The sequence below is a fragment of the Salvelinus namaycush genome, chromosome 5 (assembly GCF_016432855.1).
Source record: "Salvelinus namaycush isolate Seneca chromosome 5, SaNama_1.0, whole genome shotgun sequence".
NCBI lineage: Eukaryota > Metazoa > Chordata > Actinopteri > Salmoniformes > Salmonidae > Salvelinus > Salvelinus namaycush.
In genome coordinates, this window is record NC_052311.1 from 52,842,064 (window position 1) to 52,978,577 (window position 136,514).

General features: G+C 42.8%; 5 protein-coding genes and 1 long non-coding RNA gene across 13 annotated transcripts; 3 read left to right on the forward strand and 3 right to left on the reverse strand.

Annotated features, from left to right (window-relative positions):
- Positions 1 to 8,918: 8,918 nt before the first annotated feature.
- Positions 8,919 to 10,517, reverse strand: LOC120047185 (ankyrin repeat domain-containing protein 34A-like). The gene has a single exon (XM_038992716.1). The coding sequence runs from the start codon at positions 10,515 to 10,517 to the stop codon at positions 8,919 to 8,921; it is 1,599 nt and encodes a 532-aa protein (XP_038848644.1).
- A 17,811-nt stretch (positions 10,518 to 28,328) lies between these two features.
- On the forward strand, positions 28,329 to 38,107 carry LOC120048473 (DNA-directed RNA polymerase III subunit RPC7-like). 5 transcript variants are annotated; one of them, XM_038994468.1, is made up of 8 exons: positions 28,329 to 29,134; positions 34,470 to 34,631; positions 34,930 to 35,059; positions 35,400 to 35,468; positions 35,917 to 35,973; positions 36,536 to 36,633; positions 36,861 to 36,977; positions 37,415 to 38,107. In XM_038994468.1, the coding sequence occupies exons 2-8, from the start codon at positions 34,506 to 34,508 to the stop codon at positions 37,499 to 37,501; spliced, it is 684 nt and encodes a 227-aa protein (XP_038850396.1). In that variant the 5' UTR covers positions 28,329 to 29,134; positions 34,470 to 34,505; the 3' UTR covers positions 37,502 to 38,107. The 5 variants fall into 5 exon arrangements, with proteins under 5 accessions (XP_038850396.1, XP_038850395.1, XP_038850397.1 ...); XM_038994467.1 differs by having other exon boundaries at positions 28,329 to 28,700; XM_038994469.1 differs by having other exon boundaries at positions 28,329 to 28,700; positions 36,536 to 36,624.
- Positions 38,108 to 62,349: 24,242 nt separating this feature from the next.
- LOC120047650 (thioredoxin-interacting protein-like) lies at positions 62,350 to 64,927 on the reverse strand. The gene is made up of 6 exons (XM_038993196.1): positions 64,672 to 64,927; positions 64,191 to 64,266; positions 63,934 to 64,081; positions 63,261 to 63,620; positions 62,829 to 63,143; positions 62,350 to 62,674 (listed from the first exon to the last, which is right to left on the reverse strand). Exons 1-6 carry the CDS (start codon positions 64,925 to 64,927, stop codon positions 62,615 to 62,617), a joined length of 1,215 nt encoding a protein of 404 aa, XP_038849124.1. The 3' UTR covers positions 62,350 to 62,614.
- A 5,316-nt stretch (positions 64,928 to 70,243) lies between these two features.
- On the reverse strand, positions 70,244 to 83,574 carry LOC120048476. Its single transcript, XR_005477014.1, has 3 exons — positions 83,305 to 83,574; positions 72,839 to 72,953; positions 70,244 to 72,596 (listed from the first exon to the last, which is right to left on the reverse strand). It is a non-coding gene; the product is annotated as an uncharacterized LOC120048476 (long non-coding RNA).
- On the forward strand, positions 82,890 to 92,634 carry LOC120048474 (mothers against decapentaplegic homolog 4-like). Of its 4 annotated transcripts, none has more exons than XM_038994472.1 (11): positions 82,890 to 83,965; positions 85,061 to 85,301; positions 89,012 to 89,186; positions 89,342 to 89,413; positions 89,890 to 90,075; positions 90,226 to 90,429; positions 90,527 to 90,628; positions 90,733 to 90,789; positions 90,937 to 91,120; positions 91,294 to 91,601; positions 91,704 to 92,634. In XM_038994472.1, exons 2-11 carry the CDS (start codon positions 85,065 to 85,067, stop codon positions 91,922 to 91,924), a joined length of 1,746 nt encoding a protein of 581 aa, XP_038850400.1. In that variant the 5' UTR covers positions 82,890 to 83,965; positions 85,061 to 85,064; the 3' UTR covers positions 91,925 to 92,634. The 4 variants fall into 4 exon arrangements, with proteins under 4 accessions (XP_038850400.1, XP_038850401.1, XP_038850402.1 ...); XM_038994473.1 differs by having other exon boundaries at positions 89,899 to 90,075; XM_038994474.1 differs by having other exon boundaries at positions 89,342 to 89,365.
- A 2,126-nt stretch (positions 92,635 to 94,760) lies between these two features.
- On the forward strand, positions 94,761 to 106,457 carry LOC120047651 (synaptotagmin-11-like). The gene is made up of 4 exons (XM_038993197.1): positions 94,761 to 94,794; positions 99,333 to 100,246; positions 105,909 to 106,029; positions 106,147 to 106,457. Exons 1-4 carry the CDS (start codon positions 94,761 to 94,763, stop codon positions 106,455 to 106,457), a joined length of 1,380 nt encoding a protein of 459 aa, XP_038849125.1.
- Positions 106,458 to 136,514: the final 30,057 nt, after the last annotated feature.

Here is a 136,514-nt window from a genome sequence, read left to right on the forward strand (position 1 = left end):
TTTGAGTGGAACGTCCCCTCAACAACCTAAATGGACTTGCCAAAAGTCTAATGCAGACACTTTGAATGCAGCAAGGGTACATAGGAAAACTATTTAACATAGAAATCACTCCCTTGCTGTCAATGTTGGTTGCAATTACTCAACATACAAATGTAGGATCTTAATTTGAGCCACTTTGCTACAGCAGGAAAATAATCCTGCAGCAACAGAAAATGTAAAATCTTATGTGGTTTATAATTAATGGACATTTTTGTAGGGGTTCATACATTTTTATTAGGGCAAATCAAGTCTGAAATGTCCAAATGGAAATGACAAACTTTAAAAGCCTTTTTAAAACTCCAAAACACCCCCAGAGCTAGCTAGCTTAAAAATTGCTTTCAAAATAACTTTACCTAATCACTGCCTAGCCTTAAAAGAAAGACATTTAAACGTACCTGCCATGACAGCTAACAGCTGGGCTTGTGCAATCAGTCTCAGTGGTAGCCTGGTAACCTACGTAGTGATTGACAGGTGGTTGCGCCAGATAACGCCAAGTGTGCTGGTCTACGCAAACCTCACCTGATTGGTTAGATGAAACAGGTCCCTCCTCCCAGAGCTCATGCTCTCTCTCGCTCTTGCTCTCTCTCTCTCTCTCTCTCTCTCTCTCTCTCTCTCTCTCTCTCTCTCTATATCTATCTCTATACCTCAGTGCTCTCTCTCGCTCTTGCTCTCTCTCTATATCTATCTCTATACCTCAGTGCTCTCTCTCCTTGCTTGCAAATCGCTGTTTGCACATCTACAAATGTTTATGTCACGGTAACGCACTAAAGCATTGGCAAAAGTCTGAGTGCGCTAAATTGACATGCGCAGGTGTACAGATGCAATTATTGCTTGCAAATATTAAGTTACAAGTTTACAAATGCGATTACAACTCAAAATTAGTTTTTTTCACGTTTACAACTCATCAGTTACATGTTTGAGAATGTGTTACAACTCCAATTAAATTTTACACATTCAAATCATTATGTCAATTATTTACCCCCATAAAGTTACTTTTCAATGTGTTCACGAAAACCTGAAATCGTCATCCACAAGTAAAAAATAAGAAGGGGTGCGGATTGCACATGAAGCATCCAGGTAAAACAACAGAAGTAAACGCCATGCTTGCTAACGTGTAGAGCCTTTGGGTTCATTGGGCATCATTGAGTGGCAAGGTACAGGGAATGTGACGTGTACTAGTATGCGCGTCTTGATACTACGGAAGAGAGAACGGTGGAGAGACCAGCTCTCAACCTCTACTCCCAACTGTTTTCAAATTTATACCGCCATTTATGGACAGCTGTGTACAGTATTACCAAGAACATTTTTAGATATAGACATATTGTAAATGTGTATTATTGTAGCATCATGGTTTTTATTGCAAAAATAAATACAAATACACTCAACTTGACAGAGGTAATGAACTGTCCATTGTTCAGCACAGAAATGTATAAAACAGGACCATGTCTGAAAAACAAGTGTTTCTGATCTTATGTCAAAATTACACAGGCAAGCTAAAGGTTATAGAAATCAGGAATGCAGACAGGCTCTATAGACCTCTATATCTAAAGTGGCAAGAAAAAGTATGTGAACCCTTTGGAATACCTGGGTTTCTGCATAAATTTGTCATCAAATTTGATCTGATCTTCATCTAAGTCACAACAATAAACAAATACAGTGTGCTTAAACTAATGACACACAAATTATAGGTCTTTTCTTGTCTATATTGAATACATCATTTAAACATTCACAGTGTAGGTTGGAAAAAGTATGTGAACCTCTAGACTCCTATTGGAGTCAGGAGTCAGCGAACCTGGAGTCCAATCAATGAGACGAGATTGGAGATGTTGGTTAGAGCTGTCTTGCCTATAAAAAACACTCACAAAATGTGAGTTTGCTATTCACAAGAAGCATTGCCTGATGTGAACCATGCCTCGAACAAAAGAGATCTCAGAAGACCTAAGATTAAGAATTGTTGACTTGCATTAAGCTGGAAAGGGTTACAAAAGTATTTCTAAAAGCCTTGATGTTCATCAGTCCACGGTAAGACAAATTGTCTATAAATGGAGAAAGTTCAGCACTGTTGCTACTCTCCCTAGGACTGGCCGTCCTGCAAAGATGACTGCAAGAGCACAGCGCAGAATTCTCAATGAGGTTAAGAAGAATCATAGTGTCAGCTAAAGACTTACAGAAATCTCTGGAACATGCTAACATCTCTGTTGACGAGTCTACTATACTTAAAATACTTAACAAGAATGGTGTTCATGGGAGGACACCACGGAAGAAGCCACTTCTGTCCAAAAGAACATTGCTGCACGTCTGAAGTTTGCGAAAGTGCACCTGGATGTGAGCAGTTCACACCAGACATCCCAAGAATATTGCTGAACTGAAACAGTTTTGTTAAGAGAAATGGTCCAAAATTCCTCCTGACCGTTGTGCAGGTCTGATCCGCAAGTACAGAAAACCTTTGATGGAGGGTCAACCAGTTATTAAATCCAAGGGTTCACATACTTTTTCCATCCTGCACTGTGAATGTTTACATGGTGTGTTCAATTAAGACATGAACATGTATAATTGTTTGTGTTATTAGTTTAAGCAGACTGTTTGTCTTTTGTTGTGACCAAATTGTAAGACCAATTTATGTAGGAATCCAGGTATTTCCAAAGGGTTCACATACTTTTTCTTGCCACTGTATATGAGTGACTGAGTCGAAAACACAAAAAAATAGGTGAGGTGAGGACGTCTCATAATAATGGCTGGAACGGAGCGAATGGAATGGCATCAAACACCTGGAAACCATGTGTTTGATGTATTTGATACCATTTCACTGATTCTGCTCCAGCCATTACCACGAGCCTGTCCTCCCCAATTAAGGTGCCACCAACCTCCTGTGTTTGAATCCTAAGCAATCTGCCTACACATTGTTGGAGGTACAATAAACCAACATAGATATTGTAGTAGGTCAAAGCTGTGTGCTGGAAAACCTTGGTAGAGCATGGGTGAAGTATGCACTGTGGTGCTCATGTGAATTTCCTTAATTTTTTCGGCTTCAGACCAATGCCTACTTCTCACCCGCCCTCCAATTTCACCGGAAGTTGACCCGCTAGCGGACACCGATCCTTAAGAATTTTTAAAACTTCGTTTTTTGTTTTTAATATCAATATGACAAAGGCCTGTTCTACATGTGCTCTGTGACACACAACAAGAAGTGCACTCAAATAGGCTACAAAGCGTATTATGTGAGATCCACAGCTATTGAACAGCCCTATGGGAGCCTCAGCTTGCTATAGTATTTTCTGTATACTGAAGCAGTAAATGTACTTTGGCTGCAGTACACAGCCCCTTTGTATCAGCATTCAGCAGTCAGGTCGCTCCCTGGAGCTCATGCCACAATCAAAGAAATGCAGGGGTCACACCGTCTGGTTTCAAATGAAACTGGGATGAGCTGGCCTCAACACTGATAGAATTCCTAATGGGATTTTCCTGAGAGGAATACAGTCCATGGACACATGCCACATGGTCAGTTGTACAGTGGAAAAACTTAAATTATTACAATTTCTTTGTCTTGGTTGTGTTTGAATGTCACTAAAGATAACAGAAAGGCTGTTTATGTCACCCTGATTTACATACATAGAGGTTTGTGACAGTGAAAAAAGTAATGATTAAAAAAAAGCATTGCAGCTTTGCACTGTCAGTGCAAATTTGGAAATAATAACCAACGGGAAAGTCCTATTCCCTCGTCTGTCTCCTTTGGCAGATTATTGCATTCTGTGGTGTCACAGTGCAAATTGCTGCCCAATTGATTTTCATCATAACACTTATTCATCGGGGCTGCAAGGAGTATTCTCAGTCCCAAAGGCAATGCATAGAGTAGAGTGTAAATGAGTGTTACACTGCAATGCCAGGGAAAACGTATACTACCATGATGGGATACATACTTTCACATACGCTATATAGGCATATAAACAGCAGATCCTTAAACAGGGCGGGAGTAATGTAGGGGCTTACAGGGGCTGCATAATAATACATATATCAAATATACAGTTGCAAAAAAAAGTATGTGAACCCTTTGGAATTACCTGGATTTCTACATAAATTGGTCAACAAATGTGATCTGATCTTCCTCTAAGTCACAACAATAGACAAATACAGTGTGCTTAAACTAATAACACACAAATTATAGGTATTTTCTTGTCTATATTGAATACATCATTTAAACATTCACAGTGTAGGTTGGAAAAAGTATGTGAACCTCTAGACTCCTATTGGAGTCAGGAGTCAGTGAACCTGGAGTCCAATCAATGAGACGAGATTGGAGATGTCAGTTAGAGCTGCCCTGCAATATAAAAAACACTCACAAAATGTGAGTTTGCTATTCACAAGAAGCATTGCCTGATGTGAACCATGCCTCGAACAAAAGAGATCTCAGAAGACCTAAGATTAAGAATTGTTGACTTACATAAAGCTGGAAAGGGTTACAAATGTATTTCTAAAAGCCTTGGTGTTCATCAGTCCACGGAAAGACAAATTGTCTATAAATGGAGAAAGTTCAGCACTGTTGCTACTCTCCCTAGGAGTGGCCGTCCTGCAAAGATGACTGCAAGAGCACAGCGCAGAATGCTCAATGAGGTTAAGAAGAATCTTAGCTAAAGACAGAACATCTCTGTTGACGAGTCTACAATACATACAACACTAAACTAGAATGGTGTTCATGGGAGGACACCACGGAAGAAGCCACTGCTGTCCAAAAAAACATTGCTGCACGTCTGAAGTTCGCAAAAGAGCACCTGGATGTTCCACACCCCTGCTGGCAAAATGTATGTGGACAGATTAAGCTAAAGTTGAGTTGTTTGGAAGGAACACACAACACTATGTGTGGAGGAAAAAAGGCACAGCACACCAACATCAAAACCCTCCACCAAAAAGTATGGTGGAGGGAGCATCATGGTTTGTGTTGCTTTGCTGCCTCAGGGCCTGGACAGCTTGCCATCACTGACGGAAAAATTAATTCATAAGTTTATCAAGACATTTTGCAGGAGAATGTTAGGCTATCTGTCCGCCAATTGAAGCCCAAAACACAGTAGTAAATCAACAACAGAATGGCTTCAACAAAATAAAATACGCCTTCTGGAGTGGCCCAGTCAGAGTCCTGACCTCAACCCGATTGAGATGCTCAATCGGGTTGACCTCGAGAGCGGTTCACACCAGACATCCCAAGAATATTGTTGAACTGAAACAGTTTTGTAAAGAGTAATGGTCCAAAATTCATTCTGACCATTGTGCAGGTCTGATCCGCAACTACAGAAAACGTTTGGTTGAGGTTATTGCTTCCAAAGGAGCGTCAACCAGTTATTAAATCCAAGGGTTCACATATTCTTTCTTGCAACTGTATATTAAATATTTATTATATTTATTATTATATATGTTTTTTATTGTTTTACTGCAACCTTCAACCACAGAAGGATTCAGGAGCCCACTCTCAACGAGTGTAGACAGCCTGCAGCTGCCTGCTGCCTCTCTGCTAATCGTCAGATGGGGGAGGAGAGGAGGTAGGGAGCCCACGTGGGTAACTGATTGGGATTAATAAAATAAACGGCATAATTAATACATGTGGCCGGTCAATTGTGTGAGTCAGTGGCTGGGCCCAAGAGGCAAAATAAAATAAACAATTTATTTTTGTATTTTATAAAAATAAAATAATAATCCTTCCACAGGAGCCCGCTCTCAATGTTCAAAATACACCAGAGAGCACAATTAACCACAAAGGATCAATAGTAAAAAAAAACATTTAATCACAAGCACATACAGGTAACTTCCAAAATAAAGAAAACACCAACATAAAGTGTCTTAAGTCTTAATAGGGTGTTGGGCCACCACGAGCTGCCAGAACAATGCACCTTGGCATAGATTCTACAAGTGGACCTAAAACATGCCAGGAAAATGCACCCCACACCATAACATCAAATTTGTATCCCTCATTTACTCAACTGTTTCCTTTATTTTGGCAGTTACTGCTTTCCCACAGTCGGAAAGGCTGCAATTTGGGCAGCATATGCACCAAATAAACTATGATTTCTTAATCTGGGCATGTCCTTAAAGATGCAGCCTGATAAATAGTGATGTTGTTTGAATAAGTCCCGAAAAAATTGTTATTTATATCAAACTCCCATCCCTGATCTATGTGTATGTGGGCTAGTCTAGCCATATACTGTGGTGTCCAAAATGATTGGATCCCTTGATAAAGATTAGCATAAGACTTGGTGAACACATTGGGAGGGATCTTGACCATTCCTCCATACAGAATCCTTCCAGATCCTAGATGTTCTTTGTCTGCACATATGGACTAACCTTTTCAATTCAAACCACAGGTTTTCAATGGGGTTCAAGTCCGGAGACAGAGATGGCCAAAACAGGTGATCCAAAAATGTTGACCACTATCTTTTTAGATTTTTTTTTATTACTTGTTAAACAAAATCGCTTTCTTTCTCTGAGCAATTGTATTAGTATAAAATAATATACTTTTTCCATTTATTTGAGCATACAATATAACACAGTATTTGTATTATTATTATTTTTGTATTTTTTTGCTCATCTTTATCAAGGGATCAATTGACTTTGGACCCCACTGTATTAGAAAGTTTGTATATATACTTTCACAAAACATACTTTAATCTATTAACCATGTCCAAAGTTATGCTTTTATGGAGATTAAGTCTACCTCACCAAATGACTCCTTTATCCATTGCAGTGTTAGTGTATGTTATCTCATGCTTAGCCTATGATGACGCAATCTAAAGTCCCTTCTCCAGGCCTTTGCCAAAGAAGATCTTCCACCTGTGCTGGAGTGCATCTTGTTTAACAGATGAATGTGTGGAGGTCACTTCTGGCTAAAATAAATACTTTGTCTTCCCTCCATGTGCAGCAGAGTCAGGCAGGCTTCTAATCAATATTGGTCGTGGTGGATATTTTGCTCAATTAAGAGATGATTTTGTCATTCATGCTGGCTAATAGTCTCAAACCTGTACTGAATACCCAATAACTAAGACTAGTATGGAAAATATTTTGCACCCTGTGATTCTTGCCATCACAGAAAATGAAGCATATCATTTTTATGAACAAATATCCAAATTAATGGAGATTGGTTGATTCTTGATACTGAAAGTACAGTATTATCAATTTTATGAATACATTTCTTATATCAAATTGACATGACAAATCTCATATTAAAGACACATGACAACTAAAGGTTGTTATAATTCATTTACGAACATTTAACAAATATTTATTCCACAATCAAATTACAATCAAGTTCAAACGTGAAAATAGATTACATATTAGAATTTACTTTGCTATTTCCTAACAGGCATACAAAAATATGTATTTTTTGTTTGTATTTCCCTTAAACTTCAAGTAACCTACATACAGTTCAATCAACAGGAGGTCAATATTAAACCTTGTAGCACATAAACATTATTTCATTAAAGACAGAAATATTTCATATGGAAGCGGGACAAGCGGTCACATTGTAAGCTTGGTAAACATTTTCTAACTTTTTTTCTCTTAAATCTCACAATTTTCAAATGGGAATTATTTAAAAAAGTGACAATCTAAATGTGTAAGTAACTGTAAATGTTAGTTCTGTGAGCCTAAAACTCTCCCTTTCGGCAAATCTGTGTACAGTAAATGTTAAGAAGTGCTTCCGAATGCTGTCAATGTACAATTTGTAAAGACAACTTCACATCCACCATAGATGAAGGAAATCCATTGACATTACAGTACAGCATATTGCACATGGACATATTTCATAAGCAAATTAGGTTTGTCTTATCTTTACATTATTTACAGTTAATATGTGCTAGGAGCTCTTTCCATATGGAAAGGCACAGCACCAATGTGCAATTATTTGAGGTTAATTCTTCTAAAAGCCATCTTACAGTATTCACACACTCCAATGTAAACAAACATGCGTTCATGGGATTTCTTTGGAATTTTGTATGAAATTAATTGCACATCAATTGACTTTTTACATTTTTTTATCAATTGATAATAACATTATTACAGTGTGATACTCATGAAGGGTCCCACATGTTGATCCCACTGTAGTTGTCAGGGTAAGTCAGGCGTGTGGTTAGATCATATAGCCAAATAGCTCTCTAAAACACAAAATCTCAAGTGGTTAAAAGGTAAAGGCAAATAAATACAGTGAAAGTAGATAACAGCAACAATACAATGACAGTGAAGTCTTCGGGAAATATGTCTTGAAAACTATTTCCTGTAATGCAGCATCATTCTCCCCCAAACAAACCCATCAACATGAGAGCATTTTAGGGTTGAAGTTTGACGTTTTAAAGCAGCTAACGCAAGAATTGAAAATCGGGAAGACAGCGCATTCAGAATGACAATTCAAAGTAAGCTGTTGCTAGCATCTTTACTGTTGATTTCTTCTTTCGACTTAGTGTCATAGATAGATATTGTGACTGCTTTCAGAGGGGACGAAAATGTATTCAGCACACGGAACAATAGGCATGACATTGGCGCACATTTTGCAGTCTGTAAACATCTAAAAACACAGAAATACGTTTCTATTTCTGTTGACTGCAAATGGTATATTAATAAATCATTTGAGGAGAAATGAAAAGAACATCTGCTGTAAACCGTATTACTCAATCAACCAGCTTTCTGTGACAGCACACACAACAAATTAAAATAGGTCACCTAAAAATAAAAATAACCATCTGCACTTGACACAGAACAAGGATGGGACTGAGGTCTCACTCTGAATGAGCCAAATTCACGTTAGTAGTCCTGGTTTAAGCACTGGTTGAGGATAATGATGGACTAATTAGATAGATGTGATCCACCACTGTACCCCAACTTGCCCTCACATGTCCTTTTAAGTCTCAGTCCCCATTGGACTCAATGACCTTCTCTGTCAGGATCTCCTGGAAGGTGGAGAGCTGCTTCATCTGTTCCGTCTGCATGGAGTGCCTCCTCATCAGTTTCTTCTTCATCTTGAAGTCTGGGCCTCTCTTGGGTGAGGCAGGGGCAACTGGAACCAGGATCTTGGGACCAGAATGGACGGGGGAAGTGGGCTTGCCATTGGCCCGGATGTCTGGGATGGGCCGGTGGGGGTTGACATTGAGTGGGGGCAAGAACCCGGGGCGGGTGTGGGAGATGTGGTCCAAGAGGAGGGTGCCTGAGCCTCTGCGCTCCAGGAGGCCTGGGGACCGTCTGCGCATGGTGATGGGGGAGATAGAATTGGGGATGCTCTCAAGGGATTCCCGGGAGGAGGTGGTGAGCAGAGAGAGGGGCGAGGCGTTGTACTTCCTCCGCTCCACCGACACGCGCCCTGAGTCTGGAGATCCAGGGATGGACTCAGGACACAGGTGTGTGTCTGACTCATAGTCCTCCATACGTGTAAGTTTGGGGTGAGCCAGGGTGCGTGAAGCCACCGCCCCTGGTCCGCATGTATTTTCCTGAGACTCCGGCGCGGTGTTCCTGCGGTACAGGATCTGGTGCTGTTGGACCTTGTCGGCCCAGGAGGAGCTACAAAGGGCTGCGCAATCCTCTGAGCAGGATCGGTCAATGAGTTTGGGCGAGCAGGGGTCATGTGTTTCGATGCTGTGCCGACGAGACAGGAGAGGCCTGCCAGAACCCGAGATTGACAGACCATTCATCTCAGTGATGATCCTACCTCCACCTTCCTCCTCCAGTCCACCATCAACCCTCTCCTGTGGGACCCTGCTGAGCACTGAGGGTGCTACCAGCCCCCAAGGCTCAGAGTTGAGCCTCTTCAGGAGTTTGCGGGGAGGCGGCCTTTTCTCCCCTAGGGTTCTAGTGGAGGGTAGGGGTAAGGCTGATGTCAGCGCAAAGCTGAAGATACTGTCCTCCTCCTCAACCTTCTCTGCTGCTGGGGAATTGGAGGTCCGGATCGCCACCTCTGAGGGCGACATGCAGGCCACGGGCGAGAGCTTGTCCACCACCCCTGGTGATGGGGGGGAGTTGAGGTACTGCTTGGTCTTCTTGGTGCCCGAGGGTGACGTGTCTGTGGTGATGATGATCACTTCCTTGCCCTTGGCCTTGCAGGCGTCCAGCAGGACCTGGAGGGTGTCTCGGTCACCTCTGTTGATGGCATGGACCAGGGCGGAGGAGCCTGTGTAGTCCTTGAGGCTGGGGTCAGCTCCATTCTCTAGGAGCAGGGACACCACCTCTTTGCCCGCCTGCTCGACACAGGCATGCATCAGGGCGGTCCGCCCAGACTTGTCTGGGATGTTGGGATCGGCTCCTTTCTCCAGGAGGTAGCGCACCATTCTCTGGCGGCTCTGGGGGTCCTCGTAGCCAGCCAGGCAGGCAGCAGAGATGGGGGTCTCGCCCCGCTCGTTGCCTTCGTTGATGTAGGCACCCCCTTCCAGGAGGAGCCGGGTCAGTCGCAGCTTGCCCTGGAAGACGGCTTTGAGGAGGGCGTTCCCCTCCGTATGGAGGGCTCCTCCATCTCCCATGGTGCCTCTGGCACCTCTTCCTCCAGTCAAATCTGCTACACCCAGCTAGTTAGCTTAGCGCAGACTGGCCATCTTGAAGAGGAAGCTGGTGAACCTGTGATGAAAAACAAAGTGATGTCATAGAATTCTAAATGTACAGTACAGACAGGCAGTGCTAAAAGGTGGTTAAGATGGTTACTTTGGTTGGTCTACGCATCTATCTAATGTCTAGTATGCAGTGGTACAACAGTTATACTGCATTACCAATGCAATCTCAGAGTGACTGCAATTGAAGCCTTTGATATGAAGTGTGTCTGTAAGAGCAAGACAAGGAGTGTCTGGATAGCCATCTCATGAGGTGAAATGACAAAAAGATGCAGCACCCATCTGGTGTAACAAAAACATTTTAGACAGATGATACTGGTCCTTGACCGCACTATGCTAAAACTGGCTTATTTTACTAACTTTCCTGGTATTCCTAAACTATAACTATGCAGAGTTGAATAAAGTTTGACTTTGCAGAGAATTAACTATGCATGACTTGGACTTTTTGCCTCCCATCAGCAAAAGAGCAACTTCCCGCTGCAGTAATATGGTAATATGTAAAACATAGTGAATATTTAATAATTTAGTGCTTAAAAGTGAGATTCTCAAAATCTGCAATTGTGAAATACAGAAAGATGAGGCAATGACTCAAAAACTAATCTGATATCCAACAGGATGTGATAAGGTGAATTGACTTTTAAATGACTCCTAATACTGATTTAATTATTATAATATTTTTTTCTGTGACTGAAAATCAACATAATGATGTTCTTGGAATATTAATTCTACCAAACCTTCCTCTAAGTAATCTATTTCAATGATCTCAACAACAAAAAATCCAGCCACAACTTTCCCTGTGACCCAAGAGGAGGAGGGACTGGCTGCCTGTGGCTCACCAGTGTGTCCCGACCCACCCTATGGGATCTAGTGATCTATTTGGATGGAGAGAAGGAGATGCATCTTGTGCAGAGAGAAATAAAAAGCTGTCTAGCTATGAATGAGCTTCCCCCGTATGTCAACTGGGATATTTAGTTCTATGCTAAGGTGATTCAACGTGCCCTGTTCATGTTAATAAACAACTCTATTTCATAACCCAGGTGAACAACGAGCATGGGGACAGACAGTGGCTATACAAACCGAAACACAGAGTGTAATCATCTGGGTATAATAGAGAAGTAGTTAGTGGTGGTTGTGGGGAAGGGAGTTGGGGGAGCCAGAATGAAGAGGGAAGATATTATTTGTCTATTTCTGTTCTTCATTCCCCCTGAGTGTAGCAATATATCCAACAACCTCACATGAAATAGGTTGAGAGACTCGTGACTTCTGTTACAACAATATTATAAGCCAGAGTCTTTCTTTGGCTGTGTTGAAACACATATTGAGACGTCTAACTAACCATCCCTAAGCATGCATATTATATATTTGAATGTAAACCCAACGTAAGTGTTTTAATACACAGAATGTGTTTGACACATTGTTTTAGAGAGAGGAAACAGCACCAAAAGAGAAGGTATCTAATTCTGCACTGAACAGGACTCGAAACAACAAAATAGTGTTTTCAATCTGTTCTGTTAGGGCTCCCAGTCCCTGGCAAGGTGTTGCACAACACTTGATTAAGTGGTGTTACAACACACCATGTTATGTTTCAAAACATCTCAGGATGATGTGTTTCAATACTCCTGCAAAGTTAAGGTTTCGTCTCCTTCAAGTTGGTGGCAGCTCAGTTGCCACTAGTTTTGGTGTTACAAAGCATTTCATTTTAACAGTGCAGCATTTACAAACACAGTTTAATTTGAGTGAGTCGGAGTAATTCCTTACAATGACTAGGGCTCGGTCTTTCTTTCATTCAGACTGTGATCAATACACTCAATTACATTTAATCCATCCACCCCTTTTTATTATGGCCTATTTGCCTAAATAATTCTGTTGGGAATCAATGGCAGTTTAATAACAGTTGTTACTTTGTCATTACTGGCTCGCAGCCAGGGGACTCCGTGGGTGGAGTGGGAAGCAGTTGACAGGTGCTGAGTTGAGATGGGCTGAGAGAGAGGCTCTCTATCCTGAGAATGTGGCTACGAGGCTGCCACCTACAGCTCTCTCTCTGTGTGTGTGTGTGTGTGTGTGTGTGTGTGTGTGTCTGACACTAGTCTGCCCATGCTAAGTCTGCCCATGCTAAAGACCCAATCTGTCGACTGGGGCGGAAGGCAACTTGACAATCCACAATGATCTGCATCAAAGTGGATGACGATCCTCAATGATCTGCATCAAAGTGGATGACGATCCACAATGATCTGCATCAAAGTGGGTTGATGCCTTTGAAACAATGTAGTAAAGTATTATTACAGTTACTGGATTAACCACCATTATAGATTATTAGCGTTTCAGAATTACAGAGAGAGAGACTCTCCTTTCTCTATATATTGTTCCTCTACAATATTAAATAAATACATCAATAAATTGTTGAAGACTCCAGCCACCCAGGTCATAGACTGTTCTCTCAGCTACCGCATGGCAAGCCATACTGATGCACCAAGTCTGGAACCAACAGGACCCTGAACAGCTTCTACCCCCAAGCCATAATACTGATAAATAGTTAGTCTATCACATACGCTGCTGCTGCTGTTTACTATCTGTAACTTTATTCTCGTTATATGTACATATCTACCTCTTACCTCGTAGCCCTGCACATCAACTGGTACTGGTAGTCCTTGTACAGCCAAGTTATTATTACTCATTGTGTATATATTATTACATGTTTTACTTTTCTAGTATTTAGCTATTTTCTTTCTCTGCTTTGTTGGGAAGGGCATGTAAGTAAGCATTTTACTGTTAGTCCACACCTGTTGTTTACAAAGCATGTGACGAGTAAGATGTGATTTGATTTGATACTACTGTATACATACAGATGTAGGATCTTAATTTGAGCCAGTTTGCTACTGTAACGGCTGTCTAATGCCTCCTCCTCGGATGAGGAGGAGGAGTAAGGGTTGGACCAAAACGCAGCGTTGTATGCAGACATAATAATATTTATTGAAGACAAGACGAACCCGAAAAACACTTGGAAAATACAAAACAACGTAGACAGGCCTGAACTTGAGAACTTACATAAACACGAAGAACGCACGAACAGGTAAGACTAGCCAAACGAATGAACAAACGAAACAGTCCCGTGTGGTGCAACAGACACAGACACAGGAACAATCACCCACAAACAAACAGTGTGAACAGCCTACCTTTATATGGTTCTCAATCAGAGGAAACGTCAAACACCTGTCCCTGATTGAGAACCATATAAGGCTAATTACCAATGAACCTAAACCTAGAAACACATAACATAGACTACCCACCCAGCTCACGTCCTGACCAACTAAACAAAGTAAAACAAAGGCAAATAAGGTCAGGAACGTGACAGCTACCGCAGTAAAATAGTCCTTCAGCAATAGGAAATGTTCATTATTATGCAGATTATAATTTGTGGGGGTTGACACATTTTTTGTTAAGGCAAATCACATTTGAAATGTCAAAGTGGAAATTACAAACGTTAGAAGCATTTTTAAAACTCAAATACATTACAAGTTTGCATATTTTCTGAGTAACCTAAATATTAAGCGGCTTTCGTCAAGCTGTCCACTCAAGAAAATGCTTCAAACTGTAACCAGTGCCTGCAACCTGGTTCAGGTTATCAGTAAACCTACCAGAGTATTCACAAACAGAACAGGAACTAAATCATCCACTTCTATTGATCACATCTAATGCTGCAGAAATCTGCTCTAAAGCAGTATCCACACCCATCAGATGTAATGATCATAATAGCCATATCTAGGAAAAACAAAGTTTCAAAGATGACCTAAAATAGTGTATAAGTGATCATACAAGAGGTTTTGCAATGATTCCTATGTTGAAAATGTGACAAATATTTGTTGGTCTGATGTGTGTAATGAGGAGCATCCTGACGCAGCACTTAAATAATTTACGAAATTGCTTATTCCAGTTACTAATAAGCAAGCACTCATTAAGAAAATTATTGTAAAAACTGTTAAATCCCTGTGGATTGATGAGGAATTGTGGTTGAGGGGGATGAGGCAAAAGGAATGGCAAAATGTCTGTCTGCACAGCCGAGTGGCAAACGTACTATAAATTGGGAAATCACGTGACTAAACTTAACAAAAAGAAGAAGAAATTCCTATGAAACAAAAATAAATTATATAAAGAATGATACTAAAAAGCACCTTAAATAAAATGTTGGGCAAAAAGGCAAACTCAGCTCCATCATTCATTGAATCAGATGGCTCATTCATCAAAAAACCCATTGATATTGCCAACTACTTGAAAGATTTTTTCATTGAAAATTCAGAAATGACATAACAACAACAAATTATGAACCTACACCTCCATACATAACTGACCAAATTATGAAAGGCAAGTATTAGTCCCGTGCTTCCACACCTGCATTGCTTGCTGTTTGGGGTTTTAGGCTGGGTTTCTGTACAGCACTTTGAGATATCAGCTGATGTAAGAAGGGCTATATAAATAAATTTGATTTGATATTATAATTTTGAATTCTGTAAAGTGAGTGTGGAAGAGGTGAAAGAAATGTTGTTTTCTATCAACAATGACAAGCACCCTGGGTCTGAAAACTTGGATGGAAAATTACTGAGGATGATAGTGACTATATTGCCACTCCTATTTGCCATCTATTCAATCTAAGCCTACAGGAAAATGTGTGCCCTCAGGCCTGGAGGGAAGCAAAAGTAATTTCGCTACCCAAGAATAGCAAAGCACCCTTTACTGGCTCAAACAGCCGACCAGAGTAAGCCTGTTAACAACCCTTCTTAGTAAACGTTTAGAAATGGTGTTTGACCAGATACAATGCTATTTCACAATAAACAAATTAACAACATACTTGAAGCACGCTTACAGGGAAGGGCATTCAACGTGTACAGATGGCACTTACACAAATGACTGATGATTGGCTGAGAGAAATTGTTAAGAAGAATCTGCTGCTGGAGAAACGTATGTGTTATGGCTTTACATCCCCTGCTATATTGTGGATCGAGACTTACCTGTCTAACAGAACACAGAGGTTGTTCTTTAATGGAAGCATCTCCAACATAATCCAGGTAGAGTCAGGCATTCCCCAGGGCAGCTGTCTAGGCACCTACTTTTTAAAATCTTTACCAATGACCTGCCACTGGCACTGAGTAAAGCCTGTGTGTCCATGTATGCGGATGACTCAACACTGCACATGTCAGCTACCACAGCAAGTGAAATCACTGCAACGCTTAACAAAGAGCTGCAGTCAGTTTCAGAATTGGTGTCAAGAAATAAGCTGGTCCTAAATATTTCAAAAACTAAAAGCATTGTATTTAGGACAAATCATTCACTAAATCCTAAACCTCAACTAAATCTTGTAATGAATAATGTGGAAATTGAGCAACTTAATGAGACTAAACTGCTTGGTGTAACCGTGGATTGTAAACTGTCATGGTCAAAACATATTGATGCAACGGTAGCTAAGATGGGGAGAGGTCTGTCCATAATAAAGCACTACTATGCTTTCTTGACATCGCTATCAACAAAACAACTACTATAGTCCCTAGTTTTGTCACACCTGGACCACTGTCCAGTCATATGGTCAATTGCCACAAAGAGACACATAGGCAAATTACAATTGGCCCAGAACAGAGCAGCACGGCTGGCCCTTAGAGGTACACGGAGGGCCAGCATGTCTTTGTGAAATATTGACATGTTGAAATCACCGAGCTGTCTGTTTAAGCAACTAGCGCACAGCTCAGACACCCTCGCATACCCCACAAGACATGCCACCAGAGGTCTCTTCACTGTCCCCAAGTCCAGAACAGACTATGGGAAATGCACAGTACTACATAGAGCCATTACTACATGGAACTCTATTCCACATCATGTAACTCAGTCAAGTAGTAAAATCTGATTTAGAAAACTGATAAAACTACACTTTATGGAACAGTTTGGACTGTGCAGGCACACACACAGCATTCACAAACACATGCTACACACACATACATTTTAATATTGTTATTGTGCTGTATTATTAAATCAAATCGAATGTTATCTGTCACATGTGCCGAATACAACAGGTGTAGACCTTACAGTGAAATTCTTACTTACAAGCCCTTCACCAACAACACAGTTTTAAGAAAAATAAGTGTTAAGTAAAAAATAGATAAGTAAAAAATAAAAATAAAAAATAATTAAAGAGCAGCAGTAAAATAACAGTAGCGAGGCTATTACAGGGGGTACCGGTACAGAGTCAATGTGCGGGGGGAACAGGTTAGTCGAGGTAATTGAGGTAATATGTACATGTAGATAGAGTTAAAGTGACTATGGATAGATAATAAACAGACAGTAGCAGCAGCGTAAAAGAGGTGTTGGGGGGGTGAACAATGCAAATAGTCTGGGTAGCCATTTGATTAGCTGTTCAGGAGTCTTATGGCTTGGGGGTAGAAGCTGTTAAGAAGCCTTTTGGACCTAGACTTGTCACTCTGGTACCGCTTGCCGTGCGGTAGCAGAGAGAACAGTTTATGACTGGGGTGGCTGGAGTCTTTGACAATTTTTAGGGCCTTCCTCTGACACCGCCTGGTATAGAAGTCCTGGATGGCAGGATGCTTGCCCCCAGTGATGTACGTACGCACTACCCTCTGTAATGCCTTGCGGTCGTATTGTAGATATGTTATGGTAGAGTAGTGTGTAATAATGTGTTGTGTTATGTAATTGTGATTGGACTCCCGGAAGAGTACCTGCTGCCTTGGCAAATTAAGATCCTACATCTGAATGCAGCCTGCGGCTCTACTCAGTATTTCTCCAGTGGATTTATCTGTCAAGCACCACTGAAGAAGTAATGTGTGACCATAAACATCTCTGTAGTGATGAAGAAAAGAAGCAGACAGATAGTATGTATCTCCTGGTCCTTGACAGTATGGATTCACTACAACAGGAGATGAGGCAGAGCAGACATGGCCTTTTCCATTTACATCTGGGATACTCTTGACAACTCAGGGATACAATCGTAGAGGTACCGTTGCTGATCCGTCGTCATTATTGTGAAATAATTATAATGTTATTAAGGTGAGATTTTAATAGAGAAAGCTGACCCGAGAGCAGAGCTCACTTTCTTTCGATCCTATCAGTGTCGACACATGCTCCAACGATGCACTCTGCGTGGTGTTTTGGGAAATGCATGTTACATATTCGGCTGCATCATTAAAACACTCGTAAAACTAAATTCCATCGCTGTTGGTAAACCAGGCCCAGGTGTATTGTGTGGGTCTGAGCAGAGTTTTTCCCACAGCAGACGAGGGAGAGAGAGCTGTCTTGTCTAAGATCTATGGACTCCAGCTCAGAGGCACTAGTCATTTCTGCCAAGATGGACCAGGAAAACAGTCACAGTGTGAGTGCTCCAGTCCAGTGTTGCCAACTTAGCGACCTTGTTGCTATATTTAGCGAGTATTCAGACCCCTCTAGCGACATTTTTTTTTTAAAGTGACTAGCGACAAATCTAGCGACTTTTTCTGGTGTTATTGGAGACTTTGAGACTCTGACATGAAAGCACGTATCGTTCTTACTCTTCACAACGAGCAGCGGGTGCTGCAGTGGGCCCCACCCCCCTTCCGCGTCCAGACTACAAATTAATCGCGCATGCGGGAAGCCGCCGCTGGCTGATCCCGCCCTGGCTTACATTTAAAAAACAATTAACCTGAATTAGGGCCAGACTAGTTACCATCATTTTCTCACATTGCCACTGACAGGTTTTTCCATTGTCTCTTTTTGGTCCATTTAGATTGTTAATGTAGATTGTATACTATTTTTCTTTTAATGTTATGGTTAAAAATGTTTTACTGTGACTTGTTGTAGGCTCCTAAGTGGACCACAAGGTTAAAAACCAAACCAAATTAAGAAAACTAAACTAAAAAACTAAACTAAAAAATAATTATAATAATAAAATTAAAAACTAAGTAACTCCGCCAGAGTCTCTCTTTTGGGTCACTTTTGCCGGTCCCAAGCCAGGATAAAGGAGGTGGGTTGGAATTGTGATATTAAAAAAAACAAGAATCGACAGAAGAAAGTTCATTTGTAGTTCTAAACATATTTAGGGTGTTTTTTACTCACTTTGTCTATCCCACGACGTTATTCCTTTCTCCTACAGCGTCCATCACAATTACATGCACATGGCCAATTATGAAAATTAGTTGATGATGTCATTTAGCGACTTTTAGGACAGCCAATAGCTACTTTCCTAACTGAGGAGTTGGCAACACTGCTCCAATCAGATAACGATGCTCAGCGGGCTTCATGGAGCTGCTAATTCAATATAGTTGCAGCATACAAATCCCCGACACAGGTTGCTTCCCTGAGATCTCTCAATGATTCACACCATGTCACGTTCGTCGTCAGGGTGGAAATGACCGGACCAAGTTGCAGCGTGGTAAGCGTACATTTATTTTTATTTTGAATGTTGCCAACAAAAACGAGAAACAACAACAAAACGAACGTGAATCTGAATAGGGCTATACAGGCCACTAACACAGACAAATACCCACAACTAAGGTGGAAAAACAGACTGCCTAAGTATGAATCGCAATCAGAGACAACGAATGACAGCTGTCCCTGATTGAGAACCATACCCGGCCAAAACATAGAAACAGAAAACATAGAAATAAAGAAACTAGAATGCCCACCCTAGTCACACCCTGGCCTAACCAAAATAGAGAATAAAAGCCTCTCTATGGCCAGGGCGTGACACACCAAATGTTTTCTTCCCTGTCATACTGTGTTTATCTAGACATGTCAAATGAGAAGTTTTAATTTTTTACAACCAAATCAACAAAAAAATGATGTAAATGATATATTGCAGAAGGATCCAGACAATTTTTTAGTGATTTCATATGTTTTAGAGTAATTTACCCCAAACAGCAAATCACTTCCTGAATGGCTCCAAAAACACCCAAATACATCAAACTGCAAAGCTCTCAGTCTAGTGATGCAGGTCTTCAGATGTCATACACATGAAATACACATTGTGTCATTTCAAGTTTTATCCGCAACGTTAGGCTATATTCCATTTTGTTGCGCTTCAAGCGATACCTCTCAAGTCAATTTTACAGGTAGGCCTAACTGCCTACATAAAGTAAACACTTGAGTAAATGAGGGATACAATTTATATTGAAAGCATGGGGTGGTCGCCCAAAAATGAAGACACTATTTGTAGTAGTAGTACAGTATTTTCTTTTTTTGGAAGTTACCTGTAGCAGCCGGCTACACGGAAAATGGAACTGCTTGAGAAGGCTTGAGTCGCAAAAAAGGGAATATAACATTGCGGATACATTTCGGAATGACACAACTTCAGGTGTACAACATCTAAAGACCTGCAGTACTATACTGAGAGCTTTGCTGTTTCTAAAATGATGTATTTGGGTATTTTGATCATTTTTTCAGGGCCCTCAAAATACATGAGGATGAGGAAGTGATTTGCAGTTTGGGGTAAATTCCTCTAAAACATGTGAAATCACCAAAAGATTTGGATGGACCCTGCCATTTACATAAAATATAGAGATTTGGTTGTGAAAAAATTGTTCAGGTTGAACCTGCTGCAGCTGCAAACACACACACCTACTCACACAGTGGTGTCATGATTGTCGCCGCCTCTGAGCGTCCCAGTGTTTGACCCCTTGCTCTGGGCTGTGGAACGGACAGGAGCGACAGAGGGGTTGACATCGATTCACCCGCAATTTTCCAACCAGACTCCTCACTTCGCACTCCCACTCTGATAAGGGAGGCAGTAGAAGCTATTTCTGGCTGGGTAGTTTCAGCTGTAGAATGACATTTATCATCCTAGCTGCTATCTATCACTGCAGTTTCAACTGACGTAATGCCTTAATCTAGGTAGATAGCGCATCCACTAATCCACTAAAACCTCCTATTGTTCGTGCTTTAAATCTTGATAATCTACTGGCAAAAACAACATATTTCAAGCACAGCACAACAGCAAAAGGTAATTGATAAGCAGTTGATTTATTTTTTATTTCATACTGTTGTTGTATTGAGTACCAATAATAGGTCTGCAGTAACTATTTATTGATATCCCTCTTAAAACAGATTTCAGGCTACTCAGTCTGTTGAGTAGATTGCTATCCTTTTTGTCCAAGGACAAGTCTTTAGTCCTTAATATATCAGAGTCTGTGCTTTTCCATACCAATTTCTTTCCCCATCTCTCGACAGGTCTCTTCAATATTGCTCTTCCTCTCTGACTTTCCGTTTATAACATCTCTGTTGTTTGGTTTACTCACATTATCTGTGTGACTCTGGAAAAAATGTAACCTCTCAAGGCTGGGTCTGTCTGGGTTTATAAAACAGAGTGTGCATTTGACTGCTTTGTAAAGTATTCAGATCACTTGACTTTTTCCACATTTTGTTACGTTATAGCCTTATTCTAAAATTGATTAAATTGTTTTTCCCCCCTCATCAATCTACACACAAAACCCCATAATGACAAAGCAAAAACAGTTAACAAAAAAAAAGTTTGCTAATTTATAAAACATTAAATATCACATTTACATAAGTATTCAGAGCCTTTACACAGTACTTTGTTGAATCACCTTTGGCAGTGATTACAGCCTTGATTCTTCTTGGGTATGATGGTACAAGCTTGGCATACCTGTATTTGGGGAGTTTTTTATATTCTTCTCTGCAGATTCTCTCAAGCTCTGTTAGGTTGGATGGGGAGCGTCACTGCACAGCTATTTCCAGGTCTCTCCAGAGATGTTTGATTGGGTTGAAGTCCAGGCTCTGGCTGGGCCACTCAAGGACATTCAAAGACTTGTCACGAAGCCACTCCTGCGTTGTCTTGGATGTGTGCTTAGGGTATTTGTCCTGTTGGAAGGTGAACCTTCGCCCCAGTCGGAGGTCTTTAGCACTCTGGAGCAGGTTTTCATCAAGGATCTCTCTGTACTTTGCTCCATTCATCTTTCCCTCAATCCTGACTAGTCTCCCAGTCCCTGCCGCTGAAAAACATCCCCATAGCATGATGCTGCTACCACCATGCTTCACCGTAGGGATGGTGCTAGGTTTCCTCCAGACGTGACGCTTGGCATTCATGCCAAATAGCTCAATCTTGGTTTCATCAGACCAGAAATCTTGTTTCTCATGGTCTGACAGTCTTTAGGTGCCTTTTGGCAAACTTCAATCGGGCTGTCATGTGCCTTTTACTGAAGAGTGGCTTCCGTCTGGCCATTCTACCATAAAGGCCTGATTGGTGGAGTGCTGCAGAGATGGTTGTCCTTCTGGAATGTTCTCCCATCTCCACAGAGGAACTCTAGAGCTCTGTCAGAGTGACCATTGGGTTCTTGGTCACCTCCCTGACCAAGGCCCTTCTCCTCCGATTGCTCAGTTTGGCCGGACGGCCAGCTCTAGGAAGAGTCTTGGTGGTTCCAAACTTCTTCCATTTAAGAATGATGGAGGCCACTGTGTTCTTGGGGACCTTCAATGCTGCAAACCAATTTCGTACCCTTCCCCAGATCTGCGGCTCAACACAATCCTGTCTCAGAGCTTTCTGCACAATTCCTTCGACCTCATGGCTTGGTTTCTTCTCTGACATGCACTGTCAACTGTGGGACCTTATATAGACAGGTGTTTTCCTTTCCAAATCATGTCCAATTAATTGAATTTACCACAGGTGGACTCCAATCAAGTTGTAGAAACATCTCAAGGATGATCAATGGAAACAGGATGCACCTGAGCTCAACTTTGAGTCTCATAGCAAAGGGTCTGAATACTTATGTAAATAAAGTATTTCAAGATTTCTAACAACCTGTTTTCGCTTTGTCATTATTCGGTATTGTGTGTAGATTGCTGAGGATGTTTTTTTTCATCCATTGTAGAATAAGGCTGTAACGTAACAAAATGTGGAAAAGGTCTTGGGGTCTGAATACTTTCGAAAGGCACTGTATGCGTGTCTTAGTTAGTGTGTAAAAGCTTGTGTGAGTACATGTACATCAATCTGTGTGTGTGTGTATTTGTACGTGTAGGTGGGCAACATTATTAAAATCCCCCCACCTCCATCCCAAAGAGCTTATCGTTCATCATCAGACCTCTTTCTCACACACTCTCTCTTTCCCTCTCTTTCTCTCTCTCTCTCTCTCTTTCTCTCTTTCTTTCACTATCAGCTCACTGACTCATTATCAGCTAAAGTCATGCATTTCCATCTGCTCTCAGAAGACACACAGTTTCATGGCGGAGACTGTCAAGACTGAGTACTCTAGAGTAGAATAGAATATTCCTTCTATGACATGTCTGTCCCCTGGTGTGCAGCTGCACCGTGTCAAGAACTGACATCACCCCAACACCCATTACTATAATTGGCCCTGTTGTACCCCCTGATCTGCCATCCTGGTATGCCATCTCGGGTGAGCTGTGCATGTCAGAGTGTGCCACACTTCCTGTTGGAAAGATGGATGTGATGGCATACAGCACTGGCAGTGCCCTCCATTGGCCCTCTAGACAGATTATTCATAATTCCAGGTTTGTGGGGGTGGATGTGACCTACACCTAACCTTTTCTCCATAGGAGCCTGTAAGAAGCCATCCACGTGTCATAGTTGTCTTATGCCCTTGTCCTTTAGTGAACCTGTTGTTTCTGAGTAGAAACTGCAGTGCTCTCTGTAACATTTACAAAACCCATAGTTCAGTAGCTATACATCTAATTGCTACAGTACATATGATATTAATCAATGTCTCTATGTGAAATACATTTAAAGATATACATATAATGCAGAAGTATAATGATTATTCTCGGGAACATGAATTACAAGGGAAGTTTCTGCGTATAATGTAAATTCGTAATACAAGCAAACATCGTTCCCAAACGTTTCATATTATTGTTTCCAAGAAACTTAATCAAGTGTATATGTATACAATTCTACAATATCATACAGGCCTAATAGCAAAAGATTCAGCGAAACTATTATGTGAAATGTTGCAAGAAACTTAAATCCATTCCAAACTACGGTCGCTATCCATGGTGCTGATTCGGTCGTTCTGCCGGACGCCAACCTTCCGAGAACTGAGAAAAGCAATGTAAAGGAATTCATGCTTTCAATTCAAGTTCGTGATGGTGTTGGTAATATTGAATGAAACCGAGACGCAGCATCAGTGTTATCATATCGGCTCAAAGAAAATCTAATTCAAAACCTGTTTCAGTGACCAATCACTACGTCAATTGGTTTTCTGACGTACTGCTTCTAATATTAAACTAGCAGGGAAGTTATACTATTCCAGGTTATTGGACAAAAACAGTAACTGCGCCAGTAAAAAGAAACAGCCGTTTCAACAGTGTGTTGATAGAAAACATGTTTCTCCACACTGAATGTAGCCTAGCCTATGCATTAGCAGAGATAATAAAATACGGCCTAAATTACATCCCTGCATGTATTGCCTTTCTCACACACATAACATGTAACTGACTGTCTGCTTCTCTTTTTGCCACATTCCATCATAGGCTGATCTTACAAGGACCGCAATGAGCCAAGTGACAGAATTTCATGACAATGCAGATTGGTTCATGATTTAGGTTACAGGGGTTGCCTCTCAGGCAAGAAATGTGCTGCTTATAATATGGAAAAAAATTGTGACAGCAAATCTGAATCAGCTGAATCTATTTGCTTTTTGTAGCAGTTTATTGATTAGTCTTTACATATAGCAAGGCTCAACAAATCTGATTACAACTGCCAAACGAATCGCGTTCGTTGGTCTGCGGGATTTTAGACTATAGAGCATCTTTTATCTCTTACACAAATATGGTAAGAAACAATGAATTGGAAAATCTGAATAAGTTCAGTTGAATTGCATTTTTTTTTTATTGTTGGTCTTTCATCAAATTCAACTTGTTTTATTTTTTTCACATGGACTACCTAAACACTGTTCTCAGTTCATGCCGATATTGCTTTGTCAAGCCATTTGGCCATTACATTAACCACTCATAAGGAATCATTTAATGGCAACAAATATTTATGTAATCTACAATATGCAAATGTGGCCTTCTATCAACATGCGCTGCAAACACGATTTAAAGAGGAAACATAAATCCTTACCATGGATGAAACACGTTTAATTCAGATCCATTTGGCATATGTTTTTTTCTGATATAAAAGCCAGACTTCAGTCTCTGTAATATCCCCCAGATATTGTGATAACGTCGAGCCTCTCTCCCCCTCCCCCTCTTCACCCGTATCTCTCCCGCAACCACTAGTTTAGAAGACGCGGAGCGTCGCAGCGGGGGTGGGGAGTGGGTCGCGTGGTGGGAGTGAATACGAACGCGGTGGATATGTTGCGCGCAGACGATGCGCTATGATGATCCCTGCGCTTGACAGACAGGTAAAGAAACACGAGAGAGAGAGAGAGACCTGCTGTATATAGACATCATGTGCAGGAACGATATGACTGCTGTTCATTAAAACAGTAGCCTATACAATGTCTTTGGTGTCTTGATAGGCATACAAGTTTCCACACAGCATGTTATAATAAATATCAACAATGGATAGGCTATATTTAAACCTGATTGAGCTGGAGGTATGGGCCCAATATTGTCTGTTCTGTGCTTATGACACTATTCCTGTCCTGTAACCTCAAGGGAAAATAAAGAATGTATACAAGGCTCAATGGCTTGGTTGGTATAGATGTCGCTACATCCGCAATAACATCTGCTAAATGTATGTATGTGACCAATAAAATGTGATTTGATTTAGATTTATATAGACTGATTCTGTAGTCCTCTATGTCTTTTCGCACCTCTGTAGTAAGGGGTTTTGCACCTCTGCAGTAAGCACATTATTATTTCCACTTGTGATCACAGCTAAGACTAATCTGCACCAGTGCCCCATCTTGTTGCCATATGAGTTCCTGGTTCTTAAATAAGGTCATAAGAATTCAGTCATTGCAAATTTGCAGAGGAAGGAAGTGGCCCACATATCCTTGGTGGTAGTCCATAATTAGTCACCTGCTGTATAGATTAGATATTGTTTAAATGCAAAGTCAGATGTATACAACAGGTAGGCCTACCTTATGGTGAATGTGAGAGCGTTGTGAACATATAGCCTAATACACACAATTGAAGAAGTAGCCTAACTGTTCTGCTTCAACTGAATTTTTTTCACAAGTCTGGTCCCACTTGGTGTTATAAATAGTATATTAAACTGAAGCTCCAAAAAAAAGATAAACTTGCATTACTAAAGATGGAGAGGAGGAAATACGTGTACTCCCCCGAATGCATAAAATACTTATTCAGCGACTGTTGCTATTATGGAACACAGTTGCTATGGCAACTGATTTGCTGGATTCCTACAGAAATGTTCCCACGGTGACACACTCACCGAGGCAGGCACGCACACATCCATGCTCGCAAGTTCACAGACACACGCTGCATGCACGCAGGCACACAGATACAGACACCCAGACAGACAGACTGACGCACACACACACACACACACACACACACACACACACACACACACACACACACACACACACACACACACACACGCACACACACACAGCTGTAAGGTTCTATCAAAGTGATGGTGTTCCTATCCACCAATCCCCCAACTGGGAGGGGAATCATCACCAAGTGCTTTGAGATTGTAGTTGGCTTAGGGTGACTTGGCAAAATGCTTATTTATCCTCCTTAAATAGGTACAGTTGAAGTCAGAAGTTTACATACACTTAGGTTAGAGTCATTAAAACTTGTTTTTCAACCACTCCACAAATTTCTTGTTAAAACAAACTATAGTTTTTGCAAGTTGGTTTGGACATCTACTTTGTGCATGACACAAGTAATTTTTCAAACAATTGTTTCCAGACAGATTACTTCACTTATAATTCACTGTATCACAATTCCAATGGGTCAGAAGTTTACAAATACTAAGTTGACTGCGCCTTTAAACAGCTCGGAAAATTCCAGAAAATGACGTCATGGCTTTAGAGGTTTCTGATAGGCTAATTGACATCATTAGAGTCATTTGGAGGTGTACCTGTGGATATATTTCGAAGGCCTACCTTCAGTGCCTCTTTGCTTGACATCATGGGAAAATCAAAAGAAATCGGCCAAGACCTCAGAAAAGAAATTGCAGACCTCCACAAGTCTGGTTCATCCTTGGGAGCAATTCCAAATGCCTGAAGGTACCACGTTCATCTATACAAACAATAGTACACAAGTATAAACACCATGGGACCACGCAGCCGTCATACCTCTCAGGAAGGAGACGAGTTCTGTCTCCTAGAGATTAACATACTTTGGTGCGAAAAGTTAAAATCAATCCCAGAACAACAGCAAAGGACCTTGTGAAGATGTTGGAAGAAATAGGTACAAAGGTATCTATATCCACAGTAAAACGAGTCCTATATCGACATAACCTGAAAGGCCGCTCAGCAAGGAAGAAGCCACTGCTCCAAAACCGCTATAAAAAAGCCAGACTACGGTTTGCAACTGCACATGGGGACAAAGATTGTACTTTTTGGAGAAATGTCCTCTGGTCTGATGAAACAAAAATGGCCATAATGGCCATCAAGACCATCGTTATGTTTGGAGGAAAAAGGGGTAGGCTTGCAAGCCGAAAAACACCATCCCAACCGTGAAGCACAAGGGTGGCAGCATCATGTTGTGGGGGTGCTTTGCTGCAGGAGGGACTGGTGCACTTCACAAAATAGATGGCATCATGAGGTAGGAAAATTATGTGGATATTTTGAAGCAACATCTCAAGTAATCAGTCAGGAAGTTAAAGCTTGGTCGCAAATGGGTCTTCCAAACGGACAATGACCCCAAGCATACTTCCAAAGTTCTGGCAAAATGGCTTAAGGACAACAAAGTCAAGGTATTGGAGTGGCCATCACAAAGCCCTGACCTCAATCCTATAGAAAATGTGTGGGCAGAACTGAAAAAGCGTGTGCGAGCAAGGAGGCCTACAAACCTGACTCAGTTACATCAGCTCTGTCAGGAGGAATGGTCCAAAATTCACCCAACTTATTGTGGGAAGCTTGTGGAAGGCTACCCAAAACGTTTGACCAAAGTTAAACAATTTAAAGGCAATGCTACCAAATACTAATTGAGTGTATATAAACTTCTGACCCACTGGGAATGTGATGAAAGAAATAAAAGCTGAAATAAATCATTCTCTCTACTATTATTCTGACATTTCACATTCTTAAAATAAAGTGGTGATCCTAACTGACCTAAAACAGGGAATTTTTACTAGGATTAAATGTCAGGAATTGTGAAAAACTGAGTTTAAATGTATTTGGCTAAGGTGTATGTACACTTCCGACTTCAACTCTAGAAACAAGAACAACGATTAATAATAAACATCACCAGGATGTGGTAATATCCAGACCAAGACAAACCACCTTTACAATGTCAGCTAAATTAAGTATTTTGAGCTAATGCATGCCAACCCAGCTCCCACACCAGGGAACAAATCTATCTACTTTATGTTGTATCACACTCACTCCCCTTGGAGGTTCCTACTTGGTGGCTCAAACCTTAATGCTCATTAGATAACATCTCAGCCATGACATTTAGCCATGACATTCAGCTAATCGAAATGAATGTATGGTACAGACATATTGATCTCTCAGATGGCAAACAAAAGTATGTGACCATAATTTTGGGGGAGATACTGTATCTCTTTTTCGAGGTTCTGGACTGTATTCAACTCCAATACAGCAGGGGGCAGTGTAGCGCAGGGTAGTCGACCCCAAGTTGCCAGAGTTCCGCAAAATGTAAACAACATAGTGTTTGGTAAACAATAACGTAGCCCGCTGATTTGTAAACTAGCTAACGTTAACTTGATAATGTTTTAATATTTTTTATATTTGAAGATTAGTAGCTAGCTATGGCTCAGAAGGTGGGAGGTCGTGAATAAGTTGATATGGGTAGTTAGTAAGCAGGTTGTCTTGGTGAACGATATTTTGTCGTGATAAATCTGACAGCACTAGCTAACGTCGTTATCTAGCTAACTAGGTAGTAACGTTAGACGCTAGTCGTTTTCTAGCAAGTTCTTACTAGCTACAGCTGTCATGTAGCTACTGTGCAACCAAGTTATCTGAGCAAGCAAGTTAATATCACTGAAATCACTAGAAGGTAAGATGGAACAAGTTAGCAAGCCGCACACAACTAGATGGGTAACTTGCTGGTAGCTGTTAAAGGGGCAATATGCGATTCAAACAACAAAGCAGGGACCCCACCATTGAGAGATGTTTAATAGTCATATGTACAGGGTTGCAGGTGTGATTGCAGGGTACTGTGAACATCTTAGGCTCTGAGCTCCAACATGCAGGACTAAGTGAAATAAAACAATGAAAATTGTCATAAAAAACAACAATAGTAATAGAAATAGCAATAGATAGCTGACTAGTGGTGGCTATTCAGCAGCCTGATGGTCTGAGGGTAGAAACTATTGGCCATGATGCTCCTGTACTGATCGCGTCTGAGTGATCGAAGCAGGGAGAACATGGCGTGGCTACGGGGTCCCTGATGATCTTCTTGGCCGTCCTGCAACACCTGGCGTTGATTTGGTACGCAGCTGGAGGATGGTAGCCTGGTTACCAGAGAGCCCTATTTCTGTCCAAAATCTGTCCACTTAAGCGTATCCTTAATTATTAAGCAGGTGGGGAGTTTTTGAATGGGGGCGATATGATAGTGTTGAATTTAGTCAAGATAAATATGAATTGTTATTTTGATACGTGAGGCGTGTTTAATCTAATATACATTTTGTAATGCTTAGGTTGTTATGAGTGTACTGATAAAAGTGTGATACACTTCACTGTTGACATTCGAGAAGGTTTATGCATATTCATGAAGCTAGCATAGCATCTCAAGCTCCATCGAATACTAGTGGTTGATGTCAACACCCTTAATCGAATATATTTTTACAATTATTAAAATAACAAAATGTATCCACCAATCCAAAGAGTTGACAGCCCACTGTTCCACTCTGTGGACCACTAATCCTATTGTTAGGCTGGAGACAAGCATCTCATTATATCCATATCTGGCTATATTCCACTCCTTTTACTCCATGTCACATGCCAAAGAAAAGAAAGTGCTAGAGTTCCAGACTGGTACCCAGACCATCCATGAGACAAAAATTATAGTTTTAACCATGTTTTTTGTTTTTAGTCTATACAGTGTTTGATTACTGTTACATTGTTTACAAACAATGGAGTAAAAAAGCTTATCATTTGGATTAGATTGTGATGGGGTATGACAGTTGAATTTAGCTCAGGAGGTGTTTATAAGTTACATTCTTCAAGAATCAATGGGTATATATCACAAATTTTACAGTCTGAAATGGATGTAGCAATCACAGATTGCCCCTTTAATGCCCCTCACACCTCTCTGATTCAGAGGGGTTGGGTTAAATGTGGAAGACACCTTTCAGTTGAATGCATTCAGTTGTGCAACTGACTAGGTGTCCTCTTTCCCTAACACATTAGCCATTGCTCCCCTTCACAAAGTTTTTGTCTTTTTGTTGTGTTGTAGCTATACCTGTTCTTATTTATCCCTGGCTATGTGAGCTCTGTTATTCACTGTTCGTTAGCTAGAGCTAATAGTGTTAGAGTTATTGTCATATTACAGTGAACAGCAATCATAGGTGATCATACAGTGACTTGCGAAAGTATTCACTCCCCTTGGCATTTTTCCTATTTTGTTGCTTTACAACCTGGAATTAAAATTGATTTTTAGGGGGTTTGTATCATTTGATGTTCTTCAAGGCAAAACTGCTCCAGCTCCTTCAAGTTGGATGGGTTCCGCTGGTGTACAGCAATATTTAAGTCATACCACAGATTCTCAATTGGATTGAGGTCTGGGCTTTGACTAGGCTATTCCAAGACATTTAAATGTTTCCCCTTAAACCACTCAAGTGTTGCTTTAGCAGTATGCTTAGGATCATTGTTCTGCTGGAAGGTGAACCTCTGTCCCAGTCTCAAATCTCTGGAAGACTGAAACAGGTTTCCCTCAAGAATTTCCCTGTATTTAGCGCCATCCATCATTCCTTTAATTCTGACCAGTTTCCCAGTCCCTGCCAATGAAAAACATCTCCACAGCATGATGCTGCCACCACCATGCTTCACTGTGGGGATGGTGATGAGAGGTGTTGGGTTTGCGCCAGACATAGCGCTTTCCTTGATATCCAAAAAGCTAAATTTTAGTCTCATCTGACCAGAGTACCTTCTTCCATATGTTTGGGGAGTCTCCCACATGCCTTTTTGCGAACACCAAACATGTTTGCTAATTTTTTTCTTTAAGCATTGGATTTTTTCTGGCCATTCTTCTGTAAAGCCCAGCTCTGTGGAGTGTACAGCTTAAAGTGGTCCTATGGACAGATACTCCAATCTCCGCTGTGGAGCTTTGCAGTTCCTTCAGGGTTATCTTTGGTCTCTTTGTTGCCTCTGATTAACGCCCTCCTTGCCTGGTCCGTGAGTTTTGGTGGGCGGCCCTCTCTTGGCAGGTTTGTTGTGGTGCCATGTTCTTTCCTTTTTTTAATAATGGATTTAATGGTGCTCCATGGGATGTTCAAAGTTTCAGATATTTTTTTATAACCCAACCTTGATCTGTACTTCTCCACAACTTTGTCCCTGACCTGTTTGGAGAGCTCCTTGGTCTTCATAGTGCCGCTTGGTTGTGTCCCTTGCTTGGGGTGGAACGGTCGTTAAGACACTAACAGCTTGCAGACGATAGGCAATTAAGGTCACAGTTATGAAAACTTAAGACACTAAAGAGGCCTTTCTACTGACTCTGAAAAACACCAAAAGAAAGATGCCCAGGGTCCCTGCTCGTCTGCGTGAATGTGCCTTAGGCATGCTGCAAGGAAGCATGAGGACTGCAGATGTGGCCAGGGCAATAAATTGCAATGTCCGTACTGTGAGACCCCTAAGACAGCGCTACAGGGAGGACAGCTGATCGTCCTCGCAGTGGCAGACCACGTGTAACAACACCAGCACAGGATCGGTACATCCAAACATCACACCTGCGGACAGGTACAGGATTGCAACAACGACTGCCCGAGTTACACCAGGAACGCACAATCTCTCCATCATTGTTCAGACTGTCTGCAATAGGCTGAGAGAGGCTGGACTGAGGGCTTGTAGGCCTGTTGTAAGGCAGGTCCTCACCAGACATCACTGGCAACAACGTCGCCTATGAGCACAAACCCACCGTCACTGGACCAGACAGGACTGGCAAAAAATGCTCTTCACTAACGAGTGGCGGTTTTGTCTCACCAGGGGTGATGGTCGGATTCGCGGTTATCGTCGAAGGAATGAGCATTACACCGAGGCCTTTACTCTGGAGCGGGATTGGTTTGGAGGTGGAGGGTCCGTCATGGTCTGGGGCGGTGTGTCACAGCATCATCGGACTGAGCTTGTTGTCATTGCAGGCAATCTCAATGCTGTGCGTTACAGGGAAGACATCCCCCTCCCTCATGTGGTACCCTTCCTGCAGGCTCATACTGACATGACCCTCCAGCATGACACCAGCCATACTGCTCGTTCTGTGCGTGATTTCCTGCAAGACAGGAATGTCAGTGTTCTGCCATGGCCAGCAAAGAGCCCGGATCTCAATCCCATTGAGCACTTCTGGGACCTGTTGGATCGGAGGGCCATTCCCCCAAGAATTGTCCGGGAACTTGCAGGTGCCTTGGTGGTAGAGTGGGGTAACATCTCACAGCAAGAACTGGCAAATCTGGTGCAGTGCATTAGGAGGAGATGCACTGCAGTACTTAATGCAGCTGGTGGCCACACTAGATACTGGCTGTTACTTTTGATTTGAACCCCCCCCTTTGTTCAGGGACACATCATTCCATTTCTGTTAGTGACATGTCTGTGGAACTTGTTCAGTTTATGTCTCAGTTGTTGAATCTTATGTTCATACAAATATTTACACGTTAAGTTTGATGAAAATAACAAATACACCATGACAGCGCCATACACAAGGGGTGGAACAGTGGCAAAGGTACCCACAGGACAAACAGAATAATATTAGTCTGAGGAGAGATTAAATAGCATTAATACAACAAAAATAATTCTAAACGCAGTTGACAGTGAGAGGACGTTTCAACAGTTTACAACAAAATAGGAAAAATGCCAAGGAGGGTGAATACTTTTGCAAGGCACTGGCCAGGATAAAAAATAAGCTTATATACAGTTGAAGTCGGAAGTTTACATACCCCTTAGCCAAATACATTTAAACTCAGTTTTTCACAATTCCTGACGTTTAATCCTAGTAAAACTTCCTTGTCTTAGGTCAGTTAGGATCACCACTTAATTTTAAGAATGTGAAATATCAGAATAATAGTAGAGAGAATGATTTATTTCAGCTTTTATTTCTTTCATCACATTCCCAGTGGGTCAGAAGTTTACATACACTCAATTAGTATTTGGTAGCTTTGCCTTTAAATTGTTTAACTTGGGAAAAACATTTTGGATAGCCTTCCAGAAGCTTCCCACAATAAGTTGGGTGAATTTTGACCCATTCCTCCTGACAGAGCTGGTGTAACTGAGTCAGGTTTGTAGGCCTCCTTGGTCGCACATGCTTTTTCAGTTCTGCCCACACATTTCCTATGGTATTGAGGTCAGGGCTGTTTGATGGCCACTCCGATACCTTGACTTTGTTGTCCAAGCATACTTTGGAAGTATGCTTGGGGTCATTGTCCATTTGGAAGACGCATTTGCGACCAAGCTTTAACTTCCTGACTGATGTCTTGAGATGTTGCTTCAATATATCCACAGAATTTCCCGTCCTCATGATGCCATCTATTTTGTGAAGTGCACCAGTCCCTGCTGCAGCAAAGCACCCCACAACATGATGCTGCCACCCCCGTGCTTCACGGTTGGGATGGTGTTCTTCGGCTTGCAAGCCTCCCCCTTATTCCTCCAAACATAACGATGGTCATTATGGCCAAACAGTTCTATTTTTGTTTCATCAGACCAGAGGACATTTCTCCAAAAAGTACAATCTTTGTCCCCATGTGCAGTTGCAAACCGTAGTCTGGCTTTTTTATGGCTGTTTTGGAGCAGTGGCTTCTTCTTTGCTGAGCGACCTTTCAGGTTATGTCGATATAGGACTCGTTTTACTGTGGATATAGATACTTTTGTACCTATTTCCTCCAGCATCTTCACAAGGTCCTTTACTGTTGTTCTGGGATCGATTTGCACTTTTCGCACCAAAGTACGTTCATTTCTAGGAGACAAAACGCATCTCCTTCCTGAGCTGTACGACGGCTGCATGGTCCCATTGTGTTTATGCTTGCGTACTATTGTTTGTACAGATGAACGTGGTACCTTCAGGCGTTTGGAAATTGCACCCAAGGATGAACCAGACTTGTGGTGTATAATTTTTTGGGCTGGTTTTGGCTGATTTCTTTTGATTTTCCCATGATGTCAAGCAAAGAGGCAATGAGTTTGAAGGTAGGCCTTGAAATACATCCACAGGTACACCTCCAATTGATTCAAATTATGTCAATTAGTCTATCAGAAGCTTCTAAAGCCATGACATCATTTTCTGGAATTTTCCAAGCTGTTTAAAGGCACAGTCAACTTAGTGTATGTAATCTTCTGACCCACTGGAATTGTGATGCAGTGAATTAAAAGTGAAATAATCTGTCTGTAAACAATTGTTGGAAAAATGACTTGTGTCATGCATGAGGTAGATGTCTTAACCGACTTGCCAAAACTATAGTTTGTTAACAAGAAATTGTGGAGTGGTTGAAAAGGAGTTTTAATGATATACAACCTAAGTGTATGTAAACGTCCGACTTCAACTGTAGCTTTACACAGATAGTTTGGGAAAATAGAAGTTCTATTACTCAGTACTCTTTTAGTGCCCATTGCATTCTTCCTCCCTTGACAGATTTACCTGTGAACCCCCCCGCTGTGTGCTCGCTCCATGGCTGGCCTGGGCCGCGGCAGAGGTCGCGGCAAGGGGTACATGAGCTTCAGTATCGAGGCAGTCGGGATTGGGAAAGGGGAGAACCTGCCCCCTTCAATTCTCCAGCCTACACCTCTGTTCCCTGTGAGTAAGGGGTGATGTGACTGACCCTGTAGCTGTCATTTTTCATTTTGGATGCACCTCATTGTTGTCAAATATTGGCTTTATTTAGAGGCTGTGCTCAGTCTTTTCTCCTGATTTTTCTATTTGTCTAAGCAACATCCAGGGCTGACTTTTTTTGTTTAAATGTATTGAGACTGTAAGATATGTGTTTGGTTGGGAGCAAATAAGAGCATGCTATTTTGGGAAAGCTTGCATTGAGCCTTTTGTTGTCGTTTTAAGGACTAGCCTAATATGTGTTATGTTTTTTGTGCACATGTAGCCCATGGAACACAAGCCTGTCCCCTTGGTGATGGGAGAGGAAGCAGAGTACATGTTGGCACTGAAGCAGGAGTTCAGGGGAAACATGAAGACCCTACCATTTTATGTCCGCCCAGCCGTCTCCAAGAAAGGTACTTAAAGCCTGGGAAGACACCATCTCTGTGTGTTAGCGATGAAAAGAGTAATTACAGACATCCAAACGTAGCAGAAATTAGACAGTCAATGTCTTGTCACTGTCAGCAGCTCCCAATGGTGTTAATATATTAAAATGATACAAGGTTTGGCTGACTTTACCTAAATCAGGGGTGGAAATATTTTTCAATTATGCAATCAAGCAATTATGCTTCGATAAGAACATTTGGGAGCAGCAAACGAGGTAGACATGATAATACACAGAGGCTTTCTTTTCAAATACATGTTTGTTCTTGTACCATGTTTAAGAAATGAATGAGCTTCTTGTCTGACTTCCAGATGTGGAGCGGTATTCTGATAAATATCAGAACAGTGAGCCGTCAGACAACACCCTTGAGTGGAATCCAGGTGAGTCAGCTGCATCATACCTCCAGTTCAAAAAATTTAACTGAAAGGAGATAGAAACTATGGAACATGTATTAGAAGGAGTGCATTGTACGATCTGATTACCAGCATAACACTGTTAAACAGGGATTAATAGAATCAATGATCTAATCCTGAAGCAGTATGAAATCACTCGCTACGCCGCCCCAGAGATGTCAGCCACAATGGAGTGTGAACGGTCCTGATTGAAACTGTCAGGTGACCCAAAGCGTTTCAAATGGGAGAAATTGAGCTGTCGCTCACAATTAGGGTCTGCTGAATAGAGGCTGATTGGGAAAACAATTTGAGGTTTTAGTCCCTCAGCTTTACCGGATGTGAACCAACATTCCATCATTTTGACAAGGTCATTGCTGTGTAAAAACATTATTGTAGCACCTGTGTCTGCTGATTGATTTTTGTTTTTGAACGTCAGACTGGAAAAGGCTACCAAAAGAGCTTCGAATCCGTGTCAAGAAGCCCCTAAAAGAGAGTAAGTGGATGATACAGTGTTGTTTTATACCTCACATTGATTGACTGGACATTTTTGTGAGTGGGACAGATTCACTATGAAAGCCCACCCACCATGTGATCACAGAAGGCTATTGCAATAAAAAAAAATCCATTCATTTTGCAGTTCTGTTTAGTTTGCTTCCTGCAGGACTTGATGACATGTACGTTGCTGGCGAAAGACCTGTCTCTTTCAGAGCATATTGCGCCCACATGATTTTCTTCCTTCCTATTTCCTGGGCGGAGTGCTGAAGAGAGAGGTGTCTTCAGAAGAATATTGTGTCTGACTGCTTGTGTCTCCCTAGAGACATGGATGCATCAAATTGCCCTTCTGCTTTGAACAGAAGGATAAGATAAAGTCACTGCTGGTTACTGACGATGACAATACTGCCTGACTTATACATAAATGATCTGCCATTTTCTATTATGAGATAAATATAGCTTTTGGTTGAATGGCCTTTTAAATGAAAGGAGAGGAGGGGGAATAGATAGAGGGAGTTGGTTTTCACTAATGATTGGCTTTTGTCCCTTTTCGTCTGTTACAGACACCTCTCTTAGTGTGGATACACCAGTGGACCCCAAACCCAGCAAAAAGACCCGGGTGGACAAAGAGGAGATCATCCATAAACTAGAGGTGGGAATAGTAGGTACTCAGCCAGTACATCAGACATTAACTCCATAGTCTGTATTCTATTGACCTCTTTACCACATCTATAGGCATGTAACACAACTCAATCTCAGCACACTAGATGAGGGAAATGTTTCTTGCTGTTAAACCTCAAACTTAATGTAAGCCTGGTGGTGTATTATTTTACTATCAATGTTATTTTTCTTTTAGTTTCTTTTGTATTCATTTGTGTCATATTTCAGACATTGGAGAAAAAAGAGGAGGAAGTGACCTCAGATGAAGAGGAAGGGGAGAAGAAGAAGCAGGAGGAAGAGCAGCAAGATGGGGAGGAGGAGTATGATGAAGAAGAGTTTGAAGAGGTAAGCATCTGTAGCCAATGTTAAATGGCTAGCTAGTAAGCGGTGTGCGCTAGTAGCGTTCAATCGGTGACGTCACCCACTCTGAGACCTGAAGTAATTGTTTCCATTGCTCCGCAGTGACAGGTAACGATGCTTCCTGGGTGGCAGTTGTCATTTCTTTCAGATGGTCCCAGGTTAGGGAAAGGAGAGGGACGGATGCAAAACTGCTACACATCCAAGCTCTTTCTTACTTTTTTCATCTGGTCTCATGCCCCACACAACCTCAGTGAGATGATATCACTTTGACTTGAATCCTTACTAGAGACAATTTCCCCTATACATTTTCCATTGACACCAATGGCATGATTTAACAGAAAGTGAGCGTTGCAAACACAGTTCACAAGGTTGGAATGAGCTTATACGTAGCATTTTTTCCCACTCTGATTGTGTTCCCACAGGAGACAGACTATATCATGTCCTACTTTGACAATGGAGAGGAGTTCGGAGGGGACAGTGATGACAACATGGATGAGGCCATTTACTGATACTTTGAAAAACAACAACAACAGAGCATTGAGCATGCCTAGGACCCAAGAGTCCTGGGAAAATATGTGACACTCCAGAACTGAGAGAGACTCCAAAGCTGAAAGAATGTGCTGTTGTTTTTTGGTCCATCTTGTATACATGGCCTGAAATTATCTTAATTTGACACATGAATCTTCAAAATAACCCAGGATTCAGTCAGTTCCTGACTTAAAAAAGAATCTCAAATTGAGAAGCAGGTTGCACAGTTCAAACCTGCAATAGTTTTAAATGGCTCTTAAGTGTGGTGGTGTTATGGAGAGAGAAGTATGTCAATCTTCATAAGCTGACATCTTTTCTCCTAACACCAATTATAGTATCATTTCTTAGAGGGTTTTTATCCAATTTTAGAAATGTTAAAGAACTTTAAAGATATAAAATGAAGGTGTTTAATACACCAATTTTAATGTTATGCTGTTTCATGTAGTTTATATGTAGTTCTAAAAAGTTATGTTTTGTAAAACTTTTATATCCATGTAATATCACAATGTTCTCTGTTAAGTTTGTTATGAAAGAGGATTTTACTTAACTTGAAATTCTGAAAGAATAAATGGCAGCTAATTTGTAAACCAGGCAGTTTTATTTTCAATGCTACACAAACTGTTTTCCTACGAGAAGCTGTACTAGTTCACCAGATGTCGCATGATAATACTTATTTCACACCAATAGGTGGCGTAGTGCTGAATGTTGAAGCAGCACACAAAGTTATCAGCAATACACCATGCTTGGTCAATACACATATTTACATAACAACTGATATTTTCTGACCTTCATTTTCAATTTTCTGACTGCTATTTGCTGACCTGTAATCAAAGCTGATGAGAATCATTGGCTTGTATATGTACAGTGAGCACATTCTCTGTCCTGAGTGTGTCTCTCTCTCGCTCTCGCTCTCGCTCTCGCTCTCTCTCTCGCTCTCTCTTATATATATATATTTATATATATATATATATATAGTACATTCCCCCACCCTGGTGTTCCAATAAATATGTAGTGTTCTTTTATTCAGGAATGGCAGGTGGCCAGAGACAGATGCATGTGATAGATTGTTATGGTATGAGAAAGCTTTAGATTTCATGTCAGTAGGCTTGGAAACACAGTCAAATTAATGCAGCAGTGTCTGCAGCAAGAGAGCACCTTGCTAATCTGATTGGTTCAGACACATTTTCATATATCACTGTGCAGGGTGATGCACTGAAAGGTAAAAGCATTAGGCTATAAATGCTCAAAAAAGGGTGCATTTTATTAATTCAATACAATGTCATTTAGAAGGCATGTGGAAGTGAAGAGGACACACACACACACATTGCTAAGGTTTGCACTGACCCAGCAGTTTCTAAGGGTTTCACTTTAAAGCCACAGCTATCCTTACTGTAAGTGTACTGTAGTTATAGACTCACCGGACAGTTTATTAGATACACCCATCTAGTACCGGGCGGACCCCTCTATGTCTAAAGACCAACCTGAATTCTTTGGGGCATTCTACAAGGTGTCAGAAATGCAGTTGCTATAGATTGGACGGTGGTACATTCATGCTGGGAACAGGCTTGTTCCATCTCATCCCAAAGATGCTCTATTGGATTGACAATGGGGACTGTGCAGGCCACTCAAGTAAACTGAACTCGCTGTCATGTTCCAGCAGATGTTTTACCACTCCTCAATTGTCCAGTGTTGGTGATCGCGTGCCCACTGGAACCGCTTCTTGTTTTTAGCTGTGGAACCCGGTGTGATCGTCTGCTGCAATAGCCCATCCATGACAAGGATCGACGAGTTGTGAGTTCCGAGATGCCGTTCTGCACACCACTGTTGTACTGCGCCGTTATTTGTCTGTGGCACGCCTGTTAGCTTGCACGATTCTTGCCATTCTCCTTCGACCTCTCATCAATGAGCTGTTTTCGCCCACAGGACTGCTGTTGACCTGATGTTTTTTGTTTGTCGTACCATTCTCGGTAAACCATAGACACTGTCGTGCGTGAAAAATCCAGGAGGATGGCCGTTTTCAGAGATAATGGGTCCTGCGCGCCTTCCACCGACGATCATGCCACATTGAAAGTTGCTTAGGTCACTTGTTTTTCCCATCCTAATGTTCAATCGAACAGTAACTGAATGCCTCGATGCCTGTGTGCCTGCTTATATAACAGACCACGGCCACTTGACTCACTGTCTGTAGGAGCAATCCATTTTCATGAATGGGGGGGTCTACCTAATAAACTGTTCGGTGAGTGTATATCTTAACATCTGCTTTGTAAGTCTATCTTAAGCTTTATTGGTCTGGGTGGCTATACTTGGAGTTTGGGGTAGATACTTCTTTGCTGTGCTACAGTTAGTTGGTTTGTATATAATTTCATGGGGGCATGGAAATGTTGTGCTTCTGAGGTTGATTGCATCTGTGGCTTTTTGTTGTGTAAATACTTAGTATGGAGTCTCCCTGCTGTAGAAAAGCCTGAAGTGCGTTGTCGTCCCTGTGCAGTAAATCTCTCTCTCTCACACACACACACACACACACACACACACACACACACACACACACACACGCTAAGCTAAGCTATACAGCAAATGCTCTGGCAAATAAGCAGAGACCTGAAAACATCATCCAACCTGGAGCTGAGTGAGTAATGCTTAGTCTGAAGCTATTTTTTACTTTCAAAAGCCAAGAAGAAAAATACATCACAATGATATATTTTACTTTATAAGGACTGAATGCTCAGGCTACCAAGCTTGCTAGGACAAAGAGATTCAACTTCAATTAGCACTGACATGTGAAGCGAGACGTGTCGAAGCCTTTGAGCCCAACAAATGGCTGGCTACCCCATCCAGATCCAGAGGCCTTGAAGCCCCCTCCTGCTGTTCAGTCCATCCAATGGCATTTTCTACTAGAAATCTGCCTCCAGAAATATAAGCTTCTCCCAAGTGGATGTGACACCTACTCCCGTTGCCTGCTGCACTGCTGCTTGGATTCTACCTGGCGATCTGTTTACCGTCTGCCCTTGGTTGTCTCCCCCTGTCTGGTACAGGTACCCCCCACTCCCAAGCTTTCACTCGCCTCCAGCACACAGGCACTGTTGGGGCGAGTGACTCTGAACTTACAATGGCTAGCCCCAAGTCGTTATATATATATTTTTTAATCTTGTGCATTTTGCTTTTTGCCTCATGACTCCTGCATGCTTTGTTGACTACGAACTGTCCTTACCCAATCGTGGGACAGACTATGTTTGTTGACTCTGACTCTCTATTGGTAACACATACTTTTGGCCTCCCATCCCATTCTAATCACCTCTCGCAAGCTTTGTATTCATGTTACCTGATGAAATTGCTGTAAAATATGATCTTGTTGTCATCTGATGCACATTCAGATGTCATATATCAGCACTGCAGAGCTCTCCCTGTCCTCTGTCGTACCCTGATTGTATTACTGCTGAGGATATCTGGAAATGTGCATATACACCCTGGCCCATCTACTGTTGCTAGCCCCAATTCTGACTTCCCCTATCTTCTTCACTGATTTCTGCTCCCGTAAAAGCCTGGGTTTTCTGCACGTTAAAACTAGAAGCTTATTACCTAAAATAGATCAATTGAAAGTGTGGGTTCACAGCTCCCATCCAGTTGTGTTGGTCATTACTGAGACGTGGCTAAGGAAGAGTGTTTTGAATACTGATGTTAACCTTTCTGGTTATAACCTTTATCGGCAAGACAGATCTTCCAAAGGTGGGGGAGTGGCAATCTTTACCAAGGATCACCTTCAGTGTTCGGTTGTCTCCACCAAGTCTGTCCCCAAACAATTTGATTTGCTGGTTTTAAGTATTAAACCTTCAAATAGCTTTTTGTTGACTGTTGCTGGGTGCTATCATCCTCCATCAGCACCGGCCTGTACCCTACCTAACCTAAGCTCTCTCCTGGCCCCTTACACCAAGTCTGAATTTGTCCTGCTATGTGACCTAAACTGGGACATGCTTAAACCACCTGACCAAGTCCTAAAGCAATGGGACTACCTAAATATTTCTTAGATTATTACCAATACCACAAGATGTGACTCCAAACACCCAGAAAAGGCTACTCTTCTTGATGTTATCCTCACAAATAATCCTGATAGATCAGTCTCGTCTTTTCTGTAATGACAGCTTATGTTCGTAATGGCTGCTCAGTGAAACGACCTGTCCTCCTGATTTGTTAAAGATGCTTGCTAAAAAGCCTTCCTTCCAGAACTGGCCTCTGTAAAATAGTATAGAATCGGCTTGATCCCCTCTGTCGAAGACGCTTGGACCTTCTTTTTTAATATTTTCAGTGGTATTTTTAACTAACACGCCCCCATAAAGAAAATTTGAATTAAAAACAGGTTCAGCCCCTGGTTCGACAGTGATCTTGCAGAGTTACTCCACCTCAAGAATTGCATTTGGCGAAAGGCTCGGCACACGCATACTCAGGCTGACTGGCTATCGTTCAGGCAAATGAGAAATAAGTGCACTCAGGCTATCCGGAAGGCCAAAGTTAGTTACTTTAAGAAGCAGTTCTCTCTCTGTGGGTCTAACCCCAAGAAGTTCTGGAAAACGGTTAAAGACCTGGAGAATAAACCCTCCTCCTCACAGCTGCCCATGTCCCTTAAAGTTGATGATGTGTTTGTTACTGACAAGAAGCACATGGCTGAGCTCTTTAATCACCACCTCATTAAGTCAGGATTCCTATTTGACTCAGCCATGCCTCCTTGCCCATCCAACATTTCCTCATCTCCCAGCCTTTCTAATGCGACTATCCCTGATGCTTCTCCTTCTTTTTCCCCTGCCTTGCTACAAAGTTTTACCCTGCAGGCAGTCACTAAGTCCAAGGTGCTAAAGGAGCCCCTGAAACTTGACCCCCAAAAACATCTGGATCAGATGGTTTAGACCCTTTCTTCTTTAAGGTTGCTGCCCCTATCCTCGCCAAGACTATCTCCAACCTTTTTAACCCAAGACTATCTCCAACCTTTTTAACCTGTCTCTCCTTTCTGGGGAGGTTCCCATTGCTTGGAAGGCAGCCACGGTTCGTCCTTTATTTAAAGGGGGAGCTTAATGCTAATCATAACTGTTGTAGGCCTATTTCTATTTTGCCCTGTTTATCAAAAGTGTTGGAAAAACTTGTCAATAATCAACTGACTGGCTTTCTTGATGTCCATAGTATTCTCTCTGGTATGCAATCTGGTTTCCGCTCAGGTTATGGATGTGTCACTGCAACCTTAAAGGTCCTCAATGATGTCACCATTGCCCTTGATTCTAAGCAATGTTGTGCTGCTATTTTTATTGACTTGGCCAAAGCTTTTGATATGGGTAGACTATTCCATTCTTGTGGGCCGGCTAAGGAGTATTGGTGTCTCTGAGTGGTCTTTGGCCTGGTTTGCTAACTACCTCTCTCAAAGAGTGCAGTGCATAAAGCCAGAAAAGCTGCTGTCTCAGCCACTGCCTGTCACCAAGGGGGTACCCCAAGGCTCAATCCTAGGCTCCAAGCTCTTCTCAACAATAACAGTTCAGGCAGTAGGAAGCTCTCACATCCATTTATATGCAGATGATACAGTCTTACACTCAGCTGGCCCCTCTCTGGATTTTGTGTTAAATGCTCTACAACAAAGCTTTCTTAGTGTCTAACCAGATTTCTCTACCCTTAACCTTGTTCTGATCACCTCCAAAACAAAGGTCATGTGGTTTGGTAAGAAGAATGCCTCTCACCCCACAGGTGTGAATGCTACCTCTGAGGGTTCAGAGCTTGAGGTAGTCACCTCATACAAGTACTTGGGAGTATGGCTAGACTGTACACTGTCCTTCTCTCAGCACATATCGAAGCTGCAGGCTAAAGTTAAATCTAGACTTGGTTTCCTCTATTGTAATCGCTTCTCTTTCACCCCAGCTGCCAAACTAACCCTGATTCAGATGACCATCCTACCCATGCTAGATTACGGAGACATAATTTATAGATCGGCAGGTAAGGGTGTTCTCGATGTTCTTTTCCATTCGGCCATCAGATTTGCCACCAATGCTCCTCATAGGACACATCACTGCACTCTATATTCCTCTGTAAACTGGTCATCTCTGTATACCCGTCGCAAGACCCACTGGTTGTTGCTTATTTATAAAACCCTCTTAGGCCTCACTCCCCCCTATCTGAGATATCTGCTGCAGCCCTCATCCTCCATATACAACACCCGTTCTGCCAGTCACATTCTGTTAAAGGTCCCCAAAGCACACACATCCCTGGGTTGCTCGTCTTTTCAGTTCGCTGCAGCTAGCGACTGGAACGAGCTGCAACAAACACTCAAACTGGACAGTTTTATCTCAATCTCTTAATTCAAAGACTCAATCATGGACACTCTTAATTACAGTTATGGCTACTTTGCATGATGTATTGTTGTCTCTACCTTCTTGCCCTTTGTTCTGTTGTCTGTGCCCAATAATGTTTGTACCATGTTTTGTGCTGCTACCATGTTGTGTTGCTACCATATTGTTGTCATGTTGTGTTGCTACCATGCTGTGTTGTCATGTTGTGTTGCTACCATGCTGTGTTGTCATATGTTGCTGCCTTGACATGTTGTTGTCTTAGGTCTCTCTTTATGTAGTGTTGTCTCTCTTGTCGTGATGTGTGTTTTGTCCTATATTTATATACAGTGGGGAGAACAAGTATTTGATACACTGCAGATTTGGCAAGTTTTCCTACTTACAAAGCATGTAGAGGTCTGTAACAAAAATCCAGAAAATCACATTATATGATTTTTCAGTAATTAAATTGCATTTTATTGCATGACATAAGTATTTGATCACCTACCTACCAGTAAGAATTTCGGCTCTCACAGACCTGTTAGTTTTTCTTTAAGAAGCCCTCCTGTTCTCCACTCATTACCTGTATTAACTGCACCTGTTTGAACTCGTTACCTGTATAAAAGACACCTGTCCACACACTCAATCAAACAGACTCCAACCTCTCCACAATGGCCAAGACCAGAGAGCTGTGTAAGGACATCAGGGATAAAATTGTAGACCTGCACAAAGCTGGGATGGGCTACAGGACAATAGGCAAGCAGCTTGGTGAGAAGGCAACAACTGATGGCGCAATTATTCGAAAATGGAAGAAGTTCAAGATGATGGTCAATCACCCTCGGTCTGGGGCTCCATGCAAGATCTCACCTCGTGGGGCATCAATGATCATGAGGAAGGTGAGGGATCAGCCCAGAACTACACGGCAGGACCTGGTCAATGACCTGAAGAGAGCTGGAACCACAGTCTCAAAGAAAACCATTAGTAACACACTACGCCGTCATGGATTAAAATCCTGCAGCGCACGCAAGGTCCCCCTGCTCAAGCCAGCACATGTCCAGGCCCGTCTGAAGTTTGACAATGACGATCTGGATGATCCAGAGGAGGAATGGGAGAAGGTTATGTGGTCTGATGAGACAAAAATAGAGCTTTTTGGTCTAAACTCCACTCGCTGTGTTTGGAGGAAGAAGAAGGATGAGTACAACCCCAAGAACACCATCCCAACCGTGAAGCATGGAGGTGGAAACATCATTCTTTGGGGATAATTTTCTGCAAAGGGGACAGGACGACTGCACTGTATTGAGGGGAGGATGGATGGGGCCATGTATCGCGAGATCTTCTTCCCTCAGTAAGAGCATTGAAGATGGGTTGTGGCTGGGTCTTCCAGCATGACAACATTTACATTTACATTTAAGTCATTTAGCAGACGCTCTTATCCAGAGCGACTTACAAGTACATACATTCATACTTTTTTGTACTTTTTTGTACAACGACCCGAAACACACAGCCAGGGCAACTAAGGAGTGGCTCCGTAAGAAGCATCTCAAGGTCCTGGAGTGGCCTAGCCAGTCTCCAGACCTGAACCCAATAGAAAATCTTTGGAGGGAGCTGAAAGTCCGTATTGCCCAGCGACAGCCCCGAAACCTGAAGGATCTGGAGAAGGTCTGTATGGAGGAGTGGGCTAAAATCCCTGCTGCAGTGTGTGCAAACCTGGTCAAGAACTACAGGAAACGTATGATCTCTGTAATTGCAAACAAAGGTTTCTGTACCAAATATTAAGTTCTGCTTTTCTGATGTATCAAATACTTATGTCATGCAATAAAATGCAAATTAATTACTTAAAAATCATACAATGTGATTTTCTGGATTTTTGTTTTAGATTCCGTCTCTCACAGTTGAAGTGTACCTATGATAAAAATTACAGACCTCTACATGCTTTGTAAGTAGGAAAACCTGCAAAATCGGGAGTGTATCAAATACTTGTTCTCCCCACTGTATATATACGTATACATATATATTTTTTTAAATCCCAGACCCCGTCCCCGCAGGAGGCCTTTTGCCTTTTGGTAGGCCGTCATTGTAAGTAAGAATTTGTTCTTAACTGACTTGCCTAGTTAAAGAAAAAAGAAACAAAAATAAAAATGTTTCTGTGTACTGTGCTCAGCTTTCTAAAAGTCAAATATCTGTTTCATGACTGGTTACTGCACTCTATCTTAAGCTTTGGACAGTGATGAACTTGCTTCACTATGCCTGAACAGAGGCTCAATGTGCAGTAAGAGTATTATTCCTCTTTCATGACTCCCAATTTGTCAGCATAATAACATTTGAGGTTTTATGCCTTCACTGTAAATCTACTGGACCTTGGACATCATCCATGTGGCAGTGGTTAAGGCAGGGCCTCGTCTCCCTATTTGACCTTTACTGTTACACGGCAGGACCAGGTGGTGGGCTCTTCCAGTAGCTTCCTGCCACTGTGGTCAACAAACATCTGCAATCTGTCTCTATCAATGCCACCTGACTCTCTCATGGCATATGCTATTTTATAGTAATTTCAGGTACTCCTCTATGAATAGTGTGCATCACTTTCTAGGCCTTCTTTCTAATGTGTTCATTTCACAACCGATAATGTTCATATCAAGTTTGTTACACAGAAGCTTAGGTCCCCTGTCTCTTGCTCAGTGCCAATATCAAGGCATTGAAATAAGAAAGGTATTCCAATGGCATTTGCATGACATTACAGTGGCACAATTTACTTATCAAGTTTGATGTATTATGATTATTCAAGTCAAATGTTTTGTGTCTAGGGTGCAACTCTAGAATGTTGAGCCCAGGCAAGGTGTAATCTAATATGCTGTTGAATGACTCACTCACCCAATCCTGCCTATCCCACAGAGGGGAAAAATGATAAGTGATGTGCGACGATCCTCCAAGGAGCTGGGACTAATATAATCCTTCTCTACAGGAGTCATTCAGAAGCACAAATCAATATAATTGTGACCTAGGGAGTTGTCTATCCAATGAAAGATAATTGAGAGTTGTGTTGGTGGATTCCCATCTAAGCAAAGGATATGTAATCAGTCTCTTTATCTATCGACCCGTTTGAGTTTTGGGTCGTGCCATGTGGCCTTTAGCATGTGTCTAGTATTTTATGATTCAGGTTCTTGAAATCTGACAGGAGCTACTTGGTAAATGACAGTCATGATACCCTATTCAAAGAGGCTTTTGTCCTGCAGACTGCTTCCTCAAAGGGGTTTGGGACATGTTGTAACCTACTTGACTGGGCTCAAGGAGTCAGCACTCGGCAGCAACTGTGCGATCACTCTGCCATAGGAATGGGTTTGTAGAAAGGACTGTTGCTTTGATGTGAAGGCTGAAGGATGCTTCTGATGAAAGCGCTATTGTAACAGCACAATGCCATTCAGACAGGGGTCTTCAGATCAAGTAATGGCTTGAATGGGTTTGCGTCACTAACGGCTGAGGGAGGGCTATTTGAGAACCCTTACAAAAAAACATTCCAAGTACCAAGTAGGTCAACAGAAATGGAGAGCAAGAGGAGTGTGAAGTAAAACATCCCAAATTATGGTTACAGCAACCCCTGTTGTCAAAGCGACTTACTTCTGAGAGTTCTGCCTGGAATAGATAGTCTGTAGAATTCATTCCAAGAAACCAAGCTGAGGCTAAGTATTGTGGCAGATTACTCACTGCCACTGAACATGGGCTGAAACCAGAGCTGATGAGAGGGTCCAGGGAAGAGGGGGGATAAAAAGGTTACTGTATAAATGCATCTGGGGGGGTTGACAGTACCCTTGACTTTTAGACACTTATCAGGACTTTCCAGAAGCCATTTCAAAGGTTCTCTGTGGCTCTTCCTGGAAAGTGAACAGACATTTTACTCAATCATTCTCATATTTTTTAAACCTGACCATAGTATCATCATGAGTCAAGTCAAACTAGATGATATGGGATGCCTAGTCCATTTAACATATTTCATGGCTAGCATCATCCTTTTTAGAAACCAAGCAAATGTTTCTTTACTAAGAAGAAAAAAGGCACTACAACTTTTTAAAACTTAGAGCTGATAACAATAGACAGATGGGTTTGACAACGTCCCGACAAAAGTTGCGCTCAACCCTGAGACAAAAGGCTTTGTGTTGTCATTATCGTAGGTCAGATAGCTAGCAACAATGACTAGAAGCTGCTGTCCAGTGAATGTAGATGGCTTGTTTCAGTTAGTTGTATTTTCTTCTTGATACCATCTCTGGTTTGACGTGTTTTGACGCTTGTCACGTCTATGCTAATATGGCTAGGGTTAGCTAGCTAACTAACAACTGTAACAATGTATTTGAAAAACAAACGTGCTTTATTGGGCAAATTTATTTTTGTTTTCAATAAACATTTGCAGATAAAAAAACATGAGCTGCCGCACACCCAGAATAATAGTTAGTGTGGAGGTGCTGACTATTGGTGAATAAACTATAAACTATCAAAATAAAGAAAGTCGCACACTCCATGTGTAATCTCCCAGCAATTTAATGGGTATTTACCAATGTTTCGGCAGTCCTGTGCCTTCTTCATCCCTGTGCCTTCTACCTGGAAGGTACAGCGATGCAGAAACGTTGGTAAATACCCATTAAAGGCACAGTGATGCCGAAATGTTGGTAAATACCCATTAAATTGCTGGGAGATTACACATGGAGTGTGCGACTTTCTTATTTTGATAATAAACATTTGCAGACAAAATATAGTTAACACATTGTTAACTATATGTCATTTCCGGTCACAACTTGCAGACTTGTTTACGTGCTGCTGTGCGTTTTGTTGCCAACCTTACTTTGCTACCTGACAACTTTACGGTTTTTACTTTTTAATTACCGTTTATATTTTTAGTTTTTCCCTCACTCAACTTTTTTTCATTAAACTTTTTCACTCCGGACGTTTTATCTGGACATGGTTCGTCAGGACTTCCAACAGCCGAAGCTAAGTAGTAACATTAACATGATGCCTTCTAATTGCAGTCGCTGTACTCATAATATACAGGAGAACGATCGCCTTACGGCAAGGATAGCTGTGCTGCGAGCCCAGCTTCAGACGCAATCGTTAGGCAAGGTTAATTTCAGTGTAGGAAAGGATGAAACAGCGTCTGTGCCAGCAGTAAGTACAGATAGTAACGTTAGTATAAATCCCCTCGCACGTCCCCGCAGCCGGACAACTTTCTCATGGCTTCTGGAGGGAAATGCTGTAGGAATGCTCAACCGGTCGCTCATTCAGCCGACAGAAACTTTCAACCGGTTCTCCCCATTAAGCAGCGAGTCGGATTCAGAGGCCGAGCCTTCTCTGGTCTCTACTCCTCCCGTTACGGGGTCTGAGACGCCGAAGGCTCCCACCATTAGCTCTGACAAATTGAAAATCTTAGTCATTGGCGACTCCATTACCCGCAGTATTAGACTTAAAACGAACGTTAAGGCTAATCTGAAGATGGTGCTGGCTAAAGCTAAAACTGGCGAGTATAGAGATATTGTTATCCACGTCGGCACCAACGATGTTAGGATGAAACAGTCAGAGGTCACCAAGCGCAACATAGCTTCAGCGTGTAAATCAGCTAGAAAGATGTCGGCATCGAGTAATTGTCTCTGGCCCCCTCCCAGTTAGGGGGAGTGATGAGCTCTACAGCAGTCTCACAACTCAATCGCTGGTTGAAAACTGTTTTCTGCCCCTCCCAAAAGATAGAATTTGTAGATAATTGGCCCTCTTTCTGGGACTCACCCACAAACAGGACCAAGCCTGGCCTGTTGAGGAGTGACGGACTCCAATCCTAGCTGGAGGGGTGCTCTCATCTTATCTACGAACATAGACAGGGCTCTAACTCCCCTAGCTCCACAATGAAATAGGGTGCAGGCCAGGCAGCCAGCTTAGTGGAGTCTGCCACTAGCACAGTCAGTGTAGTCAGCTCAGCTATCCCCATTGAGACCGTGTCTGTGCCTCGACCTAGGTTTGGCAAAACTAAACATGGCGGTGTTCGCCTTAGCAATCTCACTAGAATAAAGGCCTCCTCCATTCCTGCCATTATTGAAAGAGATCGTGATACCTCACATCTCAAATTAGGGCTACTTAATGTTAGATCCCTCACTTCAAAGGCAGTTATAGTCAATGAACTGATCACTGATCATAATCTTGATGTGATTGGCCTGACTGAAACATGGCTTAAGCCTGATGAATTTACTGTGTTAAATGAGGCCTCACCTCCTGGTTACACTAGTGACCATATCCCCCGTGCATCCCGCAAAGGCAGAGGTGTTGCTAACATTTATGATAGCAAATTTCAATTTACAAAGGACAGCTTTTTTCCATCTACGTAACATTGCAAAAATCAGAAACTTTTTGTCCAAAAATGATGCAGAAAAATTAATCCATGCTTTTGTTACTTCTAGGTTATTCTACTGCAATGCTCTACTTTCCGGCTACCCGGATAAAGCACTAGATAAACTTCAGTTAGTGCAAAATACGGCTGCTGGAATCCTGACTAGAACCAAAGAATTTGATCATATTACTCCAGTGCTAGCCTCCCTACACTGGCTTCCTGTTAAGGCAAGGGCTGATTTCAAGGTTTTACTGCTAACCTACAAAGCCCGCCACACGCTGCTGCGCCTTCTTCACCACGCTGTCTGTGTGGGTGGACCAATTCAGTTTGTCCGTGATGTGTATGCCAAGGAACTTAAAACTTACTACCCTCTCCATTACTGTCCCGTCGATGTGGATAGGGGGGTGCTCCCTCTGCTGTTTCCTGAAGTCCACGATCATCTCCTTTGTTTTGTTGACGTTGAGTGTGAGGTTATTTTCCTGACATCACACTCCGAGGGCCCTCAGCTCCTCCCTGTAGGCCGTCTCGTCGTTGTTGGTAATCAAGCCTACCACTGTAGTGTCGTCTGCAAACTTGATGATTGAGTTGGAGGCGTGCATGGCCACGCAGTCGTGGGTGAACAGGGAGTACATGAGAGGGCTCAGAACGCACCCTTGTGGGGCCCCAGTGTTGAGGATCAGCGGGGTGGAGATGTTGTTACCTACCCTCACCACCTGGGGGCGGCCCGTCAGGAAGTCCAGTACCCAGTTGCACAGGGCGGGGTCGAGACCCAGGGTCTCGAGCTTGATGACGAGTTTGGAGGGTACTATGGTGTTAAATGCTGAGCTGTAGTCGATGAACAGCATTCTCACATAGGTATTCCTCTTGTCCAGATGGGTTAGGGCAGTGTGCAGTTGGGATTGCGTCATCGGTGAACCTATTGGGGCGGTAAGCAAATTGGAGTGGGTCTAGGGTGTCAGGTAGGGTGGAGGTGATATGGTCCTTGACTAGTCTCTCAAAGCACTTCATGATGACGGAAGTGAGTGCTACGGGGCGGTAGTCGTTTAGCTTAGTTACCTTAGCTATCTTGGGAACAGGAACGATGGTGGCCCTCTTGAAGCATGTGGGAACAGCAGACTGGGATAAGGATTGATTGAATATGTAAGTAAACACACCAGCCAGCTGGTCTGTGCATGCTCTGAGGACGGGGCTGGGGATGCCGTCTGGGCCTGCAGCCTTGCGAGGGTTAACACGTTTAAATGTTTTACTCACGTCGGCTGCAGTGAAGGAGAGTCCACAGGTTTTGGTAGCGGGCCGTGTCAGTGGCACTGTATTGTCCTCAAAGCAAGCAAAGAAGTTGTTTAGTCTGTCTGGGAGCAAGACATCCTGGTCCGCGACGGGGCTGGTTTTCTTTTTGTAATCCGTGATTGACTGTAGACCCTGCCACATACTGTACCTCTTGTGTCTGAGCCGTTGAATTGCGACTCTACTTTGTCTCTATGCTGAAGCTTAGCTTGTTTGATTGTCTTGCGGAGGGAATAGCTACACTGTTTGTATTCGGTCATTTTTCCGGTCACCTTAAATTGCAATAAATGTTCACATAGTCAAGTAACAACATTGTAAATGTGTACACGTAGATTGAGCACATCTTTCATTTTGTCTATCCTGAACTTGCAAGTCTGCAATTTGTTCTGGTCTTGGCACTCACAATTCAGTGTTTAATCCAGACTTCAAGGCTTCCCTGATGTCCTCAGTGTGTGCATGTGTTGTGTGTGTCATTCTTGATATCCTGTTTTGACTAAGATTGTATTATACAAAATCAGTTAGTTTCTTGCAATGTGTTGTAATTTCAGGGGGAGGGGGGGTGAGTTGATTATAAACTTTGTCTCATAAAATGTTCTAAAAGGAGTATACAGCAGAGAGGGTCACTGCCATCTGTCACTGTCAAATGTGTACAGCATGCAGCAGTGTGAAGAGTAGCCAGGGTGTAGAGAATGTATGGAATACACCCTCACCCATACAAAAATCAACACACATGTCCCAATGACTGTACTAATGAACACTATGGCACATCCAATGGCATTAGACGTCAACTTGTGAAGAATCTTGACTGTGAGTGGTTGTAATATTCCTGAAAACATGAGATGAGTGCATGTTCAGTTCATGGGTGAAAATGAAAAGTGTGCCAACTTGAAGACAGATGGGGGGGTGTTTATCCCCAGTTGAGTAGCTTTGTATCCTTTATCACTATTACTGCATTATAGTTATTGTTTTACTGAACTCAGTATTATGACATATTTCAGTGCTGTTCACAAATATCACCTAGGTCATAGCCATTCTGAGGAACCACCAATCATTATACGACATGTTTTTCCTCTGGTGTTGAATTCAAGCTGAGTAAATCTGGGCTCAGGAAGGACTGGTGGTGCGGGATAGTCGGCGACCCCCAACATGGATAGGTAGATAGTCACTCTTGCTTTGCAATTCAGTAATATGTCATTCAGTGACGATTACGTCACTTCATTATAAGTGATATTTCAAATCTATTATATTTGACAGTATATTTTATTCATCTACAGTATATAGCTCCATTGATTATGTTGTGACTTGCAATGATTGTGGTAAGTGGTTGTTTCACTGTCCATTCTGCTAAATTATTCCAATGTCAAATTTTCTAAGAGAAACCAGGGGCTGTGTAATATTTGCTAATGGTACATACATTTCTTGCTCTTATCAAAATGAATGCTAAAAAAACGACCAGGTACATTATTACATTAATGTTTGTGAAAATGCATATATACTGTGTGTATATATATATACACTGCTCAACAAAAATAAAGGGAACACTTAAACAACACAATGTAACTCCAAGTCAATCACACTTCTGTGAAATCAAACTGTCCACTTAGGAAGCAACACTGATTGACAATAAATTTCACATGCTGTTGTGCAAATGGAATAGACAAAAGGTGGAAATTATAGGCAATTAGCAAGACACCCCCAATAAAGGAATGGTTCTGCAGATGGTGACCACAGACCACTTCTCAGTTCCTATGCTTCCTGGCTGATGTTTTGGTCACTTTTGAATGCTGGCGGTGCTTTCACTCTAGTGGTAGCATGAGACGGAGTCTACAACCCACACAAGTGGCTCAGGTAGTGCAGTTCATCCAGGATGGCACATCAATGCGAGCTGTGGCAAAAAGGTTTGCTGTGTCTGTCAGCGTAGTGTCCAGAGCATGGAGGCGCTACCAGGAGACAGGCCAGTACATCAGGAGACGTGGAGGAGGCCGTAGGAGGGCAACAACCCAGCAGCAGGACCGCTACCTCCGCCTTTGTGCAAGGAGGTGCACTGCCAGAGCCCTGCAAAATGACCTCCAGCAGGCCACAAATATATTTTGGTTAGTTATTTTTACAGTGTAGTTTCAATATGATATTGTGAAGTAGCATGTGCATCAAATAGTAATACAATAGTATATACTGCTGTACTTGAACACTCGGCCCACAGTTGTTTCCCCCGGTCGTTGTTTCTCTCAAGAGGCACCAGGTAAATGTGTTTCATAGAGACCTGGTGCCTCTTCAAGAGGCAGGCGATTGTCGGTAGGCTGGATGGATGCCACATTGGCAAAGGTGTCACCGTTCTTCTGTGGCCTGCTTTTTTTCAGACAGCCGTATGTCATTCCTGGTCCTCACCATTTCCACCACTGCCCACTCCTGCTGGTCGGTCAGCACACGGCCACCACCATGGGGTCTTCTGTCAATTCTGAGGGTAGAACAGAGTAACATGTTTTCTGAATTCACATGCATTACAATATGTAATTTACTCTAAATAATGGTAAAGCATAGTGCATATCCTGCAGACTTAACCGTTTTCTTGGCTAAATGTTCTCATGATCGAATTGACAGTTGATCTTTTCAGATTGGGTGAACTAATCTGGCAGCCTCTGCCATGGTAAGGCCTCTTACCACATGGTCAACAACGATGGCCCGGACTTCATTAGACACAACAGTTCCCAGCCATCTGCCTCCTTCTCTCTGATGTCCACCTCTATGACAGGGCCCATGTCCACCTCTTTGACCTCTCTGATGGGCCCCTTGTCCACGCGCTCTTTGATTTCTTCCTCTCCATTCCTGTCTATCATGCTCTATGTTGAAAGAAATTGCTTGTTTTCACTTTTATATGGTGACTGTCGCGAGAATTATGTTCTCAATGTTCATAAACTGAACTTCAATTGAACTACTCGGTCTGTTACCAAGAATTTGTACGATTCTTGTTGAAATGAAACAGACAGAGGCCAGTCTACAATAGTCAGCAACGTTTATTTACGAGAGCTCTGCCAATCATTACATGTACATTGGTTTATATACCTCTTATTTCATCATAAATGTCCCTCCTCCTCTCAGACAATGACAATATAGTTTACAAGTCTTCTCCTATGCATACATTGCTTATCACATCCTGCAACATGTTACAAAATCTACTGCAAGCCCAAGGTTTCTCCCCTCCCTAGGTGGGGAGACTTCCTTCCCTGTTATCAGTTTCACAGTGGTCACAAGTTGTCTGCCACAGTTCCTTGCCTGCTAACAGTACCTCTTTCTTATGGACAAACATTCTTCATCATTATACAGAGACTGGGTAGAATTCTGTTAGATATAGTCCTATCATTACTTTAAATGTATACATAATTTAGTCATTATACATAAAATTCATAACAGTGACCAACTGTGGTTACCACTATGTGAAATCAATTAGCAATAACGAGTAGTCATTATGTATGGTTATCATGTATCTTACATATCATTTAGATGTTTATACATTACAAACACATATTTTATTTCTGTAGTTCTCAAAATCCATATATAGTAGACAAACCAGTTTAAAGTCTATAGGTTTACCAAACGGTTAAGTGATTAGCCATTAAACGAAGTTGGATTAAGTGATGGTCAAATGTATTTAAACAAATGAGAAGAGAATCATATGAGAAGTATTGTGAGAGGCAATTACCTTATATGAAAGGTATTTCGGCGTAGATGAAACACTGATTCAGGTTTGGTGAAAAAGTTACTGTGTGATTTTGTGTGTTGTACTTAGTCAATTGATGTGCTTAAAGTTTAGGAAAAAAACAGCCTTTTTGATGATCTGTTTTGAATTTTGTACTATGAGTTGTGAAATGTTACCACATACTTCTGATAACATTTCATGACCTCTAGCACACGTCATCATCATCCCACGCATGTCATCATCATCCCACACTGAATTCATGTAAATTAGACATCCATCAATCATAGACTACGTGACTGGAACTAATGGCCAATAGGGTAATGAGGACGGCTCATGATCACAGAAAGGTGATATCATGGGTGAGGGGGAAATAGAGTGCCTTTGAAAAGAGTATGTAGGGGCATTGTACGAAGGCAAAGCCAGGTCGAAGCAAAATCAACCCAGCTCTCTCAAAGAGACCCTGAATGAAATGGTTGGCCTTTGAAGAGCTGTTGTTTTTTTTGAAGTTCATGTTAAACCTTTGGACGAAGTTGCAGAAGTTAGCCTATATTTAACGGGTTTTGTTGACCATCTCTTTCTCTTTGCTTTCAGGGTAGCTGAAATAGAAGTACGCTAGAGTGCATGCATACTGTCCTATATCTGTAACAAGCCAAAACCTTTAAATCATATAGGGCAGATGTTAAGTGTGAGTGAATAAGTCAAACCCACTTAAAATGCAAAATGGATGGAAGGTTGATTTTCGGCCATATAGACTGCAACAGTACTGAATGACAATTGATACAAGATATAAGTGAGATTAAAAGCACACAAACTAAAGCGTTTCAACAAATTGTCTTTGTCAGAGCAACTGATTTTCATTGTGTTGCACAGTACGGCTATGATTGAGCAGTGGTTCAAGTGGGCAACATGGACGAGCCGGGAGACCTGTCACAATGAGGCAAGTTAGGGCGCTGTTCGAAGCTTAGCTGGTTATATAAACACACTATCCAACGGACCCCAGAGGACTTTTTCACCATGGGAGCAAAAGTTAGTGCGATATTATTAGACCCCAACTAAGTTTGATCTTCTGTGCTTGTGCTATATCGAGAGGTGTCAGCTTATCATTTTATCACAGTGGGATGTACTCGTTGATATGAGAAGTGTGTCATTATGCTGCAACTCATACTAACAGTTCAAGGGAAATTGAATTAACTTTATTAGTACGTATGTGTGTCTCTCTGTGTGTAATATAATTGTTTTGATGCATTCAGGTTTCCAAAAATAATGTAGTTCCATATTTGGTCAAAAGGCAGCTGGTGCCAAATCATGCGTTGAGATTCAAACACAAACACTCAAACTGAACAGTTTTATCTCAATCTCTTCATTCAAAGACTCAATCATGGTTACTCTTACTGACAGTTGTGGCTGCTTTGTATGATGTATTGTTGTCTCTACCTTCTTTGTGCTGTTGACTTTGCCCAATAATGTTTGTACCATGTTTTTGTGCTGCTACCACATTTACATTTAAGTCATTTAGCAGACGCTCTTATCCAGAGCGACTTACAAATTGGAAAGTTCATACATATTCATCCTGGTCCCCCCGTGGGAATTGAACCCTGGTCCCCCCGTGGGAATTGAACCCACAACCCTGGCGTTGCAAGCGCCATGCTCTACCAACTGAGCCACACGGGACCACATGTTGTGTTGCTACCATGTTGTCATGTTGTGTTGCTACCATGCTGTTTTGTCATGTTTTGCTGCCTTGTGATGGTGTTGTCTTAGGTCTCTCTTTATGTAGTGTTGTGTCTCTTGTTGTGATGTGTGTTTTGTCCTATATTTATATTGTATTTCTTTTTTAAATCCCAGGCTCCCGTCCCCGCGGGAGGCCTTTTGCCTTTCGGTAGGCCGTCATTGTAAATAAGAATTTGTTCTTAACTGACTTGCCTAGTTAAATAAAGGTTCAATAAATAAATACAATTTAAAACAAATCCTAGTGGTGTAGGGTTTAGGTCGGCATCAGCCATGCTCTAGAGGTAGATGGGGGTTGTGACAACGACCTACTTGGCAAGATCCTTTGGGATAGCATTGAGTTGGTGGGCCCTCAACAGACAGATAGCAGAGCAGCTAGGAAATAGAGAGAGAGAGAGAGTGACACAGATGCTTTTTTGAGAGGGGTTGCTCTTTGCGAACAGCTGTAGAAGTAAGTAAACAACAGCATTGGGTTTCTGGTGGCTTGCTGCCAGCTACCCAACTTGGTGTGGTTGTCATTAACCACCACCCCAGCCCCCTGCTCTGCAGGCTAACGCATGCATAGAGAGTGCTACATGAATGCCAGCAGTAGCCTCGATGGGAGGGGGGAATGAGCCGGGCAACCCAATGCTCATATTCCCTTGAGCAAGGAACCCCCTAAACTGCTCATTGGGAACTGCACTGCGGCTGTCCTCTCCTCCAGCCTCTCCAACCTAATGTGTGTTTCTGTGTGTGTGTGTGTGTGTCGGGGGTTGGATAAAAGCAGAAGACAAATGTCCATCTCATGTGGACTAATAAACAATATATTATCTTATGTTAGGACTACTGAGTGTTGTTTCCAGATGACCCATAAGTATCCATGTTTTCCCTGCTTATCATAACCATGGTTTATAGTGTACAGAGCCTGTCACGTTTGTCCTGTCCAGTTAGAGTGTGTTACATCACCTCAATGCCATCCACAACCTAGCTAATACCTAAGAGTAACACTGGATCTTCTGTGCCACATGAAGTCAACTCACATAGGGTTGGTCCCAAATTGTTTCCAGCTAATCAGAAACTGTGTGTGCGTGTGTCTGTGTGAGAGCGAGAGAGACAGATTGATGCACTGGGTTATTTTGGTCAGCCTATCTGTTCATTTCCATCACTCTCCTTTATATACAGTATCTGCTGATCAACCTTTCCCCTAATTCTTCTTGAGATCTTTATTTTCAAACACTATACATACAAAAGTATTTCAGCCACACCCGTTGCTGACAGGTGTATAAAATCGAGCACACAGCCATGCAATCTCCATAGACAAACATTGGCAGTAGAATGGCCTTACTGAAGAGCTCAGTGACTTTCAATGTGGCAGTCATAGGATGCCACCTCTCCAACAAGTCAGTTCGTCAAATTCCTGCCCTGCTAGAGCTGCCCTGGTCAACTGTAAGTGCTGTCATTGTGAAATGGAAACGTCTAGGAGCAAAAACGGCTCAGCCACGAAGTGGTAGGCCACACAAGCTCACAGAACAGGACCATCGAGTGCTGAAGTGCACAGCGTGTAAAAATTGTCTGTCCCCAGTTGCAACACTCACTTGCAAGTTCCAAAATGGTCTGGGGCTGTTTTTCATGGTTTGGGCCAGTGAAGGGAAATCTTAATGCTACAGCATACAATGACATTCTAGACGATTCCGTGCTTCCAACTTTGTGGCAACAGTTTGGGAAAGGCCCGTTCCTGTTTCAGCATGACAATGCCCCTGTGCACAAAGCGACGTCCATACAGAAATGGTTTGTCGAGATCAATGTGGAAGAACTTGACTGGCCTGCACAGAGCCCTGACCTCAACCCCATCGAACACCTTTGGGATGAATTGGAATGCCGACTGCGAGCCAGGCCTAATCGCCCAACATCAGTGACCAACCTCACTAACACTCTTGTGGCTGAATGGATGTAAGTCCCCGCAGTAATGTTCCCACATCTAGTAGAAAGCCTTCTCAGAAGAGTGTAGGCTGTTATAGCAGCAAAAGAGGGACCAACTCCTTATTATTGCCTGTGATTTTGGAATGAGATGTTCGACAACTGGTTTCCACATATTTTTGGTCATGTAGTGCACTTATACTTCCTTAATATATTCTGGGGTATTTGAATAAGCGCAATTTATATTCTCTTGCTCTTTGATATTTACAGAAACTGTAACAACTTTATGGGAATAAAAAAGTGTTCTATCATTTGAACATTTTTTATGTAGTCAATAATAAAGCGATGTTTGTGTTCCATGTGAAAAACATCTGAGCAGTTTGAATTTATGACATTTCAATGTATCAATGTATGTAATTTGGTCATGAGTTACAGTTCATGGTCAGTGAACTACAACAATAACACCTCATCAACATTTCATTCTGCTGATGAACTGTGGTTCACCTAACCTAACAGGTCATTCACAGCAGGTATGTTTGTATCATCAGATTCCCTGCTGTCAGCTCAATAATTATATAATTTTCCATGAGTTACTGTTTAGTAAGGATGAATAAGTGACTTATTTACTAAAGTGTTGCTCTCTGCTTCCCATTGTCGATAATCCAGAGTAGTGGGGCAAAGGTACAGGATGACAGGTAGGCTCAGGTCAGGCAGAGGTCGATAATCCAGAATAGTGGGGCAAAGGTACAGGACAGAAGGCAGGCTCAGGATCATGGCGGGCAGAAAAGGTCAAAACCGGGAAAAACAAAGAGACAGGAACAGAGGGAAAACCGCTGGTAGGCTTGATGAAACAAAACTAACTGGCAACAGACAAACAGAGAAGACAGGTATAAATATACAATGGAAAACGGGGGAGATGGGTGACACCTGGAGGGGGGTGGAGACAAGCCCAAAGACAGGTGAAACAGATCAGGGCGTGACAATGACAGTGTCAATATGCAGCCCCTCTGCTGAGAGGTAATTTATGAAGGGCCATTGGTAAACTGCAGTGGCATTGTGGTTAGAGTGTCGACCCTGATATTGGAAGGTTGGGGGTTTGAGTCTTACTAAAGACGCCAAAAAATGGGACCTGATGCCTCCTTGCTTGGTACTCAGTGTTAAGGAGATGGATTTGGGGTATGGCCCTGTAACAGACTAGCGTCCTGTCCGAGATGTACTTCTACATCAAACTGCCTCATGCTACAGAAACAGGAGATAGGCTCCTGCCGTTCTGGCTTGGACAAGGCTTACTTTCTGGTCAAATGAATTGACAACCTTGCTGGAATAGAACCAGAACACATTCCAATTTGTTCATTTACCTAAGGTCAAATCTAGAGTCTTTGGAGACAAATAATTTTTCAGACTTTGAAAATAAGCAAATATAAGAAAGGCAAAGAGACAGGAAAACAATTCAGAATTGTATATTTTCTCTTTGCATAGAAAACCTACCAATAGGTTCTCCTCATATAAAATACTTCTCGCATTTTCACATACCCAAATTCAAAACATAATGTAGATCTCCCATTTAATCATTCCAATTCGGCAAGCTTGGTCATTACCATGAAAAAAGTCACTCTCTTCTTCCATAAACCACTGAGTTAACATTATTGTAAAATGACCTAGTATAATCTGGAAGACTTTTATGAATACAAAAATATGTCATTTTTTATGATCTAATTAAGAGCCAATGATATTAACATAAAGTGCAACAGAATATAAAATTGAAACTTTCTATCCCTTCACTGGTCACAGCATTGGTCACAGCATTGTATCTGTCTGACCTAAAATGATAGCTGTGCACACTCAATGTATGGATGTGAATTCTAACATTGTTTCATTCCTCTGAGAGAATATGTCAACTGTCAAAATGCTCGAACACACTGAAGTACAGAACTACCATGGAATGACTAAAGGGTTACAGACAGACATACAGTTGAAGTCGGAAGTTTACATACACCTCAGCCAAATACATTTAAACTCAGTTTTCACAATTCCTGACATTTAATCCTAGTAAAAATTCCCTGTTTTACGTCAGTTAGGATCACCACTTTATTTTAAGAATGTGAAATGTCAGAATAATAGTAGAGAATTATTTATTCCAGCTTTTATTTCTTTCATCACATTCCCAGTGGGTCAGAAGTTTACATACACTCAATTAGTATTTGGTAGCATTGCCTTTAAATTGTTGAACTTGGGTCAAACGTTACAGGTAGCCTTCCACAAGCTTCCCTCAATAAGTTGGGTGAATTTTGGCCCATTCCTCCTGACAGAGCTGGTGTAACTGAGTCAGGTTTGTAGGCCTCCTTGCTCGCACATGCTTTTTCAGTTCTGCCCACACATTTTCTATAGGATTGAGGTCAGGGCTTTGTGATGGCCACTCCAATACCTTGACTTTGTTATCCTTAAGCCATTTTGTCACAACTTTGGAAGTATGCTTGAGGTCATTGTCCATTTGGAAGACCCATTTGTGACCAAGCTTTAACTTCCTGACTGATGTCTTGAAATGTTGCCTCATATTTCCACATAATTTCCCCCCCTCATGATGCCATCTATTTTGTGAAGTGTACCAGTCCCTCCTGCAGCAAAGCACCTCCACAACATGATGCTGCCACCTCCGTGCTTCACGGTTGGGATGTTGTTCTTCGGCTTGCAAGCCTCCCCCTTTTTCCTCCAAACATAACGATGGTCATTATGGCCAAACAGTTCTATTTTTGTCAGACCAGAGGACATTTCTCCAAAAAGTATGATCTTTGTCCCCATGTGCAGTTGCAAACCGTAGTCTGGCTTTTTTATGGCGGTTTTGGAGCAGTGGCTTCTTCCTTGCTGAGCGGCCTTTCAGGTTATGTCGATATAGGACTCGTTTTACTGTGGATATAGATACTTTTGTACCCGTTTCCTCCAGCATCTTCACAAGGTCCTTTGCTGTTGTTCTGGGATTGATTTGCACTTTTCGCACCAAAGTACGTTCATCTCTAGGAGACAGAACACGTCTCCTTCCTGAGCGGTATGATGGCTGCGTGGTCCCATGGTGTTTATACTTGCGTACTATTGTTTGTACAGATGAACGTGATACCTTCAGGCATTTGGAAATTGCTCCCAAGGATGAACCAGACTTGTGGAGGTCTACAATGTTGTTTCTGAGATCTTGGATGATTTCTTTTGATTTTCCCATGATGCCAAGCAAAGAGGCACTGAGTTTGAAGGTAGGCCTTGAAATACATCCACAGGTAAACCTCCAATTGACTCAAATTATGTCAATTAGCCTATCAGAAGCTTCTAAAGCCATGACATAATGTTCTGGAATTTTCCAAGCTGTTTAAAGGCACAGTCAACTTAGTGTATGTAAACTTCTGGCCCACTGGAATTGTGATAGTGAATTATAAGTGAGATAATCTCTCTAAACAATTGTTGGAAAAATGACTTGTGTCATGCACAAAGTAGATGTCTTAACCGACCTGCCAAAACTAGTTTGTTAATAAGAAATTTGTGGAGTGGTTGAAAAACGAGTTTTAATGACTCCAACCTAAGTGTATGTAAACTTCCGACTTCAACTGTAGAACGATCAGTTTCTGAAGACTGCAATGGTGATAGTGAATGTGGAGTGGACACCAACATCTACAATCCATACTCATTCAACCTGAATTTCACTTCAACTTGACTCTCAAGTCCACATCTCAGTTCTGTTCCTTGAAAGAGTCTTCAGCTTCACAGCTGTGCTGCTCTTTAACCAGTCACCAGTCCGTTCCCCGATCTCACTAAGGCTAACCACCAGTGCTTAGACTACAACGGGGATTAATTGCAACTCTTACTCGTGGTTCAGCAGACCCGAAGAACATGGCCCTTGCTGTTTGAGATCCTCATCGACCTAAGAGAAAGTTGGAAAGAAAGAAAGAGAAAGTTGGAAAGAAAACAATTAGACCACATTTGCAACAGTGCAAACTCAGTGCTATCTGCTTCACTTTTCACTAGTAACTGACTATATCTGTTAAATGTCTATCTTTTATTCTCCATCTCCCTACCTCGGAGTAGGCAGGGGGAGGAGGGTACCAAATCTCGGGGGCGCGCATGAACAGTCCTTCATCCTCATCTGCGTCGTAGTTGACCAGCAGCGGTGTGAGGGGGGAGTCGATACGGCAGTCGCGGGAGATGTTGCTGTAGCTGGGGGGTTGTGACGGGAGGCGCAGCGACCCAAAGCTACTGAAGGGGGTGTTCAGGGACTCTGCCTGGCTGCTCATGCTGTTGGTGCGGCTGCCAAAGCCATTGAAGGGGATGTTCCCGATGACCAGGGGCAACTCTAGGAACACCTTGTCACTGCCGGGAATATGGACATAGATCTGATGGATAGATAGATATGTCATTCCTAGGTCACAAGTCCTTTCAATCATTTTCAATGTGAGGTTTATGGTATTAGCCTATATCAAGCAACAAGTTGTCTCAAGTTTATGACTCACCCTGAGGGCATAGTCCACGTGAATGATGTCGCACCCCAGGAGTGAGGGCTTGAGCCTAGGCACTCGGATGGTCTTGCTCTGCCACATGTCACACATGCCCGAGATGATATGGTTGCCCCTCACGACTGAGAGCTTCTGCCCCAGGACCTTGGTCCTGCCATTGGCCTGGTAGGTGTGCTTGACCATGATGGCTGCCTTGGGCACCACGATACGTGAGCAGGTGTTTTCAAACTTGGCATTGATGCAGATGTCCTCGCCCTCGCAGAAGCCCTTGCGGTCGATCTTGGCACTGATGGACACATGTCCATCTGGGATGAACATGCAGGTGAGCTTCTTCTCCTTCGTACCTGCAGCTGGAGCCTGGATGAGAAACAATGAGAAACATTAACATGAGTTAAACATAAATCACCAAGCATGTTGATTGCAAGTCAACCATCAAGCCTAACACCATCCACCCACACCTTATAATCTGTCATGTATAGCTAGTTATGGCAAAGTTATACAATTGTCATTAACATTATTAAGCCACGCATCATCATTACATGGCTCATTCAGGAGAACAAGGTGTATAATACAATCACTGTCAAGTAGCAATGTGTATAATGTAATAACTATCAAGTGGCATTATTCCTTGTGGTGATAATGATGATGATGTGAATGAGCTGTTATGTACCAGGAGGTCAGGGGTGTTGACGTCCAAGGGCTCCTCCACCTCAAAGTGTTTCTCGCACTGCAAGGCAGGCTGGGAAGGCCTCTCCATCACGGCCCTGACATAATACTGTACACAGCCAAACTTCCCCTTGTACGACGACACCAGTTGCCTGTGACAAAAGCAGGAGGAATTTTAATTGTGGGATGCTGTCATTACCACATAATGCTATGCCTTTATAGGAAACAAACAACAAGGTTTTTACAGTCCTTGATGCTTACCCAGGATGTGGCAGCTCAAAACCAAACATGAACTCATATCTGTTCCCTGGTCTGAGAGTGACCGAGCCATTGGAATCTGAGGACGAGAGAAAAACATTATGGTCCATTCATTAAACTATGAATTTAGCCAATCTCTCTTAGTTTAATATATTTTGGTCTATTTGTGCAATCCACTGTAGACCACAGGACACCATTGGTCCACTTCTAGTGCTTATGGGCCAATAACAACCACCACTGGCGCATTTGATCATCCATAAACATAGACGTATGTAAATAAAACATATAGCTAGTCTATAAAGCATAATTTCTCATTCTCCATTTTTGCGCAGTGCACTGTACTCGCAGACTGCAGTAGCCAACTAGTGACAGTGCATAAAAGCTGGATGACACCGGGTGTAGCCTGCCGACTGCTTTGAATGGCTATATTCACATTCGAGACAAAGACATGTACTTTTTGAATATTTTAGGTTTGTAATATTACCTCTAGGCTGGTGGTCCAGATAAACGGTATCTTCGTATTTCAGATATTCAATGTCTTCACGGCATCTGTGCTTTCCTTTCGCGTACTCCACTTTTGCGCATCCAATTCCAAACACTCTCATAGCGGACACCTTGGTCACCTCGGACACCTCAACCACAATATTCCCGGCTACCTTATCACCACTGGAGTAGAAAGCCTTAGTAGGATCATAGAAAACGACCTCAAAGGTCTTCAATTTCTTTGTAATGATGACCATTTTAATATTTGTTCAGTGTCCCTGTGGTTAAGAAAATATAAGTGGAAAATAGCCGACCGCTATTATTAGCTAGTTAAGCCTATTGAATTCTACTGATGAACAAATGTCCAACAGTTTGATTGCATTCCAATCACTATGCTGTCACAGTGTTAGCTACTTATTGTCATCAACCGTACAATTCGGAGCTGACTGTAAACAGCAAATCTCCGCATTGGTTTTATATGGATGGCGAGTAGACATCCCAACCCAGTCTCGCCAGCCGCATACTCACTATCCCGTTACCGGACTGTGCATGCTTTCGGTGAATGCACCGTCTGACCTGCTGCATGTACAGCCCTCTCATTGGTAAAACATATATTGTTTGTGCACCTCCTTGCCAATCAGCACACAGAAAGACCGCGTGGACACCTCATGGTAAAGTAACGAAGAGGAGTATATCTATCGCATGTAAAGGCGTGGTTCAGGGGTTAGATCCATCTAGATCCCCCAAATGAGTCAACCAATCATTATACCCAACATACACGTGTTAACATAATATGTTATCTCAATCTCTAATATTACCATTTTGATTTAACGCAAGCATGAACAAGTTTGTTCCTTCCAACAAACACCTTACATTTGGGTAGGTAGCAAAATCTGTCTCTGATGGTAGGCTATGCTTGCTGACTGTCAACACTCAAAAAAGTGTAGGTAGCCTATAGGGTAGAGTCAGGTTCAAATCCCAAATCTGACGGGAAGATCTGGTGGGATGTGACAGGATGTTGCAACATGGTCTCAGAGCATTTCGTATTGTAGCGACCCGCACAGACAGCTGTGTATTATGAGTTATGCTGTTCGTTTGTTGTGTTGTATTTACCAGTACCTAGTGTTCACTGGGTCCGACGTGCCAGTCAACCTGCTATCTGCCAACCACAGGAATGCCTGGAATGTTCCGGTGCGGGCATCCTTGTGGTTGGTGGTACGGCCGGGGGGATTTGGCAGGGGGTGGAGCACCGTAAATTTAAGACCATGCTTAGTCATTGTTCTCGCTCTTACGCTTTGTCTTAACAAGAGATGGTCACAGTTGTTTTATACTGTGATCCTTGATTTATTTGGCGCGGGCTACGTCCAAACAGTAGCCTGTGTTGAGTTGGGTTAATAAACCGGGAATTCGTAAAGTCAATCCTGTCTGGACATTTGTTCGTTTATGATCTAGCCAGGTCATTACAGTTTTATTCTGTAAATTTATCTGAGACACTCCATTTATTAATTTCTGGATGTCCATCATCCATTTCTTATGATATGTTACGAATTACAATTCGTATGATATGCTACAAATTGCAATTTGTACAATATGTTACATATTTGCAAAATATACAATATGTTACGAATTTGCGAAACAAATTAGGAATTCCAATTTGTTCTGGCTAACGTTAGCTAGGTGGCTAACGCTAACGTTTGCTAGCTCTAGAGTCTAGGGGTTAGGTTAAAAGGTTAAGGCTAGTGTTTGGGTCAGCTAAAACGGTTATGGGTTATCTAACATGCAAAGTAGCTAAAAAGTAGACAGTAGTTGCAAATTAGCTCAAATTGTCCGTGATGAGATTCGAACAAATAACCTTTAGGTTGCTAGACTTTCTTGTTATATGCCCACCCCGACCAACCACCCTCCTTTTGTTTTTGCTTTAAGTAACTTTCTATCTTATGTAACCATAGGTATATCATACTAATTTGAGTGTCCCGGATTTACATTTACTATGTTACGTCTAGTCTATAAAACCAGTCTGGATAATGAGGGGGTTGTTGCTGATTTAAATATTTTAACGCATTCATAAAGCTCCTGTGGTTCCATTTGCAAGGCATGGTCATAAATCCTGGTTGCTATCTGGAACAGTGAAATACTATTTTTCACTACACAAATCAGAGGTTAAACATAGACATAATAATTACACAGCGCTGAGGTAACAAGCAACAACCTTCAAATGCACGGACAGACCTGTAGCGTTTGCCGGCAGAGTGTACTTGGCAGAGAGTTGTCTACTTGGCACCTTTTGAACAGAGTGCAGGCTGTATTTTGCAAACCAAGAACAAACCCATTGTATATTTAGAAACGGGCTGAAAATGTCAGCAGTCAGACACCTACCTAGATTTTTTAAAGGAGAAAACACATCGCACTGAATGACGGTCTGCCTTGCCTAAAATGTTGGTAAGCCTCTGACTACCGACATTTTCCCCTGAATCCCTTTACGAAAAAAGATTGCAGTCGGATTGCAGTATAACTGCAGTATGCTGCAAATACTGCATCCAAAATAACACTGTTTTTTTAACTGCAGTAATTTTGCAGTATAACTGTAGTTATTCTGCATTTACTAGGTCAAATACCACAGTCAAATGAAAAATCTAATCAAACGCTTTGTCAAATGCGCCGAATACAACAGATGTAGACAGTGAAATGCTTACTTACAAGCCCTTAACCAACAATGCTTTTAGAATTTAAGAAGAGAACCGTGTTAAGTAAAAAAATAGATATGTAAAAAATATTGAAAATAAAAGAAAAATAATTAAACAGCAGCAGTAAAATAACAATACAGTTGAAGTGGGAAGTTTACATACACCTTAGCCAAATACATTTAAACTCAGTTTTTCACAATTCCTGACATTTAATCCTAGTAAAAAATCCCTGTCTTAGGTCAGTTAGGATCATCACTTTATTTTAAGAATATGAAATGTCAGAATAATTAATAGTAGATTAATTTCAGCTTTTATTTCTTTCATCACATTCCCACTGGGTCAGAAGTTTACATACACTACCAAATACTAATTGAGTGTAACAGTTTAGCTTCTGTCCCTCTCCTTGCCCCTACCTGAGCTCGAACCAGGGACCCTCTGCACACATTGAGAACAGCCACCGTCGAAGCATCGTTACTCATCGCTCCACAAAAACCGCAGCCCTTGCAGAGCAAGGGAAACAACTACTTCAAGGTCTCAGAGCGAGTGACGTCACCGATTTAAATGCTATTAGCGCGCACCCCGCTAACTAGCTAGCCATTTCACATCGGTTACATTGCCGTACAGGTAGCCTTCGACAATAAGTTGGGTGAATTTTGGCCCATTCCTCCTGACAGAGCTGGTGTAACTGAGTCAGGTTTGTAGGCCTCCTTGATCGCACACGCTTTTTCAGTTCTGCCTACAAATTTTCTATAGGATTGATGTCAGGGCTTTGTGATGGCCACTCCAATACCTTGACTTTGCTGTCCTTAAGCCATTTTGCCACAACTTTGGAAGTATGCTTGGGGTCATTGTCCATTTGGAAGACCCATTTGCGACCAAGCTTTAACTTCCTGACTGGTGTCTTGAGATATATCCACAATTTCCCCCCCCCCTCATGATGCCATCTATTTTGTGAAGTGCACCAGTCCCTCCTGCAGCAAAGCACCCCCACAACATGATGCTGCCACGCCCGTGCTTCACGTTTGGGGATGGTGTTCTTCGGCTTGCAAGCATCCCCCTTTTTCCTCCAAACATAACGATGGTCATTATGGCCAAACAGTTCTATTTTTGTTTCATCAGACCAGAGGACATTTCTCCAAAAAGTACAATCTTCGTCCCCATGTGGAGTTGCAAACCGTAGTCTGGCTTTTTTATGCCGGTTTTGGAGCAGTGGCTTCTTCCTTGCTGAGCGGCCTTTCAGGATATGTCAATATAGGACTCGTTTTACTGTGGATATAGATAATTTTGTACCCGTTTCCTCCAGCATCTTTCACAGGGTCCTTTGCTGTTGTTCTGGGATTGATTTGCACTTTTCGCAGCAAAGTACGTTCATCTCTAGGAGACAGAACGTGTCTCCTTCCTGAGCAGACCCCAAGCAAATGCAATCAGTTTCACGTTGATTCAATGTCATCACATACATTTCTGGGGGTTGAAATGGAGTGGATACGTTGATTTAACCAGTTTGTGCCTAGTGGGATGGCACCTGTGCAAATTCTTGCCAATTCAATCAAAACTTGCCAGTGGCTGACTATGGTCCAGTCCTTTCTATGGATTTTGAGAGTAGACTACTGGAGAGTGGTGGTCTCTATGGATGTATAATGTTCTGAAACCACTTGTGTCTGCTGCATAGCATTAGTCAGACCAAGTAACGTTTGATGAGTGACTGCTGAGGTAGAGGAAATGGGCTTGTTACGGTATGGCGCCATCTAATGGTTAGATTAATTATGGTTTGGTGTTCAGAATTAAAGTTCAGCACTCGACTTGTCAGTTAAAGCAGCCACACAATTACCACAACTGTCTGTCTGTGCACCTACTGCAGTTATTTTAAAAATCTGATATTGTTCAGAATAGACTTCGGTTTAAATACTATTACTTTGGCTATCAGTCCTAAAAATAGACCCCCTAGGGCAAGGCATCCTCATCATGGGCCTATAACACTGATTAATGTCCGCTACATCACCCCCCTTGTACCTCCTCCCCCACGAGAGACTGTCCCACGTTGGGTGCCATTGTAGCGGGACGGATCTAAACCCTGGTCTCCCATGGAAGAAACCAACATCTTGACCATTAGACCAAGAGGAGATTCCCCTTGGGCTGAGGGTGACACTGATTTTGAAGTCGCAGGCAGGGCTACCTCATAACGAGACCATGAGCCTGACTCATGTCCACTACATAGACATTTTGTACACATACATGTTGGTTGGTGTAATACCGGTGAAAAGCAATAAAGATTCAAACAAATTGGATTGTGACAGAGACTCTGACCATGAAGGGTGTTGCCTGGGTCACACACATCAGCTGGGCCAAAACATGTAACCCCCTCAAGGAAGGCCCCAGTGATAATTGAACTTCCAAACCCTGATTAACAAGACCAGTGTTCTAACCCTGTTCCTCTTCTGGGCGCTGACCTGCACAGTCGATGATGTGACACAACCAATGGTTGATGCAGACGGGTTGATGCAATGCCTGTGCATTTAGTTGGGCAGGAATTAGACCTATGGGGGGGTGATTCGTGCCAGAATTAAGCATCTTGAAGCTACTGATACCTCTCACCAAGTCACCTAACGTTTTCCTAGCGCCAGAAAATACTGCCATGAATTAACATGCATTGTCAATGGAGACAAGTTTTTTTTCTATGGCGTCAAACTGCCATCACGTTCATGTCACGTGACACGTACACGTCATGTTCACGTCACGTAACGTGGCACTGACACGTGACATGTCAGTTTGCTTATAAGTTTACTATGAAAGAACTCATCATGAATGCCTTGACATCTACATCATGCTTTCACATCATGTACACGTGACACTTACGCGTCACGTGTTAGTTTGTGTCTGTTTAGTTTATTATTAAAAGATCTCACCATGAACGCCTTACAAACGTCTACATGTACATGATTTTATAAAAAATATTTTTAATTGCCAGAGTAATGTAATCAATTTAATTTGTCGATTTAGCTAAAATAGGCATATCACCTCAATACTTGCTTCTACACCTGCATTGCTTGCTGTTTGGGGTTTTAGGCTGGGTTTCTGTACAGCACTTTGAGATATCAGCTGATGTAAGAAGGGCTATATAAATAAATTATTTCTCAAATCAATATGGACACAAGGGCTTCTTTGTTGGAGGTAGCCTAGGTCTCTAGTGATGTATTCAAAACAACTCAGAACTTGTCAATCTCTGACTTGACGTCAGTGCGTTCAAGACAACTGGGAACTCTGGAAAAAACGAGCTCAAACTGGGAAAAATTATTTTGAACAGTCATCCAACTCAGAATTCCAATTCAGAAACTCTGGCATCTTTCTCTGACCTAAAAATCACTGATGTCATGATTCAACCTCGTTTTCCTCCCCAGAGTTCCCAGTTTACCGATTTAACAGACACAATCACTGTCACCATGCAATCCTTAGGCTATACATTTCTGTGGAGATGTTTTATGGTTAAAAGCAGGGCTTGAATTGAGGATATAGGCCTAACCCGTGTTATAGAAATGGGCAAAAAGCATATGCTACCCCTTGTTTACTTAGCCTTAGAAAAACAACGGTCCAGATTATATAAAGCGATCTAGGCTATAACAATGATTAACTCCACGATTATTTCTGCATAGTCTACCGAAGGTCTTGCTCAGCCTCAACATCACAGGAAAATGTGGTTGCTTTATTAAAAAGCTCCACAATTCAGAATATTAGCGGTAGGCTATGCCTACCACAAAAGACCTAAAAGATAGAATTGGTATGAGTCTATCCATAGACCAAACAGATAAACACTTTTCTATTTCAGGAGAATCGCATTGAATCAGGCTATTAATTTCAGTGCAGTTGCATCCTTACGCATAACCTTAGCCTAAACGGAACCGAAAACACCCCAGCCTGTTTTGATCAAAGATCATAAAGCCTGAACATTTCAGCTGTTTGTCATTGATTTAGCCCACAACCGCCTACAGATTTGATACACACGAAGACCTATATTTAATCTGGATTTGACAAACAATAGCCTGACTAGGATCCTGACTTTTCCCCACGTTATATTTGTTCCCAATTAGGCTAAATGTAGTTCTATTAGTAAGCTTTTAATGTTTTCTTATTCATTTGCATAGGCTAACCATTGCAATTAATGTTATTTACCATCTTCCACTTTTTATGAATAAACAGGCATTGGGTTAAAAAAATATAATTTCTATGCCCACCCACACACATTGTTACCTTACAGATCACAAAGTCAGCTAATTTCCACTACATTCATATACATTTGATTCGTACACTGGCTTATCTGTCTGGCATGTTTTTATTTAAAACTGGCCTTCCCTTATCTACACTGAAATAATACTTCAGTAGTCCTCTATTAGGATTTATTTTTATTAATAGCTCATAGCTCATACTAATGAGCTATTAATTTAAAAAATATATATATATAGTAGGTGCTAGGATACAACAATGAATAATGTTAAACTAACAAATACCATCAAGGGATATGTTACAATTTACAATAATGAACACCTTGTGAAACAGCTGTGAAAACCAATCTGGCAATTTTTAAGATTTAAATATATAAACTTAGATTTGTTTTGGTACATGTGTCAATTGACTTTCACAGATGTTTTGTACACTCACATGGCCATCATAGACAAATACTGAATTCTGCCGTGTGGAATAGAGAGGAGGTGCTTGCTGTGTGGATGGGAGGTTCTGCCTGTCACTTGTTCTCAACAGTCTTTGAAAGGGGACTCGAAGAGGGAGACTGCAAAGTCCAGGCACTGCTGCCATCTTTGTTCTGAGTGTTTGCATTGCTAGTGTTTTTAGCTAATCTGTGTATCTCACATTATGTGCCCAGTATGATCGTTTTCTTGCTCTTTCTTAGCAGATAATGACAACATGACAATAACCGTAGCTGTAGATGATGTAATGAAAAGTTGGAGGGTGGTTGGTAATGAAGGACATCAGGTGGATCCATGTCTGAGTGTTAGGCAGAACCCCTAGGTCCTGGAGAACAGGAGCAGAGTAAAGGGAACAGGTTAGGAGACAGATGTACACAAGCAAACACACAGGTTACTGGTTGATCAGGTATGTACAAATAGTTATTGAATGATTTAATTGAAATGTTTAATTTGACATGCAATAATGTTAATGGCAGATAGAAAAGAAAGGATATCTGTCTGTAATTGTTTATGTCAGTGGGGTTGATGAGGGAGGTAAGGGATGGTTCCTGGAAAAAATAAGAGAGATGAGTTGTGAGAGAAACTCCAGGATGGTGTCATGGCCACTAGAGTCAAACACCTTAACACTAGCTACGTGGAAGTGGAGGTTACTTAACGTGACCCAGTTGTTAGCCTTGAGATTGACTATTTGGAGAAACTGGGCCAGTGTTGGTACTGCTGACAGCATGGCGATGCCGCCACCACAAGGAGGCAAATGCAAATAGTTATCATCTGAGATTTTTATATTCACCTTAACGAATGGTGACCCCAGCTAGGAGCGAAAGAGAAGCAAGGTTTCCCAGTTCTCGCCTTTCTTTCGTCTTTCTTCCAAGCCAAGTCATTCGCCCGGATGGGTTTGAGAAATCCTACAAAAAGGAAAGCTTTATTTTTATACTGTAAACGCAGTAACGCAGATTTTGTCCTTCTTCAAGAAGCTATTGGCTGTCCTAAAAGTCGCTAGAAGTCGCCAAATGACGTCATCACGTAATTTGCATAATTGGCCATGTGCATGTAATGTTGATGGACGCTGTAGGAGAGGAATAATGTCGTGGGAGAGACAAAAAGTGAGTAAAAAACACCCTAAATATGTTTGGAACTACAAATGAACTTTCTTCTGTCGATTCTTGTTTTTTTTTTATATCACAATTCCAATCCTCCTCCTTTATCCGGGCTTGGGACCGGCAAAAGTGACCCAAATGAGACACTCTGGCTCAGTTTTTTTAGTTTAGTTTTTTACATTTACATCCCGCCCTTAATGTAAGCCAGGGCGGGATCAGCCAGCGGCGGCCTCCCGCATGCGCGATTCATTTGCAGTCTGGACGCGGAGGGGTGAACATCTCCTGCTCTGACTGCTGTGTGAGGACTGGGCCGCCTGTGAGTGCTTTGGGACGGGGGTGGGGCGCCCGCTGCTCGTTGAGCAGAGTAAGAACGATACGTGCTTTCACGTCAGAGTCTCCAAAACTCTCCAATAATACCAGAAAAAGTAGCTAGATTTGTCGCTAGTCGTTTTTTTGAAAATGTGTCGCTAGAGGGGTCTGAATACTCGCTAAATTGGCAACACTGCCTCCAAGACCTCACGATCTCACTAACGCACTCCATTGATGTCACAGCTCCCCCTAGCGACAGTAATCATATACATTACTTAAATGTAAATACCTAGGAGGACTAGAAAATGATACAAGGGATGGCTCCATAAAATAACAAATGAAATAAAACATCACAAATATGACCATACATATTTGTATGTGTCACATATACACATGGCATATGTTTGGGTACCACCTTGACAGCTTTGATCTGCTTGCCTCAATAAATTAATGCTAGAACATTGGTAGCCAGGATTAGTTATTTGTATCTAGTCTCTTAATAATTCAATAACGGTGCAAGTTACGTTATTTTTTGTTTGCATGCATGTGATCATGTCTTTTTGTCGGTCCTGTCGATGTTCAGTGATCACACGACTCAGCACACATAGAAGGTTACTTTGTCTGCTTGCAAATGTGTGCTAAAAGTGGGGATGTTTCAAAGTATTTTTGACTATCTTCCTAGCTAGCAGGAAACGGAACGCGTCTTCTGCATTTAACCCAAACCCTCACTACCAATGGCAGACGGAAGGGTGGGTCGTGCGGCAAGTGCCGCTTCTCTTCCAGATGCTATTTTATCTAAAACATCAGGTGTACGCCGACCCCAGCTAAGTAACTCATGCAAAGATTTAAAGCGCTATTATGCGTTTTATCTCCAGTACATTGCCACGATTGTCAGTTATGTAGTTGCTTTACTGATCGTCTCAGTGAGTCCTTGCTGTAATGACACAATCAATCTACTGCCGGAGAATGCCAACACCCCAGACAAACACATTGGTTTGCAGTTCCACGGGAGCGGACAGTACACAGCATACCATAATGTTCTGAATAATGGCCAAGTCTACCTGGCTCCCTATTCGACTGAACCGCTAAGGAGTAACAAACACAAGTCCAACATTTATTGGAAACTGCTAAACTACCTGTTCACTACCCTCCTGCTCTCCGGGGATGTGCAACTCAACCCTGGGCCTAACATCACCGAGCCAGCGATACTCACTGGAGTGGAAAGCAGTGGATGGCCTCGTCCACTGATTGTCGTCCCCTTGGAAGTGGATGAGTGCTATGGTTCCATGGTTTCTCTTGAGTCACCCCGCTCCAGGATGGAATTTGACTCTCCAAGCATATCTAAGTCGAAGCATATCTAAGTCGCAATAAGAAAACCCTGACTCTGCTTCTGGCACGCAAGCTGTTTTAATTAGTTCCCCGCATCCAGTGCAAGCGGAAGGGATAGTCAATTGCACTACCGAACTGCTCCTAATCAAAACGATACAAAAAACAGCCTAAACCCAGCAATCAGAAAACTTTACTTTTTTCAATGTGTCAATCACTCTCGATTCATCTGGGACCCACAAGCTAAGGCCAAGGGACTACTAAGGGGGCACTTGAACATTCGCAGTGTCATTCCAAAAAGTGATTAAATTCAACATCTTTTCAGACTCCAACCTTGACTTCCTCTGCCTTTCAGAGACTTGGCTCCATAAAAACTCTCCATCTGCTGCTTTGATTATGCCTGGCTACAATGTTTTCAGGAGAGACAGGATTGAAGGAAGAGTAGGGGTTCTGATGATTTACATTAAAGAACATATCCGATGTAAACAAATTGAGTGGTCATGTGATAAATACCTAGAATGTATTGACCTAAACATTACACTGTCTCCCAAAATGTATTTTACCCTTATTGGAATGTATAGACCACCTTCCACCAAAAGTGTGTTTTTTGATCAGTTTAATAACATGCTTAGGGAATGTGATTTTGGGAAAGAGGTCATCTTAATGGGAGATTTTAATATTAATTATGAAGACAAGTCTTGTAGGAAAACCCTCAAATGGATCACTAATACCTTTGACCATACACAGCTAGTTAAAAGGCCAACCAGGGTGACTTGTTGCTCTAAAACACAGATTGATCTGCTGTTCAATAATAAACCAGAGAGTGACTAAATCATTCAATATGGGCTGTCTGATACTGGGCTGTCTGATCATAATCTGACACTTATAGCCAGAAAGCTTTCCAGGAACAGGTTAGGCTACTCTCTACTGTTAGAAAGCCTGATCAGCTCAGAATACCTAGGAGTGAATTCAGTTATTATGAAAACGCAATTAAGGGAATTAACTCGAATGACCTCTTGTCCTATACAGATGTGGAAGCTGATAGAAAAACCTGACTATCCACAATCCAGACTACAATAAATGGCTTCCTAAAGACAATCAAATCCAACCCTGGCCAAAAGAGCACTCTTCCTTGGCTAAATGGAGAAATCTGGAAACTGATGAATGAGATCATGCTCTAAAAACAGCCCCAAAGTCCGAATTAGAGCATGACGGACGTAGGTTTACCATGTTGAGAAATAAGGTGATGAAAGAAATCAGACAGGCCATGGCAAACTTTTTTAGCAACATAATTAGTGAAGCAAAGGGAAATTCTAAATTGATCTGGGATAATCTAAAAAAGTTAACAGGGAAATACCATAGTAACACTGCAAAAAGTCTAGAAATCATGGTGAATTACAATCTAACACAGGATGCAGTCAAAATAGCAATAGCTTTCAATTCCTACTTTGTTTACTCTGTCAGGGTACTGACACAAAACCCCTCTACTGGTTTCTTGGGCTCAGTGCTAGTGAATGACACTCAACCTGTCTTCATCATAAGGGAGGTGAGAGGTGAACAGTCAGAGGTGAACAAGGTGATTAACTCACTAAAGAACTCTAAAGCCAAAGATGTGTTTGGGCTGGACTCTACCTTTCTTAATAACTACCAAGACTCACTCATTGGCACCATTACTAAAGTTACCAACACATTTATTGGTCAGGGGGTGATTCCAAGGACCTGGAAGTCAGCCATAATAATGTCCATCTTTAAATCAGGTGACCCTGCTGACATGAGTAACTACAGGCCCATTAATATACTACCTGTGGTGTCGAAGGTTGCTGAAAAGTGTGTAGCAGAGTAACTGATAGCCCAACTCAACAACAGCCCCTTCACATTACACTCCATGCAGTTTGGCTTCAGAGCAAAATACTCCACAGAAACAGCCAACTGCTTTCTTCTGGAAAATGTGAAGTCCAAGCTGGACAGAGGGGGCGTTGTTGGGGCTGTATGTCTAGACCTAAGGAAAGCTTTTGATTAGAGGTCGACCGATTATTGGAGGACCAAAAAAAGCCGATACCAATTAATATATACAGTGGGGAGAACAAGTATTTGATACACTGCCGATTTTGCAGGTTTTCCTACTTACAAAGCATGTAGAGGTCTGTAATTTTTATCATAGGTACACTTCAACTGTGAGCGACGGAATCTAAAACAAAAATCCAGAAAATCACATTGTATGATTTTTAAGTAATTAATTTGCATTTTATTGCATGACATAAGTATTTGATCACCTACCAACCAGTAAGAATTCCAGCTCTCACAGACCTGTTAGTTTTTCTTTAAGAAGCCCTCCTGTTCTCCACTCATTACCTGTATTAACTGCACCTGTTTGAACTCGTTACCTGTATAAAAGACACCTGTCCACACACTCAATCAAACAGACTCCAACCTCTCCACAATGGCCAAGACCAGAGAGCTGTGTATGGACATCAGGGATAAAATTGTAGACCTGCACAAGGCTGGGATGGGCTACAGGACAATAGGCAAGTAGCTTGGTGAGAAGGCAACAACTGTTGGCGCAATTATTAGAAAATGGAAGAAGTTCAAGATGACGGTCAATCACCCTCGGTCTGGGGCTCCATGCAAGATCTCACCTCGTGGGGCATCAATGATCATGAGGAAGGTGAGGGATCAGCCCAGAACTACACGGCAGGACCTGGTCAATGACCTGAAGAGAGCTGGGACCACAGTCTCAAAGAAAACCATTAGTAACACACTACGCCGTCATGGATTAAAATCCTGCAGCGCACGCAAGGTCCCCCTGCTCAAGCCAGCGCATGTCCAGGCCTGTCTGAAGTTTGCCAATGACCATCTGGATGATCCAGAGGAGGAATGGGAGAAGGTTATGTGGTCTGATGAGACAAAAATAGAGCTTTTTGGTCTAAACTCCACTCGCCGTGTTTGGAGGAAGAAGAAGGATGAGTACAACCCCAAGAACACCATCCCAACCGTGAAGCATGGAGGTGGAAACATCATTCTTTGGGGATGCTTTTCTGCAAAGGGGACAGGACGACTGCACCGTATTGAGGGGAGGATGGATGGGGTCATGTATCGCGAGATCTTGGCCAACAACCTCCTTCCCTCAGTAAGAGCATTGAAGATGGGTCGTGGCTGGGTCTTCCAGCATGACAACGACCCGAAACACACAGCCAGGGCAACTAAGGAGTGGCTCCGTAAGAAGCAAGAAAAGTAAAAGTGCAATATGTGCCATGTAAAAAAGCTAACGTTTAAGTTCCTTGCTCAGAACATATGAAAGCTGTTGGTTCAATATTCCCAGTTCTTCAATATTCCCAGTTAAGAAGTTTTAGGTTGTAGTTATTATAGGAATTATGACGCGTCAACTATTTCTCTCTATACCATTTGTATTTCATATACCTTTGACTATTGGATGTTCTTATAGGCACTATAGTATTTCCAGTCTAATCTCTGGAGTTGATAGGCTTGAAGTCATAAACAGCGCAATGCTTGAAGCATTGCGAAGAGCTGCTGGCTGACGCAGGAAAGTTGAATGAATGCTTACGAGTGTGCTGCTGCCTACCACCGTTCAGTCAGACTGCGCTATCAAATCATAGACTTAATTATAATAACACACAGAAATACGAGCCTTAGGTCATTAATATGGTCAAATCCGGAAACTATCATTTCGAAAACAAAACGTTTATTCTTTCAGTGAAATACGGAACCGTTCCGTATTTTATCTAACGGGTGGCATCCATAAGTCTAAATATTGCTGTTACATTGCATAACCTTCAATGTTATGTCATAATTATGTAAAATTCTGGCAAATTAGTTCGCAACGAGCCAGGCGGCCCAAACTGTTGCATATACCCTGACTCTGCGTGCAATAAACGCAAGAGAAGTGGCACAATTTGTCTAGTTAATATTGCCTGCTAACATGAATTTATTTTAACTAAATATGCAGGTTTAAAAAATATATACTTCTGTGTATTGATTTTAAGAAAGGCATTGATGTTTATGGTTAGGTACATTCGTGCAACGATTGTGCTTTTTTCACCTATGCGCTTTTGTTAAATCATCCCCCATTTGGCGAAGTTGGCTGTCTTTTTTAGGAGGAAATGGTCTTCACACAGTTCGCAACGAGCCAGGCGGCCCAAACTGCTGCATATACCCTGACTCTGTTGCACAGAACGCAAGAGAAGTGACACAATTTCCCTAGTTAAAAGAAATTCATGTTAGCAGGCAATATTAACTAAATATGCAGGTTTCAAAATACACTGCTCAAAAAAATAAAGGGAACACTTAAACAACACAATGTAACTCCAAGTCAATCACACTTCTGTGAAATCAAACTGTCCACTTAGGAAGCAACACTGATTGACAATAAATTTCACATGCTGTTGTGCGAATGGAATAGACAACAGGTGGAAATTATAGGCAATTAGCAAGACACCCCCAATAAAGGAGTGGTTTTGCAGGTGGTGACCACAGACCACTTCTCAGTTCCTATGCTTCCTGGCTGATGTTTTGGTCACTTTTGAATGCTGGCGGTGCTTTCACTCTAGTGGTAGCATGAGACGGAATCTACAACCCACACAAGTGGCTCAGGTAGTGCAGCTCATCCAGGATGGCACATCAATGCGAGCTGTGGCAAGAAGGTTTGCTGTGTCTGTCAGCGTAGTGTCCAGAGCATGGAGGCGTTACCAGGAGACAGGCCAGTACATCAGGAGACGTGGAGGAGGCCGTAGGAGGGCAACAACCCAGCAGCAGGACCGCTACCTCCGCTTTTGAGCAGGAGGAGCACTGCCAGAGCCCTGCAAAATGACCTCCAGCAGGCCACAAATGTGCATGTGTCTGCTCAAACGGTCAGAAACAGACTCCATGAGGGTGGTATGAGGGCCCGACGTCCACAGGTGGGGGTTGTGCTTACAGCCCAACACCGTGCAGGACGTTTGGCATTTGCCAGAGAACACCAAGATTGGCAAATTCGCCACTGGTGCCCTGTGCTCTTCACAGATGAAAGCAGGTTCACACGGAGCACGTGACAGAGTCTGGAGACGCCGTGGAGAACGTTCTGCTGCCTGCAACATCCTCCAGCATGACTGCAACATCCTCCAGCATGACCGGTTTGGCGGTGGGTCAGTCATGGTGTGGGGTGGCATTTATTTGGGGGCCCGCACAGCCCTCCATGTGCTCGCCAGAGGTAGCCTGACTGCCATTAGGTACCGAGATGAGATCCTCAGACCCCTTGTGAGACCATATGCTGGTGCGGTTGGCCCTGGGTTCCTCCTAATGCAAGACAATGCTAGACCTCATGTGGCTGGAGTGTGTCAGCAGTTCCTGCAAGAGGAAGGCATTGATGCTATGGACTGGCCCGCCCGTTCCCCAGACCTGAATCCAATTGAGCACATCTGGGACATCATGTCTCGCTCCATCCACCAACGCCACGTTGCACCACAGACTGTCCAGGAGTTGGCGGATGCTTTAGTCCAGGTCTGGGAGGAGATCCCTCAGGAGACCATCCGCCACCTCATCAGGAGCATGCCCAGGCGTTGTAGGGAGGTCATACAGGCACGTGGAGGCCACACACACTACTGAGCCTCATTTTGACTTGTTTTAAGGACATTACATCAAAGTTGGATCAGCCTGTAGTGTGGTTTTCCACTTTAATTTTGAGTGTGACTCCAAATCCAGACCTCCATGGGTTGATAAATTTGATTTCCATTGATAATTTTTGTGTGATTTTGTTGTCAGCACATTCAACTATGTAAAGAAAAAAGTATTTAATAATAATATTTCATTCATTCAGATCTAGGATGTGTTATTTTAGTGTTCCCTTTATTTTTTTGAGCAGTGTATATAGCTACATGCACAAGGCCCATTGCTAACAAAATACACACATAATATATAGAGTATACATCCATACAACCACAGCGCATATAAGACTAGACACAGGTTGGACTGAAATGCTAAATGTCTGAAATGAGATAACAGAAACAGGGTTAGCAAGCTTACAGTTGCTAGCTCACGGCAAAAACGCTAATTAGCATAACAACGTGGAGTGCGTCCACAATACATGAATAATAAGAAATATGAACACACATTTCTGAAAGACGTGTAACGGATGTGAAATAGCTAGTTAGTTAGCGGGTACGCGCTAATAGCGTTTCAATCAGTTACGTCACTTGCTCTGAAACCTAGAAGTAGTGTTTCCCCTTGCTCTGCAAGGGCCGCGGCCTTTGCGGAGCGATGGGTAACGATGCTTCGTGGGCGACCGTTGTTGATGTGTGCAGAAGGTCCCTGGTTCGCGCCCGTGTCGGGGCGAGGGGACGGTCTAAAGTTATACTGTTACATTGGTGCCGTGACCCGGATCACTGGTTGCTGCGGAAAAGGAGGAGGTTGAAAGGGGGGTGAGTGTAACGGATGTGAAATGGCTAGCTAGTTAGCGGGTACGCGCTAATAGCGTTTCAATCAGTTACGTCACTTGCTCTGAAACCTAGAAGTAGTGTTTCCCCTTGCTCTGCAAGGGCCGCGGCCTTTGTGGAGCGATGGGTAACGATGCTTCGTGGGCGACCGTTGTTGATGTGTGCAGAAGGTCCCTGGTTCGCGCCCGTGTCGGGGCGAGGGGACGGTCTAAAGTTATACTGTTACAGACGCACACTGGCATTGGCTAAAACAAAGAATGCCAACTAAAGGTAATCACAGAAGATGGCTGGAACTTATCACTTGGCTTGTGTAATTTCTCTAGTTACTTCCTTCTCCTTAGTTAGAGATCACCCAGCATGCTCTGCGCCACATCACCGGTGGGCGGAGCTACAGCTCTCCTCTGATGAACTAATATTTACTCTCAATAGTCTTTCGTACAACTCGTTATCAACAAAAAGTTATTTTCAAATAAAACAATTTTACCTTAACACAGTAGGACTAAATATTTCCTAACAATATCACAACTTAAATATTGCCTACTTACTCCTCAATCGGATCAAGGACATTTTGGAAATTATTTTCATTGTCTCTAAGGAAACTATCTGGGGCAGACACTCTCGGAAATCATGTCTGCCGCTTGTAAAAAAATGTATGTCTGTTTCGCCGCCGAGCTCTCAAATATCGTGCCTGTCTCTCACTCTATGAACGGTCACAGCTATCTGGATTCCTTGTTACATCCATACCTTGAACCCTAAACTATAACCCTTAACTAACACTAAACGTAACTATTTTACATTTATACTTGATTGAGTTAGGGACATCAAGGAACCCGAATAGCACGGACCCTCTGGGAAAGCCTATGAACTCCTCTATTCAACTGAAAGCCACGGACACAACTCTTATTGGTCGACTGGTACTGGGAACAACACAGTCTGTGATTGGCTAACAACATTTAGATCTGTATACAGCGAGATAAGATAACATACCATTCCATGAGGTGTTGAGGGAAAGACAGATTACCTATAGATTGGACAATCTTTTCTAGGCCATTAGTGATAACAGGAAACACACAAGCCATAGGCTACACTATAGTTCAAGGTGGCTAAATCAGAATGTCGGCTTGCATTTCTAACATTTATGGTTGAGATTTAATTAATATAAATATAAACTATGCATCTTATGGCTTTCATTAATATGTAAACGTTAGTAAGGCGTTGGTGTCAGTCAGACGTTCAATGGTAGGCGACAGCCACATGGTGGTAAGGCTTAATTCTAGCACTTATCACCTCCCATAAGACCATTGCCAAGTAATCTACAAGCATAAGGCCACACCTCATGACACTCACACTACCTCACTCAGCTGTTAGTGCAGTCTGCCCCAAGCAGCTAAACAGGCTGTTAGCAAAGTCAACTACTCTAGGCTTGAGTGTCTGCTGGTTTTCAGTCTTTCCATTACATACAAATGTGATTCAGACCTAAGAAACATACACATTTTTACATGGCAATTTGATCTGAAAACACACGCGCGATGTCCGTGGTAGTGCCAGGACTAGCCACTAGAGAGCAGCAACAGACCATAAGATCCAGAGCCATTGATATACAGAAAAACACCTACAGGTGATGGGTCCATACTTACGACATCTGTCTATACTACTATCTGACAGCTACCCTCCAGCGGAAATGGCCGTCAATGACAAGTCATTTGTAACCTGGAATCAGGTAGAGGATTCAGGACAACACCGCACGATTTGATGGACAGACAACACATTATTGAAATTCACAAGAGTACTGTTCCTTTACCACCTCTGGTTAGCTAAGAAAACCATACGGGTGTGTTGGGCATACAGGGTGGCAGGTAGCCTAGCGGTTAGAGGCGAGCCAGCAACTGGAAAAATGTGAAACCTTTATATGCGTGTCTTTTTGGAGGGGTTGGGTTTCAAGCGTAAGTCAAATTTAAGTTGCATAATTTACCGATAAAATGATGTTAATGTCTTGCGTTAATCTTGTGTTATTTTATGTAACTGCGATGAGTGTTGGCGGAGTGTACCATCGAGTCAATCAGTCGATACTTTAAAAATGTCCATTCGTTAATGCTTACCTTGTACGCATGTTTGTCCAGTGTAAAGTGTAACTGCGTTTTTTTATTTTGGTGCTGCAATCTGTGGTTTTAGTTAAACACTGAATTTGTTCTGTGCTGCAATCCGTATTGTTTGTTAAAAACTTCATTCTGCATACACACGGTTGTTTAGCTATCGGGAAACGGCGTCCAGAGTTTGGTCACACAGGCACTCAGTTTTTTCTACACAGAGAGGAGATCCACTGGAGTTGGTGGGACGAGGGGGGAGCGAGAATGGGCGGGGTAATCTCACCGGCGCCACCTTAATAAAAAAACGCAGCCGCACAGACCTGTCAATCAACAAGCAACCCAGACAGACATCAGCCCCCGGTGGCTGGCTGTGAGCTGTAAGAGAGCAGCGTCATAGTTGGCGGAGAGCCCCACCGTCTGGAATGAAACGGGCGCAGCGATTGGCTCGACTTTTTGCCCTAGACAACTCACTCTCTCTCCCCCTTTTGTAATTGCAAGCAAACTGGAGAAGAGCCGAGGGAGCAGCAGGATGAACGAAGGGAGCGAGAGAGGGCGATAGACTGATAACAGTCGAGACAGACAGCTCCACAGAGAGAGGGGTAAAGGGGGAAATACATTTGGAATACTGCTTCAGATCTCCCTCTACTTATTTGTCCAGTTCTCCTGTTGATTTGTAAGTAAACTACATTTTGGTATTGATTATTCCCATAGGGATTTTTTAGCTGACCAAACCAGTCTGAGTCACATGGATTGTTGACAGACCTATAGCCTACAGTTAGGTCAACATAGTGAGACAGACAGACAGCCAGACAGAGCCCCCCCTCCCAATCCAACTACTCTCAAGTCAATTTGTCTATCTATCCTCTGTCAAAGTACTGTGTACACTGTAGCCTACACATAACGTTGCTTTTCTTGTACAGGTGATTATATTTGTCCCCCAGTAGGCCTACATAAACATGTAAACAAATTACTTTTGACCTCCTAAATGCTCTTATAATTTCTTGAGTGGAGCATGTATGTTTATTATAGTTTATTACAGTTGTATTATTGTTATCAAAGTGGATTGTAATATACCCTACTTTAGGAAATCACACATATTCTGCATTATTGTTTTTTCTGACTAGTTGTGCAAAGCAAAACAAGCTCAACTTCATCACTAGTATGACACACATGGAGGGATGTTTGTAAACAACATAGGTCACCCTTAGTCACCTACATTTACATAATTTAGCAGACGCTCACTTACAGGAGCAATTAGGGTTAAGTGCCATGCTCAAGGGCACATCGACAGATTTTTCACCTGGTCGGCTTGTGGATTCAATCCAGTGACCGTTTGGTTACTAGCCCAAAGCTCTTAACTGCAAGGCTACCTGCCGCCCTACACTTCACATGCATCATAAGAATGTCAATTTTCTTTAGGTTAATGTAATGTATTTTCACATAAGTAGTATATACCTATTTTAAGGATAAAGTAATTTTGGCCTACTCAATTCTGTGTTTACATGGCCTGCTTTGTATCTTCTGCTCTGTAAAAGCCCCATACATTGTGTGTTGTTAATACTGGTAAAGTTGTTATTGGATTGTTATAGGGACCTTGGTTGCTGATAGCCTATGACTTGAACCTTGACCTAAAGTACCATATCAGGTCCAGACTTCAGTGTTGTGTCAGTGATCAAACAACAATCAAATCAATGAATAAATCAATTGCATTTGGTTGCTTCATCATAGTGGTCTCTCACCTCCTCCTCTCCAACCCCCCTCAACCCAGGGAGATGTCAGTGAACCCCCCCAACAGCAACGATGCCTGCCTGAGCATCGTGCACAGCCTCATGTGCCACCGACAGGGCGGTGAGAACGAGGGCTTTGCCAAGCGTGCCATAGAGAGCCTGGTAAAGAAGCTGAAGGAGAAGAAGGATGAGCTGGACTCGCTCATCACTGCCATCACCACCAACGGCGTTCACCCCAGCAAGTGTGTCACCATCCAGAGGACGCTTGATGGACGCCTGCAGGTAGTCTACTGTTATGTTGGGTTGAATGAGGCCTAGGCCGGTATGTTATCACTGATTATAGAGGGACTGTAGAGGGACTATAGAGACACTGTTTATGAAATCAGTGGATCTCATTAATAAATGATTCACTGATGAATTGTTATTGGTGGTATGGCACAAAGACTCTGTCAACTTAGTGACCAATAGCTGGTCGCTTTTGATGACTGACTAATACACCTTTCAGGTACTGCCAGCAACAAAGCCTATACTTTTATTTCAGCCAGTCATGATTGCGGTAATACACTACATGATCAAAAGTAGGTGTACATCTGGTTGTCGAACATCTCATTCCAAAATCATGGACATTAAAATGGAGTTGGTTCCCCCTTTGCTGCTATAACAGCCTCTACTCTTCTGGGAAGGCTTTCCCACTGGAACATTGCTATGGGGACTTGCTTCCATTCAGCCTCAAGAGCAATAGTGAGGTCAGGCACTGATGTTGGGTGATTAGGCCTGGCTCGCAGTCAGCGTTCCAATTCATCCCAAAGGTGTTCGATGGGGTTTATGGTCAGGGCTCTGTGCAGGCCAGTCAAGTTCTTCCACACCGATCTCTGCAAATAATTTCTGTATGGACCTTGCTTTGTGCACGGGGGCATTGTCATGCTAAAACAGGAAAGGGCCTTCCCCAAACTGTTGCCACAAAGTTGGAAGCACAGAACTGTCTAGAATGTCATTGTATGCAGTAGCATTAAGATTATCTTTCACTGGAACTAAGGGGCCTAGCCCAAACCATGAAAAACAGCGGCAGACCATTATTCCTCCTCCACCAAACTTTACAGTTGGCACTATGCAACGACTGAGCCCTGTTGCTCCTAGACGTTTCCACTTCACAATAACAGCACTTATAGTTGACCGGGGCAGCTCTAGCTGGGAAGACATTTGACGAACTGACCATGTTGAAAGTCACTGAGCTCTTCAGTAAGGCCATTCTACTGCCAATGTTTGTCTATGGCTGTGGGATTTTATACACCTGTAAGCAACAGTGTGGCTGAAATAGCCAAACACTAATTTGAAGGGGTGTCCACATACTTTTGTATACATAGTGTATGTTTATGAGTCCCGCCAACCCCTCAGTAAACGTCCCTAATCATTTTACCGGTTTTGGAACACATAAAATCATGAACATTCTATTGTTGTTCTCAGACATCAAACTTGTCCTTGTCATAAAGAAAAAGTATAAACAAACGTCAGTCTGCATGCAGCAACGTTACCTGCTCTTATTCTTTTCTCCAAAAAACCTATTCGTTAAAAAATGAATTTAGAATATGTAAATCTAGCAAGCCAGGCAACTAAAAGCAACTTTCTGACAATGTTTTGTTTTGTTGCTAGCTTGTTTCTTGTAACAACTTTTGAGGATTTTACATTTTGAGGTCGTCGTCTTCAAAGTTGTTTCTGCTGGTCGCAAAGTTCTCATGACACAAGATGAATTAAATGTATAACGCTTTGAAAATAAAAAGCTTGTTATACGCTCAGTGCTCCGTTGACATTTCACAGAGACACGCTTGTTTGTGCAAAAATCCGGTCAAACGGTTTTGTCATATTTCAGTCTTCTATGATGTGTATAAAGTGTAATATTGTGACGCAAAATCAAAACTGAATACATTTCAACTCTAAATCTGACTTGGTACAGGTGTTGTACTTTTTTTTAAAGCCCATACCATGTGTGTGCAACCTGGTGTCAGAGGATTTCATATTATTCTGTACGTAAATCCGAGACACTCCATTTAGTATAATATGTAACGTTTCGTATGGTATGTGTTAATTTGTGGATGTCTATCACCCATTCCGTATGATATGTTACGAATTACAATTCTTATATGTTACGAATTTGCAAAATGTACAATATGTTATGAATTTGCTTAACTTATGATATGTTTCGAATTCTAGCTACGTGGCTAACGTTAGCTAGCTGGCCTAACGTTAGCTTGGCTAGGGGTTAGGGTTAATGTTAGGGTTAAGTTTAGGGGAAGAGTTAGCTAAAAGGTTTAGGGTTAGGGGAATGGTTAGCTAATATGCTAAGTAGTTGCAAAGTAGCAAAAAAGTAGTAAGTAGTTGAAAAGTTGCTAATTAGCTAAGTTGTCCGTGATGAGATTCGAACTCAACAAGTGAATCATTCAACACATGGGTTACTTACACACTTCAGGGAGGAGAAACAGGAGAAAAAAGTAAAGGGGTTTAGGTCTCCCTATAGGCTAACTTCTAGAGAATGAACGTAGTATCGAATACTTAGAAGTGTAACCCACAAGTTGCTTACAGAGAGTGCAAGGGAATGAGAGAGAAGGAGACAGAGGGAGTTCCCCTCCCCCAGCTCTTGTGAGGGAGAGAGAGAGAGGGAGGGAGTACTGGAGGGGTAGCGCGGGTTGTTTTGTCTGAGACACAGGAAAGGGGCAGGGTTAAGTTAAGCCTGTCTGTCTCTGGTGTGTGTGTGCGTACGTGCGTGTGTGTTTGTGTCTGGAGTTTTTCCAGTGTTAAAGTTTGTGGAAGTATATTTGTAATCTCAGACATACCACAGTATTTTCTGTGTGTGTGTGTGTGAGAGAGAGAGAAAAGTGTTTATTATTGAATGTAAGTTATGACTTACATCAACAGTTTCTACATTTGAGATTGCCTGTGGATATGCAGATGTTAGTGACACGTATTAATGTGATGTGTGAGAACTATATATGAGAATGTACTGCATTATTCTCTGTTCAGGACTGTAGGCTGTGTGTGTGTTTGTCAGTATGTTGGCTGTAATTGGGCTGGCACTCTGCCAGCTCTGACTCTTTGTCTGAGGAAGGTCACTTTGGTTTTCAGGAAGAAAGAATAATAAAAAAGAAAATGTAAAAGTGTACAGAATCCATTCTGGCTTTCTCTTGCTGTTAGTGCAGAAAGGGTATGTTGATCCCAAAATACTGATCTCTGACACACACACACACACACACACACACACACACACACACACACACACACACACACACACACACACACACACACACACACACACACACACACACACACACACACACACACACACACACACACACACACACACACACACACACAGAAAAGGTGAGACAATGTCATTCCTCTCCAGCTCAGCTTGTTGAGTTAACCCTACACCAGCTCTCTCTTTTGTCACACTCACACTCTTCCTCAATAGCAAATACTCAGACCAACTCTGACACACTTGAGTACATGCAGCACAATACAAGGACAGAGTAACATTGGTTCCTCAAGAACATGGGAATAAGCCTGAACCACCATTGATGACTCAGTCACTATTTGTGCTATTCAGCTCTGTCTGAGATGTTTTAATGGCTCCAAGGCTATTCCTCCCCACCCAGAGTGTGTGCCTGGAGAGAGTGTGTTTAACATTGATGTACATTTCCATTCATGACCCGTTTCCTCGACCACTCCCTGTCTACCAGCTCCCTCTTGCTCTCCTCCTTCTCATCCTCCCTCTCCCATCTTTTCTCTCCGTTTCTTTCCCCTTTTCCCTGCACTTAGATTCCCCACAGTTCCACTCCCTCCATGCTCAAATTCCAACCCCATCATGGCCTCCATACTGTCCCCCATTCCCTTCCTGAGACTCACCGTCCTACTGTAAATAATCACCCTAAAAGCCCCGGATGGATGTTGGAAAGGAATACCTCCATGCCTTCTCCATTCTCTCTCCTCTGTCCCTCCAGGTAGCTGGAAGGAAAGGGTTCCCCCATGTGATCTATGCTAGGCTCTGGCGCTGGCCAGACCTCCACAAGAATGAACTGAAGCACGTCAAGTTCTGCCAGTTCGCCTTTGACCTGAAGTATGACAACGTGTGTGTCAACCCCTACCACTACGAGCGAGTGGTATCGCCAGGCATCGGTGCGTCTGTTCACAATTTCACTTCCTCTAATGAAACAGAAGCACAAATGGGGAAGGAGAATATGAAGTTGTTAACAGGCTCTTTGGGTCACAGGCTTTTTCAGAACTACCATGCTGTTTCTAACTTTGTTTCCCTTTCTGTCCCTCTCCTCAAGTTGGTCTCAGCATTCAAAATGTAGGTGAGGAGGAAAACACTATTTTCAGCATCATCAAACATCATCAAAATGGTAATAAGCAATAGCGAGTCATTCTAACCAATCTGTTTTTATCGCATTTCCCAAAGTGCACAGGCAATACTACTGTTTTGATACAGATATACTGTAGATGTGCTCTTGGCAATCTGACGAAAAATTTGGAATGCAGAGCTTCCAAACCAGCCAGATTCATACCTGTCTGAGCTAGTCTACACTACAAGAAGGACACCTCAATCAAATTGCAAGAAGGTGTCACAGGCTGCATGACAGGGCAAAAATCACTCCCACTTGGAGGCAACAATAAATGCCATCCATCAATTTGATCTAAATTACAGTAAATTCCGGAATTTATTCAAAATGTATCTATTCATGAATCGAAAATATAATAATATGATATGACTCATGCCTGATTTCTGCCCGCCTGCCTGTCTCTCTCTCTCTGTTTCTCTCCCTCCCTCTCTCTCCCTCCCACTCTCTGTCTCTCTCTCTCCCCCTCCCTTCATTACAAGGTCCTCCAGGTCGGCTGATCAAAGAGGAGTACATCCATGACTGTTTTGAGATGGACCTCCCCTCCAGGATGCCCCCCCAGCCCGAGCGCTACAACCAGCCCCTCCCCCCTCTGCAGATGCCCCCCGAGCCGCCCCGTGCCCCATCCTCCATCAACCTCTACCTCAGCATGCCCCTCTCTCCGCCAGGTGAGATCGACTAAAACTGAACCTGGTAATAAGAAGTACTACCGTACAAGCAATTCAGCTGAGAAGAACCAGACTCTTTTGCTTTCATGTCTAACTCTATCCCTTACAATTTCCATCCTTTATTCCACTTCCCCCATCTCCCTCCTCCAGTGAGCAGCTCCATGATGGGGCCCATGTCTGGGGGCCACGGCGAGGGCCTGCTCCAGATCGCCTCTCCCCAGAGCCAGGGCATGCCCCAGACGCCGCCCCCCACCACCCCCACACACGGACCACCCCCCCAGCCCCCTACCCCTCACAGCCAGAGTGACTACAGCAGCAGCTCCAAACACACACAGACACAGAGCTCTTATCACAGTGAGTTACTAACGAACCAGGTTGGCAGTGTCACAGAGATGGTGTCAATTCAATTCAGTTTCAACTCTGTTTGTTCTCTTCCTTCACAATCTTCCAGCGACCTGGACAGGCACCAGCACGGCCTCCTATACCCCTGTAGGAGCCCAGCAGAATGGGCGTGGCCACCAGCAACCACCACTACACCACCCCAACCACTTCTGTATGTCAATCACCTGTCAATCAATCTTTCTGTCAGAAATGCAGGACTGTTACTATTGGTATATGGTAGCGTTGTCATATTTGCTAATTAATTTATCTTAAAAGGGTCTCAGCAACATCACAGCGCACCCGCCTTTCCTCAGCCAGTCTCCAACCATCCAGGTACACACACAGCGTACACCCACTCACACACACACATGATGTTAGGCATCTCACCCCATCCACCACCAATGTACAGTACCCACATGAGGGACACATGGCAGCCATTTTGCAGTGTTTCATATTATATTTCATGTTGTGTGTTGCCAGGTCCAGAGTTCTGGTGCTCCATCTCCTACTTTGAGATGGACATCCAGGTTGGGGAGATGTTCAAGGTCCTGGCTAACTGCCCCGTGGTGACAGTGGACGGATACGTGGACCCCTCGGGGGGCGACCGCTTCTGTCTGGGCCAGCTCAGCAATGTGCACCGCACCGATGCCAGCGAGAGAGCCAGGTCTATCAGCTTGCCCCTAATATACCCACCTAACCGCTAGCTATTGGAGAACTTTGTTGGGTTGCAGAATACACAGGGCAAATATGTTTTTGTCGCCTGTATAGAAGTAAATACAATCCCCAGTGTCTGTGATTTTCTCTTCACAAGTGTGAACTCCTATCTTCATTTCCCAGGTTGCACATTGGGAAGGGGGTGCAGTTAGAGTGTTGTGGTGAGGGGGATGTGTGGATGCGTTGCCTTAGCGACCATGCAGTGTTCGTCCAGAGCTACTACCTGGACCGGGAGGCAGGGCGAGCCCCGGGAGACGCAGTTCACAAGATCTACCCTGGGGCCTACATGAAGGTGTTTGACCTGCGTCAGTGCCACAGGCAGATGCAGCAGCAGGCAGCCACGGCCCAGGCTGCAGCAGCAGCACAGGCTGCAGCAGTGGCAGGCAACATCCCAGGACCTGGCAGTGTGGGGGGAATCGCCCCGGCAGTCAGTGAGTGCTTCTGTCCTTCTCTCTCACTCACTCTCACTCTCTCTTTCTCTCTCTCTCTCTCTCTCTCTCTCTCAATCACTCAGTAAATCTCAATTCTCCCAGGTCTGTCGGCGGCAGCTGGGATAGGTGTGGACGACCTGCGGCGGCTGTGTATCCTGCGGCTCAGCTTTGTGAAGGGCTGGGGGCCCGACTACCCCCGGCAGAGCATCAAGCACACCCCCTGCTGGGTGGAGGTCCACCTGCACCGCGCCCTGCAGCTGCTGGATGAGGTGCTGCACACCATGCCTCTGGCTGACCTAGGAGGACACGGACATGTCAACTAAGCAGTGTGGGTGTGTGTGAGAGATAGGTGGCGGTGTCTCAGTTGCTTGGTTTGGATGATAACTGCCCTTCATGAACACTACAGTACGTTTTGGATTGGATACCTTTTTCCCCACCACCTGAAACAAAGACTGTAGGCTTTAATAGAAACTTGTATCGACCTTCTATCGAAAAGGTATTTTTATGCTTTTATATATTTTCCTGTTTGAATCGCCTGATTTTCCTGAAGCAGTTTAGACTGCAAAATGTACTTGCTCAACAGACAATCTTTTCACAGAGACTGGAACTTGCACTAAAGGCATCAATGTTTTCTAGTAGTGGTAGAGACTGTAAGGGATGGACTGTGTCACAACAATGGAAACTGGCCTCGCACCGCCAATGACCTGGTAACCTGCCTGGATAAAACACTTTGGGAATTGTTCAGAAAGTCAGAATGATAGCACATGTGCTGCAGTGGATTCTCACTTAAGCAGTGTTAGAATCATGCCTTGATTATAGGGCAGCAGACTCAGACAGGTATATTGCATCTGGAGAATGCAGCTGTCCTTTAACTGCCTTCAGTAGGGTCTGTTTGTTCTTCAGGGAGAAATTGAAATAATAGTCACCACAATCTCCATCAACCTTTTCTCTTATCAGTCTTTTTCATCAACCTGCATCATGTGACTCAGTTATATTTATACTGAACAAAAATATAAACACAACATGTATAGTGTTGGTCTCGTGTTTCATGAGCTGAAATAAAAGATCCCAGAAATTTTCCATAAGCACAAAAAGTTAATTTTTCTCAAATGTTGTGTACACATTTGTTTACATTCCTGATAATGGGCATTTTAGCCTTTGTCAAGATAATCCAAACACCTAAGAGGTGTGGCATATCAAGAAGCTGATTGAACAGCATGATCATTACACAGGTGCACCTTGTGCTGGGGACAATGAAAGGACACTCTAAAATGTGCAGTTTTGTCACACAACACAATGCCACAGATGTCTCAAGTTTTGAGGGAGCATACAAATGTCACAACTGCAGGAATGTCCACCAAAGCTGTTGCCAGAGAATTCAATGTTCATTTCTCTACCATAAACTAGAATTTGGCAGTACGTCCAACCAGCCTCACAACCGCAGACCACATGTAACCACGCCAGCCCAGGACCTCCACATCCGGCTTCTTCACCTGTGGCCTATGTCCTCCCAGGCCCAACCATGGCTGCACCTCTGCCCAGTCATGTGAAATCGATAGATCAGGGCCTAATGAATTTATTTAAATTGACTGATTTCCTTATATGAACTGTAGCTCAGCAAAATATTTTAAATTGTTGCATTTATATTTGTGTTCAGTATAGCTACCAAAAACAAGAAATGGAATATCAAGAATCTCATTGATTATATTTATTGATGGAAGTTTCTACACAGGATTTGTAACGTTTTGTTCATTCAGATAAACAGACCAAAGTTGTCAGAACGATTTTTCACTGCTATTTTATGGCCAAAAAACCTTTGCTGAATGTGCCTATCTTCGTTTTGTGTCCTGCCATTGTTCAACCAAAGCATGTATTTGTGTTGATGTATGCCAAGATATGCCTTTAACTAAAGTACCGCTAGGCCTAATTAAAGACAAGGTCATTAATTAATTCATTTGGTGCCTTCATTTTGAACTACTGACAAAATATTTACAAACCCCACAGAAAAAAACGGCCTTCATTTGTTGATTTCTTAGTACATTCCTGCTTCAATGCATCTCTTGTCAGCCAAAGTGATGTATTTACTGCAACTAAAGATTGTGTGTTAGTGAAGTGAGAACACAAATAGCCTCATTCTGTACATGTCGTACAGTATGACTTCATTGGCTGTATTACATTTGTCCAGTAGGACACCTAGTGAACTTTCTGGGTACTACGTGCATTTGCAGTCCTTCCATGTTGATGTAGGGCCTGTGACTGGTTTACTTCACCAAATGATATATCCAGAATATACTAGTTTGTAAAACAAATGTATTGTTTAATATGTTTATTTATGTCTAATTTGGGACACTTATAAAACGCACATGAGGGTCTCTGCTTCTCTTTAAGCTCCTAATGTTAACCATGTGAGGGTCAACGATGAGAACATAGCTATAATATTACATTATTTGTTATGTATTTTTCTTGTAAATCATAATATTAGCAGCAGTCATTGTTTTTTACAGTATACTTTCAGCTGTCTGTAGTCAGCTTGATTCTGTCTCTTTGGTAGATATAAATAGGATTTATTATTGAGTTAGAATTTACCAAAATCTACTATTTTTGCATTCGTCTTGAACATAGCTTTATAGTGGTTGTTTTAGTGTTTTTGTAATGTAAAATTATGATGTATGTAGGTTATAGCTATTGTAAAGTTTACTAAGAATTAAACTGTTTTTATAAAATCTGTATGGTCCTTAGTTCTATTGTGTAATGTTGCCAAGCAACTATTTGAATGAAAGTGTGCTACCCATCCACCAGTAATTGGTCATTTACATACATACACCGTATCATAATTGAAAAAATGACATTCTGACGCCACACGGGGGCGGGTCTAAAACCTCCTGCGAGTCGGTGAGTACCAGTCTCGAGCCCCACGCAGCCTCCGCATCCGATAAATAATAGCATCGTTGAGGTTGGCGTATAGAGAGCGAATAGACCATATGAAAAGAGCAAGACAATCATTATTTATTAACCTGTGAGCTCATTTACTGGAATATTTGGTTGAAGTATCGTTACTCATTCTCTATGGATATAAAATAGGGACAAACCAGCTTTATATTCTTTCATTTACCCTTTTTATCTGGGCGGCCAGTAAAGCATCCTGCGTTAATTCTCAAAATGGCTGAGATTACAGAATTACGACCTGCATATGGTAAGTAGCAGGCCTTTTTCTGATTTATTTGTCATTTTGTTTATTGTGTCGTCAGATGTTAACGTTATATGATGTCTTATATTTACATTGCGTGAAATGTTAAGATAATGCCCAGTCGTTTTAGAAATAAGGCCATATGAGATTGAACACACCCAAATAGCATAATTAAGTTTATTGCTTTCATCAAAGATTGCCAAATGTAAATTTGACATCTATTCATTACCATGGCCTATGTTAATGTAAATAGCGTCGAATGTAATTTGGAAATTGAACGAAACTGATTACACAGGCCTATTCAACAGAGATAGTAGCATCACTAGGCACAGACGTCAATCAATTCAACGTCTATTCCACGTTGGTTCAACTTAATTTAATTGAAATGACGTGGAAACAACGTTGATTCAACCAGTGTGTGCTCAGTGGGAGCCTATTATTACAGTATTTGCTATTATGAAAGTATTTGTTTTCAATTAGTGAATAATTTGGTCCACAACATAATAATTGTAGTCCTATTCTATCAAAATATATTGAATACTGCTGCCCATTCGCAACATTGTCACTTCTCCCCGTGGTCTTCAATGTGCGCGTACGATGGGGTGGATAGGATGACGTGATGTCTATTCCAGCTTAAGCATCGCCAGCCCCCGTTCCTTTGTTTTTGTTAAAGCACGCATCCCGGAGCTAGGAGCTTGGACATATTTTCATTTGATCAGACCTCGAGCTTTAAATGAAGATCCCTGAACAGTAGTTTAATGCCACATTGCCATAATAAGAAGTGTAGTGCTCTGAAGGCAGGGGGTGTTGGTGACCCAAACAGTGCCAGACCCTCTCAGCAAGTGACATGAATAGGTGATGGGGAATGGGGAGGGTTATGGATATTATATCATCAGAAGAAGAATAGGACAACCCAAGTGCAGAAACAAAACGGATTGGTCTGAACCCTAAAAACCAAGGAAATATAAACCAAACGCATATTAACACTGTGTCAGGAATGGGCCTGTAACCTATTGGAGTTGATTCATTTAATAAATGCACTCTCACATTTCTTGGTTGATTTAACATTAAACCTCAAGAGCATCTAGACATTGAACTGCTTGAAGAACCTCATTACAACAAGCAGTTGGCCTTTCGTCTCAAACAGGCTCAAGATTAACAGTTGTGCAATCAAGGCTTGAGTGTTAGAGATGTGTTATTGCAAACATAATGTTGGCCCTGAGCCTGCTGGATGCAGCAGAACATTTCATGGCAGCAAAGAAACAAGAGAGTACTGGAGTTGGATATCTGCAATTCAGCCCAACGGACTCCAGAAACCCAGATTACAGCCAGTGATCTAATCTGGGTCACTCATCAGGATTAAGACACATCTGGTCCACATCACAATCTGAGTTCTGCAAATCAACTGAATCTTATGCTCACAGGCAGCATACAATAAGACATGTTGCCAATGCAGACAGATTGTCTCTCAGTGCTCCATGGTCACTCAGCACTGTTTCCCAGGCTGGTGGATGATGGGGTTTATGCTGTACCAACTGGTACTAGGCAGGAAGAAAGACAGGCAGTTTGTCAGAAGTTGGAGAATTTTGCATTCTTCAAACACCTGAAACAGCGTTTTCCTGCAATCTAGAGCCATAATCATTATGACTAATTCTATGTCAAAAGTCAAAACTGTATTTTTTTCTGAATAAATTATCTAAGCATATCTCTTTACCTGTTCAATTGTCACATTGATTCTTTAAGAACCTTTTTGCCTTAGAAGTTTAGTACAACTGCCACACTGGTATATAGTATAATAACCCAATAATTAAAGCAATTTTAGTCAGTTATGTATTTATTTATTGTCATTTGAGTTTTGAAAAGAACAATCAAAATGTCTGTCAATCTTTGCATGCATAGCTCTGTCTATGAACAGTGGTTACATTTCCCCAGCCCCATTACTCAGTTTATCAAACAAAGTGGCAGGGTCAAGCACTGGAAATGGCTAAAATCAAATCAAACGCTGTGTGTGTCACTCTACACTCTCTCCTCCTCCACTCACGATACCTCACGCACTAGAGTATCTAGCGTCCTGCCGAGGCATCTCTTTGCTCTGTGCACCTTGGAAGGAACCACTTACTAGGGAAGAATAGGTAAGGGGGGGTACACTTTGCCTGGTCTAGTCAGTGTTCCCCCTGCGCAAAGTACCGCTGACAGATATTTTTATAAATAATTATGATCAAATTAATTTTAAAACATGACAAATCTTAGGGGGCACATGTCTTTGTGTCCCCTATAGGCATGATGCCACTGACAGACAAATCTTAGGGGGCACATGCCTTTGTGTCCCCTATAGGCATGATGCCACTGACAGACAAATCTTAGGGGGCACATGCCTTTGTGTCCCTTATAGGCATGATGCCACTGACAGTAGCTGTGCATATTTATACAAATTGTACTGTGCTCATATTAGTTCAAGGTTGTCTTGAACTCGGCATGTGTGTGTTGTTCATATTTAGAATGGCAAACTACCTATACAGTAGTGTGGTCTGATCTGTAATCTATGGTTAGATATAATTGCATAATTCCTTGCAAATCAACCTGAGCTCTTTTTCTTGATGAAGGATCTGAGATGGGTTATGCAGAAGGCATAGAGATGGAACCCACAGAAAAAAATCTCTTTAAAGTTACCCACTGAAAAAAACTGAACTGAGGAGATTGGCATTGTGTCTAATTAAAAAAAAAAATGTAGGGTGTATTTTTGGTTCTGTTAATCAGCACACTCAATTTATACTTTTACTTAACACATTTTGTGGACAATGCCTGGACCCACTGAAGCGGTAGATTTGTGAGCTCACTACTGCCATCCCCCTGGGGTATGTTTCCAGGGCAACGGGCTCAGCTGGCATTAAGCTCCTTCCAAAATCTGACATCATCCTCCTGGTATCCCTACCCAGAATGCCAATGAACAACAACAGGAAGGAAGGGCAAGGTATTTTGTTGAAAGACAGACAGGAGGGAGAGGAGAGACAGACAGGAGGGAGAGGAGAGACAGACAGACAAAGACAGATGAAAATGGAGACAGGAGAGAGATAGAGAAAAACAGACGTAATATAAATATAGTTAGGGGGGGGGGGCGAGAAAGGCAACAATGCGTCTCTTTTCAGGGGCTTGGCCAAACAAAGGGTCCTCTCCCGGCCCGCCCGCCCCGCTGCAGCAGGCTCTGTCCACTGAGTCCCATTATAGCTGGGATCAGCACAGTCAGCCTTACCATGTGCGCACAGCACATAGTCACAGTCTCTCACTCACCACCAGCAACAAATGAGTGGGTGGGGGCTCGCACACACAGTCACACATAGATGCATGCGTACCTGCATGTGCACAGACACTTAGACCCCCACCCTCGCACGTACACACACACAGAGACACACACACAGAGACACACACACAGAGACAGGGTATGGGGCTATAACTCCCAGACACAGACAATACACGCCCTAGTCTGGTGTAATGACCAGCCCTGGAACACGGTCTGTTTGCTAGATAAAGCACACCGTCACTGGGATCAATTAAGGGAGGCAAATGACTAATGACTTTAAGAAAGAGGTGGACAGTGTGTGTGTGTGTGTGTGTGCGTGTGCGTGCGTGCGTGCGTGTGAGTGGGTGTGGACGTGTTTAACTATAGTAAACGAACAGTGAAACGTGTTTTACCAACTGGGGACATTTTGTTGGTCCCCACAAGGTCAAATGCTATTTCTAGGGGGTTTAGGGTTATGGTTATAATTAGTGTTAGGGTTAGAATTAGGTTTAGGGTTAGGGTTAGGAGCTAGGATTAGTTTTAGTGTTAGGGTTAGGAGCTAGGGTTAGGGATAAGGTTAGGTTTTAGGGTTAGGGTTAAGGTTAGGGTAAGGGTTCTGGTTAGGGAAAATAGGATTTTGAATGGGACTGAATTGTGTGTCCCCACAAGGTTAGTTGTACAAGGCTGTGTGTCTGTGTTTGTGTTTGTGTTTGTGTGTGTGTGTGTGTGTGTGTGTGTGTGTGTGTGTGTGTGTGTGTGTGTGTGTGTGTGTGTGTGTGTGTGTGTGTGTGTGTGGGGGGGGGCTGACATTTAAGCAACCTGGTGACACCTGGTTGAATGACGTCCAAATTGCTCATGTCTTTCCCGCTCACACCGTGCCTCATGCTCTGTGATGCTGTTGTGAAGTCACTACTGCTGTATGGCACAGTCACAGTGTTGAGTCACAGTGGAGTGGAGTCACCCTGGGTGGTGTGGTCACACGACTTACATTATTTAGCCTACCTGGCAATAATGAGCCACTGAAGGGCAGTTACATGATATCCTATTTGATGTTCAGTACTGCATCACTTGGTGCAGCTTAAAGAGTTGAATTTCTTTAATCTGAGTCAGTTCCAGTTCCTGGCTGAACTAAATGCAACTGACAGTTTGAATATCTACTTTATTTAGAGACTCCAGTATGAATATTTCCTACACCAGACATTGCAAACACATCCCAGTATAGACTGTGCAAAGGTGTTAACTCATTCTATGTTCCCCTCTCTTTTAGACATGTCACCGGTGCTGGCCGGTTTTATCGGTGCGGCGGCTCTGGTGGTTGCCGTGGTGATCCTGGTTCTCCTGTGGTCCTTCTGCCAGCGTCGACACCTCCGGGTGACGGGCCGATACAAGCTCCATGGCGATCAGTACTGTGACTCGGCTGAAGACCCACCCTACAAGTTCATCCACATGCTGAAGGGCATCAGTATCTATCCAGAGTCCCTCAGTAGCAGCAAGAGGATAGTACGGGTGGCCAGGCGTGCTGGGTGGCAGGGGGAGAGAGACAGAGAGAGGGGTGGCGGCCGCGGGATGGTCCTGGTGGATGCTGAGAACAACATCCTGGATGCGCCTACCCATCTCCAGATGAGCCACCTGGTTCCCCCTGCTGGCCAGCCCAGGATGGAGCGGGCACTGCCCGTCAGGGCCGACTACTGCTGCCTGGATAGCTCAGCTACCAGTAGCGAGAACAGCAGCAAGACCGTTTCACCTTTCACCCCCGCGTCCTCCGACCCAGAATCAGAGCCTGAAACCAGCCTGGGCTCCCTCAGCCTGGCTTTAGACTACAACTTCCCTAAGAAGGCCTTGGTGGTGACCATCGTTGGAGCCCATGGCCTGCCTGCAGTAGACGAACAAGGGAACAGCTCCGACCCTTACGTGAAGATGACCATACTCCCTGAGAAGAAGCACCGGGTGAAGACCAGGGTCCTAAGGAAGACGCTGGAGCCGGTGTTTGACGAGACGTTCACGTTCTACGGGGTGGCCTACAGCTCGCTGCCCGAGCTCACGCTGCACTTCCTGGTGCTCAGCTTCGACCGCTTTGCCCGCGATGATGTCATAGGGGAGGTGGTGGTCCCACTGACAGAGTTGGAACCCAGCACGGGGCGGGTGCACATCACCCAGCAAATCAGCAAGAGGAACATGCAGGTGAGGGGGGGGGGGGGGGGGGGGGGGGGTGACCTACACACGTTTCAAAGCATGAACAGACAATTCCGACATTACAATCATTCTTGGAGGTAGGGGCTGGCTCACACATACACACACACACACACACACACATGGAATTGAGCGCAGTGCAGTACACAGAGGGGATTGTCTGACAGGAAGGTCAATGTGTCTCTTGATTCGGTTCCCATTCAAGTCTTAACTGCAGCCAGACTGAGGAGACAGAAACAACGCCTCCATGTAATCTCTCAATGTAGCCAGCCATCCATCAGGCTCCCTTTATCACCACAGCCACACATGTGCATGTGAGTGTGTACCCAACTCTGACTCACCAAGGACTTGTTTTGTTTTTTGTTCCCACATGTACCTGTGGCACTAGTCCTCACTGTGTGGCCATTATGTATAACCCATCTGCTGTTCAATATAAGAAGGGCTGGATATGTTTTGTATGGATGCATTGCAGGGGTTATTACTTCCTCATTGAAGAAAATGTCTGATCGTAAAATGTCTGATCGGGTAGTGTTCCTCAGTACTCATTGTGGAGGGCAACCTATTGCAGTATCATGGGGGAAGTCGATACACCATGCATGGGAATCAACCTCATACCTGACTAGGATGCTAAGTTGCAGGTGTATTAAAACTACACTAGAATGAGAAGAGAACTTTGGCTCACTGTAGTGGCGTCAGGGCACATTTATGTGGCTAAGCTTTTGGTCAAACAACCTTCATCAAAGCAATGTCAATGTCTTCAAAACAGTAATCCATCATAAACATACAAATCACCAGGACACTCACCTATGGATTTTTCTCAGCAAATCCTCATTTTATAATCATTAGATTAGAAAATGCCCTTTTAGTGATGGGTTGGAATAATATGAAATCAATTGCAAGTCAGTGAATATGAGAAAGTGCATGTGTGTGCTGGTCTGTAGCATCATACATCATGTCTACCTACTGTCACCTGTATTTAATGTATACAGTACCAATATCTGATTTACATTTATATGAATATACAGTGTAAAGGCCAGACATGACAGATTTTTTTCACAGTTTATCTGATTCATTGTTTCATTTCCTTGCTCTTACTATGCAGAACACCTAGATTATACAAACCGCTATACTGTATACATTGTGCTGTTTCTCACAGGAACACTAAAATAATCACACTAGTCTGTTTCCACACACAGATATGTATTGTATATATATTTTTTAAATATTTTATTTTTGCATTTTCCAATTAACAACATTCAAGACAAACGTGAAAAGATATTAGACAACAATAGGACAAAGTGACAGTAACAGATGAGCGTAACAAAGAAAGAAAAAATAAAACAAATTATAATTATATATACAAACATACAAAAAATTATAATGAGACATTGGATCATATGGTCACCTGCCGTAGGCTACATATTATACATTACGTGTGAAACATTATATAAGGATAATATAGAGATTCATTCAATGTGATGTGGGGGGAGATTCTCCATATAGTCAATGAAAGGTTGCCAAATTCTGTAAAATCTATTTAACTTATTCCTCAAGCGGTAAGTAATTTTCTCCAGTGGGGTACAACTATTAACTTCTGATAGCCACATTGCAACTGGCAGGGGGGAATCCAATTTCCATTTCAAGGTGATACATTTCTTGGCAATCGCTAGCAATATTTCTGTTAGCTTTATAGTATGGCTTTGCCTAAGATTGGTGTTAGTAAAGTTGCCCAGTAGACAGACCTCCGGGTCTAAAGGGAATGCAACCCCATGAATTGAGGATATGGTATCGCATACCCCCTGCCAGAAACCGTGTAGTTTTGAACACTGCCAAGTGGAATGGAGGAATGTTCCTTCATCTGAGCCACATCTAAAACATAGGGAGGAGATATCAGGGTTGAACTTGTACAGTCTAGATGGGGTGATATAGAGCTGATGGAGGAAATTAAACTGGATCAGTCTGTATCTGCAGTTCAATGTGGATGTAACACCATCCCTGCATAGGTCACTCCATAGACCCTCATCAAGATCAATAACCAGATCTTTTTCCCATCTAAGTCGGGGTTTATCTAGCCCAGGCAGTGTTAGTCCTGACATAAGAGCATCGTAAACACGGGAAATGGTCTTGAACAGTGGTTGGTCTGCGTGGCAGAGTTGTTCAATAGGTGACATCTTAGGTAGGTTCCATTGTCCCTTGAGAGACACCCTAATAAAGTTTCGTAGTTGTAGGTAGCTAAAGAAGTCCCTGTTAGGCAAGTGGTATTTCTGTTTCAGCTGATCAAAAGACATAAGAACTCCCTCCTCGTAACAATGTTCCAGAAGAGTGATCCCCTTATCAGACCATGGTCTAAAGTTACTATTCTGGAAAAACATAGGAATCAATCTATTGTTCCATAAAGGGGTTTTAGGGGAAAGGAATCCCCCTCGTCTGAACAGCTCATGCAGTTTGCACCATGCCAGGACAGAATGTATGATTAAAGGGTTTTCTGTGATGGTTTTTATAGATTTTCTGTCCCATTTGTAAAACAATTCTGCCCCAGTGTCATCATTTACCTCAAGCTTTTCAATGTTCAACCATGAGGGAGAGGGACCCTTGTCAAACCTCTGAGCCAGAAACCTAGACTGTGCTGCCCAGTCGTACATTCTAAAATTGGGGAGGTTTAAGCCCCCTTGACTGTAATCCAGGGTCAGTTTATCCAGGCAAACCCTAGGGGTTTTGCCGTGCCAGATAAACCGTCTGGTCAGCTTGTCGAGAGAGGAAAAGAATGCTGCGGGAACTATGTATGGTATATTTAAGCAATAAGGCCAGAGTGGGTGTGGTATATGGCCAATATACCATGGCTAAGGGCTGTTCTTAGCAAGACTGTAACGATAGTCTATATCGTCCTCCTCATCGGACGAGGAGAGGCGAGAAGGATCGGACCAATATGCAGAGTGGTTGGTTTCCATGGTAATTTAATAACACGAAAACAAATATGCGATACAAAATAACAAAATGAAACTACCGTGACAGTCCCGTGTGGCGAAACACTAACAAGGAACAAACACCCACAAAACACACGTGAAACCCAGGCTGCCTAAGTATGATTCTCAATCAGGGACAACGATTGACAGCTGCCTCTGATTGAGAATCATACCAGGCCGAACACAAAATCCCAACATAGAAAATCACACATAGACAACCCACCCAACTCACGCCCTGACCATACTAAATAAATACAAAACAAGGGAAAACAGGTCAGGAACGTGACAGAACCCCCCCCTCAAGGTGCGAACCCCGGGCGCACCACCTAAAACTCTAGGGGAGGGTCTGGGTGGGCGTCTGTCCGCGGTGGCGGCTCTGGCGCGGGACGTGGACCCCACTTTAACAATGTTTTTGTCCGCCTCCTTAATCGCCCCCGTGGCCTCCTCCTAACAACCACCCTCCATATCAACCCCACTGGACCAAGGGGCAGCACCGGACTAAGGGGCAGCTCCGGACTGAGGGGCAGCTCCGGACTGAAGGGCAGCTCCGGACTGAAGGGCAGCTCCGGACTGAAGGGCAGCTCATGACTGGCAGACGGCTCTGGCAGATCCTGGCTGGCGGGCGGCTCTGGCAGATCCTGACTGGCTGCCGGCTCTGGCAGATCCTGGCTGGCTGGCTCTGGCAGCTCCTGGCTGGTTGGCTCTGACAGCTCCTGGCTGGCTGACGGCTCTGGCTGGTCATGGCTGGCTGACGGCTCTGGCTGGTCATGGCTGGCTGACGGCTCTGGCTGGTCATGGCTGGCTGACGGCTCTGGCTGGTCATGGCTGGCTGACGGCTCTGGCTGGTAATGGCTGGCTGACGGCTCTGGCTGGTCATGGCTGGCTGACGGCTCTGGCTGGTCATGGCTGGCTGACGGCTCTGGCTGGTCATGGCTGGCTGACGGCTCTGGCTGGTCATGGCTGGCTGACGGCTCTGGCTGGTCATGGCTGGCTGACGGCTCTGGCTGCTCCTGTCTGGCGGACGGCTCTGGCTGCTCCTGTCTGGCGGACGGCTCTAGCGGCTCGGGACAGACGGGCAGCTCTGACGGCTCGGGGCAGACGGGCAGCTCTGACGGCTCGGGACAGACGGGCGGCTCTGACGGCTCGGGACAGACGGGCAGCTCTGACGGCTCGGGACAGACGGGCAGCTCTGACGGCTCGGGACAGACGGGCGGCTCAGATGACGCTGGGCAGGCAGGCAGCTCAGACAGCGCTGGGCAGGCAGGCAGCTCAGACGGCGCTGGGCAGGCAGGCAGCTCAGACAGCGCTGGGCAGGCAGGCAGCTCAGACAGCGCTGGGCAGGCAGGCAGCTCAGACGGCGCTGGGCAGGCAGGCAGCTCAGACGGCGCTGGGCAGGCAGGCAGCTCAGACTCTGGCTGCGCTGGAGAGGAGGAAGGCTCTGGCAGCGCTGGACAGGTGGGAGCAACTGGAGAGAGAACCTGGAGAGACAGCCTGGTGCGGGGGGCTGCCACCGGAGGACTGGTACGTGGAGGTGGCACCGGATAAACCGGACCGTGAAGGAGTACAACAGCTCTTGAGCACCGAGCCTGCCCAACCTTACCCGGTTGAATGTTCCCCGTAGCCCTGCCAGTGCGGCGAGGTGTAATAGCCCGCACTGAACTATGCTGGCGAACCGGGGACACCATTTGTAAGGCTGGTGCCATGTACGCCGGCCCGAGGAGACGCACTGGAGACCAGATGCGTTGGGCCGGCTTCATGGCACCCGGCTCGATGCCCAACCTAGCCCGGCCAGTGCGGCGAGGTGGAATAGCCCGCACTGGACTAAGCACGCGTACTGGGGACACCGTGCGCTCCACCGCATAACACGGTGTCTGACCAGTACGACGCCCTCTCACTCCACGGTAAGCACTGGGAGTTGGCTCAGGTCTCCTACTCGGCTTTGCCACACTCCGCGTGTGCCCCCCCAATAAATGTTTGGTTTCCATGGTAATTTAATAACACGAAAACAAATATGCGATACAAAATAACAAAATGAAACTACTGTGACAGTCCCGTGTGGCGAAACACTAACAAGGAACAAACACCCACAAAACACACGTGAAACCCAGGCTGCCTAAGTATGATTCTCAATCAGGTACAACGATTGACAGCTGCCTCTGATTGAGAATCATACCAGGCCGAAGACAAAATCCCAACATAGAAAATCCCACATAGACAACCCACCCAACTCACGCCCTGACCATACTAAATAAATACAAAACAAGGGAAAACAGGTCAGGAACGTGACAAAGACGCAATGTGGAGTGCCTGGATACAGCCCTTAGCTGTGGTATATTGGCCATATACCACAAACCCCAGAGGTGCCTTATTGCTATTATAAACGGGTTAACAATGCAATTAGAGCATTAAAAAGAAATGTTTTGTCATACAGCCAATCAGCATTCAGGGCTTGAACCACCCAGTTTATAATTGTGCATATAGAACAAGGTTGACAAATAGATAATTCCAAAGACTGCTGAGTTTTATTGTCTTGGCAATTGGTGCCCCATTACTCTTTTAATCTATGACTATACGATTATGGCTGTTTGATTATTGCATTGTATCTTAAAGGCTGAGTAGGTGGGTTTGATGATTGTTCCTTTTGAATGAGTCAATAGTTAAATCCTCTATGTGTCTGTCTCTTCCTGCAGTGCGAGAGCCGTGGGGAGCTGTTGGTGTCTTTGTCCTACCAGCCTGTCTCCCACCGCCTCAGTGTGGTGGTGCTGAAGGCCAAACACCTGCCCAAGATGGACATCTCTGGCCTGTCTGGAAGTGAGTTCAACTACTGTGTTTGTCTGTGTGTGCCTGTGGTCAATTAAAAAAGGTGGAGCTTGTGTAGATGTTCCCTTTACATATGACAATATTCCAAAATCTCCTTCTCTCCCTTAGACCCATATGTGAAGGTCAATGTGTTCTACGGACGCAAGCGCATCGCCAAGAAAAAGACGCACGTGAAGAGATGCACGCTCAACCCCGTCTTCAACGAGTCCTTCATCTACGACGTGCCCCCTGAGCTGCTCCCTGAGATCTCTGTGGAGTTTGTGGTGGTCGACTTTGACCGTACCACTAAGAACGAGGTGGTGGGGTGTCTGCCCCTCGGCCTGCACAGCCCCTGTCCCTCTGGTGCCACTCACTGGCGAGAGGTTTGTGAAAACCCCCGTCGGCAGATCTCAAAGTGGCACAACCTCAGTGAATATTAGCTCCTCCCACCGCCTAATGCATTATAGTTCTACTTGTGTGTATAGGGGGAGGTGGAGGAGGGGAAGAGAGAGACTTCTTGCCGAGAGAGTGGCTTTTCCTCATGCCATACTTTCTCTTGTGAATAATACCAACAAAAAATGAACAACATTCCTGGTGGGACTTGTAGAGTGGACTTTACAGTGGTTAAGGTTCAATTACAGGATCGAATCAAAGTAACAAACATGCATACAGATAAACATACACATATATAACCCACACCACTACAGAATGATAGAGACACTCAGTCTCAGCATTAGGTTAAGAGTAATGAAAATAAAAAAAGTTGTTTGTTAACCAGAATATGACCATGATCACACATTCAAGGCTGTTATGAACTATTGTCTGGCCATGTTGTATGAAGTTTAGGCGACGGGAGGATACATGCAAATGCTAAAAAAAAACTAGTCGTCAGACTTCAAAATCCTCCCCTTGCCATTATTGTACTTCAATTCATCGCATGTCTGAATTAAACAGAAATATCATCAAATCAAATGTACTAAGGAAACAGAAGTATTGCTTGTATTGATAGTGAGATTTTTTTTCTCTCTCTATTAAAATGAGAAAACCTCATGCAACCGACTCTCTGTTGCAGTTTCTCTAAAGGTAGGACCAAATAGGACAGCTAGAATTTTCTTTCCATTAAATATTTGTTGAAAAAATTCTAGAATGTTTTGGGGCCTAACTATTGTCGTTTAGTGGCATTACCATATTTGATGACAAGCTCTGTATCTAAAATTAAAACCATCAAGGTTTCAAACCAATTAATGCTATGTTGTAAAGACACATGTGATTTCACTGCAAAAATATTTATTTTGAGTCCATTTTTGGAACTAATTCGGACTGAAAATATGAATGTAATAAACAACCACACCATTATTACATGGATACATGTGATCACAAGAAATATGACAACTTCTCATACTGTGGCATTTAAATAGCATTCACCACAGTATAAGCGAATTACTGAAATATCACTGCAGCAGGTTAGTCTTAGTACTGTAATAACCAGGTAATAACACATGCTAGTTAGGAGCTTGTAGTGCCAGAAGATGTTCTTTGAAAGTCACTGATATTATTGTGAAAAATGGTTTTGACATGAAGAGTTGTCATGTTTTGCTGTGTGGTTTCCAAAAGGTTTATACAGTATGTTCCACTATTTTGGCCTATGCTGACATGATCATCTTTTAAGGCTCGATTCAATCCGAATCACCAGTTCTGCACTATAGCACACTTGAAATGTAAACGTAATTTTCTATTGAGCTGACATATGCAGCGTTTACTGTGAATTCAGTCTTCTCGAACTTGGAACATTGCCTTCACATTTCAATAGCGATGATCTTGAGCGATACGAATTGAATCGAGCCCTTCATGTATTTTTGTTCTCTTTCATTTGGCTAATTTCAAGAATATATTGTATAAAAGAATGGTACTTTATATCTTGAAGGCAACAATTTTCTATAGTGAATAGCCTCACAGGTTGAAGCTCCTGTATGTTGTTGGTGATACTCTGTGTGTGTGTGTGGAGACTGCAGAGCCCAGGTGCACTGTTTAGAACAATGTAAGTGGTGATGGGGTTCAGAGCAGGACATGGCAGTGGGGTGGCTACTACTAGTTTGTGGCTTGGCTAGGCTTTTGACCAGAAGGACGAGACACAGGTGGGCAAATCCCCACTCCTCCACTGTCACTAAGCACTCCATCCTCTCTTCCTCCTCTTTTTCTCTCACTCTCTCACTCTCTTTCACCCTCCTTCGCACTCTTTTTTTCCAGCTCTCTCTTTGCTGTCCCCTATTTCCTCAATCTCCTTCTTTCTCCCCTGTCTCCTCTCTCTAACTCTTTCTTTGCACCTTCTTTCTTTGTCTTTTTATTTGGATCACTAATATCTCAAATTATTTTTAATGCTTCATTCCTCATAATGAGAGAAGTCACAGTATTTGACAGATTAGTGAACCCATCATGACACCTATCACACCCTGTGAGGATTTGGCTGTATGACTGTTATGCTCTGTCATCATTGTACCCTGTAGGCAAGGGGTGTCAAACTCATTCCATGGAGGGCCTAGTGTCTGCAGGTTTTTGTTTTTCCCTTTCAATGAAGCCCTAGACAACAACTTGTGGGGAGGAGCGAAAATTAGTGACCATAATTCATGGTCATAATTCAATAAAGTACAAGGGAGGAGCGAAAACCCGCAGACACTCAGCCCTCCGTGGAATGAGTTTGACACCTGTGCTGTAGGTCTACTCAGTGGAGACATGGGGAGCTGTAAGCCTAGCAGCAATGGCTTTACATCACAATGCGTAACATTTACTGCAGTGCAGTCTGTAAAATTGACTGTGGGAAACTCTGGGAGGACAGTAATCTCAGTGAAGCCAAGGTGAAAATACTTAAGTAAGACTGCAGGTTTGTGTCGACAAGGCAAGGGGAAGGCAGAAATTTGTGTTGCCTTGTTTAGCTTTTGGCAGTAAACTCCTGCAATCAGAACCCCCACCATTTTGACTGTCTATATCCCCATTTATACCTGGTGCTAACGTGGGTCCTTTGTCCTGATCTTGTCTACATTCTGATTGTGCCCATATTTCCAGAAGTGTGTCTACACATGGTATTAAAATTAGTCTGTTATCTGTCCACTGTGTCTGCATTGTGACCAGAGTTCCTGGTCCCTTCCTTTATGCAAATAATTTCACAGCTATAATATTTATATATGTATTTACTGTAAGACACATATTGATGTAATCAGCCACCTGTCACTGATTTTAGAGGCCGGAATAATGATAATTTAAATGGTTTCTCTGTCCAGATCTGTCTACACTTTTAAGATGTCCAGACACAATCAGATCACAATGTGTCTTTTGATTGTTAACACCTGTCTAAAAATGTGGGCACAATCAGAATGTGGACAAGATCAGGACAAAAGACGCAAGTTAGAACAAGGTATAAATGGGGCTTACTTCACCTCGTCTCCCCAACTTTGACCTTCAGTGTAGCTATTTCCTTTGTTGAAATATCCTTGTTAACTAATTTGGAGTAAAATATGAAACGTAATGAAAACAAACTGTAATAATGACTGATCGTGGATTGATACAAATTATTATTTCAAGGTATCCTCTGTCCATAAACATGGAGTTAAACTACATTATGTAAAGAAATACTTGCCAGTAATGCGAACGGTGTCTAAAACGTTCATTTTCCTATATGCTGAGTATATTACGCAGATGCTAACTGTGTGTTGGTTTCATTAACAGTCATTCAACGTGCAAATAAAAAGTTATACTCCAGTGTTTGCAGCTATTTTTTTTAAACAGCTTTACATCACCAGAATCTTGACATACATGCATGGAGGCATGCTTGCACACAGGCTTGTAAGCATGACACACACTCCTCATAACTGAGCTACATTAATAAATCTAATTAGGGATAGCTCCCTTTCTTTCAATTTTCGCCTAAAATGACATACCCAAATCTAACTGCCTGTACCTCAGGCCCTGAAGAAAGGATATGCATACTCTTGGTACCATTTGAAAGGAAACACTTTGAATTTTGTGGAAATGTGAATTGAATGTAGGAGAATATAACACAATAGATCTGTTAGAAAAAAATACACCATCTTTGAAATGCAACAGAAAGGTCCCAGTTCCAGCCATCACTCCGCTTGTAATTTCGATGGTGTCCACAATATGGTAGCAGTGTATATGCAAAGTTTCAGACGTATAACTTGAAGTATGAGCGAACTACATGACATTTAGTGTGAAGTCACCCAGGTACATTTGGGCAAATCGTGAAGGAGACATTTGCATTCATATAAAAAAAAATCTACAAGAATATCGTCAAATCTGTATACTTGGACTTTGATTTAGCTTTTGCAGTATTAATAGCCATATTATAAGTTCAACATTTGCAAAACAACCAGTTTTCATAACTTCATAACTCTGAATATTCTTAGAATTTTTGTCCAAAGGGTAAAGGCATGCTGTCGCACAAGGTTAGCAGGTACATTTTGCGACAGATACAGGGTTTTCGACAGATACTCCCGTAAAGCCCAGCTCATTGGCTATCTAGCTAGCTTTGTTTGACCCCGATTGGTGCTTATTTGACAAAGTTAGAGTCGATCAAGTGAAGACCGCCCGCGTCATCGGCGTGCCATGAAGGCGTCGCTCTCTGACCAAATTTGGTGTCCTATAGGATATACTACACACCTAATGATATAGTGAAGTCTGGTTACGTTCTAGGATCTCTGAGGAATTACATACGAACGTGATTTGACTGGTTGAAACAACGTTAAGGGTTAGATTTTCACAGATTCCTTTCTTTGCTAATTGAACGAGTGGATATACAAAATCAATCGTGCATGCTATATGGACCTTTTTAGGATATGAAAAAGGATTTTACAACTGTGACAACTTCTTAAATTACACAGATGACTAGTGCTGCTTCAGTCACAGGCCTATATTACACCACAAGAGGGTGTTGTTTGTCATGATATGTTCAATATTTTCATGTTGCATATTGTGCTTGAAGTTAATGAGGAGCAGCTGATTGAATTACCAATCTTGAAGAATCCATTTGAGATATCCAAACTGGTGGAGAGAGTACTGGGTAAAGTTACGTCTGTGAGGATCACGAGAGACAGGCTTGTTTTGATTTTTTGTACTTCTGAAGATCAGAAGGAATGTGTGTTGCGTCTCACCCGATTTGAGAAGTTTGACGTGTCGTGTCTCTTCGGAAAAGGGCATCCCTCAAGGGGGTAATATCTGCAGTCTCGAGGGAAGTCGATGTTGAACAGATTAAAAATATTCCTGGAGTGATTGATGCACGTCGGATAAATTGTGTGGTGAATTATGAAAAAGTGAAGAGCCTATCTGTTCTTTTGTTTTTTGATAAGGAGTCTCTCGCTACTCAAGAACAGTTGGGGTATTTAAACTACAGAGTCAAAGCATTTATCTCAAGACCAATGATCACTGTAAAGCTTTTGGACATGTTTGAAGTATTTGTAGAAGGGAGAGGCCAATATGTCCAAGTTGTGGAAAATATCATGTTGTGGTTTAAAAGTGATAAAATGTGACATGTTGCAATTGTGGTGGGAATCATGAAACCATGTCTTTGGAATGTGAAGGGGTTAAACCAAGGCCTTATACCTTTTTAAAGGGTTAATTGTTTTATGATAAACTGTGGAGACCTCTGTGTGTGTTAACCCCTGTTTTGAGTGTTGTGCCCTTCAGACACTCAGAAGGTGGAAACCGCCTACGTTCATTGTCACATCCTGATCAGTTTCACCTGTCCTTGTTATTGTCTCCACCCGCTCCAGGTGTTGCTTGTTATCCCTGGTGTATATATGCCTGTGTTTCCTGTCTCTCTGTGCCAGTTTGTCTTGTATGTTCCAAGTCAACCAGTGTGTTTTTCCGGTGCGCCTGCCTTTTCTATTCTCTTTTACTAGTCCTCCCGGTTTTGACCCTTGCATGTTTTCTGGACTTTACCCACCTGCCTGACCATTCTGCCTGCCCTGACCTCGAGCCTGCCTGCCACACTGTACCTCCTGGACTCTGAACTGGTTTTGACTTTTTGCCTCTCCACGACCATTCTCTTGCCTACCCCTTTTGGTTATAATAAATATCAAAGACTCAAACCATCTGCCTCCCGTGTCTGCATCTGGGTCTCGCCTTGTGCACGTATAGTTCATACTCCTCCTGTCTGGGCCCCACCTGGCTATCTGAGGTTCTGAGAATACGACTGGTTTTCTGAGAACACAAGGCTGCCGCAGGCCTGTTGAAAACGACCACCTGTCAGAAGATGCTTAGACTCGTTCACCTTTATGACCCAAAACTTGTGATGAAAGGTCAAGTTTCAGTCAAACTCACTTCTGAGCTTTTAATTGCTGACAAGATGGTTGCTGGTGTCAGGGGGAGGTTAGATTTATTAAAATGTTGTTGCCAGGGAAAGTCACGCAAGGAGGACTGGGGAGGCTATATGAGTTACAGGATGTCTTGGCTCTCCCCAGGTTCTGCAAAATGTCTATCATATACTGTACTCTGTACCAACTTCTGCCTACAATTGTATAACTAAATTGACCAACAAATGCCTGACAAGGGTGAAAGAGAATGAGGTGGCCAAAGTCAGGGCTGTCCAGAGCATTTCATATGCAGCGGCTGTTAAAAGGGTTGAGGGTTTGAATGGTGCTCCTGAAGATTTCATGGTGGTGGATAGGGCTTCAATGCAGACTGCAGAGGTTGCCTTTCATGAGCAGAACACAGATATTTTAAAGGTTAAGAAGGTGGCCTTTATACACTATATATACAAAAGTATGTGGACACCCCTGGATTTGGCTATTTCAGCCACACCTGTTGCTGACAGGTGTATAAAATTGAGCACACAGCCATGCAATCTCCATAGACAAACATTGGCAGTAGAATGGCCTTACTGAAGAGCTCAGTGACTTTCAACGTGGCACTGTCATAGGAGGCCACCTTTCCAACAAGTCAGTTTGTCAAATTTCTGCTCTGCTAGAGCTGCCCCGGTCAACTGTAAACGCTGTTATTGTGAAGTGGAAACATCTAGGAGCAACAACGCCTCAGCTGCGAAGTGGTAGGCCACACAAGCTTTCAGAATGGGACCACCAAGTGCTGAAGTGTGTAGCTCGAAAAAAATCAGTTGCAACACTTACTACCAAGTTCCAAACTGAATCTCGAAGCAACAGCACAAGAACTGTCATTGAGAGCTTCATGTGTCGGCTGGAGTGGTGTAAAGCTTGTCACCATTGGACTCTGGAGCAGTGGAAATGCGTTCTCTGGAGTAATGAATCACGCTGCACCATCTGGCAGTCTGACGGAATAATCTGGGTTTGACGGATGCCAAGAGAATACTACCTGTCCCAATGCATAGTGCCAACTGTAAAAGTTTGGTGGAGGAGGAAAAATGGTCTGGGCCTGTTTTTCATGGTTCGGGCCAGGCCCCTTAGTTCCAGTGTAGAGAAATCTTAACGCTACAGCATACAATGGTATTCTAGACAATTCTGTGCTTCCAACTTTGTAGCAACAGTTTGGGGAAGGCCCTTTCCTGTTTCAGCATGACAATGCCCCCGTGCACAAAGCGAGGTCCATACAGAAATGGTTTGTCAAGTTTGGTGAGGAAGAACTTGACTGGCCTGCACAGAGCCCTGACCTCAAGCCTATCGAACACTTTTGGGATGAAATGGAACACCAACTGCGAGTCAGGCCTAATCGCCCAACATCAGTGCTCAACCTTACTAATGCCCTTGTGGCTGAATATAAGCAAGGCCCCGCAGGAATGTTTCAACATCCAGAGGAAAGCCTTCCCAAACTGTGAAAGCCTTCTCAAACTGTGGTTGTAGAAACCAGACAACAAAGTTTCAAGGTTGTTGTAGCAGTAAAGGGGGGACCAACTCCATATTAAAGCCCATGATTTTGGAATGAGATGTTCGATGAGCAGCTGCCCACATACTTTTGGTCATGTAGTGTAGCTATAGTGATTAATGGCACTGCCAAGATGGAGAGGAGGTACAGGAAAATGTATTTCATTGTGGATGCAGCGGAGCGGTTCTTGGGACTGAAAGATTTCTCGGTGGAGGAGTTGCATGGAGTATTGTCACAAGCCGTACCACCCTCTCAGGGCCTAGAGCCTGAGAAGGGAGATATGGAGATTTGAAGGAAAGAATGAAGTGGGAGTTTGTTTGGATTTTTCAATGTACTATTTTTATTTGGCGTAATTAAGTTAGTTTTCCATATCACGTGTGGATTTTCTTTTAATCTTGTTTTTTCAATCTGTCCAATACACCTTTTTGGGTTGTAGTCTACCATAAAACCCACAGAAGAAGAAGAAAAAAGAGGAGGTATGGGGTGTGATTTTCTTGTAGGCAGAGCGCATTAGAGTAGGATTCTATCGCATTGACAGGCACGACTCAGGCCTATACTCTACTCAGACCGGTGCGCCTTAACCAATCAGAGCTGCAGTAGCCATCTTTGAAAAGCTAGTCAGGTAAAGAGCTTTTTTATGTCTTAAAGGGATGTGTTGTATTTTTAGATGGTCTTGAATAAGCTAAGTAGCCAATTAGCACAGCGTAGCATAATTTGTCTGATTCTCTGTAATAATGGTATGGGAATAATAATGTATTTGATTTTTTATGTAGTTTCTTGCATTAAAACAAAGTTTTCAGTCACTTCAATATCTGAAGGACAAGTGGATAAACAGGTTAATGTCAAGCACTGCATGTTTTTTTTCAAAAGTCTTGTGGAATGTAGGCATTGAACACAACACATTGGCTGCTACTGTAGGCTGAATGATAGAACAGCTATTTTCATGTTATAATGTTATGGGAAGCGTTTTCCTTCATTATGATCAAATAGCCACAGTAGCCTACTTGATCACTGTTAAAACTGTAACTTAACAGGTACAGCTTCAGTGTTCACAGTAAATGTGCGCTGGAAGTTGCACAGAATTTTCACAACATTCAAGCAGACCTGAAATTTGCTCAGTGCATTTTTTTTTTGAGGGAACATTGGGTGTGAGTAGCTCCATTTTGTATAGACAAAACTGTGGTTATAGGGCCGCTAGAGATCCTGGTTCGAGTCCAGGTTCTTTCACAACCGGCCGCGACTGGGAGACCCATGGGGCGGCGCACAATTAGCCCAGCGTCGTCCGGGTTAGGGAGGGTTTGTCCGGCTGGGATGTCCTTGACCAATCGCGCTCTAGCAATTCCTGTGGCGGGCCGGGCGCATGCGCGCTGACACGGTAGAGGGGGTGTTTCCTCCGACAAATTGGTGCGGCTGGCTTCCGGGTTAAGCGGGCATTGTGTGTGTGTGTGTGTGCGCGCATGAATGGGAGTGTGAGGGATGGTGAATATGTGTAGGAGGGTGGGAGAGAATGGGTGTGTGGATGCATAGAGTATATGTTGTGTGGGAATGTATGAGAATGGATTAGTTAGTAGATGGATAGATGGGGGTGAGTGTGTCTGAGAGGAAGGGAGGGTGGGAAAAGATGGGAGGTTGGGACAAGCTTGGCTTGGTTGGGTAAGGATGGGAGGTAGGGACAAGCTTGGCTTGGTTGGACAAAAATGGGAGGTTGGGACAAGCTTGGCTTGGGTGGGGTAAAGGTGGAGTAAAACTGTGAGGGAGAGGGGGAGAGGGATACATTTGTGTTGGGAGAGAGGGAAGGAAGGAAGGATTTATCTATACTGCAATGTATTTGTATTTATTTTGGTGACTTTAAAACCTGCTGTAAAATGAATAAAAGTTCTGTACAGATTAGGAGACGATGTCAAGTAATTTAAAAAGAAAAATCATGTTTTTATTTAACCTTTATTTAACTAGGCACGTCAAACCCGGACGATGCTGGGCCAATTATTATTAGTCCTTGTTTGCCTTGATAGCTTAGATTCAATGGTGGTTATTGGTTATTGAGTGGAGATTGGGACGGGGTGGCTAGTAGGGCATCAGACACTTCTTTGAAGTATGTGTGTTGCCGCCCTTCACTCATCTCACTTCGGTCACAAAGTCCTTCTCTATATCATCTACTACATCTTGCCATCTTGATGTAATGTATTACTAGCCACTTTAAACAATGCCACTTTTATATGTTTACATAACCTACATTACTCATCTCATATGTATATACTGTACTCTATACCATCTACTGCATCTTGCCATCTTGATGTAATGTATCACTAGCCACTTTAACAATGCCACTTTATATGTTTACATACCCTACATTACTCATCTCATATGTATATACTGTACTCTATACCATCCACTGCATCTTGCCTATGCCGTTCTATACCATCACTCATTCATATATTTTTTTATGTACATATTCTTATTTATTCCTTTACACTTGTGTGTATAAGGTAATTGTTGTGAAATTGTTAGGTTAGATTACTCGTTGGATATTACTGCATTGTCGGAACTAGAAGCACAAGCATTTCGCTACACTCGCATTAACATCTGCTAACCATGTGTATGTGACAAATAACATTTGATTTGATTTGATTTGGTCTCTTGGTGGACCCACTCTCCTCAAGTAGAGCCCACCAGCCACTATACTTTAATTGAATTCACAAGGTATTACAAACTGACCAAAGGACTTAAGTGGCGGTCTTTCTCCAATGTATTTGCAAAGACATAATTCACATATTTTTGGTACATTAGGAGAGCAGTTGGAGCTTAAATGGCCTAAAAAGACACAGCAGCTCAAAGTACAAAGAAGTACTTTGCTTTATGTTTTTTTGTTTTTGTTTTGTGTGTTCTCTGTTTAATGTCTGCCCAGTATACATGTTCACATGTTCTATATAGGTAAAGTATACAATAACTATTCATTCATACTATGTCCACCGCCCTTATATGACATGTCTGCTAAAATGTGTTATCTGATTCTTCAATGATAAATGGAACAGACAAGGTCAACTTTGATTCTATGCAAGTAAAGACCAACAAAAGCCAACTTATTACATGGAATGTGCACAGGCTCCATGATGGCAAAAAAAGCACAAAGTTCTTGAATATTTAAAGAGATTATCAGCAGATGTAGTTTTGCTGCAAGAGTTACATTTAAAAATAAGGAGAAATTTAAGATTTAAAGAGGACCTGTGTTGTGGAGGCCTATGCTTCTTCCTACCATTAGGAAATAAGAATACACCTTTTTCCCTTATATCCCAGCACACGGACCAAGAAGGCTGTTTTCTAATGTTGAATTGTACCTTACATAGTGAATAATATACACATTGATTTAATTGTACATCCCCCGGGGCAAATCTGGTGTTGTTAGATGGAATTCAAGCTATATTCGATCGAATCCAGACAGAAGCTATTATTTTATATGGAAACCTAAATCACTCATTTGACCACTTAAACCGACATAGCAATAAAAAAAGGCAAATTCAAGGAGCCTCCAAAGAGGCTAAAATATGTCATAGCTTCAGATAATTTACAGGACACCTGGAGATTGTTATTCCCAACTACAAAAGACTACTCCTTTTATCTGATAGTAAGAAAAGCTATTCAAGAATTGAGTACATTTTCCCCCCCAAAAAATGCACTCAACAATTTACTGGGTTCAAAAAGCCATGACATATGAGATCATTCTCCTGTATCACGCTTAATTACACACAAACAACTAACAGATTATGGTGAATGAACAGAGCGCATCATCAAGACCCGAAATGTATTATATACATACATTTAAAAAGTAGAGGACAGAGAAAAGCCCACCCCCAACATAATTTGGGAAGCTTTTAAGGTGTACATTAGGGGAATGATAATCTCATACAGCAACATTTTTATCTGAGTTAGAAATTAAATAAAAATAAAAAGATGTCACTATCTTATCATTTTAAAAGATAAGGATACAAATGCTTTAATTAGAAACAACAACACTATTAATGACCATTTTAAAAGATTCTATGAAAATCTACACAAATCAGAATGAAACAATAGTTGGACTGATCCTACAGCCATATTAGATTAAACAATCCTGAAGCAACTATCAGCAGACAAAAAATAATCACTAAAAATAGAAATCACCCCAAAATAAATATTAGACACTGTTAAAACATTGACATGGAGAAAATAACCAGGTATGGATGGCTTTTCCATAGAATTGTATTATACATTCTGGGACAAAGTAGCGCCCCTATTTAAACAAATGACAACACAGGTCCATCAATTCAGTGCTTTGTAGTTCCATGTTGTGATGGTATTTTCTGTTAAACCTTACTAATGCTTGTCTACTAAAATATCATTCTTTAAGCCTAGGCATTGGGCTTGAGATTGTTAAAGAAACTAACTCATATAAGATAGAAAAGTGTGTGTGCATTAATAAGAGGCCTGTTCTAACTGTTCTGTGTGTGTAGCATGACCCCATGAAATCTGGGCGCTCAGCCAAGAGCTGACAGAAACTAGCTAGTTCCTCTTAGCTTAACTGGAGACAGGGCAAAATGTTATATTCTGCACATCAGTGATAGAGCTATTGTTCTGTTTGGAGCCTGTTTCTGGGCGAAAGATTCATGTTGTGTGTGTGTGTGACCAGTACGACCATACATTATCTGGGCCAACGGTCAAAGGCGCTTGCTTGCCCAACTTGGGGGAACCGTTGAGCTACTGTTAGAGTAAGTATATCTGGAGTGACTTCCTGTCATTCTGGCCCCTATTGTCCTCACTCAGTTGCGACAGACTGAGGCAACCTTTTCACCCAGTTGTCTCCCCTCACACACACATACACATACATAGGGTCATGTGTTTTGCAGATTCTTGCATGGGGTAGCTTGACTACATAAATGCTCCTGTACTCTTCGTACAGGAGGCTCTCACTCCATTTTACCTGCGTGAGTGATGCGACCAGCCTCCTTATTATAATATATTTTTAATAAAAGTAATACCTTGATTGATTATTGACTTTGCCTCTCCTCATTATTAGTTTAAAGGTAGAATTTTCACCACATTCTATCAAACTGTTATTTCAGTCATATTTAAAACAAGGAAAATCTGGATAGCACTGCAGACTACAAACCCATAAGTTTAATAAATTGCAACAATAAAATAAATACAATGTTTATAAGCAACAGAATGGCAAAAGTCTAACCAGACAATACATATTTATTAAACAGGGTTTATTAAAAATATACATTTACAAACAAATACAATAACATATTTCAGTACAATACAATACACTGAAAAACAAGATATAGATGTATCAATAATGGTTGCCGAAAAGGCTTTCGACCGTCTTGAATGGCCTTTTCTTTTCAAAACTTTGGAAGCCTTCAACTTTCCAGCTGAAATAATACATTTAATAAAAATATTATATAAATATCCTGAAGCAAAAATATACATGTACACAAATACAACATTATCTGACGAAATTGCTTTAGAAAGGGGCACAAGACAGGGATGTCATCTCTCCCCATTTCTGTTATCGCTGGCAATTGAACCGCTGGCAGAAAGAATTAGACAGGACTCATAAAATATTAACTCATGCAATCCTTTGGGGACCACAAAAAAATATCTAAAACTTAAGATGCTTAATAAGTGACAACAAACAACAAATATATAAAGATAACTCTATCCCATTACTCAACCATATCAGAGCAGATGAATTTAAATGGAACTTAAATGGAGCAATCTTCCCATGAATCTTACAGATAGAACAAACCTCTTCAGAATGGCATTGCTGCCAAAGTTGTAATATTTATTTTCGGTAATACCAATTACCCCACCGAAGAATTCTTTAAAAAAAAGTATACTCGGCAATAACAGACTTTATGTGGGCAAATAAAATCTCCCTAAGTCTGACTTGCAATTGAATCACCTTGCCACCCAAGGCTTTTACTTGAGAAATATTGATAAATGCACTAAAGAAGAACAATGAGTAAATAAGGGTTAAGGGAAAGGGAAAGGGGGATACCTAGTCAGTTGTACAACTGAATGCATTCAACTGAAATGTGTCTTCCGCATTTAACCCAACCCCTCTGAATCAGATATTGAAGATTTGCATACTCACCCCCAGAATCTTTTCACGTGTCTATTTTCAAATGATAAAGATAAGAACATTAATAACTTCAAAGTTAAGAACAATATAACAATATGGAAGAACATTTAACGGACTATACAAGAATCAATATCACTCCTTAAAATCACAGCCCTATGGAACAATCATTGGATATCTTTTCAAAATCCACCGATAAAATGGTTCCCCCCATGTCTTTGTGTGGGATTGTTTATTGTAAGTGCTTGTGCACGTGTTGTTTGGTGCGCAACGGGTTTTTTGTACCCAACTTATCTTGTTATCTTTATGCCGTGGGTTTTGCTATTAAACTGCTCCGGCTAATACCAAGTTCTGCTCTCCTGCGTCTGACTTCCCTGCCACCGATTACGCATCCCTTACAAAATCCCACACCTAACTATATGGAGTCAGCAGGAGCAGGTGCCCCTGGAATAGGGGTGGAGGAGCGCGTCCAGGAGCATGCGGCGATGCTCCACCATCTCGGTGCCGCCATGGACCGCTTTGTCCAAACTATGGACCGCTGGGAGAGACAGAGAGTTCCTGCAGCGCCTCCACCAGCACATGTCATGACCCCACTGTTTCTTGGCAATGGAGGGCTCTCACAGGGTGGTCGCGAGAGTGCTCGGGGAGGTGTTTAGGAGTTTCCGTTGGTGCTACTATGGTGGAAAGTCCAGACTAGGTCTCCACCGTGCGCATTCCCCCTGAATATGCCGATTTGGCTCTTGCCTTCTCCAAAAAGAAGGCGACTCAATTACCACCCCATTGACGGGGCAATTGTGCGATAAATCTCCTGGCAGACGCTGCACTTCCCAGGAGTCACGTGTATCCCCTCTCACAGGCGGAGACGGAGGCTATGGAGACAAATGTCTCCGAATCCCTGCGTCAGGGGTACATTCGGTCCTCCACTTCACCCGCCTCCTCAAGTAAATTGTTTTGTGAAGAAGAAGGAGGGAGGTCTGCGCCCGTGTATTGACTACTGAGGCCTAAATCAGATCACGGTGAGGTACAGTTACCCGCTACCTCTTATCGCCAAGGCGATTGAGTCAATGCACGGGTCGGACCGAGGCTCCTGCGGTGGACGACTGGTTCAGGCGCGCGGAGGAGACATGGAACGCCGCCCATGTTCACCTCCAGCGGGCCGTGCTGCACCAGAAAACCAGCGCAGACCGTCACCGCAGTGAGGCCCCGGTGTTCGCACCGGGGGACCGGGTCTGGCTCTCGACCCGGAACCTGAGCCTCCGCCTGCCCTGCCGGAAGCTGGGTCCGCGGTTTGTGGGGCCATTTAAAGTCCTGAGGAGAGTGAACAAGGTTTGTTATAGGTTATAACTTCCCCCTGATTACCGTATTAACCCCTCGTTCCATGTGTCTCTCCTCAGGCCGGTGGTGGTTGGTCCGCTCAAGGAGTCTGAGGTGTGGGAGGTTCCTCCGCCCCCTCTGGACATCGAGGGGGCCCAGGTGTACTCCGTTCGCTCTATCCTGAATTCGAGGCGTCGGGCGAGGGGCCTTCAGTACCTCGTGGAGTGGGAGGGGTACGGTCCGGAGGAGAGGTGCTGGGTTCCGGTGGAGGATGTGTTGGACCCTTCAATGCTGCGGGAGTTCCACCATCTCCGTCCGGTGTCGGCGCCCTGCTGGAGCCGTGCGTCAAGGGGGGGGGTACTGTCACGACTTCCGCCGAAGTCGGGTCCTCTCCTTGTTCGGGCGGTGCTCGGCGGTCGGCTTCGCCGGTCTTCTAGCCATCATCGATACACTTTTCATTTTCCATGTGTTTTGTTTTGTTTTCCCTCACACCTGGTTTCAATTCCCTCAATCATTTGTTGTGTATTTAACCCTCTGTTCCCCCCATGTCTTTGTGTGGGATTGTTTATTGTAAGTGCTTGTGCACGTGTTGTTTGGTGCGCGACGGGTTTTTGTACCCAACTTATCTTGTTATCTTTATGCCGTGGGTTTTGCTATTAAACTGCTCCGGCTAATACCAAGTTCTGCTCTCCTGCGTCTGACTTCCCTGCCACCGATTACGCACCCCTTACAAGAAGCCATTTTGGACTGACCAATGTAGATATTTTTAAATACATACAACTTAAAAGTTTATTATCACGGAATGTCCATTTGTACATCAGAACAATCTTGAGGGTATCCTATTTGAGTCAGACAAATATATTCATATGGTAGGTAAGATATAGAAAATATTGCAGAAAGCCTATCCAACTGACAACCTCTTAGAAAAAAAGATTAACTATTGTAACCAAGACCTAAAAATAACTAATATTGGCACACGACTGTGGGAATGTTGCAACATAACTAACGAAATTACGACAATTTACGCTGAATCCAGTATAAACTAATGTACAGAATGTATTATACAAGAAGCATCATTCACAAATGATACAGCACAACGACAGTCATGTCTTAAGTGTAAAACTAACAATGCCTCAATAATCCATGCCTTCTGGGAATGGTGAAATCCCAAAATTAGGGTCAGAGTTAGAAAGTTAGCTGTCAGAAGTATTACAATATAAATGTAGGCCTACTTTTAATCCGTCTGTCTGCATATTTCAAGACATGCCATATGAGTGGTGCAGTGAGATAGCCGATGGGTTGGACAATACTCTTCTCGTCAATTGTCTTGAAAAAACATATATTTAACTGGAAATCAACCTATCCTTCATCGTTAAGACAATGGAAAAATCATATGCGTCATTATCTGAATATTGAAAGAACGTAGGTGACGGAGAGGAACAAAATGGTGCAATTCAAGGACATGTGGCAGAGAGTAGTGCAGGCACTGGAGATATGGGTGAGAACAGGTGGGTCTGGGCACGAGTGATGTAGTTGATGTTTGTGTGCTTCTGTATGTTGTCTTTTGTAGCCTCTGTGTATGTTTTGTTTTGTATTGTTTGAAGAAAATGAAATTAAGATAAGACACCTGCCAATATGAATCTTTAGTGTACAGTTCCTCTTTTTACTTGAGCTCATAAAGACCATTGGTCTTATGACTCTATTTATCCCATAAAAGCACACAAATCAATCATTTCTGTGTTAATGCGTTTACACCACTTAATACAGTCATGTCACATGGACTTTTTAAGGAAGAAGCTATCATGTGGCCTGTGGATATGCTTGAGGCTACCCATGTGCTGCATCAAGGACATCTTCCATGCTTTTTGGGGGGATAAAATCTCATTTTATTTGTCACATGCGCTGAATATAACAGGTGGACTTCTAGGCAGAGTTGCAAAGAAAAAGCCATATCTCAGACTGGCCAATAAAAATAAAAGATTAAGATGGACAAAAGAACCCAGACACTGGACCGAGGAACTCTGCCTAGAAGGCCAGCATCCCAGAGTCTCCTCTTCACTGTTGACGTTGAGACTGGTGTTATGCGGGTACTATTTATCTATTTATCTATTCTCAAACTAGATACTCTAATGTACTTTTGCTCAGTTGTGCATCGGGGCCTCTCACTCCTCTTTCTATTCTGGTTAGAGACAGTTTGCGCTGTTCTGTGAAGGGAGTAGTACACAGCGTTGTACGAGATCTTAAGTTTCTTGGCAATTTCTCGCATGGAACAGCCTTCATTTCTCAGAACAAGAATAGACTGACAAATTTCAGAAGAAAGTTCTTTGTTTCTGACCATTTTTAGCCTGTAATCGAACCCACAAATGCTGATGCTGCAGATACTTAACTAGACCAAAGAAGGCCAGTTTTATTGCTTCTTTAATCAACAGTTTTCAGCTGTGCTAACATAATTGCAAAAAGGTTTTCTAATGATCAATTAGACTTTGAAATTTATAAACTTGGATTAGCTAACACAACATGCCATTGGAACACAGGAGTGATGGTTGCTGATAACGGGCCTCTGTACGCCTATGTAGATATTCTATAAAAACATTTCTAAGTGACCCCAAACTTTTGAACAGTACTGTAGGTAGAGTTATTAAAGTGACTATGCATAGATAATAACAGAGAGTTGCAGCAGTGTAAAATAGGATCTGGGTAGCCCTTTGATTAGCTGTTCAGGAGTCTTATGACTTGGGGGTAGAAGCTGTTTAGAAGCCTCTTGGATCTCGACTTGGTGCTTCGGTACCGCTTGCCGTGTGGTAGCAAAGAGAACAGTCTATGACTAGGGTGGCTGGACTCTATGACCATTTTTAGGGCCTTCCTCTGGTATATAGGTCCTGGATGGCAGGAAGTTTGGCCCCAGTCGATGAGAATGGGGGCGTGCCATGTCCTCCTTTTCCTGTAGTCCACAATCATCTCCTTTGTCTGATCACATTGAGGGATAGGTTGTTGTCCTTGCACCACACGGTCAGGTCTCTGACCTGCCTATTGGCTGTCTCGTTTTTGTCGGTGATCAGGCCTACCACTGGTGTGTTATCTGCAAACTTAATGATGGTGTTGGAGTCGTGCCTGGCCATGCAGTCATGGGTGAACAGGGAGTACAGGAGAGGACTGAGCACGCACCCCTGAGGGGCTCCCGTGTTGAGGATCAGCGTGGCGGATGTGCTGTTACCTACCCTTACAATCTAGAAGAAAAAAGAAACGCACACCTATGTAGGCGAGGTGCTGGCTAGCGGAGTAGAAAACTAGAAAATAAAGGAGAGCCGCACACTCTAGGAGCTCAGATGCAAAAATATTTAATTACCAACGTTTCGACAGGCAAGCTGTCTTCATCAGGGTACAATCACAGACACTGCGGGATGACTCGTTTATATATAGTGTCAAGACACACAGGTGTCTGTAATCATGGCCAACAGTGGCCTAATATCATTGGTTAATTACTCATATTAAAACGGCATAGAATGAGCAACATACAATTACCTACCCTTACAACTTGGGGGCGGCCCGTCAGCAAGTACAGGATCCAGTTGCAGAGGGAGGTGTTTAGTCCCAGGGTCCTTAGCTTAGTGATGAGCTTTGAGGGCACTATGGTGTTGAACGCTGAGCTGTAGTCAATGAATAGCATTCTCACATAGGTGTTCCTTTTGTCCATGTGTGAAAGGGCAGTGTGGAGTGCAATAGAGATTGCATCATCTGTGGATCTGTTGGGGTGGTATGCAAATTGGAGTGGGTCTAGGGTTTCTGGGATAATGGTGTTCATGTGAGCCATGACCAGCCTTTCAAAGCACTTCATGGCTACAGACGCGAGTGCTACGGGTTGGTAGCCTTAGTGTTCTTTGGGCACAGGGACTATGGGTGGTCTGCTTGAAACATGTTGGTATTACAGACTCAGACAGGGAAAGGTTGAAAATGTCAGTGAAGACACTTGCCAGTTGGTCAGTGCATGCTCGGAGTACACGTCCTTGTAATCCGTCTGGCCCTGCGGCCTTGTGAATGTTGGCATGTTTCAGTGTTACTTACCTCGAAGCGAGCATAGAAGTAATTTAGCTCATCTGGTAGGCTCGTTTCACTGGCCAGCTCTCAGCTGTGCTTCCCTTTGTCCCTTTGTAGTCTGTAATAGTTTGCAAGCCCTGCCACATCCGACGAGCGTCAGAGCCAGTGTAGTACGATTCGATTTTAGTCCTGTATTGACGCTTTGCCTGTTTGATGGTTCATCGGAGGACATAGCGGGATTTCGTATAAGCTTCCGGTTTAGTGTCCCGCTCCTTGAAAGCGGCAGCTCTACCCTTTAGCTCAGTGCGGATGTTGCCTGTAATCCATGGCTTCTGGTTGGGGTATGTACGTACAGTCACTGTGGGGACGACGCCATCAATGCACTTATTGATGAAGCCAGTGACTGATGTGGTGTACTCCTCAATGTCATCAGAAGAATCCCAGAACATATTCCAGTCTGTGCAAGCAAAACAGTCCTGTAGCTTAGCATCTGCTTCATCTGACCACTTTTTTATAGGCTGAGTCACTGGTGTTTCCTGCTTTACTGCTTGTAAGCAGGAGTCAGGAGGATAGAATTATGGTCAGATTTGACATGGAGTCATCTGTGAAATTCAGCGGGGCTTTTAGGAACTTCCACTATACAGAAGTCCATTCATGTCAAGTGCATTCCACTCCTTGGAAACTGAAATTATCTCAATTTCAGATTTGGCTTGAAATAAGACAAAGTGTATGATGTGAATAACCTTTACCTTAAGCTAGTATCTTTCCCTCTAAACTAAGAATCAGCCTTCAACTGTGATAGAAGAATTGTTTTATTAGAAAGAAAACATGAAAATGTTCTTGAATGTGGGAATGAAGTTCAATAAAGATGCCTCCTTTGCTCTATAATGGATGAGATCTGGGAAAATGGAAGTAATAGTGTAGAAAATAAAAAAAGTTTTACCACAGTTGGCCTTTGTTCAGGTCAAGTAGTTAGGCCTAATCAAATCCAATTTTATTTGTCACATGCGCCGAATACAACCTTACCCCTGAAATGCTTACTTACGAGCCCTTAACCAACAATGCAGAGTATTTAAAAGTAAGTAAGAAAAACTTGTTAAATAAACTAAAGGAAAATTAGTAACACAATAAAAATAACAATAACAAGGCTATGTACAAGAGGTACCGGTACCGAGTCAATGTGCAGGGTTAAGGTGTAGTCAAGGTAATTAAGGTAATATGTACATGTAGGTAGGGGTAAAGTGACTATACATAGATAATAAACAGAGAGTAGCAGCTGTGTGTGTGTGTGTGTGTGTGTGTGTGTGTGTGTGTGTGTGTGTGTGTGTGTGTGTGTGTGTGTGTGTGTGTGTGTGTGTGTGTGTGTGTGTGTGTGTGTGTGTGTGTGTGTGTGTGTTGGAGTGTCAGTGTAGTGTGTGTGGTTAGAGTCCAGTGAGTGTACATTGATCCTGTGCAAGAGGACAAAATCCTGTATCATTGCAAGAAATAATAATAGATAAGAATTAAACAAGGGGGTCAATGCAAATAGTCCAGGTACCCTTTTGATGAACTGTTCAGCAGTCTTATGGCTTGTTGGTAGGAGCTGTTAATGTCAGTGAAACTCTGTTTAATGATATCTGTGGCATTTCATTGAAATTAGCTTCGGGCAACTAAGAACATAGGTTTCACACAATGTATCCTCTGTTAAATTTTGGAAATGCCCAGATTAGTTAACTTGAAAGTTTCTTGGGTTGTTTTTTCCATATCATCACACGTTACTTCTAAACTGGTTCACATAATTGAGTCATTAGAGCTGACGAACTTTAATAGCCTCCTCAAGTGGGGCTCTGTGTACATTGATGGTGCTGTTATTTATTTAACTAGGCAAGTCAGTTAAGAACAAATTCTTATTTACAATGGCGGCCTACACCAGCCAAACCCAGACAACGCTGGGCCGATTGTGCACTATGCAACTCCCAATCACGGCCAGTTGGATTCGAACCAGGCTTTCTGTAGTGGCGCCTTAGACCACTGCGCCACTCAGGAGCCCATGTTATGTTAGCCTACCAACCAGGACCACTAAGTAATGAAGTTAAGTGGCACAGCTATAGTTTGCCATGTTTAGCTAGACACTAATCAATGTATTAGTCTACCTACACGACTAATAGGGTTGTAGTAAGCTTTCAGATACTTTTAAAATCTTTTCAAAAGTTGTAACATCATCTACTATGTCAAGGTCAATCCCGCTTAAGACCTTGAGCAACTTCATCTCTGAATAATTTCAGTAGTCACAGAAAGTTGACTCAATCTTGTGCCTGTAGGCCTATTCATGTTTTCTGATTGAATCGGTGTATGGTGTTTCCAATTATGCTTTGGAAATCAAATCACTTATGCATGTTTCATTTATTTATTCAGTGACTGTTGCAAGGTATAGGATATTAAAAGCCCCTACTTCAACATTAAGTTTCTAGTACAGTTTTTGAAGGGCTAAGTAGTAGACCTATGCTTTAATTTAGACTGAGCGCTCAGGCTTCAGAATCCTGTTCAGCCGTCTTGGAATACCTGATGTTCAAATGCTGACCCTTCTACCTCCGGAGGGTGTTTTCAGCTGTTATCGTGACTGTTGTAGACATTCCACCACAGAACAAGAAAAATAGCTTGCACTTTGCAAACTGTACAAGGCTATAAACAAGCAACAACAAAAAATATATCCAGGGGCTGCTTTTCTGGTGGCGTAAAGTCTAATAATATGCATGAAATATCAATGCAGAAGCAATGTATCTGTCAATTTGCTATGCTCCTCTAATTGCTGAATGCAAAACTGTGATTCGCAGTTCGATCACATGCGCGTCCTTTACAAATTGCAAAGATGTCATAACCCGCGCACTTCAGCAGCTATACTTATTTAGTGCTGAAAGGCTCTGGAAGTTCAGGAGTTGATAGGCTGAATTGAAAGTTGTGCAAGCCAGACCTGCATAAACACTTGGAGAAGAGTTTGTTATATTTCATATTATACTTCAAATCTTTAAAACTACAATTTTCAGAGGTAAGAATGTTATTCCATCGTTTTTATCCGCCTTCAAGAAATGTTTCCTTATTTGCCTAGGCGAGGCTACCTAGTTGGTCAAACTTAAGGCAGATGGAGTCATTAGCCTGGGCTACAACAAGGTGTTAGTGGTAGCCTATGTTGGCATATAGTTTTTATATATATCATTGACAGTAATTCTATCCAAAGCTCTGCTTACTTGATCTTATTTGAAGCATATAATTGTCTTGTCTTTCAATATTTTCCTTTAAATTTGATAGTGTGAGCAGAATTGCTTTCTGTGTTTATGTTTCTGGTCAATGCCACTAGGCTGTGGCTTAATATTTGATCATACTAAAACCTTGATGTAAGGATGGATGACCTCTGGTTTATGTAAATATTTATTGAGTTCCTTACTGTTGCTTAAATTAATTACAGAATTGTTTGAAATGGTTTCTTCATTGCAGCACTGCTGAACAGTTCATTCCCTTTCATGACTCCCATTGTTCACTGTCATCCTCCTTGGGTATGGTCAGCGCCCATTGAAGGGATAACTAGATTTGCATGCTAGGAGCATAGAACAACTGTTATCATTGTGGCACCCTAGCAGCTGACATTACCATGTAAACAGGATGTTAGATTCAAGATAAGAAAGTCATTATGAAACAGATGTGGGAAAGACTGCTTGGGGCATTCTGCTTTGCCCCCTGTGTCCCTATGAGGTGTTTGCCTGACAGTCACTAAGGTAATTCACTCTTTCTACATATTCTGTTTTACAGGATTGGTGAAAAGGACATGTCGTACACAAATAATCATTACATTGAGGTGAGCTGGAAAATATATAAAAACAATAACCAGGGGTTAAACGCTTGATTTCAAGGGAGTAAATTGTCCTTCTTTCTCCAGGCCAACGCCGTGCAACGGGTGGCTAGTCTGCCGCTCTTCGACTCCGCCCTGAAATCTGTTGTTTCAGTTTACACGGGCGTAAAGGGCCGTTACCCGCTCCTGGGTGTGGTGGGGGGCGTGGCTGAGATTGGGGTGCGTAATGTGTCCCAGGCTGCCATTCTCCGTGCCACCCCCCTCCTACTTAGTCTGGAACCCCAGAGTGAGTCCACTGAATACTGAAAACTCTACTGATTTATTCTACCCTATTGCCTTATAACTCATCTGCCATCAAATATAAAATGTAAAATGTGAATAATTTTAACATGGATGCCACCGCTACCACCAAATAACTCAAACTTTTGGTTTCCTTCCCTCACCATTGGTTCTCTCCTCCATATTGCAGTTGAGGTCGTCAATAACTATGCTTGTATGGGCTTGGACCAGCTGGAAAAGAACTTTCCCGTCCTGCACCAGTCTACAGAGGAGGTGGGTGTCTTCTCTCTCTGTTTCTGTTCTGCCTGGCCCAGTGGGTGATGATGCAGTGTGTGAGCCTGACTGACTGGTCTGTTATCGTAGACACATTCTGATTGTTCCAGCATTAACTGACCTTTCACACCACTTTATAGTCTATTAGATGCATTACCAGAGTTTCAATAGTTGACATTGACATTAAGTTTGCATGGTGTTAGACTATGTGGAAGGTTACTGCTACTGACCATTAATCATGTTGGATGGATTCCATTTATAACATCCTACTGTTGCTCTGACTGATTATTTCTCCCTTTTTCTAAATTCCAAACTGCCTCTCTCCCTTTCTTTCTGCCTTATAATCTACAACTATTCTACCACTCCCACCTCCCCCCTTTTCTTCACTCGCCATCTTTCACTTCTTTCATTATCTCAACACCCTGCTACTTCTTTATCACCCTATTCCCTACAACCCTCCTCTCCTCCACCCACCATCCTCCCCACAGGTATTGGGTCACCTGAAGGATGCCTTCTTTCTGACCCTGGATGACGTGCAACTTCGTGTGAATGATGAGCTGGACGGGATACAGGGGCGCTGGGACAAGCTGACCGATGCCACCTGGTACTACCTCCTAGCTCTGCAGGAGTCACAGCTGGGTCAGATGGCCACCTCGGGCCTGGACGACATCCTCACACGCTCAGAGGAGGCCATGGCCAAGTACATGCCCCTGACGGCTACACTGCGTGAGTTTGGGTGGAGGGTAGTGGAGGGGCTAGTGCACTTTACACAGTCTCTGCCGAATGGTGGATTGGGAGGCTGTCTTTCCGCTGAAGTGTATTCATGAATGCTTTATGAGGTCTTTGGTCTAAAGTCAGGTAAGAGTATACAGTGTACACCACAATCTGCATGGTCATCCTATTGCTGCTTTCTGAGCTTTACCACAGGGGGGCGATAATGCTCTTCAAGTGTTTGATAATGTCCCTACTAATTTGCTTTGAGGCTGTTCTAATACACAATGACATCCATAATAACAGATTTGAGAATAAAAACTTATTTTCAAATCTTTCTATTGTGTTGTTTTGTAAATATTTTAATCATAGGAAAACATATAGTAATTAACTCATTAAAATAGAGTATAATTGATATCTGCTGTCTGTAAAGGAGATCAAATCAACATGAAAACCAGATTGATGTGATGCACTGTTGTCTTGGTAACATTGCAGTACATTATCAAATCATACTGACTCATATCCTCACTTGACATATAAAGTGTGCTTGTAAATTCTATTTCCTTTCATCATTCATCAACATGTAAACAATCAAGCATGTTTTTAGATGATGGTGTGTAATTGTAGAGTGCATAGACTGTGTTGATCAGACAGTGTGTCACACTGATGATGCTCTGTGTGTGGGGGAAGAGGTGTTTGGAAGGGGTGAAAGGAGTTGTGATGCCTGTGTGGAAGAAATGACACATAGCCTACCGTGCAAATACAACCAACTACCAGTAACCCACTGGGCACAGACGTCAATTCAATGTCTACTCCACATTGGTTCAACGTTGATTCAACCAGTGTGTGCCCAGTGGGAAGTATATGACCCTAACACCTCGCTCTGTCAATATGGCTGTGTCCAGTCTGCATCGAATATTGGACGCTACAGTTACGAGGGCAAGTTTTGGCAACAAAGACACATCTACATCTTTCTGTTGAGTTGACCACACCATATTTGTCTTTTGACTTGCCTCTGTGTGTTCCCCAGGCCTAGAGTGGGAGAGGAGGACACAGCAGTTTGAGGATGAAGATGGGGAGGATGAGCCTGGGTTGTGGACGCGGTTCCGAAGCCTCCTGCTCTGTCTGAGCCTGCAGCTGTACCACCGCCTGCTGAAGCTCAGAAACAGGCTGGAGCAGGCCATGGTGATGCTACAGGATGCTACCGAAAGGGTGAGAAACACCTAGAATCCTCTCTATGGCTGTGTCCCTAAAACAAACCTTCGTCTGCTTTCGTTCCCTGTAGTCTCAACTACAGGCCTCTTGCTTTACACATATCACGTCCTAGCCCAGATCAATCTGCTCTCTCCTCTTCGCCCTTTCTCACACTATGACTCTCATTCATCTGAACCACCCATCCTTTGCCACCCTCCGTGTCTCACTCCCCTGTGTTTTTTACACCTTTCTCTTCCTTCTCGTTTTCCTCCACACACCAATCTGTTCCTCATTGCTGTCAGACCTCGCGTCCATCCTGATAAACTATACCGCCTCCTCTTTACTCAATCAGGGTACAGCACAAAATCGAACAAGGTATTAAAGACATTTAGATGTACAGTTAAAATAGTCTAACATTCAGACAATATAATAATTTATACTAAAAGTGTAACATAATGATAATAACAATGTAATAATAAAATAACGACACAACAGAATAACTTTAAATGGATGAATAAAACAGAGCATTTTCAGGCAGCACCTCAGCTGCTCTTTGTTGACCTCCTCTGTAATCACTTGATGCTAGGTCCCTCGGGAGGTTCTATAACCACCACAACATCCTCGGCTGTCTCTGTCTGCCTTTATTGGGTTCGGGTTAAATAGAAGCAGGCTACGTGCCCAGAGACATGGTCAGTGCTCTCTGTGAAGGCTCTAGGGCACTCCCTGCATTTCCTGTCTACATGAGCAGAGGGCTGGGGCTCAGTATTACCCTTACCCGGGAACAGAGTTCTGAGCACCATCATAAAGATGTACCAGACTCAAATCTCCTGGGGCTATAGCAGACTCTATGGCTTAGGACAGAAGGAGGGGAGGGAGGGAGGGCTTATGAGACAAGTGAGACGACAACATTTGAATAGATAGTTCACATAAAACGTTTTTGTTATCCTTGTTATCTTTTGAGGAATTTATTTTGATCATGCACAGGGAAAGGGACAGAAAGGGACATGAAATCTGCAACAAAAATGTACACAAGAGATACATAGTACGTCAACATGAAAAGCATCATGACAATGGCACCACTGCCATCCAAATTAACTACTTGAAAGGGACAAAGATAGAAAAATATATATTTAACCTTTATTTAACTAGGCAAGTCAGTTAAGAACAAATTCTTATTTAGAATGACAGCCTACCGGGGAACAGTGGGTTAACTGCCTTGTTCATGGGCAGAAAGCCAGATTTTACATTGTCAGCTCGGAGAGTCGATCCAGCAACCTTTTGGGTACTGGCCCAGCGCTCTAACCACTAAGCTACCTCCCGTCCCGAGAGTGGTCCCTGTGGGATTTGGCCTACGTGAGCTTTAGAGCCTACCACTGCCCCTGCAGCACACACTCAGACAGACAAACACACAGAGCGATGAGGAGATATGAGGGCTGGGGGGCAAGACTTTGATGGACCAATAAGACACAGACAGTGAACATACACAGCTCTCTGAATGCAAGAGTTGTGGAAACTAACAAAAAACAGTATGGTGGCATATTTAGAAATTAATTCATTGTGAGGCTTGCTGTTGTTATGAAGCTCAAGCTGGGTTTAGGTCAGTTGAAATTGGGGGATATTTTCAATAACAGGGCCACTATATGGGGCACCTCAAGGAGGCTTTTAGGAAAGAGGATGAACATTGAGAAGGATAACTACTAGAATTTCAATGGATTGTTTTATAGTACATTAATGTTTAGGTTTACGGTTCTATGAACTAAAATTGGGTTTAAAGTGAAGCTGTCAAAGTAGTTACTAAATAGAAAAATATCAAAATAAACAGTAACACTAGGAAATGTTTCATGAACTTTCGTAGAGATATTATATATTTTTCCTTACAACTATAGGGTTTCCAGCAGCCTCTTTGCTTGAACCTCTTGTAATGTGCTGTGATGAAACAACCTGAGTCCCCATTTTTCCCAGGGGTAATTGGTGCTAAATGACCCTAACTGCTGCTGCAGGCTGCTGGCTGGAGAGAGAGGAGAATAGGCTGGTGCTGAAAGCCCACCAATGAGGGTCGGCCTCATCAGACAAACACCCTCATTAATGCTCCTGCACACTCTCCCATAGAGACTGAGAAACTGGGACAGAAACGTGTGTGTGTGAGACAGCGTTTGCGTGTGTGTGGTGTCCTCAGAAGTCCTACATCGATGAAATTTGGCAGCGGGTACCATGCTGCATTGTTACGTTTGCCCTGAGTCTGTCCCCAGGCTACTTTGGGCCAGTGTCCTGTCCCCTCACCAGAATCCTTGGTTTGGTTTCACACAGCAGGAACAGAAGGGGATAGCCTGTCACTTAGCTGACCCAAATACCTCTCCCACCTCTTTTTGTCTTCCCCACCAAAACTGTGGGACTTTTGGCCTAGTTCTAGAGACTTGGTAAAACGTGTTTGCCTATCTGGAGCTGTTGAGCCACACTACAAGCTCACATGTAAAAGCCTGGAGGATGGTGTGATTTGATCTGCTTCTAGTTCCACGTAACTGCTGCGGTAAACAAGATACGCTGCCAGGCATTTTTTCGCGGCCACATCGAGCCAAGTGATGTGATATGTCAGATCTTATAATGCAGAAGAGAACAGACGTAAAAAGAATGACGCATTTCAACAATGGTCATATTCAAGTGTCCTCCAGGTCAGATGACATCCTCTAGAAAGTGGATGGACATTGGTTGCTTTTTATGGGTAAATTACTAGTTTTACAGTGGCTGTCAGTTTGTCATGTTTGTTTTTTCAACTTCACAAATAGTGGCGAGAAATCGCTTTCAACAATTTCCCCAAAGACTGATGAAATTCATATAGTTGGAAGTCGGAAGTTTACATACACTTAGGTTGGAGTCATTAAAACTCGTTTTTCAACCACTCCACAAATTTCTTGTTAACAAACTATAGTTTTGGCAAGTCGATTAGGACATCTACTTTGTGCATGACACAAGTAATTTTTCCAACAATTGTTTACAGACAGATTATTTGACTTATAACTCACAGTTTCATAATTCCAGTGGGTCAGAAGTTTACATACACTAAGTTGACTGTGCCTTTAAACAGCTTGAAAAATTCCAGAAAATTATGTCATGGCTTTAGAATCTTCTGAAAGGCTAATTGACATAATTTGAGTCAATTGGAGGTTTACCTGTGGATGTATTTCAAGGCCTACCTTCAAACTCAGTGCCTCTTCCCTTGACATCATGGGAAAATCCTCCTGAGCCAAGACCTCAGAAAAAAAATTGTAGACCTCCACAAGTCTGGTTCATCCTTGGGAGCAATTTCCAAACGCCTGAAGGTACCACGTTCATCTGTACAAACAATAGTATGCAAGTATAAACACCGTGGGACCACGCAGCCGTCATAGCACTCAGGAAGGTGATGCGTTCTGTCTCCTAGAGATGAACGTACTTTGGTGTGAAAAGTGCAAATCAATCCCAGAACAACAGCAAAGGACCTTGGGAAGATTCTGGAGGAAACAGGTACAAAAGTATCTATATCCACAGTAAAAATGAGTCCTATATCGACATAACCTGAAAGGCCGCTCAGCATGGAAAAGGCCACTGTTCCAAAATCGCCGTAAAAAAGCCAGACTATGGTTTGCATGGGGACAAAGATTGTACTTTTTGGAGAAATGTCCTCTGGTCTGATGAAACAAAAATAGAACTGTTTGGCCATAATGACCATCGTTATGTTTGGAGGAAAAAGGGGAGGCTTGCAAGCCGAAGAACATCATTCCAACCGTGAAGCACGGGGTGGCAGCATCATGTTGTGGGGGGGCTTTGCTGCAGGAGGGACTGGTGCACTTCACAAAATAGATGACATCATGAGGGAGGAAAATTATGTGGATATATTGAAGCAACATCTCAAGACATCAGTCAGGAAGTTAAAGCTTGGTTGCAAATGGGTCTTCCAAATGGACAATGACCCCAAGCATACTTCCAAAGTTGTGGCAAAATGGCTTAAGGACAACAAAGTCAAGGTATTGTAGTGGCCATCACAAAGCCCTGACCTCAATCCTATGGAACATTTGTTGGCAGAAATGAGAAAGTGTGTGCGAGCAAGGAGGCCTACAAACCTGACTCAGTTACACCAGCTCTGTCAGGCGGAATGGGGCAAAATCACCCACCCAACTTATTGTGGGAAGGTTGTGGACGGCTACCCGAAACGTTTGACACAAGTTAAACAATTTAAAGGCAATGCTACCAAATACTAATTGAGTGTATGTAAACTTCTGACCCACTGGGAATGTGATGAATGAAATAAAAGTTGAAATAAATCATTCTCTCTACTATTATTCTGACATTTCACATTCTTAAAATAAAGTGGTGATCCTAACTGACCTAAGACAGGGAATCTTTACTGGGATTAAATGTCAGGAATTGTGAAAAACTAAGTTTAAATGTATTTGGCTGAGGTGTATGTAAACTTCTGACTTCAACTGTAACTGCCATTATAAGTCTGTAAGTCTTCAGCTAAGTGCCTTATCATTGTATCATCAGATCGGCCTGAGCAGGCTGCTGGAGGTGGTGGGCTCTGTGCTCCAGAGGCTGCAGCTGCTCTATGTGTACCAGGTGTTGCGTCTAGAGGCCGTGAGGAGGCTGACCCTGGACCAGCTGAAGGCCCAGGTACGAGTCCTGGCTGAACTGGGGCCCGTCAAGCAGCTGCTGGGACTGCCTGCTCAGGTGCAGCTTGTGTTGGCCGACCTGCAGGAGCTGGGCAAGATCTTACTGCAGCTGCTGGTCAACAGCACCCCTCTCTACAACATGGTGAGCATTCTAAATTATAGTTGCACCCTTCCTTACTAGGTTACTTAACCTTCCTCTTTGTATCATCTCCCCTCGTCTAATCTCTCCTTTATTTGCCCTTATATGTCTCTCTGTATGTAT

Bases quoted from the DNA above. Each gene is read 5' to 3' on its own strand.
- LOC120047185 (XM_038992716.1), bottom strand. From the start codon at position 10,517: ATGGGAGATGGAGGAGCCCTCCATACGGAGGGGAACGCCCTCCTCAAA.
- LOC120048473 (XM_038994468.1), top strand. From the start codon at position 34,506: ATGGCTGGCCTGGGCCGCGGCAGAGGTCGCGGCAAGGGGTACATGAGC. The intron at 35,974-36,535 runs GTAAGTGGATGA...CGTCTGTTACAG, and splicing joins CAAGAAGCCCCTAAAAGAGA to ACACCTCTCTTAGTGTGGAT. The intron at 36,978-37,414 runs GTAAGCATCTGT...GTGTTCCCACAG, and splicing joins ATGAAGAAGAGTTTGAAGAG to GAGACAGACTATATCATGTC.
- LOC120047651 (XM_038993197.1), top strand. From the start codon at position 94,761: ATGGCTGAGATTACAGAATTACGACCTGCATATG. The intron at 94,795-99,332 runs GTAAGTAGCAGG...CCTCTCTTTTAG, and splicing joins AGAATTACGACCTGCATATG to ACATGTCACCGGTGCTGGCC. The intron at 100,247-105,908 runs GTGAGGGGGGGG...CTCTTCCTGCAG, and splicing joins TCAGCAAGAGGAACATGCAG to TGCGAGAGCCGTGGGGAGCT.
- LOC120047650 (XM_038993196.1), bottom strand. From the start codon at position 64,927: ATGGTCATCATTACAAAGAAATTGAAGACCTTTGAGGTCGTTTTCTAT. The intron at 63,144-63,260 runs GTGAGTCATAAA...TCTATCCATCAG, and splicing joins ACGTGGACTATGCCCTCAGG to ATCTATGTCCATATTCCCGG. The intron at 62,675-62,828 runs GTAGGGAGATGG...ACTTTCTCTTAG, and splicing joins CTCCCCCTGCCTACTCCGAG to GTCGATGAGGATCTCAAACA.
- LOC120048474 (XM_038994472.1), top strand. From the start codon at position 85,065: ATGTCAGTGAACCCCCCCAACAGCAACGATGCCTGCCTGAGCATCGTG. The intron at 90,790-90,936 runs GTACACACACAG...GTGTGTTGCCAG, and splicing joins GCCAGTCTCCAACCATCCAG to GTCCAGAGTTCTGGTGCTCC. The intron at 91,602-91,703 runs GTGAGTGCTTCT...CAATTCTCCCAG, and splicing joins GGGAATCGCCCCGGCAGTCA to GTCTGTCGGCGGCAGCTGGG.